The 144,179-nt window shown below is 41.1% G+C and overlaps 5 protein-coding genes across 8 annotated transcripts; 1 reads left to right on the forward strand and 4 right to left on the reverse strand.

Moving 5' to 3' along the window:
- Positions 1 to 7,255: 7,255 nt before the first annotated feature.
- Positions 7,256 to 24,223, reverse strand: fbxo8 (F-box protein 8). Its single transcript, XM_080446893.1, has 7 exons — positions 24,098 to 24,223; positions 20,627 to 20,761; positions 18,886 to 19,030; positions 15,178 to 15,304; positions 13,563 to 13,681; positions 11,129 to 11,325; positions 7,256 to 8,525 (listed from the first exon to the last, which is right to left on the reverse strand). Exons 2-7 carry the CDS (start codon positions 20,754 to 20,756, stop codon positions 8,338 to 8,340), a joined length of 906 nt encoding a protein of 301 aa, XP_080303019.1. The 5' UTR covers positions 20,757 to 20,761; positions 24,098 to 24,223; the 3' UTR covers positions 7,256 to 8,337.
- A 4,105-nt stretch (positions 24,224 to 28,328) lies between these two features.
- cep44 (centrosomal protein 44) lies at positions 28,329 to 70,267 on the forward strand. Of its 4 annotated transcripts, XM_080416085.1 has the most exons (12): positions 28,329 to 28,415; positions 28,507 to 28,613; positions 30,084 to 30,231; positions 31,097 to 31,234; positions 32,629 to 32,700; positions 35,049 to 35,186; positions 47,180 to 47,320; positions 49,979 to 50,077; positions 50,288 to 50,353; positions 50,936 to 50,973; positions 53,228 to 53,306; positions 70,174 to 70,267. In XM_080416085.1, the coding sequence occupies exons 2-11, from the start codon at positions 28,525 to 28,527 to the stop codon at positions 53,274 to 53,276; spliced, it is 978 nt and encodes a 325-aa protein (XP_080272211.1). In that variant the 5' UTR covers positions 28,329 to 28,415; positions 28,507 to 28,524; the 3' UTR covers positions 53,277 to 53,306; positions 70,174 to 70,267. The 4 variants fall into 4 exon arrangements, with proteins under 4 accessions (XP_080272211.1, XP_080272212.1, XP_080272210.1 ...); XM_080416086.1 differs by lacking the exon at positions 70,174 to 70,267 and having other exon boundaries at positions 28,329 to 28,431; positions 53,228 to 56,907; XM_080416084.1 differs by lacking the exon at positions 70,174 to 70,267 and having other exon boundaries at positions 53,228 to 56,907.
- Positions 57,026 to 75,806, reverse strand: dok1a (docking protein 1a). The gene is made up of 8 exons (XM_080416026.1): positions 75,708 to 75,806; positions 70,621 to 70,705; positions 69,327 to 69,448; positions 66,971 to 67,081; positions 64,551 to 64,608; positions 61,552 to 61,724; positions 58,874 to 59,131; positions 57,026 to 58,360 (listed from the first exon to the last, which is right to left on the reverse strand). Exons 1-8 carry the CDS (start codon positions 75,762 to 75,764, stop codon positions 57,530 to 57,532), a joined length of 1,695 nt encoding a protein of 564 aa, XP_080272152.1. The 5' UTR covers positions 75,765 to 75,806; the 3' UTR covers positions 57,026 to 57,529.
- Positions 75,807 to 82,526: 6,720 nt separating this feature from the next.
- Positions 82,527 to 83,817, reverse strand: LOC308104621 (E3 ubiquitin-protein ligase TRIM35-like; the record flags this gene model as incomplete). Its single annotated transcript, XM_080455075.1, has 1 exon — positions 82,527 to 83,817. The coding sequence occupies one exon, from the start codon at positions 83,815 to 83,817 to the stop codon at positions 82,675 to 82,677; it is 1,143 nt and encodes a 380-aa protein (XP_080311201.1). The 3' UTR covers positions 82,527 to 82,674.
- Positions 83,818 to 112,165: 28,348 nt separating this feature from the next.
- LOC308075988 (zinc-binding protein A33-like) lies at positions 112,166 to 138,017 on the reverse strand. The gene is made up of 6 exons (XM_080416037.1): positions 137,747 to 138,017; positions 135,524 to 135,574; positions 121,343 to 121,393; positions 118,570 to 118,670; positions 116,543 to 116,588; positions 112,166 to 115,858 (listed from the first exon to the last, which is right to left on the reverse strand). Exons 1-6 carry the CDS (start codon positions 138,009 to 138,011, stop codon positions 114,831 to 114,833), a joined length of 1,542 nt encoding a protein of 513 aa, XP_080272163.1. The 5' UTR covers positions 138,012 to 138,017; the 3' UTR covers positions 112,166 to 114,830.
- Between the last annotated feature and the right edge of the window lie 6,162 nt (positions 138,018 to 144,179).

Raw genomic sequence — 144,179 nt, forward strand, 5'->3', positions numbered from 1 at the left:
TTTACAGCTCTAGCAGTGATGTTCAACCATTTTAATTTCAAGGACCCCCAGTTTGATATGCATTAGGCTACGGACCCCCATTTAATGGCATTTCTATCTCTCGGACCCCAATTTATTTATCTGAGAGTGTACAAATGGAACCAAATGGACATGTAAGATTTTTTTTCTTTAAAAAATACCCAAAAATACTTTTTTTTTTTTTCTGGGGCCCTAGTAACTCAGTCCCACTTACACCCCCCCTGTGACGCCCCTGCCTATAAGGGTCCATTTGGTTCCTAACTATCTATCATTTAGCTGAGGACCCCCCTGGAACTCCCTCAAGGACAACTGGGGGTCCCCGGACCCCACTTTGAGAACCACTGTCCTAGAGGAATATTTGCAGCCGATTTCTGAGATGGGGGCGTGGCCAAAGTTATTTTTTTCAAACACTCTTCGTCGTACAGATTTTCAACACAGAAACACCCGCCTTCGACAGCGTCACCAGACCCTGAATGCGAGGCAAACGATTCAGGGGTGGAGCCAGGCTACTTCCTCAGTGGATTCAACGTCACACCCAGCGTTGCCAGATTCTGTGAGAGAAACAAGCAACCAGGTCTAGGAAAACCTAGCCTGGGCACCATTCCTTTTCGGGTATATGATCCGGTCGGGAGCTCTACGTCATCCGCGTCATCAGCAACCGGATCGCGACAAACCGGAAAGACGTCTCACCCCAAAATAGGTCCGTCCTATAAAATCCTTGATGTGGCGTAGTTTAGCTTATTTTTTAAATATAAATGTGAGTGTACTTTCCAGAGACTATTTAGCGTCTGTATTATCCGTATTATCCCACGGGGAAATTCTATTCCATTTAAATAGGGATTGGGGAACCAAAACAAAGCGGCACCGCAAAACCGGATCGCGACAATCCGGAAAGAGGATTCTTTTTTCTTTTTTCTTTTTCAGTAGGCGTGGCCTAGACCGGATCATATGGGTCTTTAGTAACGATCACCAGGCTTTCCTCCGAGGTGGAAAGACTGGTGATGCGAGGTTAAGGAAAACCAGCCCAAAATAAGTGACTTGTGCACTTTAACATATACATCAGCTATGTGAAAATAGCAGATCTACATGTGAGCTTGTAGATCGGCTATTTTCAAATAAAATCTTCCAGGGTAATTATAATGAGCAGATCTGGCAACTCTGGTCACACATTGTGGGATGTTTGTCCTTAGCAAATCAATGACCACGTCGTGGTGTCACATGATCAGCTTGATGCATATCGTCACTGTCGGCCAGAAATCTTGTCTGTCCAAAACGGTGACTTTTTTAGGAAATTGTAAATGACATCTGGTTTGTTCCAATGTAGTTATTATTCAGTCAAAAGCTCTTTGTTAAAAGGTCGGGTCAGTGGGTTTTTTTTTTGTGTTCAGTAACAGGGGGTCTCCCCGTCTCTCCAGCTCTTTAAGCCAGTGGTTTTCAACCTTTTTCATGCCAGGGTACCCCCTAAATTGACATACATTTGGCCGCGGACCACCATCTGAAAATGTTTTGTGCCAGGGGACCCCCAAGAAGCAAAGATTTGAGTTAAACATGTTCTCTTAGAAAAATGAATATTTTCAAAGACATGCACACATTTTCAAGATTTTTCAAAAATAGCAGATCTACAAGCTCATAGCGCGGCACTCGGTGCCGTGCTATGAGCTTGTATATCTGCTATTTTTGAATAGCCCAAAGCTAAGGGGTTAAAATGATTCTGAGGCTATGTTAACTAATTTAGCTGGGGACCCCCTGGTAGCCCCCCCCCAAGGACCACTGGTGGTCCCCGGACCACCGGTTGAAAACCACTGCTTTAAGCCATACAATCCGGGAACGCAATCTCTTATTTTAGATTTATTTGGGTACTCAAAAATCGTCACCTTGCTAAACTAATGACCTAAGTAATTTTTTGAGGAAAATAATAATTTTGCCTATTAAATCAGCTCCTCATGACACTGGCCACCTCTGGTAAAATGGCCCATCTCCTAATTGAAAAGGATCATGCTGTTCACTCCCCTTCTAGTATAATGGCCTAACTCCCTTGTGTGACTTAGGCGAAAAATAGGACTTTTATTTTGGCCTAAGTCACATGTTTTTGTGACTTTGTGATTTTCTCCAGACTAAGTCTGGAGAAAATCATCAAATCGTTTGGCCTAAGTCAGGTTTAATCCTACATAAACCTATTTAAATCTCTTATGTGACATAACTGACAGATAGTGTTATTTTCATGTTAATAGTCATAATTTGTTAAAAACGTTTGAGTGAAATGATTAAGAAATATCATATAGTTTTGTCTTGGATCAGCTTTTAATTTTTTCTGAAAAAACTTAGCCCATTAGTTTAGCAAGGTGACGAAATAGCAGATAAACAAGCTCATAGCGCGGCTCATTGAGCTTGTATATCTGCTTTTTTTTTTTATCGTGATTTTTTTTTAGCAAACCTTTGAATATATATATACCTATGTTTTAAAAGCGAAATTCTTTAACCTCAGGTTAAAATCAGGTCCGAGGCCAAATACATATCATTTTGGGTGGTCCTTGACATGGAAAGGTTGGAGCACCACTGATATAGCAACATATATGTTAGGCTTTAGAAACCTTTTTTAGATTATGTATTTGGCCGAGGACCCCCATCTCACAACGTTTTGTTCCAGGGACCCCCCCAGAAGCAAAGGATTTGAGTTACAAATGTTCGCTTAAAAAAAGAATATATATATATATATTCAAAGATTTGCACACATTTTCAAGATTTAAAAAAAATAGCAGATCTACAAGCTCATAGCGCGGCACTCGGTGCCGCACTATGAGCTTGTAGATCTGCTATTTTTGAATAGCCCAAAGAAATCTTAAAATGACACAGATGCGTTCCCGGATTGAATGGCCTTAATAAACACAAATAGATTTTCACATTTTCATGAGAGAGAAGAGAACTCACACAGGATAGACACATCATAAACCAGTGAAATTGGAAGTGATGAAACACAGAATTGAGCAGACAGACACAATATTGGAACTGGAACACAAAGCTGACAAACATTTGTTTCTGTTTACTAAAGAGCTGGAGAGAGACAGGGATACCCCCTGTTACCGAACAAACACTCTATAGCAATGATTACCATCACAATATAGAGCTTTATAACTTTTTAACAACAACATTTTTTGTTTGAACCAAAAACAAATATCGCGTATCCTACTTTTTAATACAAGTGTCATATGAAAAAAGTATAAAATAGTGCATGAATAAAATATAAAATATGTCGATGGGTTTTGTGCCTGACAGAGACGATATATACCTTTGAGTGCAAAATACAATTCCTACACAATGGCTGTCCTTCTGAACAAAAATAAAACAAAATAATTCAAATTTAATAAACCTAGAGACGTCCTTATATGTACACGATGTGCAAAATCAAACAGAGAAATCAGTGTTAATGCATCGATCATATTTCAACTGATCAATGATATTGACAGGTTTCTGCCGACCAGGTAGTGATCCCGAGTACGGCCAAAGAAGAAGAGCCAAATTAACCCATTAAGACCTGAGGCGATTCTTAAAAAACGATTTTTTCAAAAATAGCAGATCTATAAGCTCATAGCGTGGCGCCGCGCTATGAGCTTGTATATTTGCTATTTTTTTATAGCCAAAGATGTTATGAACAGTGGTGGAAAGTACATTTACTCAAGTACTGTACTTTTTGAGATTTGTTTTACTTTACTGGAGTATTTCCGTTTTTCTATCTTATACTTTTACTTCTACTCCATTACATCTCAGAGGCAAATATTGTACTTTTACTCCACTACAATTATTTGTAAACTTGAGTTACTAGTTACTTTGCAGATGTAAATTATCATTACATTGTAAAACATTCATTAACCACTTTATCCCTATTTAATACAAAGGTTATTTGAAAAAAGCAGATCTACAAGCTCACAACGCGGCGCAATGCGACGCGTTGTGAGCTCGGCTATTTTCAAACATTTTGTACTTTTACTTTTGGTACTTTAAGTCCATTTTGATACCAATACCTTTGTACTTTTACTCAAGTAAATGTTGAATTCCACACTTTTACTTATAACAGAGTATCCCTATATTGCAGTATTGATACTTTTACTTAAGTACAAAATGCGAGTACTTTTTCCACCACTGATGTACAGTATGCAATACTTTATGTACGATTGAATTTGTGTTAATATTTATTTTTGATGAAGGCCAAAATTACACAGATTTGTGTCCGTTATTTTGTCGAGCCACTAAAGCTGCAATTGGAAAAAAATCACACTGCGCATCACAGAGGGAGACAGAAACCTCGTCTTTACAAGAACAGCAAATAAACAAACACCTGGAAGTATTCAACCAGGACTGGACACAACCGAAGGGTTTCTTCCGACCCCAGGGGAAGTGGTTGACAGGACAATTACACCTTCAAGTTCTGTGTCCACTCTGCTGAAGTGGACTTGAACAAGGAAAAAGGGGGGGGGGGGCTAGGTGAAAACGGCTTCCAAAATAGCCAATAGTAGCAGATATACAATCTCACTGTTAGCTTGGTAGATCTGCTATTTTCACTATTCGTCCCACGATGAATTATGTAGTGCTTAGGTGTAGTGTAGTGTAGGTGGTTCACGTGCAACTTAACATGGGGGGGGGGGGACTCTGGTCTGGTCTGGCTTTAACCCATTAAGACCTGGAACTGTGTCATTTTTAGATTTGAGCAAAAAAGCATTATTTTACACTTTGGGCTATTCAAAAATAGCAGATCTACAAGCTCATAGCGCGGCACCGAGTGCCGCGCTACGAGCTTGTAGATCTGCTATTTTTGAAAATTCGTGAAAATGTGTGCAAATCTTTGAATATATATTTTTTTAAAGCGAACATTTTTAACTCAATTTTTTGCTTCTGGGGGGTCCCTGGAACAAGATATTTTGATGGGGGTCCGCGGCCAAATACATATAATTTTGGGGGTCCTTCACATGAAAAAGATTGAGCACCATTGATATAGAAACATACGTTTTTCAGAATAATGTTGGGATTTAGGAGACATGTAGAATCGGCTTCAGGTCTCAATGGGTTAAGTCAGAGGAAGGCCAAAGAGTGAGGGTGCAATCTAATGAGTTATATAACCCATGAGTTAGATATCAGGTACGAGGGGCAGACTAATAACAATAATAATAAAATAATAATAAAACAATAATAATAATAATAATAATAATAATAATAATAATAATAATAATAAAATAAAGTAAATCAGCACTCCAGATTTTGAATGTGGAAAGGTAGTTACTCAGCCTGATCACTGTAAAATAAATTAAATTAAAAAAAAAACAGTCCACCCAGCGTGTATACATTTCGCAATGGTAAATTTCACAAACCACACCTTTCATTAGCCAGATCCCCTGTGCTCAAACGCCCGTCCTCGCGTCGAGACCAGTGGCGTACCCACTGAAGAGGCAGCTAATGAACAGGGCAACTAAGATCTCGCCTCCCCTAGAAAACTCAAATAACCCGAAAAGGTGTCATTGCATGCTTAAAGGAGGAGTTCACCCAAAAAATGACTTATTTTCTATCAATTCCACACCCCATGAAGCCTTGATTTCATGGATTTATTTTTGTTTTTGTGGCATTCCTAACACAATAATTTGATGACTGTGTGTATTTCCGGTAGGAGACACAAATAATCTACTTTGTGTCTCCTACCGGATACATTAGCCGGTAGGAGACGGGAATCAAATTATTAGCTTAGGAATGCGACAAAAACAAACAATAATCCATGGATTCAAGGCTTCATAGGGTGTGCAATTGATAGAAAATAAGATTTTTTTTGGGTGAACTGCTCCTTTAATGTCTCAAAGTCACGCATCCAACAAGCTTTGAACTGAGCAGATTGGACCTTCCGTTCCCGAGATAATGGGCAAAACATCTTGAAAACGGCCACTTTCGCCGGTTTTCGATCGCCGATTTCGTTGAAATTTCTTTTCTGGGGGTAATAGAGAGGAGGGGAGGGGGGGGGTGCAAAAGAAAAATCTTGCCTGCCCTAAATGTAATTCCTGGGGACGCCACTGGTCGAGACTGGATATACATCACGCATTCTGCATGAAAAGACTTCAGCGAAGGTCCTCCTCGCTGAGATCCTCACTTCCAAGCGCCCCGGAGGAGGAGGAGCCTGTAAACTCTCCTAGTATAGCTATCGGCTCCTCAAAAAGTCAATTATTCATTTGGGACGCAAACGATCTGCGGGTCACGCTGGAGTTCAGGGAGGAGGAGGCGAGGAGGCGGAAATTAACCCATTAAGACCTTGATTTCTTTGGCTATTCAAAAATAGCAGATATACAAGCTTGTAGATCTGCTATTTTTCAAAGAATCTTGAAAATTTGTGCAAATCATTGAATATATATATCTTTTAACCCATTAAGGCCTGAGGCGATTCTTAAAAATGTTTTCTAAATCCTAACAGTTTTTTGAAAAAAGTCCCAACATTTTTTTTTCACGATTTTTCAAAAATAGCAGATCTACAAGCTCATAGCGCGGCACTCGGTGCCGCGCTATGAGCTTGTATATCTGCTATTTTTGAATAGCCAAAGACATCTTAAGTGACACAGATGCGTTCCAGGTATCAATGGGTTAAAGCGAATAGCGCGAACAGCGCGGCACTCGGTGCCGCACTATGAGCTTGTATATCTGCTATTCCCGGTCTTAATGGGGTTATAGAGTATTGGGATTTGGCCAGGGCCTCGCTGACGGTGCGCCTGCCTTCTCCTCAAGTGATGTGAAAATCACAGCGATGGGGGGGGGGGGGGGGGTTTTGGAAATTTGCCGGTGCGAAAGGCATTGAGGACCGCCCTCGAAAACGAGACGCTGCATCTCGAGGGGCTTCCTCTAGTTACATTTCACAATAAAATAAAATAAAATAAACTTCACGCTGACCACTAGCTGTGTGTATGTCGGGTGAAAACCTTGTATGTCCATAACTCGTACGTTTCAGGAAAAAAATAAAATAAAAAAAAGGGTTCCAAATGGATCCAATGCAGTCATTATTTAGTCACAAGCTCTTTCTTAATACATTAAGACCTGAGGAGATTCTTTAAAAAAAAATCTAAATCCTAACAGTTTAAAAAAAAAAAAAAAAAATAGCAGATCTACAAGCTCATCGTGCGGCACTCGGTGCCGCGCGATGAGCTTGTATATCTGCTATTTTTTAATAGCCAAATAAATCTAAAGTGATAAATCTAAAGTTCCAAAAAACCCACAGACAAACTTCACCACTTTCACTTTAACTGAAAGAAAATTCAAACATAGCAACTAATACACCCAAAAATGCTACTTTTGGTTGACAGTGTAGTATGACGAAGTAGGGCATTCATTTGGGAAAAGAAAATATAAAACGTTGAAATATGGATATACAAGGTTTCTGCCCGACAACACAATATGCGAGTGTGGGGGTAGGTATTGTAACCAAGGTGTCATAACATTACCCAAGGGGCCGAGGGGCTGTACACTCATTTGATAAAACTACAATCAACGCATACTTCTTCTTTCAAAGTTATTACAGTAAAACAGGCTAGCCCTGCTCCTTCCAACGCAGGTATAGGTACAAAAAAGGTGTAGAAGTACAAAACTGGCATAGCGGTTCTGCTACGGTTTAAACATTCATTCATCTTAACTTCATCGTGGCGGAGTCTCCGCGGTGAGCCGTCGCTTTAGCGCGCTAGCCGCTCGGTTAGCGTTAGCTAGTTAGTGTCGCGTTTGCGTTGATCAGTGCCACTCAAGCAGCATTTAACGTCATCTAGAGTCAATGTCGCCGACGGCATTCGTTTCCTGAATGGGGGGGGGGGCGGGCCCAGTCTTGTCCTGCCGCTTTCCTGATTGGCCCCCCCGAGTTCCACCAATTGGCAGCCGGCCGCCGTCGTTCAGTGCAGTGTCAGAGGCGTGTCTTCGGGGGGAGGTGCTGTCATGCGGATCCTTTCGCTCGGCGTAAAGCGACTATATGATTTGATAGGCCGATATCGTTTATTGACAGCTGTGCACAAAGTGGCGTTCCATCGTGGCAGGCGACGCACAGTGCAGTGATGAGTTTCCACAGCGAACGTAGCTTTTGCGTTTTTGGACGTTTTTCTTTGTTTCTTGCAAAAAAAAACAACTAAAACAAAAGGTTCAAATCCGTTACCCACACTCTTTCCATGCGGTACCAATTCAGGCATGCATCGGAAACCCCGATCACTTATTCCCCCATCGTTCAGTGCGGCGTAAGAGCTTCTTCTATTGGATGGCTAATAGGATCGGACGGGGTTGGGGTGGGGGGGGGGGGGTGGCGTGGCGGTACAGTAGGCGGGACTAGGCAGCCACGTGGCCAATCAGGTAGATGTTGTCGTAGAGGTGGCCCACGAAGTCGTCGGAGACGTTGTGGGCCGCTCGGCGCGTGTTGCGGATGAACTCCCTCTTGGACATTTTGTTTTTGACGTGCGGGCTGCTGAGGTCGATGGACAGCAGGATCAGACTGTAGCACAGCACGTACACCGCATCTAGGGGACAAACATCAAACACAATCAGTGCTTTTCAACACGGTGCCTAGCAAAAGGCAGCTAAAATATAGCATTACAATCAGTTTGATCACTTTTTATCCCATTTTGCGACCCCATTTTTTTTTAACCCAGTGCCAATTGTCTAAGTAATCTTGGGCGCTACACTCCCTCTGCCAGACTGGGGGAGAGCCAAGGACTGAGCTCATGCCTCCTTCAATGCATGAGGAGAGAGCAGGACGCTTCTCATCACCTGACAGGGGGGGAGTTTTCCCCGGTAGGACGTAGCGCGTGGAAGGAACACGTTATTGCAACCAGTTCCCTTCCCCTCCATCGGGCACCCAGGGGGAGGCAGTATAGAGACCAGGATTACTGTATGTTTTTTGTGAGGGTATTAAAGGTAGGGTAAGTGATTTTCTTTGGTTAAAATAAGTGTTAAATAGCTGTATATTCCGATAGTACTCATTGCCATAGAGTGTTCGTTCAGTAAAAGGAGTCTCCTTGTCTCTCCAGCTCTTTATAAAACAGAAAATGCATTTTCGTTTCAGTTTCAGTTTCATTTCCAATTTTATCCAATCAGGATAGCGAACTCAATCAGGATACAGATTAAACAAGTGAAATTGGAAGTGATGACACTAAGAAATGAACAGGAAAAATTTGAACTGGAACACTATAAAAATGAAGCTTAAAAATGGGTACTTTCTCCCGATTGGCTGAGATTTTGACACCTACCGGAAAATGTATTTTCTGTTTATTAAAGAGCTGGAGAGACGGGGAGACTCCTGTTACTGAACAAACACTCTATAGCAATGATTACTATCAGAATATAGTGATTTAACCTTTTAACAAAATACTTTTTTTTTAACCCAAAAATATCACTTACCCTACCTTTAACTGAAATGCAGCTCAAAGTGCTTTACAGAGAAGAATACAATTACAGTTACAACCAATTTAACAATAAAAGGAAAAAAAAGAAAAGCAAAAGCATAAAACGACATTAAAATAATAGCAAAAGGCAGTGAATTAGGCAATACAGTGAGGACATGGGTAACAACACAGAGATTTAAAAATCAACCAAAGAATCAGCTAAAGGCAAGAGTGAAGAAGTAGGTCTTGAGCTGTGCTTTAAAGATATCCACAGAGGCTGCCTGTCTTACAGTAGGTGTAATGGGAGTTTATTCCACGCTGTCGGTCCGTAAAAGCAGAATGCTGCTTCACCATATTTTTTATATGTCATTGTAGGCACCTCGAGCAGGTCAGCACTTGAAGACCTGAGGGCCCGGTTTGGAACATATCTCTCTAGCCAGTCATAGAGGTAGGAAGGTGCCAGACCATTTAGAGCTTTATAAACTAGTAAAATAAATTTAAAATCAATCCTAAAAACAACCGGGAGCCAGTGTAGTGAAGCTAGAACTGGAGTAATATGTTCTCTCATCTTAGTTTTAGTTAAAACTCTGGCTGCCGCATTTTGAACAAGTTGTAATCTGTCAGTTGTTTTCTTTGGCAGGCCAGAGTAGAGTGCGTTGCAGTAATCAAGCCGAGAGAAAACAAAAGCGTGTATCAACGTTTTTGCATCGTCCAACGACAGATAGTCTCTAATTCGCGCAATATCTCTAGGATGAAAGAACGCAATCTTGGTAACATGATGAATGTGTGTATTAAAATTCAATTCAGAACCAATAATAGGGAATCATTAAGGAATCATTAGGAGGGAATCATTAACTCATTCAGTGCCACATGACGTCTAAGACGTCACGTTTTATCGCCATTGTTAAGCCCTGAGCGCCACGTGACGTCTAAGACGTCATGAAAAAAATATATATAAAAAAAAGAAAATCTTTAGAAAAAAATGTTCAGAACCCAAAATATCATGATTTGAAAATGTTCTGCTCCATTCACTTCTTGTTTAACTTCTTACTGAAAAAGGCTGTATCTCTAGCCTGGCTCCACCCCCTGAATCCTTTGCCTAGCATTCTGGGTCTGGTGACGCTTTCGAAGGCGGGTGTTTCTCGGTTGAAAATCTGTACGACGAATCGGGATCGGGACAATCCAGTATGAACCAATCGCGTTGGTTCATAGTGGAGTCCCACTTTGGCCACGCCCCCATCTCAGAACTCCGCTGCATTGAGAGGGCTTTCAGACTGAATAATGGAGTGAAACGAAATGAAAATTCAGGCTGAGTGTCAGGCTACTGTATCTTGGCTCCTAAGCACCTTTTTTTTTTACAATGAATTTTTGGCTCTGGCACTGGGACAACACAACCAGAAATAAGTCTGGCACTGAATGAGTTAACACATTGAATGCCAGAGTTATTTCAGATTTTTTAGCTGTTTTATGACAGAGATTTTTCATTGAGAAAAAAAAAGTACTCAGGAGCCGAGATACAGAATTTTTAAGTTTTAAGTTAACAAGGAAGTGGATGGGAGTCTAAATCTTCTGGGAGTCGTATCTCCTTGGTCTTTGGGTCAAATAAAAAAAAAAAAATGTAAAAAAAAAAAAAGAAAAACAATCTTAGTAGTTCAAATCCTAAAAAGGATCCCAACCGTAGTTGCGAGCTTGTAGATCGGCTATGTCAGGCGAACGTCCCCCCCCCCCACAGCACTGACCTGGACTGAGCCCCAGGTCTCGGACCAGCACCGGGTTACAGGCGCAGAACCTGTGGCTGAACTTGGTGATGAGCGTCTCCAGGTACTCTCCCCTCTCCTCGGGAGCGTGGATGTGTCTGAAGAACTCCCTCAGCGCGTTGGGCAGGAACTGGTTGCTGAAGTTATGCAGCGTCACCAACTCGTCCAGCACGTCACGCCTGTACGCACCGCAAACCACAACAAGAGACACACACACACACACGCGCGCGTGTGCACGGACACACACACACACACACACGGACACACACGGACATAAACACACACGGACATGTGTAAATGCCTCATTTACAAATGCAACTACCCATACATTAACTCAGCGGTTCCCAAACATTTTTTAAGTAATAATAACTAAAAACAAAATTATAGGGGAAAAAAAGGGACAAAAATAAGCAACGAGCTTGTAGATCTGCTATTTTTGAAAAATCGTGAAAATGTGTGCAAATCTTTGAATATGTTATTTTTAAAGCAAACATTTCTAACTCAAATCTTTGCTTCTGGGGGGATTCTACAAATGTCTTCTAAATCCTAACAGTTTTGTGAAAAACTTATGTTGCTATAATCAGTGGTTCTCAAACTTTTTCATGTCAAGGACCACCCAAAATTATATGTATTTGGCCGTGGACCCCCATCTCAACATATTTTGTTCCAGGGACCCCCATGAAGCAAAGATTTGGGTTACAAATGTTCCCTTTAAAAAAAAAATATATATATATATTCAAATATTCACACACATTTTCACAATAAAAAAAATAAATAGCAGATCTACAAGCTCATAGCGCGGCACAGTATCTGCTATTTTTGAATAGCCAAAGAAATCTAAAAATGACACAGACGTGTCCCCGGTCTTAATTGGTTAAAACCAACGTTAAATGCAGGACGTTTGCTTCCACACGACAAGAGGCTGGAAAGCCACTTACATGCGTCGTATAGGCTCATAAATGTGCACTGCACGCTGCCAGACAGGCACTGTACACTGTTTATCACTCTGAAACAACATCAACGCAATATTTCCCTAGCTACTGTTGGAAAATCAAATAATAAATGTATCTCACAGCTTAGCGTGTAGCTGTGTTATTCTGAAATGTGTAAGATGGAGAGGGGCGTGTGTAAGTGCTTACACTTGCAGTGAATGTGACAAAAACGCTGGCCACTTTGCACCATGATAATAAATACAAAAATAATCTATCTATCACCAAGTAAGGTTACCTGCTGCTGCATGGTGGCTGGTGACACGTACTGACTGTTCCCCGTTCAACACACCGCACGTATAGGAGCTGTTATCTCAAATCATTGCGATTAGGCGATTATGTATAAACACATTCACTGGCCAGGAATTAATTAATTAATTAATCCGCTGGTGCCAGCGTTTTTTTTTACCTCATGTTGACGATCTTTGGAGAGCCACGATGTGTACACAGATGTAAACAAAGGGTGTCTGGGGGGGGTGGGGGGGAGGGTCTCGTTTATCCACCGGAACAAAACCGCGAACGGCCGTTTTGTTGCTATCGGCCGTTGAATAAGGCTCGTTTTCACAAAAAAGAAGAAGAAATCTGAACTAGTTCTAGCTAGCTTCGAGCTAGAGCTAGTTTTTCTACCACTCATAACTAGTGCTGCACGATTAATCGAAAAAAGATCGTGATCTCGATTCAGACACCTATGCGATCTCGATTTTAAATTATGACGATTTTTTTTTCAATACATTTTTTTTTGCTTAATATTTTTATATTTACAAGAGAATTGTGTGAGAATCGTGATCTCAATTCTTATGGAGGAAAATCGTGATTCACATTTGAGCAAGAATCGTGCAGCACTACTCATAACATAGGAGTGGACGGAAGTGACGTTTCTTGGGATGGCGTCACATCCGTCCACTACTTCTCTCAGAGTCAAGGGATCATTCCTGAGTTGCGTTAGAGCGCACTCTTGCGGAATAAATAAAATAAAATAAAAGAAGCGTCCGTCAATGGCGGTCAACGGTTCCGATTTGAAATGACGGAGATCTCCGTCAATGGCAGGAAATGTGTTAATTGTGACTGGCCTACGCTTGTCAAGGAATTAAATTAATCTGCTATGTTCTGGTTGGAAGGAAATTAATAATGGCATTTGATGCTTTTGCATCTCATGTGTGTCTACCCAGACACCACCCCTCCACTAATCAACAAGACTATTCACACTTACGCTCATTCTCCTATTGCCACAATGTTCCCACCTGATTCCCTGACATCTTCCGGAGTTCAAAGGGCTATAGTGAACCTGACGATAAGCGTGTGTGTGTGTGTGTGTGCGTGTGTGTGTGTGTGTGTGTGTGTGTGTGTGTGTGTGTGTGTGTGTGTGTGTGTGTGTGTGTGTGTGTGTGTGTGTGTGTGTGTGTGTGTGTGTGTGTGTGTGTGTGTACCTTTCATCGAGGTAGATCCTCAGCATCTTCCAGTTGAGTCGCCGTGTGTAGAAGATAAACTTGGCCAGCTCCTTAGGGTGGTCCACTAGTATGCCTTTAGACATGAAATAACTGATGCCCTACACACACGCACGCACGCACACACACACACACACACACACACACACACACACACACACACACACACACACACACACACACACACACACAGTATTATTGTGTGTTCAGTAACAGGAGTCTCCCTGTCTCTCCAGCAATTTAGTGAACAGAAAAGACCTTTTCAGGTCACATGACCGAATTCATCCAATAAGGATAGAGAACTCATACAGGATACAGGAAAAGTGAACAAGTGAAATTGGAAGTAATGACACAAATTAATGAGCAGAGCAAAATCTTTGCTTCTGGGAGGTCCCTGGAACTAAATAATATGAGATGGGGGTCCGCGGGCCAAATCCATATCATTTCGGGGGTCCTTGACATGAAAAAGTGTGAGCACCACTGATACAGCAACATGCGTTTTTCAGAAAAACTGATTCAGAAGACATTTGTTAGATGCGTTCCCGGATTGAATGGGCTAAATCAGGGGTCTTCAACAGGGGGTCCGGGACCCCTAGGGGGTCCTCAGAGTTACTACAGGGGGTCCACCAAATCTTTGCATGATAGGATTTTTTATTTTTTTTACATTAACCACTTGAACCTTAGCATCCCTTTTTTTGAGGAGAACTTTAGCCAAAAATAGCCGATCTACAAGCTCTGTGAGCTTGTAGATCGGCTATTTTTGGCAAAGAGGTATAGGTGTAGAGGGAAAAAAGAGCAGAACAAGTTTATCTGAAACACAATTTTATTGCGAACGCAGCGCAAGTGGAGCTTACTATGACACCGTGCTCGGCTTGTGTGTCCGCGTCTCTGTGTGCAGTATTGTGTGCACTGCCTGTGTAGTAAATGTCCAATTTAGACGTACCATACATCAAATGAAAGGTCTTTGAAAACTTGAACACACCTGTCAAGGTTGCGTTTAAGCCCGCCCCTTCCCCTGGAAGCCACGCCCCGGAGAAGGCTCCTAAAAACTCCCCATCGAAACCCCATGTTAAATGAAAAGTGCCCGAATCGCTCCGAAACTTTTTCTACCCCCCCCTAAGTGGGGGTCTACGAACAAATACTTCGGGCTCGGATTTCGGCTCTGAAACAGGCACTTCAAACACTTTGTTGAATTGTTCAAAAACATTCAAAGTTTTTTTTTGTGAATTTGTATTTTTCTAAGATGCTCTTTTTTTTTTAACGCAGAATTATTTTGTATTTTTTATATTTTTTTTCATTGGTTACTTTTTTTTAAATAATATTTTTTCATTATTTTATTTTATTTTTGGCGTTCGCTTCCCGCGTTCGCGCGTCTTACTTGTATAATATAGAGGGGGTCGCTGCCTCATCTCTCTCTCAGCTAGGGGGTCCTTGGCCTGAAAAGGTTGAAGACCCCTAGGCTAAATTATAGAATAGATAATACAAAGTGTGTATATTTGTGTTTGTGTGTGTGTGTGTGTGTGTGTGTGTGTGTGTGTGTGTGTGCGTGCGTGCGTGCGTGTGTGCGTGCGTGTGCGTGTGTGTTTATGAGCATTACCTCCTGGTAGTTGCCGTTGAAGGTGAGACTGCCTTCGTCCAGTTGTAAGTACAGTCTCCTGTATGAGAAGCCAGCGGGTAGCCTTCTGTTGTAGATGGAACAGTGCCCCCATGTGGACTTACACAGCCTGGACAGTCACAAAAACTCATTTAACCCATTGATACCTGGAACGCATCTGTGTCACTTTAGATGTCTTTGGCTATTCAAAAATAGCAGATATACAAGCTCGTAGCGCGGCGGTGCCGCGCTACGAGCTTGTAGATCTGCTATTTTTGAAAAATCTTGAAAAAAAATGTTTTAGATTTTTTTCAAAAAACGGTTAAAATGTTGAAAACATTTTAAAAAAAGTTGACGATTAATTGTCACTCAAATAATTGCGATTAACGATTTAATTGTGTGTTTGGAAAAAAAATCTTTGTAATTAAAAAATGCACAGGGCAGATGTGACAAATAAGAAAGAAAATATACAAAGACATTATTGACGTATTCAATAATTGTATACATGTAAAAAAAAAAAAAAAAGCAGAAATAGCAGATCTACAAGCATACAATCCGCTATTTCTACTTTTTTTATATATTAGAAAATGTGTGACATTTTTTTTAACACGGAAACGATACTGACGATTATGCAAAAACTAATTGCTATTATCTCAAATACCGGTAATTAGACGATAATGTAATAATTGTGAGAGGCCTAAACTCAAATACAGTATAATATATATATATATATATATATATATATATATATATATATATATATATATATCGTTGCTGTCGGGCAGAAACCTCTTATCTCCATGTTTTAACGTTTTGGTGTTTTTTGGTAAATTAACGCCCTGCTTGAGCACACTCCAGCGTCACACGAAAGCATCAAAAGTAGCAAATCGAGTAGCGTAACTTTGAGCTTGTAGATCTGCTACTTTTTTTCTATTTTTGAATTTGAATCCTAGAAAGTAACTTTTTTTTTTTTAACATAATGAGGTTTCCACCTGACAGAGACTTCATTATGTCAGAAAACAAACCTTTCTTTCTGAACTTTTATATTTACCCAGCGAAGGTTTGCTGATATATTGTAGCAGATACAAAGTTAGTGACACCCACAGTCACGGAACTAGAGGGAGCGTAAACAACAATCTGGTACCACCCACCCATAAAACAAACATGGGCAAATTCTCCTTCTACAGCACGGCCACCAAGGTATGGAATAGATCAGTGTATATCAACCCTGGCAAACGTCCCAATTTTGGGCCGGGGCTAGTGCTGAGGTGTGCCGCGCCGTTTGAAGGAGGTTTGAAAAAAAAAATCATTTTGAAAAAAAAAATTTTTTTTTTTTTATTTATTTTTTTTTTACAATAGAAATAATCAGGCATGCAAACAGACCCGAGGTGAAAAGGGTGACAACATGCTGTTTTTTTTCGGGTCAGGTGTCACACTATTGCCCTATTTGGATTCAAAACGGCTAGTGGAAGCTGAAAAGCTACAAGTTTGCATGTCTGAATAATGCAAAAACAGAAATATTTGTTTGCATTTGCTTTTTTTCTCCCCCATATATTTTCATGATAAAAAAGTGCGTATCGTATCGAAATCGTATCGAAGTTGTGTGCCCAATATCGTATCGTATCGTTTCGTGAAATGTGAAAATCGGCACACCCCTAGTGTGTGTATGTAGATATACCGTATATATATATAATTATATATACCGTATATCTAGGTGTGCCCTGGGATTTTTTGGCTATGCCAGGTGTGCCTTGGCACAAAAAAAGGTTGATAAACACTGGAATAGATAACCCCATCCCTCAAAAAAAGCAGTTCGCTGGGCTAATTTAAAACAGCCCTAAAAACTCATCTTTCTGCAGGCCATAAGAGGAGGTAGTACCAGTTTCCCGGTAGACAGACGACCCCCCTCCCCTTTTTTGTATATATATTTTTTTCATGCTTTTTTTGTACATAGTGGTATTTTTTTCCTCTGTATTTTTATGTTGATATTTGAACTGTTTGGTTGCTACTATATATGTCTATGAAATTAATACCAAGGACCCCAACGGAAACAAGTCCGCAAGGACTTTTTTTGGTCGGACCTTTTAGACAAAAGTATTATAAATGTAACTGTGTTGTTTAACATTCTTTTTGCCTGATAACATTTTCAATCAATCAATTTCAATCAGATATACAAGCTCACAGCGCGTTACTTCGTGCCCGCGCCGTGAGCTTGTACATTCACACATATTTTTGAACATTTTCAAAAAATCTTGAAAGTGTGACAACTGCTGATTTGGGAGGCATTTGTAGAATCAGCCTCAGGTCTTAATGGGTTAACCACTCAACCAGTCTATTCTTAGAGAAAGAAAGCGTCCTGAGTTACAACTGTAATTGGATCTCATGTTCCCCGTCTACAACAAATCTCTATGCCAAAAATAGCCGATGTGACGCGCTGTGAGCTTGTAGATCGACTATTTTTGGCTAATGTTCCCCCTTCCAGAATATGGATGCTATAGGCCGGGTTCAAGTGGTTAAGCAAAAATAGCAGATATATAGCTCAAAAAGTGTCACAACGCATCATTAGATGCTTGTAGATTGGCTATTTTAGCTATTTGTGCAAGGTACAAGGTTTCTGACCGACTTTGTATTGAATCAACTTCCAGGCTTAGATCACCGATTCCCAAACAGTGGGTCGGGACCCATGTTTGGGTCGCAACTGTGTGTGTGTGTGTGTGTGTGTATATATATATATATATATATATATATATATATATATATATATATATATATATATATATATACGTTTTTCTTTCCATTTCCTACAAAACACTGAATTAGTAGTGAAATTAGCCGATCTACAAGGTCACAATGTGTCGCATCTCAGTGCGCTGTGAGCTTGTAGATCGGCTATTTTCACAAGTTTGGGTCCCGGGTAAACATCACATTTCTCTTCTGGGTCTCGATCTAAAAAGTGTGGGAAACACTGGCTTTGATCACAAGTATTCTCAGGTAAGCCAGACAACTATTCCACAATCTCTGAACCAGGGCCGGAACTACACCTCCCGAAAACCCAGAAAGGAAGCAGTCATCTGCTTCGTCATTTCCGTTCACAAAAATATATGTTTTTTTTTTATTTAAAACATCATTTTGAATTCCCCAATCCAATGTGGATGAGATGATGTTACACCTTTTGATCACAAGAGGGCGATCACGAGATCAAATACTTGCAATGTTACCCACATGAGCGTGTGTGTGTGTGTGTGTGTGTGTGTGTGTGTGTGTGTGTGTGTGTGTGCGCGCGCGCGTGCGTGTGCGTGTGCGTGTGCGTGTGCGTGTGCGTGTGTGTGTGTGTGTGTGTGTGTCTCTATCTGTGTAATACAAGAACGGATTTCAACTTTTGGGTCAAAAAGTCCAGGTAAAACTGCCCAATGGTTCATATCTCAGTAATGGGGAGACACAGAACTAAAAGAGAACTACCGTATTTGTTTTTCATTCTTCCACAATAAAAGCCACAGGGACATGTCAATGTGTCCATGTGTGGAGGTTTAATCCACTAAAAGCCCTATATGATTGCCCCACTTTTTTCCCCCCTCTACATCAAATCTCTTAGCCGAAAATGGCACACGTTCACAACACGTGAGCTTGTAGATCCGCTATTTTTTGCAGATTGTGACATGCACACACACCGCACACACGCACGCATGCACGAACACACACACAGTGTCTTACCCCTGCCAGAGGTATTCGTCGTGGCCCAGGTCCTGCCACACGCAGCCGGCCAGGCACAGGTCTGTAGCGTTCAGATAGGACAGGATGGTGATGCCCAGCTCTGGGGGCAACATCTCTAGATCTATGAAGCCACGGTGCGGCTTACCTAGAGACACACACACAGACACACACACACACACACACACACACACACACACACACACACACACACACACACACACACAGACACAGACACAGACACAGACACAGACACAGACACAGACACAGACACAGACACACGCACACGCACACGCACACGCACACGCACACGCACACACAGACACACACGCAAGCACAAAAAGAGACACACAAGCACCATTTAATATCGTCTCGGTAGAAACCTCATATGTCCAAAACTGTTATTTTTTCAGGGTTCAACGATTGTAGATCGTCTGTTTTCAAAATGTTTGCATCTTTCTTAAATTATTTGACAATTTGTATTTTGAGATGGGGCCACAGACATACGGATAGTTGTGTTGTTTGTGTTGCTATATCAGTGATGCTCAAACTTTTTCCATGTCAAGGACTCCCAAAATGATATGTATTTGGCTGCGGACCCCCATCTCAAAACGCTTTGTTCCAGGGACCCCCCCAGAAGCAAATATTGGAGTTAAAAATATATATATATATATTCAAAGATTTGCAAACATTTTTTATAAGTTATGGGTTATCAGAAGTTATGGGTTATCATAAGTTATGGGTTATCAGATGTTATGGGTTATCATAAGTTATGGGTTATCAGAGGTTATGGGTTATCATAAGTTATGGGTTATCAGAAGTTATGGGTTATCAGATGTTATGGGTTATCAGATGTTATGGGTTATCATAAGTTATGGGTTATCAGATGTTATGGGTTATCATACGTTATGGGTTATCAGAGGTTATGGGTTATCAGAGGTTATGGGTTATCAGAGGTTATGGGTTATCAGAAGTTATGGGTTATCAGATGTTATGGGTTATCAGATGTTATGGGTTATCAGAGGTTATGGGTTATCAGATGTTATGGGTTATCAGAGGTTATGGGTTATCAGAGGTTATGGGTTATCAGAAGTTATGGGTTATCAGATGTTATGGGTTATCAGATGTTATGGGTTATCAGAGGTTATGGGTTATCAGATGTTATGGGTTATCAGAGGTTATGGGTTATCAGAGGTTATGGGTTATCAGAGGTTATGGGTTATCAGATGTTATGGGTTATCAGAGGTTATGGGTTATCAGAGGTTATGGGTTATGAGGTGTGGTTACATCTGTAGGTGGAATAGAGCATTCATTGGTTCTCAAAGTGGGGTCCGGGGACCCCCAGGGTTCCTTGAGGGAGTTCCAGGGGGTCCCCAGCTAAATGATGGATAGTTTAGGAACCAAATGGACCCTTATGGGTCTGTAACTCTGAGAGTGTACCAATGGAACCAAATGAACCCTAACGGGTCCATTTGGTTCCATTGGTACACTCTCAGAGTTAAATTAACATTGATTTTACAATATAAATGGTGGTCCCAGCGATAGAAATGCCATTAAATGGGGGTCCGTAGCCTAACGTATGTGAAACTGGGGGTCCTTGAAATTAAAATGGTTGAGAATCACTACTAGAGCCGTAAAAATCTTCTCTTATGGGGGTCTCTGTCATATCTTTTCAAATGGGGGTCCGCGGGCTAATAAGTGCATATTTGGGGGTCCTTGACATGAAAAAGTTAGAGAGCATTACCGTGGTGGTGGTGTCTCCTGGCTCCACCGTTGCTCTCGTCCTGGCGTTGTCTGTCGGCCAGGTGATCAGCCAACTGCTCCTGCAGCTGCTGCTGTTGTCTGGGAGGCAACCTCCACAGTGCCTGGCCCATGAGCACTATGTGCACACACGCACGCACGCACACACACACACACACACACACACACACACACACACACACACACACACACACACACACACACACACACACACACACACACACACAGTGTCAGAACTTCCACAATGGCTGGCTCATCTACACAATGTACACACAACACTGTTCCTTTTTTTATCATTTAAAAACTTTTTTTTTTAAATAGCCGATCTACAAGCTCACAGCGCGCTTGTAGATCGGCTATGTTCACTGCTTTTGGGTTTAACTCCAGAGTGGTGGGATTTACAATTCAAAGCAAGAGTTTAGCAGACTGAAGTCAAAGTGCAAAACACCAAGGTAAGCTGCTGAGTCATACAAGACTTGTCTCTCTCTCTCTCTCTCTCTCACTCTCTCTCACACACACACACACACACACACACACACAATGACAGAATGACAGTGACAGGTGCTATGCGCTCAAGCAGATTGTCGGCGTGTTTCTTGGTGAAGGAACAACGTGTTATGTTCAGTCCTAGAGTACACTATAAACAATGGAAGTGTGTGTGTGTGTGTGTGTGTGTACATATAACGAAACATTCTCAAGCAAGTGAACACCTATTAACAGGTGTACTGGAGAATGTGACACTCATCATGTAACAACAATACGTTCACAATCTATTCATAACACTTTCAAACATCTCTCTCTCTCTCTCTCTCTCTCTCTCTCTCTCTCTCTCTCTCTCTCTCTCTCTCTCTCTCTCTCTCTCTCTCTCTCTCTCTCTCTCTCTCTCTCCTCTCTCTCTCTCTCTCTCTCTCTCTCTCTCTCTCTCTCTCTCTCTCTCTCTCTAATAAACAACAAACAACAGTAACAACAACAGGTGACAAATTGGCTTCAAAAGTGATCAAGAAAGTAAGTAAATCAAAGGACAAGGTTTTTGGACAGAATGTCCTCTTTTCTCAACATGAGTGCTCTCAAGACTCTAGCTTGGAGCCCTCATTCATTCAATGCCACTTTGACTACGCTTTGCACCGCTTGGTTCTCCAACATCTCAATGTCACTAAGAACTAAGATGTCTCATCAGGGTAGAAGACAGGGTTAAGCAAATACAAATGGAATTGGTATTTTAACCCATTCAATCCGGAGACGCATGTCTGTCATTTTAGATTTTAACCACGATAATCATTATCTTATACTTGGGCTATTCAAAAATAGCAGATCTACAAGCCTCATAGCGCGGCACTCGGTGCCGCGCTATGAGCTTGTAGATCTGCTATTTTATTTGAAAAATCTTGAACGTTTGTGCAAATCTTTGAATATACGGTATATTTTTAAAGCAATTGTTTTTACTCAAATCTTTGCTTCTGGAGGGGGGGGTCCCTGGAACAAGGTATTTTGAGATGGGGGTCCGCAGCCAAAATACATATCATTTTGGGGCTCCTTGAAAATGAAAGAGTTAGAGAACCACTGATAGTAAAGCAACATAAGTGTTTCAGAAAACTGTTTTCAACTAGAATCCCCAGAAGCAATAACATTTGAGTTAGAAATGTTTGCTTTAAATATATATATATTCAAAGTTTTGCACACATTTTCAAAATTTTTCAAAAAATAGCAGATCTACAAGCTCATAGAGTTCTCTAGAGCACATACATACAGAGTCTGTATGTTCAGCGCAGCAGAGCAGTGCGCTCTGTATGTTGGATGCCTGTATGTTGGATGCCTGTATGTTGGATGCCTGTATGTTGGATGCCGCACAGAGTCTGTATGTTCAGTGCAGCAGAGCAGTGCGCTCTGTATGTTCAGCGCAGCACCGGTTAAAAAAAAAAAAAAGACGCACCGACATTCCATAGGCTAAATCAATGCATTTTGTGATCGCATCGCACAACTAATACTAAAACTGACGGGGAATACCAGAAAATAATAATATTTTGACATACGGGAAAAACGGTTGGTGCAGATATTTAAATTGGATAATATAATTATTGCGGTTGGATAACGGGCGGATAATTAATTTGTACATGCGGATTCGGGTGACGTGAGACTGAGAGGCCATCCGCGCATCTCTTCTATACCCTCATACCTGTCTAACTACTTACACCCACAGGCAACAAAACTAGAGGGAGCGACAACGCTCTGGTGCTGGTCCCAGTTATAGATCAAACATTACATGGAGACATTGTCATTCTACTACTCAATTAACGCAAGGCCCGAGGTTCCGATTCTACAAAATGTCTTCTAAATCCTGTAACAGTTTTCTGAAAAAATGTTGCTATATCCGTGGTTCTCAAAAATAGCAAATATACAAGCTCATAGCGCGGCACTCGGTGCTTGTATATCTGCTATTTTATAGTAATAGTAATAATAGTAATAATAATAATAATAATAATAATAGTAATAATACTACTACTAATAATAATAAATGCAATGGTATATTAATAAATACATACTTAAATAATACAGTGCATGTATGTTAATAAACAAAGGAATACATACTGTGTATGCATGTTAAATAAAGGAATAACAGGCTACTGGTTATGTAATTATATGTTAATAAATACATACATAATAGTGTATGTATGTGTATGTTAATAAACAAATGAATAATGGTGTAAAGTAACTAGGTACATTTACATTTAGTTTTTTTTTTTTTACTTTACTGGAGTATTTCCCATTTTCAGTACTTTTACTTCTACTCCACTACATCTCAACTCCACTACAATTATTTGACAGCTTTAGTTACAAGTTACTTTGTAGATTTAGATCATTATCACAAAACGTACATTAACCACTTCAGCCATTTGAAAATAGAACAAGCTCATCATGTGTTGCATTGTGAGCTTGCAGATCTGCTATTTTCAAATGCTTTTTATACAATTCATACATTTGAAAACTTTTGAAAATGGGACATTCTGCAGAATGAGTACTTTCTACTTTTGGTACTTTAAGTGTAATACATCTGTACTTTTACTCAAGTAGGCATTTTTAATTCCGGATTTTTGTAGTATTTCTACATTGCAGTATTGATACTTTTACTCAAGTAAAACATGTGAGTACTTTTACCACTGGTTACGTAAACAAAACAGTCAAAACACCACAACGTTGGAACTTCCAGCGGGTAGCATGCTGGTGCGACGCGTATAAGCTCCCGCCTCCGCGGCGCTCCCATTGGACGGCTCGTTTAAAACGACGCCAGCCATTGGCTAAAAGAAAACGCCCGTCATCGGCAACCATCACGCTGGGTAGAGCGTCGTGTTGTTGGGGATTATTATTAAACCAAAAGACGATGGTTTTTACAGCGAAACGTCTCATAAATGAAACCCTATCGACGTTATATCGCCTTTAAAGTTTGACGTTGACCTACCTGAATGTTTAAGGACGCGGTAGATGGGTTTTAGACGCAGTTGTGAGTCATTTTAGTTAGTTTAAACTAAACAACAACATAGGTGTTGGTGCACTGAGGTGTTATGCCTCCTTCTGTTGCTGTTCTCACTGGTGCCCCACCCCCCCCCCCCCCCCCCCCTTCCCTGTGTGTTGCCAGATTTTGTCGAGAGAAACAAGCATTGGTGGAACAAATTATTCCATTTTGTTATTTAAGTAAAAATAAGTACTCTGTTACAAGTAAAAGTCCAGAAGTCTACATTTACTTGTGTAAAAGTACAAAAGTATTGGTATCAGAATGTACTTAAAAGTATCAAAAGTAGAAAGTGCTCATTATGCAGAATGTCCCGTTTCACAAGTTTTCGAATGTCTACAATGTATACATATCTTTTGAAAATAGCAGATCTACAAGCTCACAATGTGTCGCGAAGCATTTTCAAATGGCCAAAATGTATATAGGGGTGTTAACTGTATTCTTTGTAATAATAATCCAACATCTACAAAGTTACTAACATGTTCAAATATGTAGTGGAGTAAAAGTACAATATTTGGATCCGAGATGTATAGTGGACTAGAAGTAAAAGTATTGGAAATTGGAAATACTCAAGTAAAGTAGGCCTAGGCTACAAATACAAAATTGAAGTAGGCCTACAGTACTAAATGTACTTAATTTCCACCACTGGAAACAAGCCCAAAAGAAGCGTCATTTAACACATGAGTACTTTTACCACTTAAACCCCTACCACTTAACCGGAGTCCCTCAGGACTCAATACTAGTGTCTTTTCTGTTTTCCGTTTGTGTGGAAAGCTTTCGCTGAAAATAGCGGATCGACAAGCTCACAACGCTTGTCGATCGGCCATTGTTAGCGAAAGCTTTCCCCACAATACCGATGATGGTGGTTAAAAACCTATATACTTTATACTATTTGAAAATAGCAGATCTACAACCTGAGACAGTTGTAGATCTGCTATTTTCCAAAGAAATTCATGAAAAAAATTGACAAATGTGGAATATTTCTTGAAATATTTTAACAACACACATCTGCTACGGGGGTCCATGGCACAAATTCTATTCAAATATGTCATACGCGGATAATGGCGCATTAATCTGGCGGTCCTTGACATGAAAATGCTTGATAACCGCTGGTTTTAACAACATTTAGGAAACAAGCCCAAAGTATTAAGTAAGTACCCTTTAGAGAAACAAGCCCACTTTTTTTTTTTCAAGCAACTTTACAGGAAAACAATCCCTAAGTCGCTTATAATAAGTAGACATGGCAACACTGCTCCTCCTGCCTTCTTCTGTCTGTCTGACAACTTTAGACATTTTACCCCCACCCACTGGACAGGAGGAGGACAGAGCAGTCTCATCTGAGAAATGAAATCCTTTAAATAAAATAGTACTAATAAATATAACACATACCGTTAATTTAAGTGTGATTTGGAGTCACTTTCATTGTCACATCACAGGCTTGCAGGTGTTTTCATTGAATACACAGGACCCCAATGAGAACAAGCCATAGTGCTTTCTTGGGTACAATCCTTTTAGCATCCTTTTGTATAGAACTGTACTTGCTGTTCTTTTTTTTGCAAACTGTTAATAAAGTATTCAATCAATCAATCAATCAATCATTAAAGAAGTGGGTCACGGGTGACATTTCTTTTTATGTGTAGTCTAAAGCTTCATCATTCATAGTTTTCAGGGGGCGCATAGAGAGAACGATTGATTGATTGATTGATTGATTGATTGATTGATTGATTGATTGATTGATTGATTGAATACTTTAACAGGAAGGAGAAAAATAGTAAACAAAGAAAAACAAAAACAAACATACGGACATTTACACACTCGGCAGGTCCACATAGGCAGTCCACATATAGGCCTAAGGCAAAAACTCAGATTAGATCAACATGGTAATAATACAGCCACAAAGGCAAGTAGTCTGCGTATAGGGGAACAAATCCACGTGAAGGAATGGAAGGAAAACAGTATCCAACGAAAAACAGTGGCAGTCCGTCAAAAGAAAAGTGTTCCAGCGTGGCATGCCAGCTAGCCTGGTGACAGACGATGATTAGGCTTTGTTCAACAGTCTGATGGTGGAAACTGTTCAGAAACCTGGTGGTCCCGGCCTTTGATACTATAGGCCTCCTTGCCTGGCCACGGTCGTTGTAGGGCTATGAACAGTTTGTGGTCGGGGTGTGGGTGCCTGTCCTTAATGATGCGCTGAGCTTTGACTCAGTGGTGTGTTTTTTTCGGAGGGTATACGATATTATTCCCTCCAACACTCCCGACATGTGCATGTATATACGCTCGCACGTGGTCATCGAGTGAAATGGTTAGTAGAGAATATACGATAATTTAAAAAAATCACACCCTGTGTGAAGTGGGCGGTGTCTTGCTAGCTAATCACAATACTGAATGGAGTCAACCAATCATGTACAAAAAATAAATACATTTATTGAAACACTCTTTATGATGGAAGAAACCATAACTTTAAAAAAACAAATTTATGTTTTTTTTAAAGTTATGGTTTCTTATATAGGGCTATGCACATGTGTCATGTGACACTGGCCAATCACAGTCCTGAATAGACTGTGATTGGCCAATCACGGTGCAGGGTTAGGCGGGGTACATTTTTGTAAATTTTTGGCCAATCACAGCGCAGGATTTGTTGTACAAATATCCAAACCTCACTTATAGGGGCGGTTTCACCGCCCAAAAAACGGATTATTGGACAGCATACTACGTAAATAGCGTAACATGGTAAAAAACACCACTGCTTTGACTACACCAGGGGTACTCAACAGGCGGACCGCGGTCCAGGACCGGACCGTGCGGGACACCTCCCTGTGGACCTTTTTTTTTTTTTTTTAATAAATATTTTTTTGGGATTCTTGGAGGGGGTGTGAAAAAGTATTTGAATTGTTGTTCTGTTGTTTTCATGTTTATTTTCATGTATGTTTTCATACTCTGCACCAGACGCGGAAATCCCAGGGGGTACGGGGGAGATTGGACCCCCCCCCCCAAGTCATTTAGAATAAAAAAAATAGTTAAAATAATTAAGTTATTAACAATGAAGAATTAACATAACACAGTGTCAAATTAGCTAGATAAGAGGAAAGTCCAGGGGTACAAGTCCTGTAGTCCTGTAGTCCAGGGGTACTCTGGACTACAGTGTGTAGTCCAGAGTACCCCTGGACTACACACTGCATCTCGTAAATTTGCATAGACAATTTTTCTATGCAATTTGTCTATTTGTCTTTAGAGTACTTTCAGGTGGCTGCACCCCCCTCCCCCAAACTGTTTACTGTACTTATTTTTTTGTTTTTCTTATTTTTATTTTTAAACTGTTTATATGATGTTCTGCATAGTTGTGTATATCTGTCTGTCATTTAATGTCACATGAATTGAGTACAAAGGACCCCAAATGAAACAAACCATAGGCTTTTAAAATCCTATATTTAGTTGTATTTCAACTGTAGGCTACTGTACCTTCATTTGCTTTTTTCCCGCAAACTTCTAAATAAAGTATTCAATCAATCAATGCAACCATGCAAATAGACCCTTACAGGTCCATTTGGTTGTATAGGCAAATTGTCATCCTATATCATCCCCACTCTCCCCCATATGAGAATGCATGTAAAGACAATACACAATGCAGTATCATAACCCTAAATACGTGTATGTATTGTGTATATATGTTTTGTATTGACAAATATTGATATACAGTATATCCTTTTTTTGGGATAATTTGTCAAGAGCAATGTGTTATTGTTAATTAAAATAATAATTCAAAAATAATACATAATAATAATAATAATAATAATAATAATAATAATAATAACATTTATTATTATATTATTATTATTATTATTGTTATTATTGATATTGTTGTTGTTGTTGTTGTTGTTGTTGTTGTTGTTGTTGTAATTCAAAATCAATTTCAAGCACGTTCAAGCTACGTTGATGACGTAAAGGCGCTGATTTAAGTGATTGGTCAACACCGTTTGACGTAGCGACGTAAACCAATCCCGCTTCCTGCTGATCTCCACCCCGGCAAAACCAAAACACGTCAGAACCAAAACACCAGCAACACCGGAACGTGTGACCCATCGAATTGTGTGACTCCAGACGTCAGTGTTAGTGAACATCAAAGGACGCAGTGACCTCTAGAGTCACATAATTCGATAGGTCACCATTACCGGTGTAGTTCGGACAGGCTAAGTCTGACTCTTGTCGGAGCTTTCCGACTTGGAACAGGTTTCTTTGGAACTTAATGCGTCTTTTCTCTCGTTTGTAGGTAACGATTCAGCAGTGTGAGTAAATAAATACAAGTTACATTTTATTTATAGAAGGGTTTTCTGGTGAATATGACTGTATTATGTGAATAGTCTCCAGAGTTGTCCATCATGTCCACTGGAGATGTGAGAGGCAGTCTCCGTCAACTGGACACGCTCCTGAGGTCCATTAAATACCCGAGAGACGTGGACTATGACGGGTACGTTTCTATGAAATACTTTATGTCTAAATCAGGGGTCTTCAACGTTTTCAGGCCAAGGACCCCTTGGCTGAGAGTCAGAGATAAAGCAGGGAGTGGGACCCCCATTATATATTGCATAGAATATAATCTTTTCATAGATTTCATAGATAGCTTCATAGACTTGTTTGACTGTCATCAGTGTTGGATTCATGGTAATGTGTGTTTTCAGACTTCTAACCACATAAACCGTCCATACTAAGTAAACTTGACCCACTCTGTACTTGGTCTGCTCTTTTTTCCCCCTACACCAAACCTCTTCTTTGCCGAAAATAGCAGATCTACAAGCACACAACGCCTCGCAGCGCGAGGCGTTGTGTGCTTGTAGATCTGCTATTTTTGGCTAAAGTTCTCCTCAGAATAGGGATGCTTGGTTGAAGTGGTTAATGTAAAAATCACAAAGATTTGGCGGCCCCCCTGTAGTAACTCTGAGGACCCCCTGTTGAAGACCCCTGATGAAATAATAAACATACGTGTATCAGTGTCACCAACAATAACAACATACTGGCCTGCAGCAGGTTTGCTGTTGTACAGTAACACTGCATGCTGACCAGTGACCACAAGGTGGCGCCACTGCTTGTCATTACAGCTATGTTGTTCTCTTATATTTACCAGGACTGTCACAATGACACATTTAAGTTGACCATTCACTGTCACACAAATCATTTTGATTAACAATTAAATTGTGTTTTTGGCATTGAACATTGGATCAGAAAGAATACAATTTAAAATTCTGTTTGGTTTGGTAAATTACTGACATATACTTATACATGAGGACAATATCAGTCAGCAGAACCAAGGACGGGTGTTTTCCATGAATCCATCCATTAAAATGGAGTTTGAAGTTACCAGACAGTTTTTAAGTTGCTTGATTCAGTATTTAGATATTTGATATTCATGTTATCAGACACGCCCCCTTCCTATACAAACCCATTGTAATTTCAAAGTCCATGTTAGATTAATCGGAAACGCCCGTCCTTGATTCTGGTGACTGATATTGTCCTTCAATCTAATACGTGAGGAGACCGTGTTTTTTAAATTACTTTTTTCATTTATTTGTAATATTTGTTTTTGGAAAAAAATAAATAAAATCAACACAATAAAAAAATCAACTAAAATAAATGAAAAAAGTAATCAAAAAAACACGGCCCCTCGCGTATTAGGAGGTCAGGATGAGTCACCAGAACCAAGGACGGGTGTTTTTGATGAATTTCACATGTTATAAATGGAGTTTGAAGTTATTATGGGTTTCTACTGGAAGGGGGCGCGTCTGATAAAATTAATATCAAATATCGAAATACTGAATCAAGCAACTTAAACACTGTCTGGTGTGCTCACAAAAGCCTGAGTAGACGATAAAATGACCCAAAATATTTTTGAAAGTGAAATATCCCTTTAAGTACTGTGGTTAACGTTTGAGTCCTTCGACAGCCTATCAAAAGGAGACCCGTCCGCCTGTCTACCAATAGTGAACTTCACCCTGACGTCTTTCTCTCCCTCATTGGCTGAGGAGCTGGTGGGGGCAGGACTGGAGCTAACTGGTAAAACGGACCTGAGATTCACTGACACTGTTTATAAGGTAAGATGAGTAATTAAAAAATTGCACTATGAGCTTGTAGATCTGCTATTTTTTTAAAATATTGTGGAAAATTTGTGCAAATCTTTGAATATATGTAATGTATGTTTAAAAGCGAACATTTTTAACTACTATCTGTGCTTCCGGGGGTCCCTGGAACAACATATTTTGGAGGTTCCACATTCTCACCCTTTTCCGGCACATCGTATCCAAAAAGTAAAGGACGACCCCCCTGCTCTCAGACGTTTTAAAATTTTAGCGCTCAAGAAAATCTAACCGACGGGTTGAAACAAGCGTTTAAAATCGAGTTTTTTAGTCAGCCTCTGGCATGTTTTCCCAATGCAATCTTACGGGAGCAGTGCTGCGCATGCGGACTGGGGTTGACTGGCCAGTGGCCACAGGCTGACTAAATAAGCGATTTAAACGCTTGATTCAACTCGTCGCTTAGATTTTCTTGGCCGCTAAAACATTTAAACATCTGAGAGCAGGGGGGCCGACCTTACATTTTTGGATTGGATGTGCGGAAAAGGGTAAGAATCATGCATCGTGGAAAATATTCGCCGGTGCCAGAATGTAGGACCTCATCTCGGAGCTATACATCGGAGGGAGAGGTCCCAAACGGGTCTAATGCGAGACTAGCAATCATGCAGTTATCCACTTTAAACCTGGTCTTCAATCGAACATTTTCAAAAGTTTTCAAACATTTTAGAAAACAACACGTGGGACCGTGGCACGTTGTGAACTTCTGCACATAATGTAATGTATTACAGTTTTACTTGTCTGTCTTTTATGCTGCATGTGTATGTATGTACAGTAGTACTCCCTGATAATATTCCAGTATAAACTTGTGTGTGTGTGCGTTTGTTAGGTGCTCAGGGATATATTCCAGTACAAACCGGTCCTGTCCAAGCAGCAGTTCCTCCAGTGGGGATTCTCTCAGAGGAAGATCTGTGTCGTCTGCGACATCATCAACCTGGTCCTGCAGAGATACAGCCACAGCAAGAAGGTGTGTGTGTGTGTACTTGTGTTACCTGGTCCACATGTCCCCACAAGTATATAGTAGAATTTGAGGAACAGCCATTTTGAGGACAATTTTCCTGGTCCTCCAAGAGAGGAATGGTAGATTTATTTAGCCCTCCTTCCTACCTGTTTTCTGTCCTACTCCACACACACACACACACACACACACACACACACACACACACTGTACAGTACATAATATATAAACAGCCTAGAGTAGACCATGGGCCTTCAACGGGGGGGCCGGGACCCTAGGGGGTCCTCAGAGTCACTGCAGGGTCCGCCAAATCTTTGTGTGATAGCACAAAGTCTTTTTCTATTCAGTGGGGAACATTCGCCGGAAATATCAGATCTACAAGTCACACTAAGATGCATTGTGAGCTTGTAGATCGGCTATTTTCGGCAAAGAGGTTTGATGTGTAGAGGGAGGAGAAGAGCATATCGAGTACAGAGCCAATGGTCAAGTTAGTATTGAGGTTTAAGTGGTTGAAGGTTTCATGACATTCAGTTTTACAACACATTAAAAGTCTTTGTCATCGTCCTTCAAACGTGTATAAAAAGTTTTAACTGATAATTCCACTCTAGTGAGCCATTGCGGATGTTTTTCTCTCACATTTCTAAAGCCTTTTCAAATGAAAAAATAAATATTTGTCGCTGTTGAGGGATTTTGCCTGTCAATCATCACCTCTGCTTGGCAATTCCAATGTACATTTGAACTGCCCAACAAGGGGTTCTTATTTGTCCCTCCAGTTAAGATTTTCCACTACTCCCCACCCCCACCGTACATGGCCCACAGGTTGAAAATAATGATTTATTGACGAAAGATAATTATAGGACATCGATTGCTATTTCTACAATCTGCTTTTTTTTCTCCATTAATTTTTTCATTTTGTTTGGGAAAAATGTTATACAAAAACATAAATAGAATAAAATAAATGAAAAAAGTAACCGAAAAAAAGAAGAAAGTCCCCTCACGCATTAGGAGGGCAGTATGAGTCGCCAGAACCAAGTACGGGTGTTTACAATGAATCCATCATGGTTAAAATGGAGTTTGAAGTTACAATGGGTTTGTATAGGAAGGGGGCGTGTCTGATAAAATGAACATCAAATGTCTAAATAAAATACTGAATCAAGCAACTTAAAAACTGACTCGGGTGCTCACAAAAGCCTGAGTAAAAGTTAAAAATGACCCCAAAAATGAAAGTGAAATATCTCTTTAATATTGTTTAAATGGAAGTTACAGGTGTTAATGAAATGAAAGGGTGACGTACCTTTCTCAGTCGTGCTCCACCACTTTGAAGTGTGTGTGTGTGTGTGTGCGTGCGTGCGTGCGTGCGTGCGTGCGTGCGTGCGTGCGTGCGTGCGTGCGTGCGTTTTCAGCCCAGAAGCCCCCGTCCTGTCTCACAGTCAGACAACAAGGTGTTTTTACAACAGACAGAACCAGACCATCTAGTAAGTAAACATGCATATTGAAACCTTGTATCTCCATATTTCAACTTTGTACGTTTTGTTTTTCGTGATTGAATGCCCTTCTTCATAACATAGCCAGTCTACAAGCTCACAATTCGTCTCGTCATGAGCTTGTTGTCTCCGCCAGGCCGAAAGGCATGGCCGAGACCAGTGGTGGAAAAAGTACTCAAATGTTTTACTTAAGTAAAAGTATCAATACTGCAATATAGGAGTACTCTGTTACAAGTAAAAGTCCGGAATTCAAAATTCACTTGAGTGAAAGTACAAAAGTATTGGTATCAAAATGTACTTAAAGTACCAAAAGCAAAAGTACTAAAATGTTTGAAAATGGCAGATCTACAAGCTCACAAACGCGTCGCATCTGAGCTTGTTGGCTTGATCGCAGCTTAACTGTGCACACACACTCCCTGGATGCCAATTCAGAATCTCTGCCCCACATTTTTCACATGGGCCTGTTATAGCGCCACCAGGAGGCCACTTTTTGCAAAAAAAAATATTTTTTAACAGGACTCCCTACAGACTTTATCCAAACATCATGCAAATCGATACACAGTATCTCTAGTCATTAAACCAAACAGGTCTTTCAGATTTGTCATATTCCATCCTAATTGGCTAAGAATGGCTTCCAAAGTTTGCAGGAGTGCTCCGTTTTGAACAAAATGCCTTATGAACGCAGCGTGCCATTTCCGTGAAATGTTGCACGCACATTCCCACTAGTATATTCGGCTGAGGAAGAAATGTTACTTGACAAATTTCAAATCAGCCTCATGGTGGCGCTATAACAGGCCGATTTGTGTTTTTACCTATAACTGCACCAATCTGTGTAAAACTTTGTACTCCCTAGAGGCCAAGTAAAAACCTTTGCCCTGCATTTTTCACATCTGCCTTTTATAGCGCCACCAGGAAGCCGACATATGTAAAACACATTTTTGGAAATTACTCCTTCAGATTATATCCAAATTTCATGCAAATCGGTACACATGATCTCTATTGTCATGTGATCGAGACGGATCTGTTTGATTTGTCATATTCCATTCTGATTGGCTAAGATTGACATCTAAAGTTTGCAGGAGTGGCCCGTTTTGAACAAAATGCCGCAAATCATGAACGCAGCGCCCAATTGCGGTGAAACTTTATAGGCACATTCGCACTACGTTGAGGAACAAATGCCACCTTTTTTAACATTGCCCTATTATAGCGCCACCAGGATTATTATTATTTTATTATTACTCCTACAAATGTTGTCCAAACATCAGGCAAATCGTGAGTGATCGAGACGTGATCGAGACGGGTCCGTCAGATTTTTCACATTCCAGCCCGATTGGCGCATTCCCAACACTAACCTACCTGGAGGAGACCTGTGCTCCGAGGAACGCTTGTTCTAGTTATAAGTCCATTAATCTCCAAATGGGTTCTGATCAGATTGTTGCTGTTTGTTTTTTAACTGATGATTTATTTAATTTTTTTTATCACATTTCACTCATTTTAGCTTCCCTACACTGGCTGCCAGACTCTTTTAGAATGTATTTAAAAATGTTTTTGTACTTTTACTCAAATCAATTTTGAATACCGAACTTGTACCTGTAACAGACTATTTCTACACTAGGGTATTGATACTTAAAAAAAAAAAACAGGGTACATCCAGTGCCAGCGTTTCTTACCGTTTACGCCGATCGTTTTAGAGCTGCAAAAGCCTCCACGAGGACGGAAGTGGGACGGAAGTAACGTTTTTTGGGCCCTTGTCACATCCGTCCGTTCCATTTTACAGGGACCTAGGATCATTCCCAAGTTGCGTTAGAGCGCCCCCTTGTGAAAAAATAAATACAAAATCGGGTGTATTTGAAAACGCGTAGATCTACGTGTTTGGCACTCAATGTGTTTAAGACCTGTGACCGATTTTACAAAATGTCTTTTAAATCCTAACAGTTTTTTTGAAAAAAAAACTATGTTGCTGTCAGTGGTTCTCAAAATGTTTCATGTCAAGGACCCCCAAAATTATATGTATTTGGCCACGGACCCCCCTATCTCAAAATATTTGGTTCCAGGGACCCCCCAGAAGCAAAGATTTCAGTTGAAAATGTTCGCTTTAAAACAATATATATTCAAATATTTGCACACATTTTCACGATAAAAAATAAAAAAAGCAGATCTACAAGCTCATAGCGCGGCACTCGGTGCCGCGCTATGAGCTTGTATATCTGCTTTTTTTGAATAGCCAACGTGTAAAATAATGCTTTTTTTTAGCTCAAATCAAAAAGTGACACAGACGCGTTCCAGGTCTCAATGTGTTAAGTAGAAAAAGTGAGTACTTCTTCCATCACTGCTACCAGGTGCGTTCATCAGGCCAGGTGTTGGTGGTACGGCACACAGGGGAGCCCTCTGCGTCGACCAGGACTGTGACGTCCCATCCGTCTGCACCCCGCCCGTCTGAACTCACACAGCTGACAGCCGAGGAAGAGGAACCCACGGTAAGTCTTAATTGACTTAATTTAGCATAAACAATAACGTTCAACATAAAGCTGCTTTACAAAAGCAAATCAAATACTCACAGGTTTCCACAGCCTCCAAGACACCCTCTGCGTGAGCATGTTTCACTCCTTTTGATACCCAAGAAAGCATTCCGGGGGCCCCCTTCAGCCAAGTACCTGACATAGACCACGTCATTTTCCATCTTGGCTGTATCTGTGGCACCATCAATCACAATTGACAGATAGTTTGCCTTGAGGATGGTCTTTATCAGCTTCTCCTGTTCCAGCTCATAAATTCCTCCAAGGAATCTAAATGAATTAAAGTTCCGTTTTCATTTACAGATTTATATTTTTTTTACTTAAAGGGATATTTCACTTTCACTAAAAAACTTTTGGTGATTTTATCATCTACTCAAGCCTTTGTGATCCCCCCAGACAGTTTTTAAGTTGCTCGATTCAGTATTTAGATATTTGATAATCATTTTATCAGACACGCCCCCTTCCTATACAAACCCATTGTAACTTCAAACTCCATTTTAACCATGTTAGATTCATCAAAAACACCCGTCCTTGGTTCTGGTGACTCACCCTGCCCTCCTAATACGTGAGGGGGCCGTGTTTTTCCGAGAATTATTTTCATTTATTTTTTTATTGTATTTTTTTTTTTCATTTTCCAAAAAATATATTAAAAATAAATGAAAAAAGTTATTGAAAAAACACGGCCCCCTCGCGTATTAGGGGGGCGGTATGAGTCACCAGAACCAAGGACGGGTGTTTTTGATGAATCTAACATGTTAAAAATTGAGTTTGAAGTTACAATGGGTTTGTATAGGAAGGGGGCGTGTCTGATAAAATGAATATCTAATATCTATATATTGAATCAAGCAACTTAAAAATGGTCTGGGGGGCTCACAAAAGCCTGAGTAGACGATAAAATCACCAAACGTTTTTTTTAAAGTGAAATATCCCTTTAAGCTATCAGGGCACAGTGACTATTTGCAGCAGAGGGGATAAAGCAGGCACAATCAAAACGATGGAGCGTGCACAAAAAACTATTTTCACCCACTGTTTTACACCTGTAAACGTGTGATATGACAGTAAAGATGATTCAGATAAAGCTTGCTACATATCTGAGCTAATATTTTTATGAATAAAACATCGTTTTAACCAATCTATGGTACATTTTAGTTTTCAATATGCTGTTAAATATGTATTTATTTTACACCACAAAACAGCTGAAACAAGCATTGTGGTAAGCATTGTTCAAACAATTGACATTTTACAAGCATTATTGCTATTATAGCATTGGGAGACCTGGCCCCCTGTTCTGGCAACCAGGGCACGGAGGTGGGGGAATTCTGTGAATGGCTGCTCTCTCTTGGCGACATAATAAGGAACATGCATTGCGTTGACCATTTGATGGCGTAGTTGCTCTTCCATCCGGAGGACACCCCTCATTACGAGAGGCATCGGTGCTTCACGCCCCTGGCGTGCCCTTTGTTGAGCACTTTCACACAGTCCATGACGCTTACTTTCAGCGTGAGATTTGAGTGTTGAGTGTCTGAATGACTGGCACCCAGTAAACAGCGACGACGTTCTGAAAACACAATATATTACCAATACATATTTAGCAGTTTAACCCATTGAGACCTGAAGCCGATTCTACACGTCTCCTAAATCTCAACAGTATTCTGAAAAACGAATGTTTCTATATCAGTGGTGCTCAATATTTTTCATGTCCAGGACCCCCAGAATGATATGTATTTGGCCACGGACCCCCATCAAAATATTTTGTTCCAGGGACCCCCAGAAGCAAAGATTTGAGTTAAAAACAGTTCGCTTTAAAAATATATATTCAAAGATTTGCACACATTTTCACGATTTTTCAAAAATAGCAGATCTACAAGCTCGTAGCGCGGCACTCGGTGCCGCGCTACGAGCTTGTAGATCTGCTATTTTTGAATAGCCCAAAGTGTAAAATAATGCTTTTTATCTCAAATCTAAAAATGACACAGTTCCAGGTCTTAATGGGTTAATCGTCATTATCGTGCCATGTTTACCGATAGACTGAACTGAACTCACCGGTCAGCAATGGTAGAGAAGTCACGGCACACTTTGCAAAGTAGGACGTCAGCCTGTTCATCTGTGTTGTGCCGCAGCAGCCATGGAAACTCGACGTTCCACTCCTCAACAAACTTACGCTGACGCCGTTCGGATTCTACCGTCAGTTCCATCTTTGTCCTTCGTATTTTTCACTTTTTTTCCCAGGCCTGTTTTGGGGGGGCTTGAGAAAACTCACGTCTCATGACTAAAGAAGTCGTTCTTCTCCATAGATATCATCGGCTCCCAGTGTTGCCATGTCGGCTTATTATAAGCGTCTTCCTTTTCTGTAAAGTTGTAAAAACATTGGTGGTTGCGGATAGCCGATCTACAAGCTCACAACGCGTCGCGTCGCTAAGCTTGTACATCGGCTATTTTCAAATAGCTGATGAATAGATTTAAAGTGCTCATGTGGCCTGAATTGCTTCTTTTGGTCTTGTTTTCCTAGACGTGGTAGCTCATTTCTCTCACACAATATGGCAACACTGTCCACTCCATGTTCTCACAAACAGACAAACTTATCGCTTCACGCTAGATTCCAAACGTAATTTTGCAACGCGGTGATTTATAGCGAAAAGTTGCATGGCTGTGTCTTCACTCTTCAGCAATATGTGAGCTTGTAGATTAGCTGTTTTCGCTGGAGCTCAAGCCGCAGGTTCAGTGTGTGTGTGCCTGTGTGGGGAGGGAAGGGACTTGGGAGAGGGGGTGGCGGGTGGTTGTGGCGCTCTGGCCACAATCAAGTGTCTAAAGACAGATATCTCGTTGCATCCCCATTCAAAATGCGCACTTGCCCGTCGGGCAGTTCAAGAGCAAACTTCTCCTGCCCGACCATTTTATTTACCTGCCCCGGGCAGTCGGGCAGGCGTTAGTGTCAACCCCTGCATTTTTTGAACAAAATACCTCAAATCATGAATGCAGCGTCCGATTGCCGTGCAAGGCCTAAGAAGAAATGGCGCCCCTTTTCACATTGGCTTATTATAGCGCCACCAGGAGGCCACAATAACCTACCTGACCTGGCGGAGACCTGTGCTCCGAGGTTTTAAAATGTGTTTTAAAATAATAGTAAAAAAATGAATGGTTTTGGACTTACAGTGTTTCCGCCCGACAGCAACGATATGTTTTAGACCACTGACCCTCCCTTTGATACCATATCTTTTTTTTTGTTTAAATCTCAGGGACCCCCTATCTACGCTGTAACTCTGAGAGTGTACAAATGGAACCAAATGGAGGGGTCCATTTGGTTCCATTTGTACACTCTCAGAGTTACAGACCCGTGAGCCTCAATTTGAACCCCCGGGTGATCCCCCGATGCTGAGAACGTGTGATTTAACACATTCACTAGCAGGTACTATGCGTCCGCTTCATCTGCTGGTGGCAGCGTTTTTTACCTCGTTTTGACGATCTTTGGAGAGCCGCAGAAGCCACGACGTGCACGCGGATGTAAAGAAAGAGTGTCCGGGGGGTTGGGGGAGGGTCTCGTCTATCCACTGGAACAAAACAAATTCTACCGTGATCGGCCATTTTGTTGCTATTGCCCGTAGAAAATGGCTAGTTTTCACCCCCAAAAAAATAAATAATCCGAGCTAGAATTTTTTTTTTTTTTTACAAATCCTAATATAGGGATGGACGGAAGTGACGTTTTTTGGGATGATGTCACATCCGTCGATTCCTTCTAGCAGAGTCGAGGGATCATTCCTCAGTTGCGTTAGAGCGCCCTCTTGTGGAATTTCCAAAAATATATATATTTTTGCCAGACCCAGGGGGTCAGGCCTACATGTGGCTTTGTCGGTCCCCTTTTGCTGTCGTTTTCGTCCATATATGGACGAAAACGTTTTCTTACATGTCCCTCTTTTTGATTGGCCAAGCTTAGCGTGACGTAGTTTAGAAACCATTCAGACTTCCGGCCATTCAGATTTCAACCACTAGGGGTCTGGCAGTACCAGGTCCCCTGGTTCCCTTGTTTTTAACAGGGTCCCCACGGTCATGAAATTCCTGGAAATATTTTGAAATTGAAAAAAAAATAATCCAGTACTGGAAAAGTTTGGGAATTGATCAAAGGTCCTGGAATTTATCAAGGGTCCTGGAAAGATATTTGGCTATGCATAGTTTTTGGCTATTGATTTTGTTAATACAAAACATTTTCATAAACATGTATAACATTACACGAAATATGTAACATAAGTAGTTTTTCACCGAACGGGCTGTGTGATGGCATATATTATTTAAATAAAATAAGTCATACGGATGCCATAATGAGTCTTCCAGTGAGCTATGCCCTAATTTTGCACGAAATTTTGAATGAAATTGTACTATTCTATATTCTATGCTTTATTTTTGCTACACTGCCTATCTTTGGGCATTCTACATAGGAGTAAGAGACACATTATTGCGCTGAATGATTGTTATATAGGCCTGGAAATTGGGCTAAATATTCTGGAAAAGTTTTGGAAAAGTTTTGGAAATTCATTGCTAAAAATGTGTGGGGACCCTGTTTTAAAGACGTAGATCTACGTCAATGGCGGTCAACGGTTGGATCTGAAAGGACGTAGATCCACGTCCTTGGCAGGGAACGCGTTATGAGATAAATGTATGCAGATAGAAATGCCTGTGTGAATCGGTGTTGTTACGCATACATGTCAACGGATTGTGTTGAGGGTGACATCAGCATACGGGCACTCTGGTCAACCATTATAAGGTGTTGCACACATCAAGAGAGAGAGAGTTGGTGAGAGAGAGGCAGAGACGGACAGAGAAGGACAGACAGACAGACAGACAGACAGACATACAGAGACAGAGATGTTCTGGTTGGTGTGGATTAGAGATGCGCGGATGGGTTTTTTTGTCACCCAAATCCGCGTTAACAAGTTCATTATCCATCCGCCATCCACCCGCGGTAATTATATCATCCTATTTATAGATCCGCACCAACCGCATCAAATAATTGTTATTTTCCTGACGTTAGTTTTCTTATAAACAATGTTACTCACCACTGTCGCGATGCAGTGACCGTATACAATCCACAACCATGGTAACAACAAGCCCACGTCTTCATTGAGTTACTTTCGCTTTCAACCACTTTGTTGCCATGTCGGCTTTTTATAAGCTTTTTATAAGCGACTTTTGGGCTTGTCTGCCACTTGTTTTGTTTTGGGCTTGTTTTCATAGACCTGGCTGCTTATTTCTCTCGCAAGTTGTCGCAACCTGGCAACACTGCTAGCTGCAAAGCAACGTGTAGTGAGCGGCTATTTTGTGCCTGGTGTAAAATGACGTAATATTAAAATACTACAAACGCACACACGGTGAAATTTTGTGCTTTTAAAAGCTATTATAGGCCTATAGATTGATATAATTAATTTAATTCCTGCATTATTTCACCCGCGGTTTATCCAATATTAATTAATAATTATATTTGATTGACCCAAATCCACCCAAACTGCGGTTAACTGCGGCAACCGCGGCTAAAACCGCGATCCGCGCATCTCTAGTGTGGATGGTGCCCATGAAAGAACTTCCGGAAATTGGACCAAAGTCACATTCTGGTGAACTTGCTCGTGCTGCGGTGCCTGCGGGGGACAAGGTGTACTACTTTGGAGGGTACTATGACGCCAACGTCTGCACCATGGGTCAGATTGATGTGAGCGTCTTCAACGCAGTGTCGTCACGCTGGATGAATTTGCCCCCCCGTGACGTCTGGAAGAGGAGAACGACCCCATGAGGTTCCCTACATGCGCTTTGGGCACACGGCTGTGTTGATCAAATCTATCATCTACCTTTACGGGGGGGTGTAGTGAATGCCAACGGCACCTCGAGCTCCATCTACTGGGACAACGGTCTTTATGCGTTTGATGTCGACACACACGGATGGTTAACCCTTTAAGACCTGAGGTGATTCTTTAAAAAAATCGAGATCCTAACAGTTTTTTGAAAAAAATAAAAAATATATTTTTTCACAATTTTTCAAAAATAGCAGATCTACAAGCTCGTAGCGCGGCACTCGGTGCCGCGCTATGAGCTTGTAGATCTGCTATTTTTGAATAGCCAAATAAATCTTAAAGTAACACAGATGCGTTCCAGGTATTAATGGGTTAAAGGTCTTGATTTCTGGGTTTATTCCAGTGACGAGGGCCGGCCACTCGGCCTGTGTCTTGGGGAAGGTCATGTATGTCTATGGAGGAAACACCCCGACTGGACGCACTAATGACATCTACAAGTTTGACACCACCACAATGGTCTGGTCTTTAATTAACACCAGAGGAACTCCACCACCTGTTTCATCACTTCACACTGCCACCATCATCGGAACAAAGATGTTTGTATTTGGGGGCTATGGGGACCAGTTGGTCTACTACAACAACATCAGAGTGTTTGACACAGAGATCAACCTCTGGCTGAACACACCTTCTGCACAGCTTCTTCCAGACGGACGCAAGGATCTTTCAGCCTTTGTCTATAATGGAGAGCTGTACATATTTGACCAGAAATTCAATGATCTGTTGAAATTCTATCCAGAGACCTTCTCCTGGAAGAAGGTTGAGCCCATGGGCGAAGGACAGGTTTGGAGTTCTGGTAGGAGGTGTTGCATGGTGGGAGATCGCGTCATCCTCTTTGGAGGATACACGGCCCGCGCACAACCAATCTTGCAGATCTTAGACTTAAGTCCGAGTCTGAAGACATTATGCAAGCTAGTAGTTATTCAGTACGATCTGGATCAGTCAGAACTCCCACACAACATCAAGAGGGAACTGGCAGCCATGACAACTCATTCAGTGCCACGTCATGGCCCTGAGCGCCCAGAGCGCCACATGACGTCTAAGACGTCATGAAAAAAAAGGTTCAGAACCCAAGATATGATGATTTGAAGATTTGCTGCTCCATTCACTTCTTGTTTAACTTCTTACTGAAAAAGGCTGTATCTCGGCTCCTAAGCACTTTTTTTTTTACTATGAATTTTGGCTGTGGCACTCAGAACCAAACTTCCATAAATAAGAATGGCATTGAAAGAGTTAACGGTAAGGACCCAATATATGTGAAAATACTTCACTACTTCTTAAACATGTTTTTTTCCTCTAATTAACTCATTCCCTGCCTAGAACGACTAAAACGACTTTTGTCCTTTAAGCCCCCTCTGCCAAGAACGACTAAAACGACTTTTAATTTTTTCAATTTTTTTCTTTTTTTTTTTCTTATTTATTTATTTATTTTTTAACCCAAAGACCAATGAGATATGATTTGTTGAAGATCTAGACTCCCATCCACTTCCTTGTTAACTTAAAACTTAAACATTTTGTATCTCGGCTCCTGAGTACTTTTTTTTTTTAATTAAAAATCTCTGGCAGTGGGCAAACGCAAAAAAATAAAGTTCTGGCAGTGAATGAGTTAACATCTTACTGAAAAAGGCTGTATCTCGCTTCCTAAGCACTTTTTTTTTACAATGTATTTTTGGCCTTGGCACAGGGGTGATATAATATTTTAAAAAATTGCCCCCGATTTGAATGGATAATTTTTTTTTTTTTTTTTTTTAAGAATACATTGGGAGGGGGAATTTGTTGAAAAGGCAATGAAAAACTAAATGTAGGAAACAATAAATAAATGGGTCCCAACCCACTGGAAAACCGTGCTTTAGTTGCTATGTCTCCCGTTGTGTGCACAGTAGCCAGACACCGCATTTTGCTTCACTGGAAAAGGCCTAGCCCCCCTGCCACATCATCCTGGTTAACACATTACCTGCCAAATATGCATTCTTAATTCAAGTGCATCACTTGCTTGCCAAGAACGCAGATATAAAAAAAAAATCCCTCGACTCTCAGAGAAGGAATATATACGGCTGTGACGTCATCCCAAAAAACGTCACCCGTCCGCTCCAACGTTAGGATTTGTAGAAAAACACTTTTTTTTTTTAATGAAAACCAACCATTTTCAATGGGCGATTGCTCCAAAATGGCCGATCGCGATAGAAATGTTATTGTTCCAGTGGATGGACGGGACCCTCCCCCATCCCCCGGACACTCTTTGTTTACTCTTCCATGTACACAACGTGGCTTCCACGGCTATTCAAAGATCGTCTATTTAAGGTAATAAGCTCCGGCATGGGGATAAAAAAAACGATGTTTTAATCTCAGGCAGTCAATGTGTTAAAAGACCTCTCATCCTTCATTCACCTAGATTAGAACAAATGTCATTCACAACTAAAGGTTCCTTGAATATGTTTTTATTATTATTTTTTTAACCTGGGACCCTTTTCTTTCATATATTAATTCTCTAACTACAATTGATTGATACATTTTGTACCTTACTGTTGTATACATTTACATTTTTGCTTACAAGTCTGTTGTTCTCCCCTCGGAGCTTGTGTGCGGGTGGGTGGGCAGATGTTAGGGTTTGTTATGCTTTGTTGTATTTTGTTTTGTGTTTTTTTTTGTACAGTTGTTCTTGCGTGTTACTGTACTGTATGTGTTGTCATTTTAAAATAGAAAAAAAAAACATGGGGAAAAACAACACATCTAGTAGTTGCACAAATAACTAAACAAGACAAAGAGAAAAAAGTAGTAGCTTTTGGCCAAACAGTGGCATTTGCCATTTAACCCATTAATACCTGGAACGCATCTGTGTCACTTTAGATGTCTTTGGCTATTCAAAAATAGCAGATATACAAGCTCATAGCGCGGCACCGAGTGCCGCGCTATGAGCTTGTAGATCTGCTATTTTTGAAAAATCGTGAAAAAAATGTTTAGATTTTTTTTCCAAAAACTGTTAGGATTTAGATTTTTTTTAAAGAATTTCCTCAGGTCTTAAAGGGTTAATGTCACTGTTTGGGAACCCCTGTCCTGTATGTATAGGCCTCCCGAAAATGAGTGTGGGTTTTACACAAAGGGACAGTGCTGTGGCCACGTTGTCCAGTCGGCTACCGGCATAACCCAAATCATTCAAATCAATAAAATCAATTAAAAAAAGCACAAAAGTGGTAGCCTGATTATCAGACTGAAGCTGCGTGGAGGAGCTTCAGTCTCAGAGAGTGGGGCGGGTTCTGTGGTCTGGAACCAGGCTACAACAGTGGACAATTATGAACTGTGGTGACTGCAAGTGAAACATCGTCACTGTCGGATGGAAGCCTTGCATGTCCAAAACTGCAACTGTTCAGGAAATGGGAAAAAAAATAAGCTGTGTTCTACCGCGATCGGCCATTTTGTTGCTATTGCCCGTTGAAAATGGCTAGTTTTCACCACCAAGAAATAAATAATCCAAGCTAGAAGTTTTATTTTTTTTACAAATCCTAATATAGGGATGGACGGAAGTGACGTTTTTTGGGATGACGTCACATCCGTCGATTCCTTCTATCAGAGTCGAGGGATCATTCCTCAGTTGCGTTAGAGCGCCCTCTTGTGGAATTTCCAAAAATTGATCAATTGTAGTTATTATTTAGTCACAAGCTCTTGTTGGTTAATACAGTACTGTTCATTGGTTCTATATTTATAAAACCCATAGACACACTCGCCCCCTATGACACTAACCGACCGTACTAGTCGTCTTTGTCCAGTTTAAAGTTTTTTAACCAATCACGTTGCTTATGCTTATACAAGGTCACTTGGGGGGGGTTACCTTTGCTTTCAACGTTACAGTGTTCCGCTCCGCCCATGGCTGCGTCACCAAATTTCGTGGCTACGTCGCTAGTTTAAGACAGATAAACATGCCGAGGATCAGTGAGTGATGTCACTGTTATGCGACACACTGTTACGCTCGGCGGCATGCGCTCGAAGCATTTCAAAGACCGCTAGTGCACACTGCATTGGTTGTGTATCGTTTCTTGTTATTATTATAACTCAAGAACATGTCAGGCAGACATAGAAGGGGATAGCTCTTGTTTCCCCAAAAAATAGCAGAGCTATTCCACATTTTCTTTTTCTAATGTTAAGATTATTTTTTTGGCTTTTATGCCTTTGACAGGATAGTAGGCTGACAGGAAATGGGGAGTGACATGCAGCAAAAGCCGTCGGGAATCGGGACTCGAACCCGCAACGCGCTGTCACACACACACACACACACACACACACACACACACACACACACACACACACACACCCACCCAGTGGTGTAAAGTAACTAAGTACATTTACTCAAGTACTTTACTAGTTTTGAGTTACTTTTACTTTACTGGAGTATTTCCAATTGTCTTATACTTTTACTTCTACTCCACTACATCTCAGAGGCAAATATTGTACTTTTACTCCACTACAATTATTTGAAAACTTTAGTTACTAGTTACTTTGCAGATATACATTATTTCATTATAAAACACATTAAAGGTAGGGTAAGTGATTTTATTTAGTTAACACATTGAATGCCAAAAACGGTCCGGACCGTTTTTGAGGGTCCAAACGAGAAGTGCCGAAAACGGTCCGGACCGTTTTTGACCCAATTCTATTTTTATACGAGTGGCCCACGTGGGGCGCTAAAACGAAACTTTGACATCACCCAAGGAGTTTCTGAGAAGAAGAGGCTGGATGTGGCTCCATGTCAAAAATCCTTCCGGTCGGCGTTTTCAATGTTATCTCCTTGACTAAAAGCTTAATATCTCCATTTCTTTTTAATGTGGTGGAAACGAGCCGTTTTCGATCGGCGATCACGCTGCAATGGAGGGTCGCGTTGGAAATATTATTGTTCCAGGCGTTAGTCGGGACCCTCCGCCGTCTCGCACGCACGCTTTGTTTACATGCACTTCCGCGTCGGGGCTTCTCACAGCACGAAACGTATAACGCAAGTGGATGGAAGAAATGCAGGCACTCAACGTATAATATTTTAATAAACCTCTGGCACCCAATGTGTTAAAATAAGTGTTAAATAGCTCTATATTCTGATAGTACTCATTGCTATAGAGTGTTTGTTCAGTAAAAGGAGTCTCCTTGTCTCTCCACCTCTTTATTAAACAGAAAATGCATTTTCGTTTCAGTTTCAGTTTCATTTCCAATTTTATCCAATTAGGATAGAGAACTCAATCAGGATATAGATTAAACAAGAGAAGATGACACTAAGAAATCTACCATATCTACCATATAACGTAGCTTTCTGCATACACAACCACACACACATGTGCAGACACGTACACACACACACACACACACACACACACACACACACACACACACACACACACACACACACACACTCAACTGCACACTAGGTATTTGTTGTTTGTCATGTCTTATGTTTGATTATTATGTTTAACTTGATTATTATGTTTAACTACCGGTACTTGTTTATTATCTTTTAGGTGAGAACCCTTTATAAGCCCTTTATGGGTTTATTTTTTCTCACCTGCACTTATTTCTGTATTGTTTTTAATAATGTTACCTTTGTAATGTTTATTATTGTGCGAATAAATAAATCAAAATCAAAAAAATAAATCAAATGAGCAGGCAAAATTGGAACTGGAACACTATAAAAATGAAGCTTAAAAATGGGTACTTTCTCGTGATTGGCTGAGATTTTGACACCTACCGGAAAATGTATTTTCTGTTTATTAAAGAGCTGGAGAGACAGGGAAGACTCCTGTTACTGAACAAACACTCTATAGCAATGATTACTATCAGAATATAGTGCTTTAACCTTTTAACAAAATACTTTTAGTTTTAACCCAAAAATATCACTTACCCTACCTTTAACCACTTTAGCCCTATTTTATACCGCGTTGTGAGCTTGTGGATCTGCTATTTTCAAACATTTTAGTACTTTTACTTTTGATACTTTAAGTACATTTTGATACCAATACTTTTGTACTTTTACTGAAGTACATTTTTGAATTCCGGACATTTACTTTTACAGTATTTTGATATTTTTACTTAAGTAAAACATTTGAGTACTTTTTCCACCACGGCACACACCTCTCTTATGTGCTGCAGTGTGTTGTCCTCCAGACTCCGGCTGTGGAAGGGAGACTGTCGGCGCTGGAGTCCCGGTTAGGGAGCCTGTTCTGTGGGCCGGACAGACTGAGCGCCCTGGAGCAACGCCTGCACCGCCTGGAGAGCTGCAGACAACCTGAGGTAAATATGGACTTCAACCACAGTAAGGCCATTCAGTGCCAATGAAATAAATAAAAATATTGCGAACTGTGCCAGCATTTTTTTTTATTTCTTGCTAATCACATGAGGGTTTCACTGTGTGGTTTCACAAATGTCAACGAGGTCATTGGACCTTGTTGACATTAATTTTGAAATTTTTGAAAATAACATAATAACATTGAAAAATACATAGTAAAAAAAAAGTGCTCAGGAGCCGAGATACAGCCTTTTTCAGTAATAAGTTAAACAAGAAGAGAATGGAGCAGCAAATCTTCAAATGATGATATCTTGGGTTCTGAACGTTTTTTTTTAACATTTTCTTTTCAAACACGTCATTGGCACGTTGCGCCATGGCGGTAAAACACGTGAAACACGCCAATGGCACTCAATGAGTTAATATGCATTTTTAAAGCGAACATTTGTAAAATATTTTTGTTCCAGGAACCTCCAAGAAGCAAAGATTTTAGTTAAAAATGTTGTTTAAGAAAAATATGCATGTAGGCAATTCAAAGATTTGCACAAATGTTCAAGATTTTTCAAAAATAGCAGATCTACAAGCTCGTAGCGTGGCACTCAATGGCGTGGTAAGAGCTTGTAGATCTGCTATTTTTGAATAGCCCAAAGTATGAAATAATGGTTTTGGCTCAAATCTAAAATGACACAGTATGCGTTCCGGGATTGAGTGGGTTAAGACCTGAGGCATTTTTCAAACACTGTGAGCTTGTATATCTGCTATTTTTTTTGCGCTAAACGCTAAAATCTAAAATGACATGGATGCTTTCCCTGTTTTAATTGGTTGAATCCTAGAGTCTCTATATTTCTGTGGTGAACATTCTACCAAAAAAAATCGGATCTACAAGCTCACAACGTGTCGCACTGCGAGCTTGTAGATCGCATTGGTGAGCTTGGTAGATTTGGCTGTTTTCCTGCGAAGAGATTCAGAGGGTCAGAGATTCAGAGGGTCAGAGATTCAGAGGGTCAGAGATTCAGAGGGTCAGAGATTCAGAGGGTCAGAGATTCAGAGGGTCAGAGATTCAGAGGGTCAGAGATTCAGAGGGTCAGAGATTCAGAGGGTCAGAGATTCAGAGGGTCAGAGATTCAGAGGGTCAGAGATTCAGAGGGTCAGAGATTCAGAGGGTCAGAGATTCAGAGGGTCAGAGATTCAGAGGGTCAGAGATTCAGACGGTCAGATAGATTCAGACGGTCAGAGAGATTCAGACGGTCAGAGATTCAGACGGTCAGATCTCATTTCAATGTCTTTATTTGAGTCACACATTTATAAAACACATTACAAGGGCCCAAATATTCATCAGTTGCTTTTGATGTCCTACGCCCATACATGGGCAACTGGCGGCCCGGGGGCCACATGCGGCCCCCCACCACGGAGATAATAGGTTTCTGCCCAACAGTATTATGCAATGTGGCCCTCTGGAGTGAGTGTGGAAATATAGTGGCCCTCTACATCAGCGCTACTCAGGCCCCAACGCAGCATCTCTGCGGCCCCTCATGGTCAAACTTTTTTCTTTTTTTCTTTTTTCTTTTTTTTTAAGCACAGGATAAAAATATACATTTCCGTTCAAATATATGGGTTGCTCCATTTTTTGGGGGGGGGTTTGACCCCCAATTTCTTTCGGCCGCGCTTTTGCTGAACTGATGCCACTGGACATGCACACAAAATAAACAGGTACAGTGAAAGGAATATGATGTGAAAATGTACATTTTCTTATAACAATAACAATGTGTAGTGTGTTACAAAATCGAAAAATCCAAAATAGGACTGACATTTGTAGCTTGCGGCCCTTGGACTTTTGGTATTTTGCTGAGTGGCCCCTGAGCCATCATTCACTGCCAGAACTTTTTTATTTTTGCGTTTGACAAACTGCCAGAGATTTTTCATTGAAAAAAAAAGTACTCAGGAGCCAAGATACAAAATGTTTAAGGTTTAAGTTAACAAGGAAGTGGATGGGAGTCTAGATCTTCAAAAAATCATATCTCCTTGGTCTTTGGGTTAAAAAAAATAAAATAAATAAAAAAAAAAAAAAAAAATATTTGTTTTTTTTTTGGAAAAAATTAAAAGTCGTTTTAGTTGTCTTTGGCAGACAGGGCTTAAAGGACAAAAGTCGTTTTAGTCGTTCTAGGCAGGGAATGAGTTAAGTTGAGTAGCCCTGCTCTACATCATCAAAGCTGCATCACCCCTGTCCTACGCACTCAAAGTGCTTGAAACCAAACAAGTCCAGAATGCACAGAACGTAAACACACACATGATCTTATTCTATTATGTTACCAACACCGGAAAACAGTTATGGGTACAGGAAGCACCTTCTCCTCCAGATAGATCCATCACCAAAAATGTCCCTATGCAGACTTTGACAAAAAGTTCTGTTCCTTTCTACGATGATGTGTTGAATGTGATTGTGTTTCAGAGTAAAAGTCGTGTGTTGAACGCGATTGTGTTTCAGAATAAAAGTCGTGTGTTGAACGCGATTTGTGTTTCAGAATAAAAGTCATGTGTTGAATGTGATTGTGTTTCAGAATAAAAGTCATGTGTTGAACGCGATTGTGTTTCAGAATAAAAGTCATGTGTTGAACGCGATTGTGTTTCAGAATAAAAGTCATGTGTTGAATGTGATTGTGTTTCAGAATAAAAGTCAGACCATCACCATAAGCAGAGAGGAGTGGGAGAACATGATGAGTAGAGTCACACTGCTGGAAACACAACTCCAACTCAACAATACACAGGTGCAGCACTATGATCAGAGAGAGTATAAAGCCTCACTTATACTGCAATTACACTGCACAGTATGATGGTGATTCTTTGTTAGCTTGAAAATCACTCGTTTTTTGACAAGCAGCTCTCATGGTGTTTAACTTCAAATGAAATCTTAAACACTATTATCTCTCCTCTCCTCTCCTCTCCTCTCCTCTCCTCTCCTCTCCTCTCCTCTTCAGAAAGAGAACATATTGGTTCATGAAGTCCCGCCCCCCTGTCAGTCACCTGAGCCTAAAGCCCCACAGGTGAGCTAAACGTTTCAGGAATGCTCAAAATATTGAGTCAACAGTCCATTTGTAACAGTCATTATAAGCTATAATGAATAATACAGCTCCACAATGACCCACTGTCATACAGTCTGTCTGTGTTCACATGTCATGATTCGGACACTTCAACACCAAATCACCAAATCAACTATTCTACTATTCTAACTAGAGAAAACAAAGTGTGTTAACTTGAGTGCCATAATTATTAATATCTATTTCTGGCCATTACAATTTTTATTAAAATTTAAAATTTAGTAAAACAAAAGTGCTTAGGAAGCGAGATACAGCCTTTTTCAGTTATAAGTTAAACAAGGAGTGGATGGAGCTGCAAATCTTCAGATAATGATATCTTGGGTTCAGGAAGATTTTTTTTTTTTTTTTTTTTCTCTATTTTTTTCAAAAACACGTGAAACACGTTAATGGCACGTTGCACCATAGCGCTAAAACACGTGAAACACGTTAATGGCACTCAATGAGTTAAGTTAGTACAGAAGGATAATGTGTACATACCCAGAATGTTCCCAGGATGTGAGTAGTAACTTGTGGTGTGTTCTTGTGTAGGAGGATGTGAAACAGTCCCTGGACAGGATCGCTAACTTGTAAGTTTGTTTGTTTGTTTCTTTATTTCTTTCGGTAAACTAATTAACAATAAGTTGCCGGCATAGGCAGCAGGAGAGGCGTTCTCACATGCCCTATTTTCCTGTACAGTTTTGCGGTATGTACCGTTCTCATCCTTGGTGGAATAGCGGAGTACACTACTTGCTACTCCCGTTGAGATATGGCAGTAAGCACGTAGACTAGGCATTTAGGTGATGAGAATGATCAATACTGGAGTCAGGGCCGCCCTCACTGCCCATCTGACTGATATGTCCATATTTGGAGATCTCTGTAACTGTCAGTCCTTGTCCCTTTTATGCCCATATATGGAGATCCCTGATGTCATCAGTATATGCCCAATTGCCCATATATGGGCATGCTGATATAACCATTCATAGGGGTGGGCAATATGGCAAACATCTGTGTTGTCAAGCGATGACCGTTTTTAATCGCGATTAATTGCATGATTTGTGTCGTTAATCGCACGATTAATCACAAAACCTTTTTTGCTCAAACTTCAATGATGAAGTGGGAGAAAAAAAACTGTATTGTGTTGCAGCCAAATGGAGGAAAATATTAGCAGCATCCAAAGGCTTGTATTTAACAGAAAGTGCACCAATATTTGCAGCCACTACAAGACCAATATCATTTGGAGTGGTTTAGACAGTCAGAACCTAGAACCAGGAAACAGTCTGTCTCAGTGTCCCAGCGAGACTGAGGTGAAGTTACTCTTTCTTAAATAAAAATGTAAAAAATAAAACGTATTTGTTTCTAACCCATTAAAACCAGGAAAGCATCTCTGATCTGTGTCATTTTAGCTTTGGCTACTAAAAAATAGCAGAACTTCTGAACATCTGCTACTTTTTTGAAAAATCTTGAAAGTGTGATAACTACTGATTTAGAAGGCTTTTGTCCAACCGGCCTCAGGTCTTTAAGGGATGACCAGCGGACCGGTAGGAGACACAAAGGAGACTCTTTGTGTCTCCTACCGGAACCGCTGCCGCTCATCAAATTATTGGCCTAATAGCGCTGTCGCCTCACAGCTAGAAGGTCCTGGGTTCGATTCCCGCAGGGGGACGCTGTGGGCGCTGGGGGCGTGTTCTCTCCTCCGCGTCATCAGTGCCCATACCCTAGGTGGGGTTGGCGAAAGGGCCTTTCTGTGTGGAGTTTGCATGTTCTCCCCGTGTCTCCTAGGATAGTTAATACCCTCACAAAAACATGCAGTAATCCTGGTCACTATACTGCCTCCCCCTGGCCAGCCGGGGCGCCTGATGGAGGGGAAGGGAACTGGTTGGAATAACGTGTTCCTTCCACGCGCTACGTCCAACCAGGGAAACTCTCCCCTGTCAGGTGACAAGAAGGTCAGTTGGCTCTCATGCATTGAAGGAGGCATGAGCTCGGCCCTGGCCTCCCTAGGTTGGCAGAGGGAAGGTAGTGCCCAGGATTACATAGACAATTGGCACTTGGTGTAAAAAATAGGGTTACAAAAAATTAAATTAAAACAAAAAAATATATATATATTGGCCTAGGAATGTGACAAAAACTAAAAGATATCCATGAATTCAAGTCTCCAAGGGGTGACTAATCGATAGAAAACTAGAAAAAGTGCTCCTCGGAGCACAGGTCTCCGCCAGGTGCAGGTACGTTATTGTGGCCTCCTGGTGGCGCTATAATAGGCCAATGTGAAAAGGGGCGCCATTTATTCTTAGGCCTTTCACGGCGATCGGACACTGCATTCATGATGTGAGGCATTTTGTTCCAAAAATGTGTTTTGCTAAATTAGACCTGCTGGTGGCGCTATAACAGGCCAATGTGAACTTCTGCCCCAAATCTTTCACATGTGTCACCTGTTATAGCGCCACCAGCAGGCCGATTTCTGAAAAACCCATTTTTTGACACTATACTATATCCAAACATCACGCAAATCGGTACACAGTATCTCTATAGTCATGTGATCAACACGGATCTGTCCGTTTCTGAAAAACACATTGTCCTTGACCCAGAAGCAAAGATTTGAGTTACAAATGTTGCACTCGGTGCCACACTATGAGCTTGTAGATCGAAGAAGTATAACGTATGGATAAAGTGGTTACACAGATGCGTGGGTTAATATAGCTTTTCTATACAGTTCAAGCTCACAGCTGTCTGTATGGAAGATAACGTCATTCTCTCTCTCTCTCTCTCTCTCTCTCTCTCTCTCTCTCTCTCTCTCTCTCTCTCTCTCTCTCTCTCTCTCTCTCTCTCTCTCTGTTACAGGCTGAAGGACACGTCCAATCTTTTGATGAGCGCTGAACCTGTTATATGATTAACATATTAACGCATTGTTAGGGTCTTTGTCAATATTAAGAGACACATGATAATTAATAACCCATTGTTGTCAGTGTCAGAAAAAACTGATCAAACTGTAGTTCAAATATCATTGTTTAGCAAATGATGTGCATGTCTGGTAAATTGTTCATGTTTATTTGACAGGAACAATACAAAAAACAATGTATTTTTGGATCCGAGCACTTGATACATTGTATTTTTGTATTGTCCCTGTCAAATATTAACATATATTTTTTATGTTTTATTTTTTTATATTCTTTTAAATAATAATAATAGTAATCGAATATATTGGAATATCTGCCAATTTTTAAGACCAATATTCAAATATCATTTCTGAGGAAAGTTACCAGCCCTAGTGCACATGAGGCTTTTATCCGCATGTCGTCCCTCTTGTTATGAATACTTGTGACATTTGGGGACAGTTCAGTCTTCATAAATTGAGTTGAATTATCAAAATATATAATAAACACACAGTGAGGCTTAGATAAAAAACATGCTCTTTTCCTTTTTTTTTTATACAAAAAAAACATTGTATTGTTTTAACATTGAATAAAGATATTAAAACTGCAACTCCACTGCTTTTTGTGGGCTTAATTATTGTTGAGTTTTCTAAAGCATGTTCAAAACATTTAGGATGAAATGTATGATTATATAATAAAGTGACAAAAACTTGACAATTCTTGAAAAAAAAATATCTGAAAGGTAACACGGTCAATGATCTGTCATACCCTCATACACAGTAAAACTTAGGAGACCGTTGTACCACCTCACACTAAGTTCTTTAAAACATCTCTGGGTCATTTCCATGTCTACTTGCACCCAAGATATGCCCCCTCCTATACAAGCCCGTTCTACTTCAAACTCCATGTTAGACTCATTGAAAACACACGTGCCTGCTTCTGGTGACTGATATAGTCCCTATAATGCGTTTTTCGTTATGTTACTATTTTCTGTAAGGCAATGTTGCATGATTGCATCAAACAGTCCCGTAAGTCCATGCACGAAATAACTAATTGAAAATTGAAGGTCTCCCCATTCATCAGGACAGAATCAGTCACCAGAAGCAGAGATGTATGTTTTCCATGAGTCTAACATTCATTAGAAGGACAATATCAGTCACCAGAAGCAGAGATGTATGTTTTCAATGAGTCTAACATTCATTAGAAGGACTCTATCAGTCACTAGAAGCAGAGACGTGTATTTTCAATGAGTAACATTCATTAGAAGGACAATATCAGTCACTAGAAGCAGGGACGTATGTTTTCAATGAGTCTAACATTCTTTAGAAGGACACCATCAGTCACTAGAAGCAGAGACGTGTATTTTCAATGAGTCTAGAATTGTAAGAAAGGTCTTCGAGTGGGACATTTTGATCAAGGGCGCATGGGCTACGGGGACATGTATGACATTGTGCTCTAATCAGGGCTGGCATACTTTGTCTTCATATTGAGACGGGTAGATATGTAGGCATGGTTGAGGAGGATAGATTATGTGGTTTGTGTGATCTTAATGACATTGAAAATGAAATGCATTTTGTTTTGTATTGTCCACTCTACAACTCTAGACTTTTTAATAAGGTAGATCCTACGTATGCATTTGTGTGGTTGGATGATTCAGAGAAACCGAAACGTCTCTTTCAACATGACATCTTTTCATTTGCTTCATTTCTTGACAAGGCCTGGTCAATGAGGAGGAGGGCCATTTACATGTAAAATGGCATTGTCTTCTGTGTTCTTATTTTGTTCGTATAAGTACTGTACACATGTTTTATTTGATGTGGTATGTTATAAGGAAGGACGTAATATGAACAGGAAGGACTGTTAATGGACCTTGTTTTCTTTCTGTGTAATGTGTCATATAATCCCATACGGGATGGGCCAAAATGGTGGCATGACACGAAAAGAAAAAAAAAACATGTCATTCATTCATTCTAACATTCATTAAAAGGACAATATCAGTCACCAGAAGCAGAGATGTGTGTTTTCAATGAGTGTGACATTCATTAGAAGGACAGTATCAGTCACCTAACATGGTTAAAATTGAGTTTGAAATAAATAAGGCTATTTTTCCATTTCCTGATAAGTAACAGTTTTGCACATAAAAGTTTCCAAACGACAGCAACAATATAAAATCCTAGAAAATCATAAGTAGAGCCCTCATGCTGTACGTCAGAAAGATGTCATCATAATAAACACATTTTTGCCATATAGAAAACATTCAAAACATATTTAACTTTGAAAGTAAGCTAAAACATCACTGAAATGGGATGTACAAATGAAAATAATATTTTGTAATATATTACTTTGACCAACATAATACAACACTGGGTCCTTATTGCAGTAACAAAAGAGTGGATAATAAGGTAGAGATAACAACATAATTCAGAGTTAATGATACAAATACGGTATGCTCTGAAAATGCTTATAATTGCCTACAGTTACACAGAAATAAAATAAAGAACATTTCGGTACATTATTCTCTGGCGATAATAGATTTCAATCGCAGGAATAATTGTTTTGTCTCCAAAAGTGCATTTTCGAAGACTTTGTTCAGACCGCAGGCAGATCTGAAAATGTGTTTCTCAAATCTGATCGTTAGGACCGACTGTCCAGTGTCCACACTGTTATTAAATCTGATCTACAGGACTCATGCCTAAAATGTGCAGCATCGTGAGCTTGTATGTCGGCTGTCTCAATCTCCGCTAAGGGACACAGTTTTACGACAAAATACAAAGCAGGCTTCAGTGTCCAAGTGTCCAGACTGAGACCAGTGGTGTAAAGTAACTAAGTACATTTACTCAAGTACTGTACTTAAGTGCAACTTTTAGGTATTTTTACTTTACTGGAGTATTTCCAATGTTCCTATACTTTTACTTCTACTCCACTACATCTCTGAGGCAAGTATTGTACCCCACTACAATTATTTGAAAACTTTAGTTACTAGTTACTTTGTAGATATAAATTATTACATTCTAAAACATACATTAACCACTTTAGCCCTATTTCATACCTAGGCTATTTGAAAATAGCCGATCTACAAGCTCACAACTCGTCGCATCGCGACACGTTGTGAGCTTGTAGATCTGCTATTTTCAAACATTTTAGTACTTTTGTACTTTTACTCAAGTAAATTTTGAATTCCGGACTTATACTTGTAACAGAGTACTTTTATATTGCAGTATTGATACTTTTACATTCGACAAACATTTGAGTACTTTAACCACCGACTGACTGAGACACGTATTTAGAATCACGTTTCAAACCATATAGGAATGTGATTCAAATCTGATTCATAGAAATCAGTTGTGTTTTGATGCTGTTTGGACGTGATAAAACCCAACCTGATTCCAATGTGGATAGGCCAAAGAAATCAGATCAGATTCCCAACTCTTTTTTTTAACTTTAAGACTCTTATCTTGCATCTGACAAAACTAAGACCCCCCCCCACACACATGCATGTGCACGCACACACTGTGTTTTTCAGACATGTATACCAGCTCCACGAATCATGTTCAGCCCAGATTTGGCTCAACAAAGGGAATGAACTCGTTCTCATGCTGTGCAACAAAAATGTGGAATGCCCTACCAAAAGGAGTAAAGGAGTGTAAAACCCTAAAGATACACCTTCAGGAGGCCGCAATTCGAAAATGGCCCCTGTCTAAGTCTTAACCTACCCCAACCCCCCCCCCCCCCCGTTTTTTTTCTTCTCTTGTACATATTTTTCACTCTTCATACCAGTAACCTGTAAGCTGATTGTATGACGATCTGTATAGTAGTGTGTATATCTGTCTGTCTCTTATATGTCATCATGATTTGTGTGCATGGGGTTCTCATCTTAAACAAGCTCAGTGCTTAATGAGTCTCCCAGTTTAGTAGACCTTGTATTGTGAATTTGTACTTCCATGTACTGTTGTTCTCATGTCTTACTAAATAAAGTACATCAATCAATCAATCAATCAATACCATGTATAGCGAAAATAGCCGATCTACAAGCTCACACTGTGTCATGAGACCTGTTGTGAGCTTGTAGATTGGCTATTTTCCGTATCATCTCAGCAGAGTATAGAGCCATTTTGGAAACTTTTTTATTAATGCGCTTCACAATGATGTCACAATGTGTTAGTTAGCTATGATTTTAAAATGTTGGACTACCTCCAAACAGACCGCCCTGTGATCTTTGGCACCGCTCCAAGGGGGGTCCCAGGGACCCCCAGGCTGAGCGACACCGACCCTAAATAAACCCCATGTTCTCATAGATGACATCAGAGAGGGCGGAGCGATCTCCTGCGGACCTGACCGCCGCCCCCGAGGAAGAGGAGGTGCAGGAGGAGAGAGGGGGAGGAGCCACGGCGTTGGAAGGCGTCGAAGAAGAAGAAGAGGAGGAGGAGGAGGAGGTGGCCGCTGAAGAGGAAGAGCTGGGTTTGGGTTTGCACACCTGTGCGTACAGGTGGGCGAAGGGGTCCGGCTTCTGGGTCTTCGTTTCCGCCTCGCGGCGCGGCGGCGCCGGCTCCGTGTAAACAGGCTCCGCCGTCGGGCCGTCGAGCCTCTCGGCGACCCGTCCGACTTTGTCGTAAACCTCGGAGTAGACGGGGTCCGGCGGAGGAGAGAGATCAGAGCCGGCCCCCACTTTGGTGCCCGCGACCACAGCCCCCCGATGACGGGGGGCTGTGGTCGTGGGCGCCACCGACGCGGGGGCCGACGCGTAGTTGACGATTTGGGGGACCACAACCGGCGAAGCGGGGGGTTTGAGCGGCAGAACGGTGGCGGGATCCACGTACACGGCCGTCGTCGCCGCGGCCGCATCCGTCGCTTTCGCCGCCAGGTAGAGGCAATCGACCGGGTCGGCGTACAAGGGCTCCGATTGGTCGGCGCGACGACGACCGGCGTGACGCGTGGAGATGGGCGGAGGAGGGGCCTGGATGGCGATGATGATGGCCTTGCCGCCGGGATTCCTGCCCGAAGCTTCGGAGTTCGGCCCACCGCAAACGATGGAATCGGCCGGCGTGGAGTAAGGGCTCTCCAAGGCCTCCGAGGTCGAATCCGCGGGTCGTCCGACATCCACCTTGAGCAGTGGTGGAAAAAGTACTCAAATTCTGTACTTAAGTAAAAGTACCAATACTGCAATATAAAAATACTCTGTTACAAGTAAAAATCCAAAAATTTAAAATTTACTTGAGTAAAAGTACAAAAGTATTGGCATCAAAATGTACTTAAAGTACCAAAAGTAAAAGTACTAAATATTTGAAAATAGCCGATCTACAAGCTCTCAACGCGTCGCGATGCGACGCGTTGTGAGCTTGTAGATCTGCTATTTTCAAATAGCCTATGTATAAAATAGGGCTAAAGTGGTTAATGTATGTTTCATTATATAATAGTTTTATCTGAAAAGTAACTAGTAACTAAAGTTTTCAAATAATTGTAGTGGAGTAAAAGTACAATATTTGCCTCTGAGATGTAGTGGAGTAGAAGTAAAAGTATTGGAAATTGGACATACTCAAGTAAAGTAAAAATACCTCAAAATTCTACTTAAGTACAGTACTTAAGTAAATGTACTTAGTTACTTTCCACCACTGACCTTGAGCTTGTGGTCCAGGATGGCGGCCATGTTGGCCGCGTCGGGGATCTTAGGCAGAGGCGAGCGAGGGCAGCGATTGGTCGTCATGGCCTTCTCGGCCTCTTGGCTCGCGCTGAGCGTAGTGGCGGCGGCGGGAACCCTCTGGCGCTTGATGGCTATCTCCATGAGAGAGAAGACGTGGTCGTTTTGTCCCGTCTTAAAGGAGAAGGTGCCGGGGCCCGAGTCGCAGCGTCTGCCCGCCTCGATGGATAAGGACACCTGGAGAACAGGACAGACGACCAACGATGTAAATTAGACAAAATAAGGACTTAAATGCTGGGAGGGGCGATATGGGCGTGGTGTGGGGGGAAAAGCTTGAAATTAAATAATGACTGTTAAAGGAGAATACCGGACAAATTAAGTGTTGCCTTTGATGTCTCGTTACTTACCGACCGACATGAAAAGTGGCGTTTTTTCCATAGATTCCCGTGTCGTCATTTTTTAAACCCCCTCCGTTGTCAGAATGGGAGCGCGTGGGTCAGGGAGATTCGTCTATTGTAACCGAGGCAAAGTTGTTTTTCTGTCTTCTGCTAGTCATTGTGGAGTCTCATGATAGTCAAACGTGCGTTGAAATGTCCTGCGAGGCCACCGTTAATGGCGAACGATTTAACACTGGATGCTTGTTTCTTTCCAGAACCTGGCAACTCGTGTTGCCAGATTGCCACAATGACTAGCAGTAGAGAGAAAAACAACTTTGCCTCGGTTACAATAGACGAATCTCCCTGACCCACGCGCTCCCATTCTGACAACGGAGGGGGTTTAAAAAATGACGACACGGGAATCTATGGAAAAAAAGAACGCCACTTTTCACGTCGGTCGGTAAGTAACGAGACATCAAAGGCAACACTTAATTTGTCCGGTATTCTCCTTTAAGGCCTTAATTTAATTTTTAAATTCGAGGTGAATTAAATCAAGCCCTTTACAGTCATTATTTAACTGAGATATGCTAGTGGTCCAGAGCTCTGAAAAGATTGAGAACCACTGATCCATTCATTTCCCACGGTTGCCCCTATTCTGTTCTCTTAGCTTCCATATTAAACTCATGTTAACTGATTCATTGCAACATATGTATGAGCAAGCACATGTGGTTGATATGGGCACATATCCTACTAATGATGACTCAACCAGGTAATCCGGTACAGTTTCCCTTGAAATTCTAACTCCCATTTCTGTGGAAGTTCTTGACATCCGACTTCCAAGTAACTGACAACATTGATGTGTCATCATGCTGCACATCTTACGGTTTCTCAACTAGTGGTCGATGAAATAAAATATAATACAAATCTTCACTTTCTATTACTAAATGCATGGTCAGAGACCACATGCAATACCTTCACGGACCACCAGTGGTCCACGGACCACCAGTTGAAAACCCATGCTTTTAGACCAACTCGTTCCCAAACATGTTAGCGTGAGACCGTGAAACATTTTTCATTTGATGTCTCCCCGAACCCAGACTTAAAAATAGCTGATCGAGTTTTTTTTTCCTAATGGGATTTCTTTAATTAAAACATTGATTTGTTTTTTAATTTTATGAATAATACTAGTTTTAGGGGGGACGTTTTTAAATATTTTGAAATAATAATAATTAAAAACAACAACATGTACAGTAGGAAACAAAAAAGAAAAATGTGTCCAAACTCCTGACCCACTGTTTGGGAAACACTGCTTTGGACCAGTGGTTCTCTAAGTTACCATCAATAGTGAAAATAGGGGGCACGGTGGCGCAGTCGGTAGCGCTGTCGCCTCACAGCTAGAAGGTCCTGGGTTCGATTCCCGCAGGGGACGCTGTGGGCGCTGGGGGCGTGTTCTCTCCTCCGCGTCATCAGTGCCCATACCCTAGGTGGGGTTGGCGAAAGGGCCTTTCTGTGTGGAGTTTGCATGTTCTCCCCGTGTCTCCTAGGGTAGGTACCCTCACAAAAAAACATGCAGTAATCCTGGTCACTATACTGCCTCCGCCTGGTCAGCCGGGGCGCCTGATGGAGGGGAAAGGAACTGGTTGGAATAACGTGTTCCTTCCACGCGCTACGTCCAACCAGGGAAACTCTCCCCTGTCAGGTGACAAGAAGGTCAGACGGCTCTCATGCATTGAAGGAGGCATGAGCTCGGCCCTGGCCTCCCTAGGTTGGCAGAGGGAAGGTAGTGCCCAGGATTACACGCTTAGGCATTGGCACTAGGGTGAAAAAATAGGGGTTACAAAATCGTGGGATAAAAATTTAGTATAAAAAAATATATAAATAAATAAATAGTGAAAATAGGTTGGGAACCTCTAGCCTACACCAGGGGTCCGGGGACCCCCAGGGGTCCTTAAAAGGGTTCCAGGGTGTCCCCAGCAAAATCGAGATTTCAATCTTGTCTAGCGAAACTTGTTTTTGCATGTGTTCTGTCACTATGAACGTCAGATCTCACAAAAACAAAACAAAACAAAAAAGCTATTCAAATACGCGATCTAGCGCAAGGCCTATTGGCGCACCTTTTAAGCTGTGACAGACTCAGGATGGAGTTATGAAATGTTTCTACTGTACCATTCATCCTAAGATATCATAACGTCATAGAAAAGGCAAGAAAACCTTAGTCCAAAATTCTCCTTTAATGGACGCGGTCAAATGACTAGATAGATAAATGAGAGTTTTCATCACCTTGTCTTTTCCGTATCGTCTCAGCAGAGCGTAGGGCCACGTCAACACGCTGCTCTTCTTCTCCGCTTCTCTCAGCGTCAGCCCCTCCTCCCCCACCTGCAGCCAGTACGCCCCCTGGAGGCCGCAGCGTGTCGCCGCCTCCGTCTGCTGCACCGCCACGGAGAACTGGCACACTGCAATGGACGGGTTCAACGGCAGGCTTTTATTGTGAAGTTCACACAAACTTTTATTGTGAAGTCCACAGAAACCAAACTCTTGACGTCACTCACACACAGAAGTATTTTTTTTTCTATTGAAAAATACCCTAGGGTCATCTTGGATCAGGTCAGTGGTGTAAAGTAACTAAGTACATTTACTCAAGTACTGTACTTAAGTACAATTTTGAGGTATTTTTACTTTACTGGAGTATATCCAATTTTCAGTACTTTTACTTCTACTCCAATACATCTCAGAGGCAAATATTGTACTTTTACTCCAGTACAATTATTTGAAAACTTTAGTTACTTTGTAGATTTTGATTATTATTACAAAACATACACTAACCACTTCAGCCCTATAATTTCGGCCATTTGAAAACAGACGATCTGCAAGCTCTCAATGTGTCGCGTCGCAACGCATTGTGAGCTTGTAGATCTGCTATTTTGGAAACTTGTGAAATGGGACTTTCTGCATAATGAGTACATTTACTTGTGGTACTTTAAGTACATTTTTATACCAATACTTTACTTTTTTTAAGTAAATGTTTTATTCCAGACTTTTACTTGAAACAGAGTATTTCTACATTGCAGTATTGATACTTTTACTTAAGTAAAAAAACTCTCTGTCGTTTATGATATTGAGCTACATTTGATAACATCTGTGTTCGAAGAAATGTATCTTTGGATAAATTCGTTCTTTCTCAATCTCACCGTCAGCTGATGCTTCATGTCCATTATGAGTCAAATCGCGGGGCTGATTTGTTCATTATTGTAACACAGTTCTCATATGACGTGATCTGACATTTCTCTATGGGGATTTCCAGAGTAAAACAATTACGCCCTCTAGTGGCAGTGCATGTCAGACTTCGGTGCTCTATTGCAGTGGTTCTCAAACTTTTTCATGTCAAGGACCCCCAAATTGACACTTATTAGCCCGCGGACCCCCATTTGAAAAGATGGCCCCCAAAAGGGACCCCCATAAGAGAAGATTTTTAGCTCTAGCAGTGATTCTCAACCATTTTAATGTCAAGGACCCCCAGTTTGACATGTATTAGGCTACGGACCCCCATTTAATGACATTTCTATCTCTGGGACCCCAATTTATATTGTAAAACAATGTTAACTTAACCTCCATTTGGTTCCATTTGTACACTCTCAGAGTTACAGACCCATAAGGGTCCATTTGGTTCCTAACTATCCATCGTTTAGCTGGGGACCCCCTGGAACTCCCTCAAGGACCCCTGGGGGTCCCCGGACCCCACTTTGAGAACCAATGCTCTATTGTGTCATTACATTGTAACATAACATGAATAACACCAATTAAAGACTTCAAATCACATTTTTTCATTCCCAGTTATGATTAACGAGCAATTAATTGAAACAAATATATATGTAGTGAAAATAGACCTATATAGTCCATGAGCCAGAGCCCCAACATTGAGCAATTATTATCGAAAGAGTGGGCAAAACCAAACCTATATTAAATTGTTCAGAGGGTCAATACGAGTAAATAAATGTATGATAACCTCACCACAGGAGCAGCTTTTTCATGGTTATCACACATTTTGTAATTTTCCCCATACGTACATGACAGGTCAAAAAATGACAACATTTTAAAAAGAGTTATCATAATGAAACTGCCTGAGTTGATTACTTACATGAAGACGATGATTTATCGTATTACAAGTTTTCTGAAATTGTATATTTAAATATGCAAATTAGGCATAGGAAAATATGCCCAAATTTGCATAACTTTCCAGAATCAACATTGGACGAAGCCAGAGTCAACATACTTATTTCATTTTGTTAAGATGTTGGATTCAAAGGTTTTTAACGAGGGAATATTCAATATCTGCTCAATTTTGGGGCTCTGGCTCATGGACTAAATGCCTAATTTGCATATTTAAATATACAATTTCAGAAAACTTGTAATACGATAAATCATTGTCTTCATGTAAGTAATCAACTCAGGAAGTTTCATTATGATAACTCTTTTTAAAATTTTGTCATTTTTTGACCTGTCATGTACGTATGGGGAAAATTACAAAATGTGTGATAACCATGAAAAAGCTGCTCCTGTGGTGAGGTTATCATACATTTATTTACTCGTATTGACCCTATGAACAATTTAATATAGGTTTGGTTTTGCCCACTCTTTCGATGATAATTGCTCAATTTTGGGGCTCTGGCTCATGGACTAATATGAATAAATAGGATACAAGGTTAAGCGGTTAATCAAGACTATAATCGATATTGAATGTTTTTGTGTGAATTCGTTGATATATCAGAAACAATATATCCCACGTAAATGATCTTTTCTCAATTATTGTCTCCGCCAGGCCGAAAGGCATGGCCGAGACTATGTTTAGCACCCTGTCCGTCCGTCTGGCCGGCCGTGTGTGTGTCCATGTGTCCTTCCGTGAGACAGACGCGAGAAATGATCAAAATGTGATCGCCTACCGGGCGCTTTTAGAAGATGCTGGTCTGAGTGCTTTTTCTGGCCGAACGCAGTGCTATTTAATGTGGAAAATAGTTTATTTTATTTTATCAATACTGCAATGTAAAAGTCTGAAATAAAAAATGTACTTGAATAAAAGTACAAAAGTATTGGTATCAAAATGGACTTAAAGTACCAAAAGTAAAAGTACTAAAATAGCCGATCTACAAGCTCACAACGTACGCGATGCGACGAGTCGTGCGTGTGCCTGCGCGTGTGTGTGTGTGTGTGTGTGTGTGTGTGTGTGTGTGTGTGTGTGTGTGTGTGTGTGTGTGTGTGTGCGTGCGTGTGTGTGCGCTGTTCACCTTCCTCTGTAGAAACATAAATCTGGTTCTTCTCCATATGGAGTGGACTGCTGCCTCTCTGAAGAAGTAACACCATTGGACAAGTATACAGACAGACAGACAGACAGACAGACAGACAGACAGACAGACAGAGGGAGAGGGAGAGAGAGAGAGAGAGGTTTAACTACATGAACCCTAGCGCCCCTATTCTAGGGGTGACCATTGGTTGCTTGAGGTCTAACAAACGAATAAGTGACTAATGACTGCACACAGTGGCGTAAAGTAACTAAGGTACTTTTACTTTACTGGAGTATTTCCAATTGTCAGTACTTTTACTTCTACTCCACTACACCTCAGAGACAAATATTGTACTTTTACTCCACTACAATTATTGGAAAACTTTAGTTACTAGTTTCTTTGTAGATTTAGATTATTATTACAAAACATACATTAAACACTTCAGCCATATATACATTTCGGCCAATTGAAAATAGCAGATCTAGAGTGATCTATGTTATATATCATAATATTATAGCATGGATTAAAGTTGTCAGTCGCCATGACTGATTTCAGTCATTTGGATTCCATTGAAGGCAGCATGTCTTCTATAGATCGAAGCATGTTGCGCAGCGAAAAGAGACGATCTACAAGCCCTCATAGAGAGCTCGTAGATCAGTTATTTTCGGTTATTATTTTAAGATTAGAGCATTTAAAGTGGTCAAACTAGCAATATGTTCAGAAGCATCTTCCATAAAACCCTAACGGTCTCGGGTATTTCATATAAAAGCAACGGTTAAAGCCTCTGTCTGTGATTTCTTCTTCTGGTTGGCAATATGTAGAACAGCAGGGGGGGGGGGGGTCCTTTAATACTGTCTCACAAATCACATGTTAGGACTCTTGGGTTTACAAACATTTTCAGTCGTGAGATTTTATTTTGTTTTAATCCATGTATTATAGTATTATTATTATATTATATATTGTATTATAATAGTTGTATTAATACAGTATATTATAGTAATATATACCGTAGGCTAGCCTATATTATATTGATATATTATAATACTACTATTATGTTATAATGTATTATTGTCTAGACATAGGCATATATATATTTTTTTTTATTGGAAGTGACACCCATGAAAATGACTTATCTTAGTTCTATTGGATCTCTTCACCACTAGTCCCTCCCTAATATTTGAGTCCAGTTTTTATTTGTTGTTGAAATTGTCAATTTAGTCATAGTTTTAGTCACCATGGCTTCGTTTTCGTCAGTTAAAAAAGGCAGTCTATGAGATGAACACTGCGAGCGAGTGATGAAAAGTCATTAAATAATCGTGTTTCTATGAGACAGTCCTGATGTACCGTGATAACGCGATATCGGCGTCAGATCGCTCGTTGCTCGCTACCTTGTTTTACTGACAACTAAATAAAAACTAAGCAACGATGACTAAAGCTATGACTATATATGTCACAGGGTGTTTGGAGAGCCAGGGTGATTGAAGACAGAGCGCTTGTTTTTAGGCACGGGGCTTCGGGGCGATGCGGGGCTTTTCGAGACAGGGTTTATTAGCGAGGCTCGTGAGGAGGAGGAGGAGGACGGCGCTGCGATGCGGGGGGTTATTACGCGAGGCTCGCGAGGAAGAGGAGCCTCCTCCTCCTCCTCCTCCTCCTCGTGTTTTAAACCGTCCCGTCCTCTCCTTCTCTCCTTCTCCTCCGAGGAGGAGGAGGAGAAGGAGAGCGCGGAGAGGCGGGGCTTTGATGCGCCGACGGAGAGTGGAGACCTGTCTTTTGTTGTTCCCCCCCACATAGCAACCATAATATCTATGAGGGGAACGCTGAACACGCGTTCACACGCACGGCGCGCCGACTTAGTGGAGCTTGAGGCCGAGGAAGTGCGCCCTCGCGCCTCCGGGCGCGAGTGCCCGCACTGACCGGCCGACGCTCCACTAGTCGACTCAGCGCCGTTTGATTTGTAAACCGATAGGGACAGAATAGTTCTTTTCATGGATCACTGTGTGTGTGTGTGTGTGTGTGTGTGTGTGTGTGTGTGTGTGTGTGTGTGTGTGTGTGTGTGTGTGTGTGTGTGTGTGTGTGTCAGGGAGAAACTAAAACAAAAGCCAGCAGAACACAATAAAAGTATCTTAACAGTCCATTGAAAGCATGTGCGCGTGTGCGTGCGCGCACGCGCGTGTGTGTGTGTGACTGTGTGTGTGTGTGTGTGGTAGCGGCCATATATGCTTGTGCACAAGCCTGGCTTGTGGCTCCCTCTAGTGTCTAGTGTTGCTTCTACAGAATTGCTGGGTGGGTGGTAAAAACGAGCGAGCCTTCTTCAATCACCCTGGTTCTCCATTCACCCTGTAACATATATACTGACGACTTTGTCAACAAATAAAAACTAGATTGCGTGCGTGCGTGTGTGTGTGTATGTGCGTCCCTCTCACCTGGAAGGCGACGGCACACAGTCTGGACACCCAGTCGGTGCTGTCGTCTCTCAGGGCAGCAAACACCATGGTTCTCTCCTCCGTCTCCACGCAGAACGCCCACATGTTCTCCTGGAAACGACACAGAGACAAGATGACGACGCCTCTCGGTTCTGTGACGTCACGCCCATTGAATCTAGAGGGGGGGGGGGGGCATGTGCCCCCGCGTTGTGAGCACATGCCCCCCCCACGCGTTGTGAGCTTGTAGATCTGCTATTTTCAAATAGCCTATGTATAAAACAGGGCTAAAGTGGTTAATGTATGTTTTATAATGTAATACTTTATATCTGCAAAGTAACTAGTAACTAAAGTTTTCAAATAATTGTAGTGGAGTAAAAGTACAATATTTGCCTCTGAGATGTAGTGGAGTAGAAGTAAAAGTATAGTCAATTAGAAATAAATAACATAGTAAAAAGTACCTAAAAATTTTACTTAAGTACAGTACTTGAGTAAATGTACTTAGTCACTTTACACAACTGAACCAGTATGCGCTCGCAGGCCGGCACCAAATGAACCCCACCGCTCATAAGGTGGAATGTTAAAGTCACTGCACTCACGTGTAAAAATGCATCCCATCAAACTTTCATGCATTACGGTCCGTAGCCTAATGCATGTCAAACTGGGGGTCCTTGACATTAAAATGGTTGAGAATCACTGCTAGAGCTAAAAATCTTCTCTTATGGGGGTCCCTGGCATATATTTTCAAATGGGGGTCCGCGGGCTAATAAATGTGAATTTGGGGGTCCTTGACATGAAAAAGTTTGAGAACCACTGATCTAGGATCACAGGTAAACCAAGAACCCATCATCAGTCTAAACATTATAATATCAATAAATAATATGTACATTGAAACTATACAAACTAGGATGTCAGGTCAGCAAATGAGATGGCATCCATCTACATACTGTAACATGCTACCTAAATGACATTTTAACCTTTGCATAAGACTGCATGATCGGCAAGGCTAGTGCTATGGGGCCAGGGATCCCTGACCGCACTTTGAGAACTATAGTGATTTATTTGTACGGTGTCCTGTTTTTAGTTTTGTTTTTCTTTACACAGCAGAGGTTTGTTGAGCACGAATGCTCTTTTTCATCGACTTCACAATCACACACGCGCACAGCCGCACACGCACAGGGCACGCGCACGCACACGCACACACACACGCCCACGCACACGCACACACGCCCACGCACACACAGTGGTGGAAAAAGTACTCAGATATTTTACTTAAGTAAAAGTATCAATACTGCAATATATAAATACTCTGTTAGGGCGCGCTCCCACCGCACTTTTATTTTACCTCTGGGGCAGAATCTGCCAATGCATTGTCAATGTAAATGCGTGGATTCACGCAAGAGCAGATTTTTCCGCTTGTCGCGCAGACCTTGTGTTTATCTGCTCTCCGCGACTAAGCATAAAACTGCTGGAGGCAGGAGCCGATTTTCTCCCTCTGTCCAATCGGGTGAGTTGAAGGCGGACCGTCCCAAGACTCAGGAAGCACCATGGTGCTCAAGGCAGCAGGCGGTGCGGGCTACGGGGACGGTCTTGAATGTGAGTGACAGGTGCGTCACGGCGTTTTTTTGAATCCGCTGGCTGCAAAAAACTGGCCGCGCACAACCTGCGTTTAACAGCGGCCAGCCAACTCTTGGTGGGAGCGCGCCCTTACAAGTAAAAGTCCGGAGTTAAAAATGTACTTGAGTAAAAGTACAAAAGTATTGGTATCGAAATGTACTTAAAGTACCAAAAGTAAAAGTACAAAAATGTTTGAAAATAGCAGATCTACAAGCTCACAACGCGTCGCGATGCGACGCGTTGTGAGCTTGTAGATCGGCTATTTTCAAATAGCCTATGTATAAAATAGGGCTAAAGTGGTTAATGTATATGTTTCATAATGTCATAATTTATATCTGAAAAGTAACTAGTAACTAAAGTTTTCAAATAATTGTAGTGGAGTAAAAGTACGTTATTTGCCTCTGAGATGTAGTGGCGTAAAAGTAAAAGTATAGACAATTGGAAATACTCCAGTAAAGTAAAATTACCTCAAAATCGTACTTAAGTACAGTACTTGAATAAATGTACTTAGTTACTTTACACCACTGCGCACACGCACACGCACACGCACACGCACACGCACACGCACACTACTGGGAGCCGACCAGCAGTGGTGGAAAAAGTACTCAAATGTTGTACTTTCTACATTGCAGTATTGATACTTTGGCAACACGCTTGCTATGCATCCCATGTCTATGACGCATTATAAACATACTTGTTACTTGTCTGTGGACACTGAGAACTCTAACCCCCGGTACGGTACCTTGGGAAGGGCTTCAGCGTGTGGGGGCAGTCTGCGGACACTGAGGACGTCCGACAGTCTGACCACCCTGATCTTCCTGTCTCCGTGGGTCTGCTGGTGCCTCCATACCTCACCTCCAGCACCTGCACATTCAGATCAAGATCACATCAGATTAGACAGATTAGCGCCACCAGGAGGCCACAATAACCTACCTGACCTGGCGGAGACCTGTGCTCCGAGGAGCACTTTGAAGTGCTACAATAAGCAAATGCATAACAAATAATCATCACACCACTAAAAACATCTAAGAAACTGAATAAACATTTAAAACATGAGGGCATAAAGCTTATAGACCCAGGGGGGTCCCCACATAATGGGGGTGCCGACCCACAGGTTAAGAACCACTGTATAGTGCTGTCAGTGCTTTAACCAAAACAACCACAAGACAAGGGGATGATGAAGAAGTACTACTACTTTACTACTATAAAGCAACACTTACTGCATTACATTGTGCCATTATGTTGTGGGTATAGTCTTTGGCTATTAAAAGATAGCAGATCTACAAGCTCGTAGCGCGGCACCGAGTGCCGCGCTACGAGCTTGTAGATCTGCTATTCTCTTTTTTTTAATCGTTGTCCAAATCTTTGAATATATATATTTTTTAAAGCAAACATTTTTTAACTCATATCTTTGCCTCTGGGGATTCTACAAATGTCTTTTTTGTTTGTTTTAAAAAACGTATGTTGCTATAATAGTGGTTCTCAAACTTGTTTATGTCAAGGACCTATGTCAAGGATGATATGTATTTGTCTGCGGACCCCCCCCCCCCCCATCTCAAAATATTCCCCCCCCCCCCCCAGAAGCAAAGATTTTATTTAACCCATTGAGACCTGAGGCCGATTCTACATGTCTCCTAAATCTCAACAGTTTTCTGAAAAACGTATGTTTCTATATCAGTGGTGCTCAATCTTTTTCATGTCAAGGACCCCCAAAATTATGTTTTTGGCCGCGGACCCCCATCAAAATATTTTGTTCCAGGGACCCCCCCAGAAGCAAAGATTTGAGTTAAAAATGTTTGCTTTAAAAATATATATATTCAAAGATTTGCACACATTTTCCAGATTTTTCAAAAATAGCAGATCTACAAGCTCGTAGCGCGGCACTCGGTGCCGCGCTATGAGCTTGTATATCTGCCCAAAGTGTAAAATAATACTTTTTAGCTCAAATCAAAAAATGACACAGTTCCAGGTCTTAATGGGTTAAAAATGTATGTATATTCAAAGATGTACACATATTTTTTGAATGGGTGAGTTACCTCCCCAGGTTGCATTCTGGATCTCCAAGCGTCCCACTCCGTTACTGCTGGGGGGGTACAGACCCAGCCACACCTGCTTCCACTTCTGAAAGAGACACAAGACACACAACGTTAGTTCACATCTGCATGCTGCCCTGATGTGTCATCTAGTTGTATCACTGCTCTGATATCATTGAGCCTGAGACCTGTGGTTGTCAAACTTGTTTGGCTTCAGTACCCCTTTACCCTGTTTTCTATAGCACACCTTTACCCAGTGGTGGAAAGTTACTAAGTACATTTACTTAAGTACTGTACTTGAGTAAAATGTTGAGGTATCTGTACTTTACTTGAGTAATTCCAACTTCCAATACTTTTGCTTCTACTCCACTACATCTCGGATCCAAATATTGTACTTTTACTCCACAACATTTATTTGAAAAGCCCTATATACATTTGAAAATAGCCGATCTATAAGCTATTGCATCGTGAGCTTGCAGATTGGCTATTTGCTGGCCATCGCACGATAGAGCATAATTTCAGCATTAAACTCCAGTATCGCTGGAGAACAGCTGCTATCCATGTCATCCCAAGAGTAAAAATACCTCCACCGGTATCAACCACATGTTTCTGGATGTTTGCTCAGCAAATTCCTCCTCAATGAAGGCTTGTTTACATAAGGCAGGACCATGACTCTTAAATATGTCACATGGCCTAACCTTAACCCCATGGTAAAGAACCTAGTGTGTACCTTCACCTTGACATGAGCTGCCTTCCTTAGGCCATTCAAACCGAGAAGGCATAGAGACGACCATTATTTTACACTTTGGCTAATTCACAAATAGCAGATATACAAGCTCGTGCCGCGCTACGAGCTTGTATATCTGCTATTTTTGAAAACGTGAAAATGTGTGAATTCTTTTTTACTCAAATCTCTGCTTCTGGGGGGTCCCTGGAAAAAAAATATTTTGAGATGGGGGTCCGGGGTCAAATACATGTGATTTTGGGGGTCCTTGACTGTTGGGATTTAAACAAAAAAATTGGCCTAATTGGCTTAATTGGTAAGTCTACTAAGTGTTATGGCTGTACACGACCTAAACCCTCCATGGAGGCCACAACATTAAGATTCAAGATTGTCACTGACATACAGGTACAAGCAGCCACATGTTGTTGTGCTACACATAACACAAAGTATATTAAATGGACTACACCATGAATTTAAACTTTTCCTTTTTGTGTGTTTTTGGTCTCCCCCACCTCTCTTGTATCCCAAAAAATACCCCAGTTTGAGCACTCAGGCTTTCACAGCATATCAGGGGTTTTATGTAAATTGGTCTCAAAACAGGCCAAACTGATTTGGCCCTGAAAGTGACGTCACTAATCTCTCCCGTTTTTCAGTTCCAACTTACAATGTGGTATTGCAGGTGAAAGTGCTTTATAAGCCAGAGAGAAGTTAGTTGTAATGAGTATATCTGAGGCTTGATTTAGGCTCAAACCTTTTGAAAAACGTTTGATGGACATAAACAATATGATATTAAATATATATATATTTTTTTAATTCATGGTGTAGCTCCTTTAACCCAAGACCTTAGAATGATCTATTTTCAAAGGTTGTCATCTTGAAGGGCCTGTTACTGTATGGCTCTTGCAAACTCATGGCTGGCAAAGAAACGCTTGGACTTTGAACTCTCCTCAACAACCCAAAGTAAAACATAATGAGTCAAAGTAGTAGTAGATAAATTAAGTGATACGTCAAAAAATAAAAGCTCAAGAGATCAAACTTATGTAATGGACAGGAAGTGAACAATGCAACAGAGCCAGTGCAAGAATGGAGCACTGATGAACATAACGTTACTATGAGCGGTCACTGCATTAGCCAGGTGTGTAAGACTGCTGAACCGTTGCTGTGGTAGGTTGTACTGATAATAACCAAGCTAAGCACAATGCTCCTAATCACTTAACCATGAGACACTTTGTGCCGCGCTGGTGGCGCTATAAAAAGCAGATGTGAAAAATGCAAGGTTTTACACAGATCGGTGCAGTTCTAGGTAAAAACACGAATCGGCCTGATATAGCGCCGCCATCAGGCTGATTTGAACATTTTCAAGAGGCAGTCTTGGCCACGCCTTTCGGCCTGGCGGAGACAATTAATGAAAAAAAAAGTAATGAATACATAAAAGAGCCCACCTCTGACACACAGAGTGAGCAGACATAAATGGTGGCATCTTATAGTGAGCATTAGTGAGGACCAATTATATGAAGATGAGGTTGAAAATGGGTGGATTGGTCCTTTAAGTTGTTTTGAAAGTTGCTATAAGATTAGCAAACTCCTGTGAGATGTGTTGTGTGGACCAATCAGTGAGTTGTGTTGTGTGGACCAATCAGTGTTTCAACCACATGAGAGATGATGACACAATCGTCCTCAGATTTGTTTTGGTGAACTATTTATTTAACCCATTATACATCCAGGAACGCATCTGTGTCATTTTTATTTATTTGGCCATTAAAAAAAATAGCAGATCTACAAGCTCATAGCGCGGCACTCTGTGCCACGCTATGAGTTTGTAGATCTGATTTCTTTTTAAATATTGAACATTTGTGCAAATCTTTGAATATATATATTTCTAAATCCTAACAGTTTTCTGAAACACTTCATGTTGCTATAATATCAGTGGTTCTCTAACTTTTCATGTCAAGGACCCACAAAATGATATGTATTTGAGTTAAAAAATGTTTGCTTAAAAATTCTCAATACATATTAAAATGTCCATGATTAAAAAAAAATGCAGATCTACAAGCCCATAGCGCTGCACTTGGTGCCGCGCTATGAGCTTGTATATCTGCTATTTTTGAATAGCCAAAGCACAAAATAATGGTTAAAGTGGTTAAAATCTAAAATGACAGATGCTTTCCCCGTATTGATGGGTTAAACCAAAACCTGATCCTCGCCCCGGGAATCGAACCTGAACGTGTAGCCCCGGGCACCAACATGTCCCTGCTATGTCGGCAGGGGAATCACAGCTAGATAAGGAATGTAGATTGAGCATGAAACACTAAGCCTCAACTCAATCTATCACTTTCAAAATGTGACTCATATTACATGTAAGGCCAGGCTAGGTCTTGCCCCAGCCTATATCTCGGACCTACCCCCCCCCCCCCCCCAGCCTATATCTCGGACCTACCCCCCCCCCCCAAGATATACATATCTGCTATTGTATATCTCCTTTTTTTTTGAAAAACCCAGAAAATTTGTGCAAATCTTTTAATATATATTTTTTTAACCTATTTGTAACTCAAATCTTTGCTTCTGTGGGGGTCATATTTTGAGATGGGGGTCCACAGCCAAATACATATCATTGTGGGGGTCCTTGACATGAAAAAGTTTGAGAACCACCTAAAAAAATACATACGTTTTTAAAAAAATAAAAAAATAACCTGAGTTACAAATGTTCGCTTCAAAAATATATTCAAAGATTTGCACACATTTTCAAGATTTTTCAAAAATAGCAGATCTACAAGCTCCCAACTCTTCGCTTCGCACCGCGTTGGGAGCTTGTTTTCACTATTTTGGGTTCTTCTTGAAGATTTATTTTTTCATGGAAATTATTATTATTATTATTATTATTATTATTATTATTATTATTATTATTATTATTTTATTTTATTTTTATTTTTATGAAACACTTGATTTTTGGGGTGGAATTGTGCACAATACAGCCACAGAAAGTGTACACACCACAGTGTGTATGCAAAATGTGCCCCCAGGGCTGCACACACACACACACACACACACACACACACACACACACACACACACACACACACACACACACACACACACACACACACACACACACACACACACACACACACACACACACACACACACACACACACACGCACGCACACACACGCACGCACACACACACGGTGCAGGAATGTGCTGTGGTAATGCTGCTGTGTCTGAACATGTGTGCTGGGGCTTGTGTTGTGTGTAGTATTCAGTCACAGAACACGGCAGCATGAGTGTGTGTGTTTCATGTTTCTAACACATGAACACTCTGTTAAATACAGGGACATGTTTAGGACATGTTTACATACATGACCACATCACACATCATATAACTGCCGTGTTGTAGATAGAAACACGTGTGACATGGAACTTCCCTGTGTTGTCAAATGATCAGTCAGTTACAGTGGTGGAAAGTAACTAAGTACATTTACTCAAGTAATGTACTTAAGTACAATTTTGTGGTATTTTTTACTTCACTGGAGTATTTCAAATTTTCATTACTTTCAGTACTTACTTCTACTCCACTACATCTCAGAGGCAAATATTTTACTTTTTCTCCACAACAGTTATTTGAAAACTTTAGTTACTAGTTACTTTGCAGATATAAATTATTACATTATAAAACATGCATTAACCACTTCAGCCCTATTTTATACATGGGCTACTTGAAAATAGCAGATATACAAGCTCACTACGCGTAGCATCGCGACGCGTTGTGTGCTTGTAGATCTGCTATTTTCAAACATTTGAGTACTTTTGCTTTTGGTACTTTAAGTATATGTTGATGGAAATACTTTTGTACTTTTACTCAAGTAACATTTTGAATGTGTACGATCACACCATAGACCAGTCAACCTTTTTTAATGTCAAGGACACTGAGTTTGATCTGCATGAGAACAGATCCCCAATTTGATATGATATTTGTGTTACTTCTGGGACCCCTTAATCTACACTGTCAAATCCTTTAGTGTTAATTTAACTCTGAAACAGGAGGCTAAACCAGCAGTTGACAGTAATAAGAGTAACTGTAGGCAAAACATGGGTTATGACAGCTTTGTTAGGTTACCTGCAAGTGCAATAATCTGCTGTTATTATATTTTTATGGCTGCACTGTTGCGAAAGATACCTTTCTTATCTCTTGTGCAAATACAGAACAACTCACTGTGTGCACTCAACAAGGAAATATAGCTGAAATAAAAGGTGCTGAAGATTGAATTGAAAAACAAGTGTTCTTAAAATGACCATTAGGTGTTGACAGTAGGACTGTCTATAACATCTTAAAATGAATTATAATAATGTAGATAAATAGTTGACTCACTTTGCCAGCTTTACGTGGTTGCAGGTAAACCTCTCCAGCTTTGATGTGAGCGTCCATTCTGTCTGGGTGTGTGTGTGTGTGTGTGTGTGTGTGTGTGTGCGTGTGTGCGTGTGTGTGTGTGTGTGTGTGTGTGTGTGTGTGTGTGTGTGTGTGTGTGTGTGTGTGTGTGTGTGTGTGTGTGTGTGTGTGTGTGCGCGTGTGCGTGTGTGTGTTTGTGTTCTGTCACACGGCTGCTGTAGTCAGTGTTGCCAGATTGTGTGAGAGAAATAAGCAACCAGGTCTAAAACAAGACCGAAAGAAGCGATATTCATCAGCTATTTGAAAATAGCAGATCTATAAAAGCTTTTTGTGAGCTTTCAGATCTACTATATATATATATATAAAATAAAATAAAACAAAACAAAACATTCTATTAAACAACACAAATCTTGTCTCCCTGACACAAAACATTGTCAGGTTGGGGTTAGGGGGACACTTACATATTAATATGTGGGTCCATGACATGACATTTTTGTTTGAAGCAAGTCCAAATAAGCAACTCTAGAAACAAGCCCAAATAAACACAACCCGCAACTACCGATATTTACAAGCAACTTTACAGAAAAATAAGACCAAAGTCGCTTATAATCAACGGACATGGCAACACTGACTGTAGTTTCTACATCACCTTATTATTGTTGCACAACACTTTTTGCCCCATTTTATTATACTTTGGTGTCGCACGCAGAAAACATAGCTACAAGCTCACAACGCGTCACGCCGCAACGTGTTGTGAGCTTGTAGATCTGCTATTGTCTTTAAATCACGCACCCTGCAGTGACAGGGGGGCGTAATAAGCGCTTTATAGCTGCGTGTCACGCGCGCGCGTGCACGTACACTGTCCCTGCTAACTCTCCTGTTTTCACCAGGAGACCAGTAGCGTCCCCAGGAATTACATTTAGGGCAGGTGAGATTTTTGTTTGCCCCCGCCTTGAAAATCGGTGATCGAAAACCGGCGAAAATGGCCCTTTCAAGATGTTTTGGCCATTATCTCTGGAACGGAAGGTCCAATCTGCTCATTACTTAAGACAATTTATCATATGTATATATATTATATTTATATTATATTAGTGCCCACTCTTCTTGTAACCCTACTACAAGCTGCTGTAGGAATGAATGCTGTCCACTAGGGGGCGACATCACACGGGAGAAAACAAACAGAATGAAGATTCTATTGTAGATTATTTCCATCAAAACCAGTTGAAACAACTGTTGATACCATTGATACCAGCCTGCATGTAAAAAATGTTTACACCATTTCATTTAAATACATGTGTGACGTGTCATCAATACAATTATAATATAAAACTGAATAACTTGCTTTCCTAAGTAACAACACAACAAATGTTTGATTTAAAAAAAAATCTTAATAAATAAATTGCATGTGGAATGTTCTCCTTGTGTGTCAGCATTATGTAATTATGGATCAAGTTACTTTTGTCAACGTCATGCATTCAAATGTTGATCCAGACCAGGGGTGATGCAACTTTGATGATGTAGAGGGCCACTATATTTGCACACTTACTCCAGAGGAACACATTGCAAATACTGTCGGGCAGACACTTCTTCAATTAATGCTGTACTTCGCCATTCTATGTCACACAGAAGTAGCAAGAATAGCCGATCTACAAGCCCAAAACGTTGACGGTGCGATGCGTTTTGGGCTTGTAGATTTGCTATTTTTGAATAGAAATCCTGATTTTTTTTTTCAATTTTTGAATTGGAATCCTGAAAATCATCATTTTTATTTCATTTCAAATGCATTTAGTTATACTTATGTTAAATTTAGGAACTATACAAATACATTGGACATAAAAAAGACAATAGAATTTTTATACTAGTCATTGAGCTACTAATATAGACGTAAAGTAAATAATGCGGGTCACGTTTGCATGTTTGGAATTGTAACAGCTGAAATCAATAATATATCAGTATTCTGATATTATGTGGGGGTGAATGTGGGGGCCGCATGTGGCCCCCGGGCCACCAGTTGCCCATGTATGATCCAGACTAAGCAAGATAACTATAACAATAACTCTAAATATGTAATTAAAAAAAAAAAGTCCACACCACGACTACAACGACAACGATAGTCGATCACTTTCAGAGAGACCTTATGAACGAAACAGTGACAGCCAATCAAAAGCCATCTGAAGGACTGATGCAATAATGGCCTCATTCAACCTCGGAAAGTTTTGTTATTAAAGGAGTAGTTCACCCAAAAAACGACTTATTTTCTATCAATTGCACACCCCATGAAGCCTTGAATTCATGGATTTATTTTAGTTTTGGTCGCATTCCTAAACTAATAATTTGATTCCCGTCTCCAACTGGCTAATGTATCCGGTAGGAGACTCAAAGTAGACTCTTTGTGTCTCCTACTGGAAATACCCCCGGTCATCAAATTATTGGCTCAGGAATGTGACTAAAAACAAAAATAAATCCATGAATCCAAGGCTTCATGGGGTGTGAAATTGATAGAAAATAAGCAATTTTTTGGGTGAACTCCTCCTTTAATGGAGATGAATGAATGAGTCAGAGAGTCGCAGTGGTGGAAAAAGTACTCAAATGTTTTACTTGAGTAAAAGTATCAATACTGCAATGTAGAAGAGATCTGTAACAAGCAAAAGTCTGGAATTCAAAATGTACTTAAAGGGCAAGACCACTTTGGTAGAGGTTTAGGTTATTTACCTTGCCATGATGTAACTCCAAAGGTGGACAAGAAAAGAAAAAAAAATCGCTCCATTGATTAGAAATTGATAATTCAAAATATGCTCCTCATTGACTTACATTGTACAGTAAAACAGCTCTCAAAGTCACTCTTTTAGCACATAAACAAACAAACAAAGTTGATTCAGACAATATAGAACATCACCAAAAATGTTAACTTCCTGTTGATTTTGCTATTTTTATTAAGAAGAAAACCTGGACTGGATTTGCAGATCTGGATCCGGATCTTCAAATAGTAAAATCAGCAGGAAGTTAACATTTTTATAAAAAAGAAAAAACAGTACTGGGTTTGGTGATGTTCTATATTGTCTGAATCAGCTTTGTTCGTGATCGTTTACGTGCTTATAGAGTGACTTTGAGAGCTGTTTTACTGTACAATGTAAGTCAATGAGGAGCAAATTTAGAATTATCAATTTCTAATCAATGGAGCAATTATTTTTGATTTCTTGTCCACCTTTGGAGTTACATCATGGTACATAAAAAAAGTGTGTGTGTGTGTGTGTGTGTGTGTGTGTGTGTGTGTGTGTGTGTGTGTGTGTGTCTGTGTGTGTGTGTGTGTGTGTGCGCACGTTGTGTGTCCTTGTGTCTCTAACCATAGCCCTATGGCCAGTGGTGTGTTCTAGACTTTTTTGGAGGGTATACTATAACTATTCCCTCCTTAGTTCCTCCCACACGCACGGCACGCACGCGCGCGCGCGTATATAATTAATTAATGCAAACAAAATTGCGCGCGCTTCTGCCCCGCACAGACTCGACCAGGCCCACTCAGGCCCAGTTTCACAGCAACACTGAGTACAATTACAATATGCTTTGTACTGATTTTCTACTGTTCCTAATGTTAATCACCCTGTAACTCAACCACTTCGGAGCTGCTTTTAGCCTTAGATGCATTTTCAATGCAAAGCATGTATTAATACCATGGAAGAGTGCAAGGATTGTTATAAACAAATGCTGATTAGCCTTATCAGATATAATAGCAGTGTTAACAGTGAGCATTCCTATATCTATTACAGAATAGTATTAACTTGGCATTGAAGACACAAACCGTATTGAAGATTCAAGATTTTGCTGTGCTATGACCGCAATTTTGAATACTAATGAAAGTACTCAATTCAGTGACCTACGTTCAATGAAGTGAATGGCAGGTCATTGAGTTAAAGTGTGAATTCCTTCGCCAGTAGCCATTAATTATCACCTCAAGAACAATAGTCACACACATGATAAGCCTTCACCTCCAGTCAGACTACTAGTCAGACAGATCACATTCTTGCTGATTGTATTGCTGCCCCCCAGCCCAGACCTCCTGCGTGCAGCGTATCAGATGCGTATCAACGTATCCGATACGACATCTCGAACGGTTTTTGGATGTATACGATGGCACCGAAAAAAATCTACAGGCCACACTGCGTATACAGCGTACCACGGTAGAACACACCACTGCCTATGGCTCTGACCAAGGCTCACACAGCTGTTTGGAGATGCTATTTAGCTACAGAATTGTTCATCAGTGTTACAGGTATCGTGCTTAGGAACAAGAACTTTATACAACTACACACTGACAACTGTACACACAAACATATGTGTTAATGATACACAAAAATGTATGATACATTTTCAACCTCTTCATATAATTAATTGGTCCTCACTAATGATCATGATAAAATGGTACCATTTTTTTCTACTCTGCCTGTGTCTCAGAGGAGGGCTGTGGACAGTTCAGAATCCCGCCTACCAGTGACATCATCGATGGGGAATCCAAGCAAATACAAACGGCAGGCTTTCTATTCCTGGAAAGTTGGAGTTGCAATGCAATAATAGAAGCCATTGTTCTTGTGTTAATATAAATCTAAATAAAAAAAATTGAAATCTTGTTGGGAAAGAAAATCCCGCCTAATGATGATGTCACTGGTAGACGGGTTTCATCGTCCTCCTAAGAGACACAGATTGTTTTTTTTACCATTTTATCATGATCATTAGTGAGGACCAATTATATGAAAATGGGTTGAAAATGGGTGAAGTCGTCCTTTAAAAGCACATCACTTAACTATACCTATACCTAAAACCATGTCCCTATGACCTATAGAAAACAGAAATATACAATTTACAATCACATCATTTTACTTTAATTGTTGCTTCATGACTTGTAATGTAATATTCTAATATTCATCCACCAGACATACAGTATGAAATACCTTCAAGAGAATAATAGAGACAAAGTCTGAATAACAATTTTACACATGACTTTATTGCAGGTAATTTAGTGAAGCATATTATTATCTATTGAATACATAGAGAAAATCAATGGAACAAATCAAGAAATGAATAATTAAAACAAATATAACAAAAAAACATGGCTTTCTGGCAGAAATATCTTCTTTTTATGTTGTTTTGTTTGTTTAGTTTTTCTTCATTTTCCACTCTTGGTCGGGTCACTCGGGTGTAAATGTCATGCAAAAGTAGCACACTTGCAGTATAAGACGTTTTTGCTTTGAATAAAGTTTTGCCAGGGTATCGATTGGTTAACTGTGTGTGAGTTTATAAATATTGACCCAATGAAAAGTATTGTTGTGACTACATAATAACTACATTGGATCCATTGGAACACAGGTTCTTTTTTCCATTTCCTGAAAAGTAAGTTTTGGACTTTCCACCTGACAGCGACTAAACGTTGAAGGAAACCGGCCGTTCTTACTTTAACTCCCTATCAGTTGACCCTGTCTCTGTACAAATTATTTGATAACAATTTCAGCACAATTAACTTTTTTTGCATCCAGATGATGAATCAAACAGAAACACATAAACGAAACAAAATAAAATAAAATGTAGTACATATTTATACTATGATCATAATTATAATATGATCCACTGGTACAAACCACATGTAATGTATAACATAATGAAATATACAACCCCACACTGTACAAGAATATATATTACACATTAAAACTGATCAACTCCTCATGAAGGATGCATGTTATCAGGGCTATTATGTAGGTATGGTGACATGGACAGTGCAGGATGACATCTTTATGGAACAATTCGGAACGGTTACATTTGTGTGATCGATGTTCTATCAAACATTTGTAGGTCACATCACCATGTGAGTGAATTGAGCTGGTTGTAGTGACCCTTGTTTGTTTTTTCCCTGAAAAGTTAGTTTTCAGGGAACACCTAACCCTAACCCTATATTCAAAACGTTTACATTAATGTAAAAAAAAAAAAAACCTTAAAGCTGTACTTGGTAAGTCCCAAAATAATGATTTTTAGCAACCTCTGTTGGTCACTACCGTCATTGCAGGTCTTTAGCGGATTCCTGCATTACCCAGAATTCCATTTGTTTTCACCGGAAGGCGGAAGCGTTTCAAAAAGCGTTCTTTTTGTTGTTTTATACTATCTGCGGATCGTTTCTCTTAGCCAGTGGAGCTTTAGTTACCGTGAGCTGTGTTTTCTTTTGCTGTTGTTTTTCCATCTTCAAATCCTATAATGCCATAAAAACAGCGTGAAATTCCTTTTTGTAACTAGCGCGGTAGTTCCGGGACAAACAGGAAACCGGTGCATTTCCGTTTTCCGGCTGGATGACGTCATTTTCGCGGGAAAGACGCCCCTGTCCACTTTCAATTGAAAATATGTTTATAAAAGGCTTTCGGGGGTGAAATTCATGGAATGGGTGTTGTGAACCATTCCATGAGTTGTGTGTCACTGCCCATCTTTCGCTGCAGGCTAAAAACCCACCTCCTCAGGAAACACTACCCTTCCTCTTCGCCTTGCCTACTTGTTGTTAACTACTTTTACTTTAGAGCTAGGTATACTCTTGGTTGCTTGTTTTAGAAGAGAATGCACTTAAATGCTTCTGGTGATTAGTAGTTTTGTTCCCTACCTATGTTGAATGCACTTATTGTACTATTGTAAGTCCCTTTGGATAAAAGCGTCTGCTAAATGACTGTAATGTAAAGCATTTGCCTCACAAAAGATATAAAATGTAACTTTAGTTTTTTTTTTTTTAAGTTACCTAGTATTACTTTAACAAAAAAAAGAAAGACATTGAAATAGCCGATGCACAAGCTCACAACATGTTGCGATGTAGAAAGGTAAAACTAAAAGCTGTAAGTAGGATTAAAGGAGGAATCTATCAAATATCACATCCGTGTACAAGCAAACTTCAACACATATTGGTCCAGTGGTGCCGGAGACTAGCTGGTCACTGACACACACACTTTTTATCTCTCTGTGTCTGAGTGCTGCTGGAAGGCTTTGGGAGTGTCTGTGTCTGAGTGCTGCAGGAAGGCTTTGGGAGTGCCGTTCTCCTATGGCAACTTCCGGACAGAGAACCACAGGTTGGGCACCCCTGCGCTACTTGACAGATTCTGATATCAGTGGTTTCAGCATCACTAGCCCTTTCATAATTCAAATATGGGTAGAGTTTCTCAGTGAAAGGGCCTTCATGAGTGTAGATGTGAGCCATGTCTTCAGTGTCGTAGAAGGACAACTCCCCCCTGTCATAGTCCAGCTGGACTCTGATCCTCTGAGGATTCCTCTGTAGTGAGAAGTATGTTGCACCGTTAGAGTACTGCATGTGTCTGTGTCGACGTAAACACCATATTCCATTGCCTTGTTTGGGAGGTCTCTCTCCCTTCCTCTCAACAGACTTTGTAACATAGCCTATATTCCATCGAGGACGGTCCCCCACCTCCACCTCCCAGGTGTGTGTTCCTGAACTGAAACCCTCTGAACCCAGAACACTGGGATACATAGTGAACCTCTCAGGGTTGTCAGGAAGCTGCTGCTTTGTCTCTGAATCTCCCACACTGGTCAGGTCTTCAGACAGAGAGAGATAGCCGTTTGCTGTGTTTGGGTCCAGAATGACAGGACTGAACGGGACCTTCTTCATGATCTCCTCACAGACTCTGTAGGTCAGGTTTCCCAGGTGTTTGGCCACATCTATCAGCACTCCTGAGACCAGCTGTGGTTCTGATGGTGTACACTGGTCTCTGAAAAATAAAACATCTGGTTTCTGCAGCTCTTGTTCTATATCAAAGATTTGGTATGAGAGAGAGGTGATCTGCTCCCGAATCTTTTTCATCTCTCTGGTGACAATCTCTGCTTTCTGCTTCTCTTTCTCCTTCAGAGCTGAAACTCTTTCCTCCTCTTCCTCTCTCAGGGACTGGTGGAGCTTTTCAATCTCTGCTCTGATCTGCTTTTCTGTGATCACCACCTGCTTCTTGTTGTGTTGAAACACGTCTTTGTATGTCTGTTCAAACTCTTTGCATTTGTTCCTGTTGTCCTGTAGAGACTTGAGTTTAGACTCCAGTTGGGCCTTCGGATCATACCCTAACGTTGTCATTGGCTGATAGGAAGGAAGATAACATCAGTCATAAATAACAGCATGAATATGAATTAAACCTGGAAGGATTGGGAGTCATATTGGCAGTGGGCAATGTTTGAAACTACACATTGTGAGTAGGGTGATGTTGTCTGATTGGATCATCTTTAATAGGATTTTGGGTGCAATATCAAATGTATTAAATAACTTGACAACCCCCACATGAAACCTAGTAGATAATAGGCAAACATTTGGCAAAAATAGGTAAACAGTTGCCAAACATTTTTTATTGATCTGCTTTTTGGCAAAGAGATTTGGTGTGGAGGGAAACTAGGAGGATAACAAGTACAAACCCTTGGGGGACCCCGGTTAATTAAGTAGGCCTACAGGGTTTAAGTATATAAGTCATAAGTCAAAGACTACACACAAAAAACACACGCATACAAGGCTTATTAACCAGGGTTCTTTACGTCCCTAAGTAATGTAATTCTCTTTTTTTCAGTTTTTCTTTGGAACTGCTTGTGTCATGAGAACATCCACACAGAACATGGATATTACAATTATTGTCTCCGCCAGGCTGAAAGGCATGGCGAGAGAGTATGTTTTGCACCCTGTCCGTCCGTGTGTGTGTCCTGTCTGTGTGTTACCAGCTTATCTCCGGCACCGTTGGCCCGGTCGCTGCGAAACTGTGCACACACACTCCCTGGATTCCAATTCAGAACCTCCGCCTAAAACTTTTCACATGGGCCTGTTATAGCGACACCAGGAGGCCGATTTGTGCAAAACCTATTTTTTGAGCGGTGCAACCGCTCAAAAATCATCACCACGGATGGGTTTAGGACCCATCCGTGGTGAAAGTTTTTCTTTCCGTCGTGAAAATGTGTCTTTCGCTGTGACGCCATGCTGTGGAAAACACGCCCATAGGCTAAGCTTTGCAGGACGTGCTGTGATTGGCTAGCGAGACACATGATGAAATTAACTTCAAACTTCGCAGACTCGCTGTGATTGGCTAGCGAGACGCATGATGAAATTAATAATAATGTAAAAAATGTAAGCACGTCACTTCGCAGGACGTGCTGTGATTGGCTACCGAGATGCATGATGAAATTAATAACTCATAAATAGCACCGCTCACTTCACACTGGGTGTGATTGCCAGACCCAAGGGGTCGGCCTACATGAGGCTTGTCGGTCGGTCGGTCTGTCCCTCTTTTCCTCTGCACACACGTCATGCGAAGTCCGGCCATTCAGATTTCAACCACTAGGGGTCTGGCAGTACCAGGAGACCTGGTACTGCCAGGTACACAGGGTCACCAGAGATTTCGACCCAGGATGATTCGACCCGGACCATTCGACCCGCTTTTGACCCGCTTGGACCTGACATTTCGACCCGGACCGCGAGAGAGAGAGACAGAGAGAGAGAGAGAGAGAGACAGAGACGTAATAATAATAATATGTACATTGATTTACCAAACAATTATTATTTGTCTGTCAGGGTGAAACAAGCCCAAAGGCTTTCAAGCACAGCCATTGAGATAAAGTATAGTTTTGGACCATGACGGAGGCGCGCCGAATCAGCAGACCTTGAGGCCAAGGAGTCGCGCCCGAGCGCCTCCAGGCGCGAGTGCCCGCGACGACCGGCCGATGGTCTGCTATTCGACTAAGCGCCGTCCGAGTTATGTACCGATAGGCACAGAATCGTAAATAATATTGGTGGGGACTGCGTTACACAAACGCAGCACACTCCCAAAGCTGGCGCCGCCGGCAGCTCCGCGGAGCTGTAAGGCATACATAATTATTTAATTTAGAAAAGAAGGTTTACAAAAAAAATTATTTAAAAAAAAGTATGCAACTGGGGGAGCATGCTTACAATATTTACTCTTAAATATACTCAGGACCTCACCGTCACCTTGTACATTCAGGACCTCACCACCGTCACCTTGTACTCTACTACCCTCTAGGGGTTACACAGATAATTCGACCCGGTAAATTTGGGTCGAGCTGACTCAAATTCGCGGCTGGGCGAATTGTCCTGGGTCGAAATCTCTGGTGACCGTACACAGTATCTCTATAGTCATGTGATCAACACGGATCTCCCATATTCCATCCTCATTGCCTATGGTTGGCTTCCAAAGTTTGCAGGATTGGTCCGTGTTGAACAAAATGCCTCAAATCATGAACGCAGCTTGCGATTTCCATGAAATTTCACACACACATTCCCACTAGGCCAAGGAAGAAATGCCACCCTTTTCACATTGTCCTGTTACAGCGCCACCAGCTAGTCTAATTTAGCAAAACACATTTTAGGAACAAAATGCCTCAAATCATGAATGCAGTGTCCGATTTCCGTGAACGACCTAAGAATAAATGGCACCCTTTTCACATTGGCCTATTATAGCGCCACCAGGAGGCCACAATAACGTACCTGACCTGGCGGAGACCTGTGCTCCGAGGAGCACTTTTTCTAGTTAATTATTTTTTTCCTTTTTTTCCATTTTCAACAAGGTCAATTTCTTAATGAAAGAAGGTTGTTACATACTTACTAAGGAAATCGGCTTCTTCCTCGGTGCTATAGAAAAATGAAGAGAAAAATGAAATCATTAAGAACATAATGAATATAAATAACATCTGGAAGGAGTGGGAGTCAGACTGTCAGACAATCTTTGATTCTTAATTTAAAATGGTGAAAACACATTTCAAAATGTGTTACCTCATTGGAACACAAATGTTAAAGTCATAATGAGTAAAAAAATATGCATACAAATATAATATAATATAATATATTTTTCACAATAACGCTTCCACAAAAAACCAAAACTTTTCTCCTCTGGGACCGCGCAAGTTGGGAACGATGCAATTTAGGAATGCATGGAATGAATGCATTAGGATAGTTACAGTAATGTTTGGGCTGAGCGGCCACTAAGTGGAGAGGGCCAATCCTTCAGTAGCACCGGCCCACAGAGCAGAGAGACATCACATGATTGGCCCACTGGCTTGTCTATCATCTGGATACCGGCCATAGTCCCACCCAAACATATAACAGCTGATCTACAAGCCCACAACTCGTTGCTGCCTCGACACGTTGTGGGCTTGTAGATCTTCGGTGCGAGACACCATTGTATGACGATACATAAATAAAGGCATGTGTCTGGCAGCACACTCACTGAGTGAGAGAGAAACAGCTTAATCTGAGGGGACAGCTGGCTCACACTTGTAGAAGGATAGTTTAGCATTATGGTGACTGGTGAGCACAACAGAGGAGGACTGTAGGCCTTCCTTATCCAACATTAAACAGCAAACTCTGCATGGTGTGTTGCAAGTAACTATGTCTATATATACTTCAAACAATAATAATCCTATACTATCCTAATTGATTGATTAGATGCTTGTATTAACCACTTAAGCCCTATTTTATGCTTTAGTCATACACTTATGTCACATAAAAAATAACTATCTACAAGCTCACAAGTCAGAGTCATCGTGATGTGGTGTGTCCTTGTAGATCTGCTATTCTTACAATTAATGAACACTTCTGCCAATAATTACATGACAAGTGTCATGTGTCGTTCCTGTTGCCCAGGCAGCCCATATATGGGCTTAAAAGACATTGATCAAACATATTGTTTCAGTCACAGTGTTATTGTTTTTACTGACCATTCAAAATGTTCACAGGGTCATACAGCTGTTATTAAAAACACTAAATGACTTTGCTGTTACACTAAAACAACTTATTTGCCTACACACAGACGCAAATGGCAGCCTTTGCTATGTATAAGTTAGGCATATCCTGTTAAGCCATGCTCATATAGCCTATAGATCTACCCTGTAACAGATGCATTCTCAGATCATTTTAGCCTACCCTTGTTTTCTATACTTTAGTAAACTAAAGTTTATGATTGCATGCAGACTCAGTTTTGCATGTAATCATGTACATTCATAATAGTCCTCTACTGCTCATGTCCAGGTTTGATGTGCTTTAGCCTGCATCCTCCTTATAAGAGCAACACACTCTCATTGTTTGTGAGTAGTACTGTAGGCTAAACTATCATATTCATGGGTTCTAGTTGTGTATGGGTCATGTAGTTATCATTTATTTTACTCAAGGCTCCAGAACATGGAAGGAGGCTTCTCAGTAAAAGTGGTGGTATTAAGGGCATGTGCGTTTGTATGTGCCTCGACGGAGTTGGGCGGTAGAATGTGTGTGTGTGTGCGCGTGTGCGTGTGCGTGTGCGTGCGTGCGTGCGTGCGTGCGTGCGTGCGTGCGTGCGTGCGTGTGTGTGTGTGTGTGTGTGTGTGTGTGTGTGTCTCCTTGGTTTACAAGAAGGTGAGGACTGATGACTGACCACTAACAGCCTTATGGAACTTGCATCACAAGCAATGTTTTACTAGGAGTTATTTAATATGAAGTAAGTCACGTGATGTTCACACACACACTGTGTCTTTTACTTCAAATACATTTCATTCTGCAACCTCATAAAATGTATCATAAGATGGACCTGTTCAGATTGTACATAAATGACGCTATGTTTGGCCTGTGAGGCTACATATCATGTATTTCTGACAACACTTCTTCTTTGGCATGATTTTACACACTAGTTGACTGTATCTGGATATTATCCTCCAAGTGAGATCACTGATGTTGATGTAGCATGAAGGAGTGTAAAACCCTACTCTCCTTCAAAACCGCTCTAAAAGAGTACCTACAGGAGGCTGCAATTCGAGACTGGCCCCTGTAAAAGTCAACGCCTAGCCCCCCCCCCCCCCCCCCCTGAACTGTGTACTGTACATATTTTGTTGTTTTTGTTTTCAATCTGTTTTTATGGTGTCTTGAATAGTAGTGTATATCTGTCTGTCATTAAATGTCTCAATGAATTGAGTACAAAGGACCCCAATGGCAATGGAAACAAGCTATAGGATTTCTTGGGTTTTAATTTGTAGCAAACTGCTAATAAAGTATTCAATCAATCAATCAAGCATCAACCCTTTGTTTGATCCTACATCATGTGGATAGTTTTTTGAGCCTCGTTACATCTTTCTGGGAAGGAAGCCCAGACACACACACACGCACGCACGCACGCACGCACGCACACACACACACACACACACACACACACACACACACACACACACACACACACACACACACACACACACACACACACACACACACACACACACACACACACACACACACACACACACACACACACACACACACACACACACACACACACACACACATGCATACAAGGCTTATTAACCAGGGTTCCTTATAAACATCCTTAAAGGAGAATTTTGGACTAAAGTTTTCTTCCGTTTTCTATGACGTTATGATATCTTAGGATGAATGGTACAGTAGAAAATTTTCATAACTCCACCCCTGAGCCGCCACAGCTTAAAAGGTGCGCGGATAGGCCTTAGGTTAGATCACATATTTTAATAGCTTTTTTTAATTATTTTTTTGGTGAGATCTGACGTTCATAGTGACAGAACACTATGCAACCAAAAAAAAAAAAAACAGAAGTCTCGCTAGACGAGATTGAAATCTCGAGATTTCAATCTCGTCTAGCGAGACTTCTGTTTTTCTTTTTTTTTTTTTTGGGACAGTGTTCTGTCACTATGAACGTCAGATCTCACCAAAAAAAAAGGAAAAAAAAGCTATTAAAATATGTGATCTAACCTAAGGCCTATCCGCGCACCTTTTAAGCTGTGGTGGCTCAGGGGTGGAGTTATGAAATTTTTCTACTGTACCATTCATCCTAAGATATCATAACGTCATAGAAAAGGTAAGAAAACTTTAGTCCAAAATTCCCCTTTAAGTAATGTAATTCTCTCTCTGCCTGTTTATTCTTTGTCATGAGAACATCCACACAGAACAATTTCATTTCTTAATGAATGAAGGTTGTTACTTACGATATATATCCGCTATAAAAAGAAAGAAAAGCAAGAAATATCAAATTATAAAGAACATAATGAATATAAATAACATCTGAATGTACATGAATATAAAACAATCTTTGATTCTTGATTCGAAATGGTGAAATTCCTTGGAAACTGGGTAAAAAACACATTTAAACATGAACACAAATGTTAAAGTCGTAATAAATATGTTTCAACATATTTATCTAATATAATATATTTTTTCACAATGACGCTTCCACAAAATGCATTTTTTGACACCTTTTCTCCTCTGGGACCGCGCAAGTAAGAACGATGCAATATAGGAATGCATGGAATGAATGCATTAGGATAGTTACAGTAATGTTTGGGCTGGGCGGCCACTAAGTGGAGAGGGCCAATCCTTCAGTAGCACCGGCCCACAGAGCAGAGAGACATCACATGATTGGCTCATTGGCTTGGATAACGGCCATAGTCCAACCCAAACATATAACAGCTGATCTACAAGCCCACAACGCGTTCCTGCCTCGACACGTTGTGGGCTTGTAGATCTTCGGTGCGAGACACCATTGTGTGACGATACATAAATAAAGGCATGTGTCTGGCAGCACACTTGGCAGAGTGAGAGAGAAACAGCTTAATCTGAGGGGACAGCTGGCTGACACTTGTAGAAGGATAGTTTAGCATTATGGTGACTGGTGAGCACAACAGAGGAGGACTGTATACCTTCCTTATCCAACATTAAACAGCAAACTCTGTGTTGCAAGTAACTATGTCTATACTGTATATACTTCAAACAATACTAATCCTATACTATCCTAATTGATTGATTAGATGCTTGTATTAATAACGTAAACCATATTTTATACTTTAGTCATACACTTTTGTCACACAAAAAGAACTATCTACAAGCTCACAAGTCAGTGTCATTGTGATGTGGTGCTATTTTACAATTAATGAACACTTATGCCAATAATTACATGACAAGTGTCAAGTGTCGTTCCTGTTTCCCAGGCAGCCCGTATGGGCTTAAAAGACATTGATCAAACGTATTGTTTCAGTCACAGTGTTATTGTTTTTAATGACCATTCAAAATGTTCACAGGGTCATACTGTACATAGCTGTTATTAAAAACACTAAATTACTTTGCTGTTACAATAAAACTACTTATTTGCATACACACAGTACACAAATGACAGCCTTTGCTATGTATAAGTTAGGCATATCATGTTATGCCATCCTCATATAGCCTATAGATCTAGCCTGTAACAGATGCATTCTCAGATCATTTTAGCTTACCCTTGTTTTCTATACTTTAGTAAACTGAAGTTCATGATTGCATGCAGACTCATTGTCTCCGCCAGGCCGAAAGGCATGGCGAGAGAGTATGTTTTCGCCCCTGTCCGTCCGTCCGTCCGTGTGTCCGTGTGTCCGTCCGTCCGTCCGTGTGTCCTGTCTGTGTGTTAGCAGCTAATCTCTGGCACCGTTGGCCCGGTCGCTCCGAAACTGTGCACACACACTCCCTGGATGCCAATTCAGAACCTCTGCCCCAATTTTTTCACATGGGCCTGTTATAGCGCCACCAGGAGGCCGATTTGTGCAAAACCCATTTTTTCCTATTACTCCTATAGCTTTTAACTAAACGTCATGCAAATCGGTACACAGTATCTCTATAGTCATGTGATCAACCCGGATCTGTTCAATTTCCCATATTCCATCCTCATTGGCTAAGGTTGGCTTCCAAAGTTTGCAGGATTGGTGAGTTTTGAACAAACTGCCTCAAATCATGAACGCAGCTTGCCATTTCCATAAAATTGCACACGCACATTCCCACTAGGCAGAGGAAGAAATGCCACTTAAAACTTTTCAAATCAGCCTCATGGTGGCGCTATAACAGGCCGATTTGCATTTTTAACTATAACTGCACCGATCTGCGTGAAACTTTGCACGCACACTCCCTAGAAGCCAAGAAAAAACATCTGCACTGCATTTTTCACATTTGCTTTTTACAGCGCCACCAGGAGGCCGACTTATGTCAAATACATTTTTGGATATTAATCCTTCAGATTTTATCCAAACATCACGCAAATCGGTACACAGTATCTCTATAGTCATGTGATCAAGACGCATCTGTCCGATATTTCATATTCCATCCTGATTGGCAAAGGTTGGCTTCCAAAGTTTGCAGGATTGGTCCGTTTTCAACAAAATGTCTCAAATCATGAACGCGGCGTGCGATTTCCCTGAAAGTTTGCACGCACATTCCCACTAGGCCGCGGAAGAAATGCCACCCTTTTCACATTGCCCTGTTATAGCGCAACCAGCAGGTCCACTTTAGCAAAACACATGTTTGGAACAAAATGCCTCAAATCATGAATGCATGCACATTCCCACTAGGCCGAGGAAGAAATGCCACCCTTTTCACATTGGCCTATTATAGCGCCACCAGGAGGCCACAATAACCTACCTGACCTGGCGGAGACCTGTGCTCCGAGGAGCACTTTTTCTAGTTTTTGCATGTAATCATGTTCATACTTCACCCTTTCATAATAGTCCTCTACTCCTCATGTCCAGGTTTGTAATAGGTCGAATTAGAGGGTAGCACGGGTCCACGGGACCCGAACCGAAACGGACCTGTGGATAATTGGACCGATCCGAACAGACTCAATTCAGACCCGGTCCGACCGGGTTTCTAGACCCGTACTGGACCCGGAGCTCATTTAATGCTAAAATCAATCATATTAGCGATGTGTGTCAGTCACCTCCAGCTCGGCTGCTCCCCCCGCCCCAACCGAGTAATCACAGACGAGCAGTGGTGGAAAAAGGTACTCACATTTCTTACTTAAGTAAAAGTATCAATACTGCAATGTACAAATACTTGGTTACAAGTAAAAGTCCGGAATTCAAAATGCACTTTAGTACAGTACTTGAGTAAATGTACTTAGTTACTTTACACCACTGCAGATGAGCTGCGTCGCGTGCGATCTGCTATTTGTTGCAGACAGACTGCTACCCTCTAGGTCCAAGACATAATCTCCAGAGGAGATGATTTCCTCAGAGTAGGCTTGCTTGCTGCCAGTGCCATGATGTGCTTTAGCCTGCATCCTATTCATAAGAGCAACACATAACACACTCGCATTGTTTGTGAGTACTGCAGGCTAAACTATCATATTCATGGGTTGTAGTTGTGTATGGGTCGTGTAGTTATCATTTATTTTACTCCAGGCTCCAGAACATGGAAGGATACTTTTCAGTAAAAGTGGTGGTATTAAGGGCATGTGCGTTTGTATGTGCCTCGACGGAGTGGGGCGGTAGAGTATCTGCGCGCCGGTTGTGGTGGGCCGGTCTGGGACCAAATAGCGCAGAATTCATGTCCCAGTCCAGCCCTGGAACTAAGGATGTGTGTTTGAAGTTACAATGGGTTTATATAGGAAGGGGGCTGATAAAATAAATCTAAAAACTGAATCAAGCAACATAAAAACTGTCTGGGGTTCACATAAAAGCCTAGACGTTAAAATGACCCCAAACATGTTTTAAAGTGAAATATCCCTTTAAGCATCCTTATGACTGTATTCCTTGGAACGGTTTGTGTCATGAAAACATCCACACAGAACATGAAGATAACACAACGATTAACCAAATGGTTGTTACATACCATCATCATCATCATCATCATCATGATCTTCTTCTTTTTCTTCTTCTAGGAAGGAAGATAATCAGAAAATGTAAAATAACAGCATAAAAATAACATCTTTGATGGAGTGGGAGTCACAATACACATTTTACATGAATATATATATATTTAACTTCTCTAAGCACAATAATTGTTCTTATGGAAAATTGGTGTAGGTAATGGAAATGTACCGGTAATGAGTTTATTTATGTATTTTACTGTTATTGACCGCAGACCGGCAGTGTTGGGCAATATTACATATTATGCTACTTATTACTTATTACACCTTTAAAAAGTAATACTATTATATATTAGCTACTTATTACTTGGTATCAAGAGTAATATATTATATTGAATATTATATTACTATGTTACTTTTATTTTTCCTGTTTTTCTTTTTATTGTTCCATATAAATCAACCAAACAGCTAGAGTTGTTCCGATCAATCGGTCACCGATTTAAATCAGCCGATTTAATGACCCTATTGACTCGATTAGCCGGTGCCAAATTCCCCGATTTTATAAAAAAAGCTGTGCCGTTTACATCCAAAATAATGTGCTAAATAAGGAATCACTCTGCATTCTGGGAGGCACTCTAGCGCCTGCCTACATTCCAAGCATTCCAACAAAATGCAGTTTGTGGAGGAGAAGTCCCATTTCTCCAAGATTGGACAGAAGTTCAGACTTCATACATCTATTTTATCTTGATATACCTCATGTAGGCTTACCTTTGAAATGTTAATTCAGTTCAGACAACATTTTATTTTGATGCACCTTATGTAAAAGTTGAATTTACAGTCAAATTCATATTGGGACTGAGGTTCAGATCAGAAGATATTATACATTATGTAGCCATATGAGGCTGCCATTATCATATAGATAATAATAATATTGTGAGTAGGGTGATGTTGTCTTAAGTCTGATTGGATCATCTTTAATAGGATTTTGGGTGAAATATCAAATATATATATATATATTTGTTTTTAAATGTATTAAATAACTTGACAACCCCCACATGAAACCTAGTAGATTATAGATAAACATTTGGCAAAAATAGGCAAACAGTTGCCAAAAATTGCTTGTTGATCTGCTATTTTTGGCAAAGAGATTTGGTGTAGAGGTTAACTAGGAGGGTAACAAGTACAAACCATTGGGGGACCCCGGTTAATGAAGTACAGGGTTTAAGTAGTTAGAGACTCTGAATGAATGTTCCCTGAGCAATAAGGGTTATTTGGTAGTAAACTGGTGAAGTGTGTACTCATAACAGTGACAAAGTTACCATTACTTAATGTGAAGTGATGCAGTAACCTAAATTGAGCATGTGTGACTGTGTTAATTCCACCCAGTAACCAATCTCTACCCACACTGATGTGTTTAAACCTACATCACTGATGCCACTTTAACTAAGGAGTGTGTGTGTGTGTGTGTGTGTGTGTGTGTGTGTGTGTGTGTGTGTGTGTGTGTGTGTGTGTGTGTGTGTGTGTGTGTGTGTGTGTGTGTGTGTGTGTGTGTGTGTGTTTGTTCGCAATAACATCTGGAAGGAGTGGGAGTCAGAGTGTCAGACAGTTGATTCTTGATTTAAAATTGTGAAATTCCTTGGAAACTGGGAAAACATATTTAAAAATGTTCTACCTCATTTGAACACAAATGTTAAAGTCGTAATGTGTATGTGAGTACTCGCTGTACCCGCTGTTAGAGTACCCAGTACAGTACCTTAAAACAGTACTAGTAACGTTATACATCATAATCAATGGGTTATTAATAAATGGGCAATGGCCTACTCAGGAACAATGCAAGTCGGGAACGAGGCAAGTTTGGATTGCATTGAGGACAGGGACACCCCAGCCGGGGAAATGGTTGCTTGGCACCAGGCGGGGTGTGCCCTGTCCGTCTGTGAGATGACCCGTCTGTGGGGGAGGCTGAGGGAGGACGCCAGTGGAGGGAAGGCCCGAGAGAGAGGACCGACCAGCCCATCCTGAAGCAATGTCCAGGTGTAGGACCAACGAGGTGGTCATGGTGGACAGTCGGAGCAGAGGGGAAGCGAGTGAAAAGCAGTAGAGGGGTCAAGTTGAGACTCTTCCGAGATAAGGACCCCCTCTTGCCAGTTGGATAACCCCTGCCTCAACTGCTTTACATTTTAGGTTGTTTATCTATTGATTCTTGCTCAGCCCTTAACCAGACATTTTTAGCCTTTTGATTGTATTGTATTTAATTAGTCATGTTAACCTCACTTGGCCTTGTGTGGACAGTTGCAGTGTATTTTAATCTAAGTACCTACGGGTTCTTAATATTGAGAGTGCAGTGTCTTGCTAAGAGTATAGGCCATGGGTTTAAGAAGAATGAGGTGACTGATTATTTGTCTTTTGATCCGTCAAGGGAGCTGCCCTCAACAGAAGGACTGACTGCCACATTTTAAATGGCTTTCATACACTCTTAATATTTTTTCAAATGAGATTTGGCCTTATAGATCGAAATTTGCTCAGTTTTGGCTATTTTCTGGTTGTCAATTTCAATAAATAAATGTATACGATAATTTTCAACTAATCAAAGAAACATTTTTAGAAATGTTGTACACGTCAGTGAAATTAATCACTGGGAACATCCCTGGGCCCCCAGGCAAACTTGGTATGCAATACAAATCCATTTGAGTCAAGTAACTTTGAACAGCACTCACCTGAGTGAAATAACCCCAAAAACTCTCCTTTGGATTGTTCTGAAACAAAATTCAAATAATAAATCATATTTAAATTCAAACAGAAACACGAAACAAGCTGTTAAGTTGACTTTTTTTTGCCCCAAAGTAACACTTTTCTGTGCACAAATCTTGTACAAATCAACCTTTTTTTATGTGTTTATTATAGTGCTTTTATCATTTAGAAAACATCTAATTGAATAACAGATTAAACTGGACGGTTGGAATCATGTGATTATTGGTCTACTTCAGAGCAGTCCAGGATAATGCACACAAAGTCAAATGCCATGGATGCTGGATAAGAGAATAAAGTCCAAGAATACAAAATATTATCTGCACACTATTATAGATGCTCCCACTGTTTATTATTTAAATTATTCAACCTCTGCTCTCTCCATCAGGTACATGGATGAGAACAATTGGGTGTAGGCTATAATAGCTCAGGAGATGGGCAGTGTTCACAATGAGAGAATAGCTAACACTTGAACTGATGGCAAGTGCTAATAAGGCAAAGTGCTTATAATAGTATCACATCAGACACACGTAGAATAGGAATTTAAACGTGAAAATAGTCAGGCCAGTGTGCACATATACTGTACACAAGGCTAGACAACACTTCTGGACATCTTTTATTGTACACCACTCAGTTGTCACAGCAAAACGTTGTGAGACTTGGTCCAATGTTTTTCTCCACTTTGACTTCATGATGAACGTTATGTTTCAACCGTCCAAAGCAACTAGCAGTAAACCAGACCAGTAGAAGAATCCTACCACCACACTCACTCTGGTTCAGAGACAATGCCATTTGACCTAATTTGACTAAATTAGGTATTCTACAGGCTGGCCAGTTTTATGTTATGCCTGGCCTACTACAATGAACTCTATTCAAAAAGTATTCAAAAAGTATGCATAATGAGAGAAAATGTATATTGTCACTATGTGTAAATGTACAGGGCACTTTTATGTACAAATATTATTATTATATTATATAATATATATAATATATAATATAATATATTATAACATGTTTGATTCATTCAAATATGTATTTGAAATATCAAGCATATAGTCAGAACACAATGCTTTTTGTTTAACACAACTGTGCTGTACAAGCTCAAGCAACACTTATTTTAACCACAAAAAAAATAAACAAAAACACATCGCCTTTAAGCCGTTATCCGTTAAAACCGGGAAAGCATCTGTGTAATTTTAGATTTTAGCTAGATATATAGAGCAACATTCAATGGTGTAAAGTAACTAAGTACATTTACTGAAGTACTGTACTTAAGTACAATTTTGAGGTATTTTACTTTACTGGAGTATTTCCAATTTTCAATACTTTTACTTCTACTCCACTACATCTCAGAGGCAAATATTGTACTTTTACTTGACTACAATTAATTGAAAAATGTAGTTACTTTGCAGATATAAATTATTACATTATAAAAAATACATTAACCACTTTAGTCCTATTTTATACATAGGCTATTTGAAAATAGCCGATCTACAAGCTCACAATGCGTCGCATCTCTCACACACACTCACAACTCTCTCTCATGTGAGAGTCAAGATAGCAAAGAGCTATACGGAGCACAAGTATCACTGTGGAATGGGCAGTGTACAGAAATGTACCTTGTTCCGAAAAAAATGCTTTATTGTTGTGTAATATTCATGTACTGTGAGGATGTTACATACCAGGGGTAATCAGAGGAATCTTCGGTTGGTCCATCAGGTCGACTGCTTTTTCTGTGGGAAGGAAGATAAAATCATAAAGAACATCATAAATATAAATAACACCTAAAAGGAGTGGGAGAATTTACCTGAAAACTGGCAAAACACATTAACATTTACAAATGTTTGATCAAGTTTGACCACAAATGTGCAGAATGTTATTTAGATAGCATGTTGTTTTGACAGATGCTAGGTTCATTGTTGTTTACTTAGTATCCTAGTTTCCTTGAGGCACTACATTGTTCAAAGAAAAAAGAAATAAAAAAAGACTGGACTATTGCAAGTAACAGCGCCAAAGTAGTGTCCGGGGCTGTTGAAGTGGCGGTAGGTAAAGCATTGCCGAAACAGTAAAACATATCCTAAAATAATATATGCAAAAAGACTGCCATTGCCCTTGATCAAGGTAGTGGCATTACAACTGGGTTGTCCCCGAGCACTGCACTGTAGCTAGGCTTGGTTTAAAAATGTCCAAACTGGTCTGATATTCCCTTTCAAACCGAACCGAATTGATTATACAAAATTTGATATATTTTGTTCCAGGGACCCCCCAGAAGCAAAGGGGGTCATGCAGCGACCAAATACATATAAGTTTGGGGGTCCTTGACATGAAAAAGTTTGAGCACCCCTGATAGAAACATACGTTTTTCACAAAACTGTTGGGATTTAGAAGACATTCGTAGAATCGGCTTCAGGTCTTAATGGGTTAAATAAATATCAATCCCATTAATCTGGAAACTGGAATCTCCCACATACCGCTTCATAAGGCACACCTCTCAAACCCACATTTCGTGGTGGTGCTGGACCTACAGCAGGTGGTGCTTTTTTATGTTCTGCACCAATGAACAAGTCCAATTGCTCCATAATATGGAGCACATTATGTGTAGACTATGTAATGAAAAGATTGATAGGCTATTATGCATAATGTCAGACTTCACACAAGAATTTGTTTCATGTTGTTTCCCGCGTTCACATCTGGACACAAAGGATCAAATACATTGTTGCTTGAGTCAGTCTGATGACTTACAGGCATATTTCAATAAATGTAAATATCTTTATTTTAGATGAATGGCCTGAATACTTTAAACAGTTTACCGATAGGAATGCCCCCCCCCTCCCGATCTGATTAGATTATGTGACCATAATATAAAGAATAGCAAAATAACAAATAACTATCCCAGATAAACGAGAAGTTAGTATTTATTCTACAGTTTCACATACTAGGCTACAAAAAACTGGCGTAGGCTATACAAAAATATCTCTGTGCTTTATAGTCATAAATTGCACCCTTCTACCATGAATCTGTCATTCCTAATTATTGATGTAATTCACATGTAGCCTACTTAAACCCTCTATTCTCAGTTAAAAAACCTGACCTACATTTCTTGGACCGTTTTTTTCTGTCAACACCAAATCGCTTTGCCAAAAATAGCCGATCTATAAGCTTGTAGATCTATCTACAAGTGTAAAAGGTACGGTCAGACAGTCATGGTCTGACCGTACAGCTTCAAAATAACCCAGGGATACATCATCATCATCATCATCATCATCATCTTCATCTTCATCTTCATCTTCATCATCATCATCATCGTCATTATTAAGGGTTCGAGGCCTATCAGGCTCGAAGCCTTATTGCATTCCTTGGCATTCTTCCGCCGTATTTGCAGTTCTGGCCTATCCTTGTGGTCACTTTTTACGAAACTCAGCAATATGGTAGAGGGCTATGCCAAACGGCCAAGACCCGAAACTCAAAACCATTGGCCAAAGGGTGGCGCTGTAGCACTCAATTGAAAATGCCAACTTTGAACAGGTACAACTCATGCCCTGTTTGACCTACAGCCATGAAACTTCAATACGCACATGCGTCTCCTCATGCCTAACAACTTTCACACTCTGACTTTTGACCTCTGACCTTTAGATCTCCCACCATTTTGAATTATATGAAAAGCAGTTAAAGTCAAACTCCTCCTGGGACTTTTTAGCAATCTGCACGAAACGTTTTACACTTGAACCTTGGACCTATACCAACAGATTTATGGGAGTGGATTTTTTCTAAGTGAAAACTTTAAGCTTTTATGAGACAATGAATATTGCAGTTTTATGACAATTATTCATCTGCCCCTAACACATACATGCAGACTCACATTTGTTTGAAACTGTGCAGTGATGTAGAGGGTCATTCCAAATATCACTGAAACCAATCCTACTCCAATTGGTCAAAGGGGGGCGCTATAGCAATTTTTTGAAAATGCAAACTTTAAACAGGCAAAAGTCATGCCTCGTTTGGCCGACAGCCGTGAAACTTGCTTACACATGTGCCTTGACTCATGAGGAACACATCTATCACTTTGACCAGTAAGCTCCGCCCTTAGATTTGACGCCATATTGAGCAATCAGTGCACCTGGTGATACCTAGCTTGTCAGTCATTGGCTCCTCAATGGTGCTGAAAAGTAACTATGTAAATTTTGTACCAATACTTACAGTCAGTCAGTCAGTCAGTCAGTCAGTCAGTCAGTCAGTCAGGCAAACACACACACACACACACACACACACACACACACACACACACACACACACACACACACACACACACACACACACACACACACACACACACACACACACACACACACACACACACACACACCAGAAATGTGCTGTGGTAATGCTGCTGTGTCTGAACACTGTCTGTGTGTCTGTGTGGCTGCAGAACACTCATACTTGGTACATATAAAACTCCTGTACATTTTCAACTTGAAAATAGTCAGGCCAGTGTGCACATATACTGTACACAAGACTAGACAACACTTCTGGACATCTGTTATTGTACATCGCTCAGTTGTCACAGCAAAACATTGGAAGCTAGGTGCACAGAGGGTATTTTTCTTTTCTTTTCTTTTTTACTTTGGCTGCGTGATTAATGTTATTTTGCAACCGTGCAATGCAACTACAGTGAACCAGACCAGCAGTAGAAGAATCATACCACAAGCTCGCTCTGGTCCAGAGTCCTTGCCAAAAGAACATATCTACAACCATGCAACATCGTGTTATATTGGCTTGTACTGTAGGTCTGTTTAGGTCTACAACTCCATCTAATATGGAGGATTTACTGTTCGTTCGCTACCTATCATAATTACCCCAAAAGACGCGCAACTAAACACAAAATGCGCCTCACTTGACTGCAGTGTTAAACTAGAAAAAGTGCTCCGCGGAGCACAAGTCTCCGCCAGGTCAGGTAGATTATTGTGGCCTCCTGGTGTCGCTATAATAGGCCAATGTGAAAAGGGTGCCATTTGTTCTTAGGCCTTGCACGACAATCGGACACTACATTCATGATTTGAGGCATTTTGTTCCAAAAATTTGGTTTGCTAAATTAGACCTGCTGGTGGCTATAACCAATGTGAAAAGGGTGGCATTTCTTCCTCGGTCTAGTGGGAATGTGCATGCAAAATTTCACGGAAATCGCACACTGCGTTCATGATTTGAGGAATTTTGTTCAAAAGGGACCTATCCTGCAAACTTTGGAAGCCAATGTTAGCCAATCATGATGGAATATGGAAAATCAGACAGATCCGTGTTGATCACATGGCTATAGAGATACTGTGTACCGATGTGCGTGTTTTTTGGACAAAATCTGTAGGAGTAATAGCAAAAAATGTCGGCCTCATGGTGGCGCTATGACAGGCTGATCTGAAAAATGTGAGGCAGAGGTTCTGATGTGGCATCCAGGGAGTGTGTGTGTGCAGTTTTAGAGCGACCGGGCCAACGGTGGCGGAGATTAGCTGGTCGCAGACAGAAGGACGGACACACACACACACGGACGGATGGACGGACGGACGGACAGGGGGCAAAAGATACCCTCTCGCCATGCCTTTCGGCCTGGCGGAGACAATAATGAAAGGAAGGACAATTTATTATTATTAAAAAAAAATGTAAACAAATATATTACACTATAATAAAGCCTATTGCCTAAATCCTGGGCCCTGCATTCTTTATTTGTAATCAATTAGGATTCAAACTTACCCCTCCAATCCTGTAGTTCCTGTGCAACATCATTGCAGTCGATCTTTTTCAAAATATTCAGTGTTACTACCACAGCATTGTCCTCAGTGAAAGTTGTAACTAATTTGTCTGCAATCTCTGTTCTACTCTTATTCTCAATTGTGCTTCGTCGAATGCGTGGTTCTTCTCTACGATCACGCAAAGCACTGCAGAATTTCTCCAGCTCAGTCTTCTCCAGATCCTCTAGGGCGTTTAAGATTGCCTCTTTAGCTGTTTTAGCAGCCATGTCCAAATGTAGCCTAGACAACTTTAGTCAAAATTAACTGAGATTAAACATGGCAGACGTGTCAAGCAGTGAATAAGTGCAACGTCAACCAGACTGTTTTCAATCCATACGGAAATGCATAAAACATCATGTAGGCGGTGTTTAGTTTAACACACGCCCTTTTAGAGCTGCAGAGCTGCAGTTTGTTGTAAAACACAACGGAGACGAACCGTGTTACACCACAACCACTCATGACTTCCTGTTTGACATAGAAGGACCAACAGTACACTCAGTAGCTACTTCCTTTTCTCGTGAGTGAGTGGGTGTGTGTGTGTGTGTGTGTGTGTGTGTGTGTGTGTGTGTGTGTGTGTGTGTGTGTGTGTGTGTGTGTGTGTGTGTGTGTGTGTGTGTGTGTGTGTGTGTGCGCGCGCGCGTGTGTGCGTGTGCTGTGACTCATTGTGGCCTTGTAGATCTGCTATTCTCTGGGCAGCACCGGCCTGCAACCAAGGATTTAAAATCACCCTTACCCAACAGTGAGTGGGCGTGTGCAGAAACATATCTGACAGAATGAACCGGTAGCGCAGAAAGGACTAAAGAATAAAATAAAATAAAATAAAAAACACTGTGGGTGAGCACAACCATGAGTAGAAACATGTTAGACGGGTTCAACCAGTACATTACATTACAGTCATTTAGCAGACGCTTTTATCCAAAGCGACTTACAATAAGTGTATTCAACATAGGTAGGGAACGAAAACTACTAATCACCAGAAGTCTTTAGTGCATTTTCTGCAAAAACAAGCAACCAAGAGTATACCTAGCGCTAAGGTAAAAGTACAATATATCAGCCACCTATTTCCTTAAACAAATGAGACAAAAATTGCTAAATCAAATGAGCATGAGCTAAAACAAATAAGTGTATCGACTAAACAAGATCCAATAAACAATACAGCAATAGAAAAACAAGCGTTCGTACAACTAGTTAACAACAAGTAGGTCAGGCAGAGAGGAAGGGTAGTGTTTCCTGAAGAGGTGGGTTTTCAGCCTGCGGCGAAATATGGGCAGTGACTCTGCTGTCCTAACATCAGTGGGAAGTTCATTCCACCACTGTGGGGCCAGAACAGAAAAGAGTCGTGACCGTGTGGATCGGCCAGAAGGACCCTTGAGTGACGAGGCAATCAGTCGCCCCGAGGTGGCAGACCGAAGTGGTCGGGCAGGGGTGTAGGCATCGACCATAGCCCGGAGGTAAGAAGGAGCTGTTCCTTTCACTGCCCTATAGGCTAGTACCAGGGTTTTGAACTGGATGCGAGCCGCTACGGGGAGCCAGTGTAGAGAACGGAGAAGGATGGTTGTGTGGGAGAACTTGGGGCGGTTGAACACCAGACGAGCCGCAGCTTTCTGAACAAGCTCCAGAGGTCTGATTGCAGATGCCGGAGCACCAGCAAGGAGGGAGTTGCAGTAGTCCAGGCGGGAGATGACGAGAGCCTGGATGAGCACCTGGGCTGCCTTCTCCGTGAGGAAGGGGCGAATCCTCCTGATGTTGTAGAGCAGGAATCTGCAGGACCTCGTCACTGATGCGATGTTTGCCGAGAACGTCAGTTGATCGTCCAGGGTCACACCCAGATTCTTCGCAGTCCGAGTTGAGGTCACCACAGCATTATCAATGGTGATGGCCATGTCTCGGTGCGGACAGCCCTTCCCCGGGAGGAACATCAGCTCGGTCTTGTCCAGCTTGAGCTTCAGGTGGTTTGTCGACATCCACTCCGAGATGTCAGCCAGACAAGCAGCAATGCGTGCCTCCACCTGGGTATCAGAGGGGGGGAATGAGAGGATTAGCTGGGTGTCATCGGCATAGCAGTGGTAGGAAAAGCCATGGGAGTGGATGACAGCACCCAGAGATGTAGTGTAGAGAGAGAAAAGAAGAGGACCCAGAACCGAGCCTTGGGGAACCCCAGTTGTGAGCCTGTGTGGTTCTGACACAGACCCTCTCAGCATCACCTGGTAGGAGCGACCCGTCAGGTAGGATGCAAACAGGGAGAGTGCAGAGCCTGAGACACCCATCCCCTCGAGGGTGGAGAGGAGGATCTGATGGTTCACCGTGTCGAACGCTGCAGACAGGTCCAGGAGTATCAGCACGGAGGAGAGAGAGTTCGCTCTAGCGGCATGGAGCGACTCCGTCACTGCCAGGAGGGCAGTCTCTGTCGAGTGACCCACTTTGAACCCAGACTGGTTGGAGTCCAGGAGGTTGTTCTGGTGGAGATAGGAGGACAGTTGTTTAAAGACAGCACGTTCGAGAGTTTTAGATAGGAAGGATAGAAGGGAAACCGGTCTGTAGTTCTTGATCTCAGAGGGGTCAAGTGTCGGTTTCTTCAGGAGGGGGGTGACTCTGGCAGTCTTGAAAGTAGAGGGAAAGTAGCCAGATGTCAGAGAGGTGTTAATAAGGTGGGTTAAGAAGGGAAGAAGTTCAGGTGCAATAGACTGCAACAGAGTGGATGGGACCGGGTCCAGAGAGCATGAGGTGGGGCGACTAGAGGTAACAAGGAGAAGGACCTCGTTAGGGGAGAGGGGAGAGAAGTGGGATAGAGAGGGGATGGGGGGGGGGAGAGGAGTAGATGAAGGTAGAGAGGGGGGGGTGGCAGGCAGACGGGTGTGGGTAGTGCGCAGGGCACCAGCCGGGGGAGGAGGGAAGGAGGATCGGATATCGTTCACCTTCTTGTCAAAGAAGTTGGCGAAATCGTCGGGGAGGAGGGACGAGGAGGGAGGAGGGGGTGGTGGTTGCAGGAGAGAGGAGAAAGTTTCAAAGAGTTTTTTAGGGTTGGAAGCAGAAGCCTGAATTTTAGTGCAGAAAAAAGCAGCTTTAGCAGCTGATAGAGAGGAGGAAAAAGTAGAAATGAGAGATACATATCAGACCACTAGCACATTATTGTAGCATACTGTAAACCAGGGGTCTTCAACGTTTTTCAGCCCAAGGACCCCCTAGCTGAGAGAGATATGAAGCAGGGACCCCCACTATATTGTATAAAATTGTGTTTCAGATTAAACTTGTTTTCCTCTTTTTTTCCCTCTACACCTCTATACCTCTTTGCCAAAAATTTGCTCGCGCTGCAAGGCGTTGTGAGCTTGTAGATCTGCTATTTTCGGCTAATGTTCCCCTCAGAATAGGGATGCCAGGGTTCAAGTGGTTAATGTAAAAAAAAAAAAGATCCTCTCACACAAAGATTTGGCGGACCCCCTATAGTAGCTCTGTGGACCCCCTAGGGGTCCCGGACCCTGTGTTGAAGACCCCTGCTGTAGAGTAAAGGTCTTCATGGGTCTAACAGAACCAAAAATACCTGACAGGACCCAAGACCCGTACAGGTTCGGGTCCGTGTTTTATTATGGTCAATCAGCCATAATGAGCCGTTGCTTCAGAGTCTAGTACCTCGGCAGGGTTCCCACGGAAAATGAAATTCCTGGAAATATTTTCAAATTAGAACAAAAGTGTTTTCCAGGCCTGGAAAAGGTTTGGAATGAATCAAATGTTTAGGAAAATTTTTGGATATCCGTTGTTTTGTCTAACATTACGTGAAATAACACGTTAAAATGTAGTGCTGCGCTGCACGAGCTGCGTGTATACAGGATGTCATGTGACAAAAATAATAGATCTACAAGCTAACAACACGTTGCACCATGATATGTTGTTAGCAGCACTATAGCCTCGGCAAAGGCTATAGGACCTATAGTATCTGACCTGTTTCTGATCAAAATGTAACTTACTTTTTCTGGCCTTCTGAAAACACAGTTATTTTAAAATATAGAAACACTTGCTCCAATGCAGCAAACAGCACCATCTGTTGGTGTTAAATATATTGAAGATACAGCAGCTTTTATCTGTCAGTATGGATACTTTTGAGTTATTAATATCTGCACTTTTAGCTGAGACTAGAGAAGGCCGGTCAGTCACAGACATCCTGTTACCATAATTCATACTGCAATAACGCATAAACATGCTTCAATCATTCAATAATGACTGTTATTGATTGATGGTCATCAGCCAGTAATGAGTACACTTGGGCTTATCAAATAATAATACCATGATGTGTGTGTGTGTGTGTGTGTGTGTGTGTGTGTGTGTGTGTGTGTGTGTGTGTGTGTGTGTGTGTGTGTGTGTGTGTGTGTGTGTGTGTGTGTGTGTGTGTGTGTGTGTGTGTGTGTGTGTGTGTGTGTGTGTGTGTGTATACTGTCTCTCCTACTCCTCTTCCTCCTGTACCATTTGGTCTGGATCCATCCTGTTCTTTTACACAGGTGGTTCTCAAAAATGAGAACCATCAATCCTTGGGGTCCTTGAGGGGGTTCCAGGGGGTCCCCTGCAACATGTGTTAATATAGCATCAAAACCAGTTTAACCACTTTAATTATTAGATTGACCATTTGAAAATAGCAGATCTCCAAGCTCACAATATGTTGTATCGCGACGCGTTGTGAGCTTGTAGATCTGCTGTTTTCAATAAATCTTGAAATGTTTTGAAGGTCCCTGGTACAAAATGTGTGTGAGAGAGACGCACATTGTCACAGGATATTTTATATATTTGATTCTTCCTCTAGTTCTCTCTTGGTCTCTGTTGGTTGACATGTTACATCATATGAAGTTTTAGCTGAATCACAATGGATTTTGTCACTCATTGTGGGATCGCTAAAGCGATCACACTACTGTTATTGTCTCCGCCAGGCCGAAAGGCATGGCGAGAGAGTATGTTTTACCCTCCGTCCGTCCGTCCGTCCGTCCGTCCGTCCGTCCGTCCGTCCGTCTGTCCGTCCGTCCGTCCGTGTGTCCGTCTGTCACCAGCTAATCTCCGCCACCGTTGGCTTGATCGCAGTGAAACTGTGCACACACACTCCCTGGATGCCAATTCCGAACTTCTGCCCCAAATTTTTCACATGGGCCTTTTATAGCGCCACCATGAGGCCGATTTGTGCAAAACATATTTTTTGACAGTACTCCTACAGATTTTGTCCAAAAATCTCGCAAATCGGTGCAGGAGTGCTCCATTTTCAACAAAATGCCTCAAATCATGAACACAGCATGCAATTTCGGTGAAATTTTTCACGCATATTTCCACTATGCCGAGGAAGAAATACCACTTGAACATTTTCAAATCAGCCTCATGGTGGCGCTATAACAGGTCGATTCATGTTTTTACCTATAACTGCACCGATCTGTGTAAAACTTTGTATGCGCACTCCCTAGAGGTCAAGGAAAAACCTTTGCCCTGCATTTTTCCCATCTGCCTTTTATAGCGCCACCAGGAGGCCGACTTATGTAAAACACATTTCTTTATATTACTCCTTCCGATTTTATCCAAATTTCACGCAAATCGGTACACATGATCTCCATAGTCATGTGATCAAGACGGGTGTGTTTGATTTTTCATATTCCATCCTCATTGGCTAAGATAGACATCTAAAGTTTGCAGTAGTGGCTTGTTTTGAACAAAATTCTGCAAATCATGAACGCACCGTCCGATTGCGGTCAAACTTTGCACGTACATTCACACTATGTTGAGGAACAAATGCCACCCTTTTAACATTGGCCTGTTATAGCGCCACCAGCAGGTCTAATTTAGCAAAAAAAAAAGTTGCACAAAATGCCTCAAACCATGAATGCAGTGTCCAATTGCCGTGCAAGGCCTAAGAACAAATGGTACCCTTTAAACATTGGCCTATTATAGCGCCACCAGGAGGCCACAATAACCTAACTGACCTGGCGGAGACCTGTGCTCCGAGGAGCACTTTTTCTAGTTGCCAATAATTCCCACCGTTTTTTGGACCGTAACTAGTCCTTCATACTTTTAGCTACAAACTTTGTTCCAACTCTTCAACGTTCGGCCTACTCAGGACATGTCGGCTACCATTTGAATTTTTGAAATAATTTGTACTTTTAGAGGTATTTCACTTTTTACTGCTAAGAAAATCCCATTAATTTCAATGGGGAAATTCATACTTTTAGCTAGAAACTCAGTTCCAACTCTATAACGTTCAGCTTACTTAGGACATATTGGCTACCATTTGAATTTTTGGAAAAAAATGTACTTTTAGAGATATTTCACTTTTTACTGCTAAAGCCTAGCAACTGCTTATTAGACCATATCAACACCATATTAAAGCCTAGCAACCACCTATTATACCCTAGCAACAGCCTATTAGACCCTAGCAACCACCTTTTGTACCATAGCAACCGAATATTAGACCATATAAACTGCATATTAGACCTTAGCAACCCCCTATTAGACCCTAGCAACCACCTGTTTTACCATAGCAACCACCTGTTTTACCCTAGCAACCACCTGTTTTACCCTAGCAACCACCACTTAGACCCTAGCAACCACCTATTAGACCCTAGAAACTGCTTATTAGACCATATCAACCGCCTATTAGACCCTAGCAATCACTGTTTTACCCTAAAAAGCTACAAACCTTTCAAACCTTTAACACTTTTAAAACCTTTAGAACCGCAAACCTTTAGAACCTTTAAAACCTTTAGAACCTTTAGAACCTTTCAAACCTTTCAAACCTTTAGAACATTTAACATCTTTCAAACCTTTAGAACCTGTAGAACCTGTAGAACCTTTAGAACCTTTCAAACCTTTAGAACCTTTAGAACCTTTCACATCTTTCAAACCTTTAGAACCTTTCAAACCTTTAGAACATGTCACATCTTTCAAACCTTTAGAACCTTTCAAACCTTTAGAACCTTTAAAACCTTTCACATCTTTCAAACCTTTAAAACCTTTACAACCTTTAAAACCTTTACAACCTTTCAAACCTTTCAAACCTTTCAACCCTTTCAAACCTTAAAAATGTCAAACCTTAACACTACTAACACTATCAATACCCAATACCAGCAACATTCTTAGCGATCCCACACTGTTTCTTCAGGAACAGTACTTTCTAGTTCAAATAAATAGTCTCATTGATATTTGACATCCCACTACGTACATTCATTTAATCCATATTCATATCTAAATTGAAGTGAAGTTGAAATGATTGTCCAATCCAAGGAAGGTCAAATTAGGCTTCTCTTGATGTTTAATATTGTAATACAGTGGTGTTTGTAACCACTTTGTGGCTTTAATGTGTAATTGCACTTGTGATGTTACTTGATGTTGGTGGGTTAATAAGTGTGAATACAGATACCGTAGTTATCAATTAATCTCTCAATGATTAGTTTATGAATGAGATCAGTAACATAGTATAAATGTATGTCTATATTTGACATCAGTAGCGTCCATCAACATTGAAGCAACAGTTTGAGTGCAGACTGGTTGACTTTTATAGAATAGGTTAAGTGTTTCATCCAACCAGCATGACGTCACTTTGAGAACAACTCACACATTGCAAACTGCTGTAGGAATGAATGCAGTCCACTAGAGGGCGACACCACACAGGAGAAAACAAACAGAATAAAGCTTCTTATTGTAGATAATGATAAGTTGCTTATTTCCATCAAAACCAGTAGAAAATACAACTGTTGATACCATTGACACCAGTCTGGATGTAAACAAACTGACACACATTTGATTAACATTTATGAGATTTGACCCCATTTTATTTAAATAAAATGATTATGATGTTAACAATAAAATTGCAATATAATTATAACACTGAACATCTTTACAACCAACAACGCAGCAACTCATGTTTCAATTGTTCATCCTAATGAATCAATGACAGGTGTAACATTATTCTAGTGTCAGCATTTATTTCATTTTGGATCAAGTTACATTTGTCAAATGATCCAGACTTAATCAGGGAGCTATACTTCACAACTATACACACTGACAACTGTACACACACACACACACACACACACACACACACACGCACACGCACACGCACACGCACACGCACACACACACGCACACACACACATTTGAAATATTTATTTATGTCCACATAATAAGAAGTACAGGATGTACAAAGGACATAAACACTGCCAGTGCAGTCAGATGAAGAGAAAACAGTTAGTTACAAAGCGCATGTAAAGCAGAGCAACCTTACATACAAAACAAAAGATGGCATACTTGTCGAACACAGCGGACAACAATCAAGGGTAAAGGAAGCAACGCCTCCTCCAAATTGAGCGGCTTCCTATAATAGCTGATATTGAGCAGTACTTTGCTAATTGTTTAGCCCTCCTTTTGGAGAGGCCGGACATTTGCAGGCCCCTCACAACCAACTTGTGCACGTGCCCTAGACTACCAAAGATAAAAACCAAAAGTTTACATCTGTAGCCTAGCTGAGAGATGGTCTGCTCTAGCTGATGATATTTTAGCACTTTGGTTAGGAAGGCTTCCTCTAAGCTGTAATCAAAAGTACAGCCGACCTCGAGAATGAACACCTCCCTATGGTTTTCATTAACAACAATGACATCAGGGGTGTTAGCTGAAATGTTAGAGAATACAGAATCATCGTTACACAGGTTAAACATGCTCGGCTTCACAGTAGAATGCTTATACAGCATGATGGAGGACCTGAAAATAGAAGTGATATCTTTATAACAAATCCACTATTCTGTCATGCCTACTTATGTAGAGTCCCCTGTATACATGGCACCCATTTAAGATGTGGGACATGGTTTCAGCTATTTGTTCATGACGTATACAGTGAGGAGCATGGTTGCCTGGAAACCAGATGGAGAGGTTAAGTTTAGATGGTAAAATCTGCAACCTCGCTTTCAGAGTAAAGATAATAATGCATTCGTCTAAAGCAATTTTTTTTAGCACAGAGTGCGAGACAGAATGATCCGCAGAGGGGAGACATGCAGTCTTCCCTTGCAACCTCAGTTCAGTCCAATGCTGCCGCTACACACGCACGCACACACACACACACACACACACACACACACACACACACACACACACACACACACACACACACACACACACACACACACACACACACACACACACACACACACACACACACACACACACACACACACACACACACACACACACACACACACACACACACACACACACACACACGTCAATGATAAAAACTAAATGCAATTCAAGCCTGATAAATAAAACAAATTATTCTCCACTAGTGGTACAAACCATAATGTCCTGGATGAGTCCAATGAAGCCCGATGAACTATACCTCCACTTTGAAATAATATCCCTGTCACCTATAGAAAATATACCATTTGCAATCACATCATTTTACCATACCTCCACTGTAAAAGACATAGCACTTGTTGTGGTTGTCAGCAAATATATTAGACTCTAAGTCTACTTTTACTAATAGGAAATGTTGCTTTATGACTAGAACCAATCTTTCATAATGTCAAGCATGCTTAAAGAAGTAGTTCACCCAAAATATTACTTATTTTCTATCAATTACACACCCTATGAATTCATGGAGATTTTTGTGTGTTTTGTCACATTCCTAAGCCAATAATTTGATGACCGGCAGAGGTAGGAGACTCAAAGGAGACTCTTTGAGGGTGAACTACTCCTTTAAGCTCTAATTGTACTGTTTACCAGGAGTCGTATTCATCCACCAGAGATATGAAATGTGAATTATGACACATTATGAATTACAATTTTAGATATGTTATTGCAGATAATTTAGTGAAGGTGAATATTCATTGAATATAAATTAGTTAAAGAAATCAATAATTAAAGCAAATATAACAGTTAAAATATATAATGTCACTGTTGGGCAGAAATCGTATATCTCCATCTTTTGGTTTCTTCACAAATTAACATCCTATAACACTTTGCCAATGTCACGCAAAATGTGCAAGAATAGCAGAAAGGTCAGGTTGTGACTTTAATTGTTGTGAACAGTCTTCTTTCATGGAGTGTGTGTTTTACGTCACTGTCCACGGTGCAGAAGGGAGCCTATAGGTTTAAATTATTTCTCTGCTGGGGGATCAAACTACTTCCTGTCGCTATGCATATTGGGTTTCTACCTGTTAAGTTATTCTATACTTTTGCAGCTAGTGTTGCATTCGGAGGAAACAATGGCGATAGAACACATTTAGCCAAGCCTGGCATATTTATTAGCAAGCTGTGCACACATTAGTCTCACGGTGACAGATCCCACTCAATGAACTAGTCCTCACAGGTGGTGAACATAATATAATTAGAACCTGGTGATGCAGACATGAATCCTATTCCCTGTGCCTTAGCGCCTCACAGTGGCACAATCTGCACATCACCAATAAACAATATAGAACAGTACAGTATTACATATCAACTGAGGACATATATCACATCAACTCTTAACACTACCTGACATCGATAATATGTTTTAGCAAACCGTACATGGTGGTTCTTAAGGTCCTTACACACCGGCGAATATGCGAATATACGCAAAATTCGGACTCGTTCCGAATAATTAAAAGACGCTTTTTCGCTTCGCGAAACTGATGTGGACGCTTGCATTGACTTTATAAGGTTTAAAAAAAAACGTATTTATTCGCATGAAGAATTCGCCCCGGTGTGTAAGGACCTTCACAGTACGTTTTAACAGCGGGCGACTCTCGGGCGATCCCGGGCGATCCCGGGCGACATCGTCCAAAAGATAAAGAAAATCCATCTTTCATCGCCCCCCCGCCCACTTCGCCCTATCGCCAGTAGTCGCCGGCTCTCATAGACATATAATGCACTTCCGGAAAATACTATCCTGATCGCCCGCTGATCGCCCGCTGTTAAAACGCACCGTTAGAGTTGACCTCTCTGATCCTGTCTCTGCAGAAATGATGTAATAACAATTTCAACACAATTTACTTTTTACATCCAGACAAAGAATCAAATACAAAAATTAATGTAAATAAAAATTCGAAATCAAATGTAGTACAAACCTGATGAAAAACAAATAAAACATCATAATATGATCCACTGGTACAAACCACATGTAATGTACAACATGATGAAATATACAACCCCACACTGTATTACACATTAAAACTGATCAACTCCTCATGAAGGGAACATATGTAGGTATGGTGACATGGATAGCTGTGCAGGATGACATCTTTATGGAACAATTGTGAACGGTTACATGTGTGTGATTGGTGTTCTATCTCTCATGTGTATGTCTTATCACCATGTGAGTGAATTAAAGTTGTACTAGGTAACTTTTTCAAAAAAACTAAAGTTAAATTGTATATCTTTTGTGAGTGGCAAATGTTTCACAACACCCACTCCATGAATTTCACCCCTGAAAGCCTTTTATAAACTATTTTCTATTGAAACGGTGGCGGGGGTGTCCTTCCCGCGAAAATGACGTCATCCGGCCGGAAAACAGAAATGGAAATGCACCGGTTTCCTGTTTGGCCAGGAACTACCACACCGGTTTCCTGTTTGGCCAGGAACTAACACGCTATTAACAAAAAGGAATCTCACGCTGTTTTTAAGACATTATAGGATGGAAAAACAACAAAGAAAACACAGCTCACGGTAACTAATGCTCCACTGGCTAAGAAAAACGATTTGCAGATAGTATAAAACAATTAAAAGAACGCTTTTTGAAACGCTTCCACCTTCCGGTGAAAACAAATGGAATTATGGGTAATGCAGGACTACGCAAAATACATGCAGTGACGGTAGTGACCAGCAGAGGTTGCTAAAAATCGTTATTTGTGGACCTGCCTTGTATTGCTTTAAGCTTGTTTAGTCTGTGAGCTAAACCACTGTTTCCCAAACATAGGAGTGTGACCTATTTTGGGGTCATGAATATTTTTTTTATTTTTCCCGAAAAGTTTATGTAGTTTAAAAAATATACAAAAAATAAAAATAAATAAATAACCCTAACCCTACATTCAGAACTTTTACACATTTAAAAAAAAAAGAAAACAAACAAAAGAAAAAATGTGAAAATGTCAAGATGCAGGAAGGTAACACTAATAGCAGTAGGTATTAAGTAAAGTAGGATTAAAGGAGGAATCTATCAAATATCACCTAACTTTGTACACTTACTGAACGCAATTAGTCATACAAGCTAGAAACGCCATGTTTATCATATGAACATTATGTTGTAGATTAGATACGCTCTTAAAGCCAACAGCACAAGGTTAAAGGACGAACTTCATAGCCTTTTCAATGACTGAGGCACTGGTCTCATTTTGCGCACAGAAAAGGAACATTTACAACAATGATTTTACAGACATGACATAGAAATTGTTAAAACAAATATTAAAGCCAAGTATTACACCAAGCAGGTGCATAGGCCTTCTACCAATATATGGTCAGCTTAACATCTTTTAAAAATAGCAAAAGAAACAAGGACATCTAACTTCAACTTTTCTTGGCATTCATTCCATATATGTGGAACATACACACTGAAGGCTGTATCTCACAGCTCACTCATTTGAAATGACGCTAGAGTGCATTCCGATCCTATTAGGTCAACCGGTCGACTGCTCCTTCCTCGCATTTAATCATCTCCTCCTCGCGGGGGCGGGGCTTAGGCGCGAGTGGAGGACGCCAGGAGAGTGAGAGTGTTTTTGAATCCAGCTGTGTCGTTGTTATTGGCTTTGGGATTATTGTGTGTCGGTGGGCTTGTTCTTTCATGTTGGTGGCAGGGGCCCGTGGCAAGGGTTCCGACCCGACTGGTGATGCGAAACTGTCTGGCCCTAGGACATCAATCTGGGGGGCTGGGGGGCTGGGGGGTTGAACACTTGATTTGTGTTGTGGTGGTGGCAGCGGTGCGGGGGCTCTGGCTTGGGGGCCCCCCTGGTTATTGGCCCCTGGGGCCACTAGGCCCATTCGGTAATCCTCCACTGGGCTTAATCCGAACCACAGGTTGGGCACCCCTGCGCTACTTGACATATTCTGATAGCAGTGGTTTCAGCATCACTAGCCTTTTCGTAATTCAAATATGGGTAGAGTTTCTCTGTGAAAGTGTCTTCATGAGTGCAGATTTGAGTCATGTCTTCAGTGTCGTAGAAGGACACCTCCCCCTTATCATAGTCCAGCTGGACTCTGATCCTCTGAGGATTCCTCTGTAGTGAGAAGTATTCTTCACCGTTAGAGTACTCCATGCTTCTGTGTCGACGTAAACACCATATTCCATCTCCTGGTGAGGTAGATCTCTCTCCCTTCCTGTCAACAGAATTTGTAACATAGCCTATATTCCATCGAGGATGGTCCCCCACCTCCACCTCCCAGGTGTGTGTTCCTGAACTGAAACCCTCTGAACCCAGAACACTGGGATACATAGTGAACCTCTCTGGGTTGTCAGGAAGCTTCTGCTTTGTCTCTGAATCTCTCACACTGGTCAGGTCTTCAGACAGAGAGAGATAGCCGTTTGCTGTGTTTGGGTCCAGAATGACAGGACTGAACGTGACTTTCTCCTTGATCTTCTCCCAGACTGTGTAGGTCAGATTTCCCAGGTGTTTGGTCACATCTATCAGCACTCCTGAGACCAGCTGTGGTTCTGATAGTGTACACTGGTCTCTGAGAATTGAAACATTTGGTTTTTGCAGCACTTGTTCTATATCAGAGATTTGGTCTGAGAGAGAGGAGAACTGCTCCTGAATGTTCTTCATCTCTCTGGTGACAATCTCTGCTTTCTGCTTCTCTTCCTCCTTCAGAGCTGAAACTCTTTCCTCCTCTACCTCTCTCAGGGACTGGTGGAGCTTTTCAATATCTGCTCTGATCTGCTTCTCTGTGGTCACCACCTGTTTCTTGTTGTGTTGACACACGTCTTTGTATGTCTGCTCAAACTCTTTGCATTTGTTGCTGTTGTCCTTTAGAGACTTAAGTATAGACGTCAGGATCATACGTTTCGGATCATACGTTTCCACTTTCAAACCTGGAAGGATTGAGAGTCAGAGTGACAGCGGGTAAGGTTTGAAACTATACATTGTGAATAGGATGAGGTTGTCTAAAGTCTAATTGGTTCATCTTTAATGGGATGATAATAAACAATAAAACGTATAGACAGTTGTACAGGTTAGTGGTTCAATGGCCTTTGGACTAAGCTTTTATTTGGGATGATATCTCAAATGTATTAGATAACTTTACAACCTCCACATGAACCCTATAATAAGTAATAGTCAAACATTCAACAAAAATAGTAAAACATTCACCAAATATTGCAGATCTACGAGATTGTAAATCGGTGTAGAGGGGAAAAGGGAGGGTAACGAGTACTGTCCCTTGGGGGACCCCAGTAACAGGGTTTAAGTAGTTAAAGATACTCTGAATGTTACCTGTAGTAAAATGGTATTTGGTAGTAAACTGGTAAAGTGTGTAGACTCAAAACAGTGACCATTAGTATTTCACTTTTTAATTGATAAAATTACAAACTGTACCCATCATTTCCCCATATTAGTAAAACCTGATAAAAACTATAACTAACTGCTAGCAAGGCCCCAGAATACAGGAAATCACATCTACTCTGCCTAAGTTGTCCTGCCCACATTTTGTTTCTAAAAGCAACACAATTGTAATAGGAACAAGGTATATTTTTGTATGAATGAAGGTCGTTACACACCGGGGGAAATGCCCTCGAAGTCATTCAGACTAAGACTTCTGTTGTCCTGTAGGAACATAAAATCATAAAGAACAGCATGAATATAAATAACATCTGGAAGGAGTGGGAGTCAGAGTGGCAGTTGGTGAAGTTTGAAACTATACATTTTGAGTAGGCTGAGGTTGTCTAAAGTCTGATTGGTTCATCTTTAATAAGATTTGGGATGAAATCTCAAATGTATTAAATAACTTGACAACCCACCATGACAGTTGCACAGGTTAGTGGTTCAATGGCCTTTGGACTATGCTTTTATTTGGGATGATATCTCAAATGTATTAGATAACTTGACAACCTCCACATGAACCACATTATTTTTTGCGAAGAGTCAGTGAAGAGAGGACAAGGGAGGGTAACGAGTACAGACCCCTGGGGGACCACAGTACAAGGTTTAAGTAGTTAAAGATACTCTGAATGTTACCTGTAGTAAACTGGTATTTGGTAGTAAACTGGTCAAATTAGTAGACTCATAACAGTGACTAAGTGACCATTAGTATTTAGCTTTTTAATGGATACAATTACAAAATGCACCCATAATTTTCCCACATTAGTAAAACCTGATAAAAAGCTACCTGTTAGTAAGGCCCCAGAATACAGGAAATCACACCTACTCTGCCCACATTTTGTTTAAAAAAGCAACACAATTGATTGTAATTAGGAACGAGGTATATTTGTGTATGAATGAAGGTCGTTACACACCGGGGGACATCGAATCAGGGCCGTAACTATCGTGACGCAGACAACGCAGTGCGTGTTACAGCATAAAATCCTCCCATAATTCCGCAAACGTCTGTCACCAAAATCTGTGCGTCACCAAAATCTCTCTGTGCTGCCCTGTTCTCCTCAGTGGCTGGAGCAATTGATCTGTATTTGCACGCGGCCATTGACCATTAGCATATGCACCAAACAGCGACAACCGTTCACTTTCCCAAATGTAAGCTGTTAGTGTTTTTATGTAAAAGAGTTTGTCGCCATGCTTACAGCCGTTGACATGGTTACAGCCCCCCAAGCTATAGGATGAATGATCAAACTGTGCATGCGTCGAATCCGAAGACCCACTCCGTTATACTGTTGCCGTCTGGCACACACAGAGAATGCGCTTAAACTTATAAAGGACTTTCATTTACGGGCCGTGTACACTCACACTGCGTTTTAAGAGAGGGAGGGCGCTTTGGATATCATCATCATACCACTAGCACACACATTGACACGTGGTCGCGCGTGCATATGTATGTGTGTGTGCATGTGTTTCTTCGTTACTTCAACAATTAACACACAATTTGACATTGTGGGTGGCTGGTAATGAATATGGTATTATATTGGAAGGGGTCCTTGGGACCAAAAAGGTTTGGGAGTATTGCTGTACAGCACAGCACACAACCCAAAGTCTGTAGGTACTTTGACTGCACATATCCCCGGGCTTGTTTTTAAAGTTTAGTTGCGTATTTGGGCTTGTTTCCCAATGCTGGTTCTCAAACATTTTCATGGCAAGGACCGCCAAAGTAATATGTATTTGTCTGCGGACCAAATACATATACATATCCAAATACATATTTAGACCCTCATCTAAAATATTCCGTTCCAAGATTACCACAATTTTTCAAGATTTCAATTTTATTTTTTTGAAAATAGCAGATCAACAAGCTCACTACGCGTCGCATCACGGCGCGTTGTGAGCCGTAGCCTAGTCGCTTCTTTTGGGCTTGTTTTCACTCGCAGAATCTGGCATCACTGCTGACCTGTTGCTGCTGCTGCACTGTTCACAATCGTGGCAGGTGCGTCGTTCATCTCGACCTCGCACCTACTGTACGCCGCTGTTTATAGCCTGAAATGCGCAGTTTGGGCTGTTCTCTATGTGCTCTGTTCTGTCTCAAATTTATTTTCCTTTCTTTTCTAAAATTAAGGAAACAGAGAACTGACAATTCTGTCTATAAAAGGCCTGGGCGTTTCCATAATTGTTGATAGTCTGATTGTTGGAATTAATTAGTCACCATCATCCGTGAAAGTGCGCGGAGGGGGGGGAGGGAGAACTTCCGCTGTATCGGATGTTTCCTCCAGTTGTCCTGTAGAGACTTGTCAGACTTCAGTTGTTCTGTAGGAAGATAACATCATAAAGAACAGCATGAATATAAATAACATGTGGAAGGAGTGGGAGTCAGAGTGGCAGTGGGTGAAGTTTGAAACTATACATTGAGAGTAGGCTGAGGTTGTCTAAAGTCTGAGTGTTTCATCTTCAATAGGATTTGGGATGAAAGCTCAAGAGAATGTACTATTGATAAAATAAATAATAAAAAAAACATGTAAAACCCAAGCTTGGAACAAAGCCTAAGCCTTAGTTTGAGGTTTTCTTTATAATGCATTTATTTCATCTGGGATATATGTTTTAAAATTCATTTATTTCTTCTTTCTTTTTTAAGACTTATATATTTAAAGTTATTATTTTCCAAAGAAAAACGTATATTCCTTAACGTGTAATTACAGTTAATGCATGTACCTCATGAATAAAAAGTTACATATTATGTAATTTCATAAATTGAAAGAGAGAGAGAGAGAGAGAGAGAGAGAGAGAAAGGAGAGAGAGAGAGAGGGAAAGTGAGAAAGAGAGAGAGAGAGATAATTGTTATTATTATCATTTATTCATATTATTGTCTCCGCCAGGCCAAAAGGCATGGCAAGAGAGTATGTTTTGCAACATGTCCGTCCGTCCGTCTGTGTGTCCTGTCCGTCCGTTAAAATGTGATCATCCCGGACCTGTCCGATTTTCCAGATTCCATCCTGATTGGCTAAGGTTGGCTTCCAAAGTTTGGAGGATTGGTCCGTTTTCAACAAAATACCAACGCAGCATGCGATTTCCGTGAAATTTCACACGTACATTCCCACTAGGCCGAGGAAGAAATGCCACCCTTTTCACTTTGGCCTGTTATAGCGCCACCAGCACGTCTAATTTAGCATAACACATTTTTGGAACAAAATGCCTTAAATCATGAATGCAGTGTCCAATTGCCGTGAAAGGCCTATGAAGAAATGTCACCCTTTTCACATTGCCCTATTATAGCGCCACCAGGAGGCCACAATAACGTACCTGACCTGGCGTGGGGCCTGTGCTCCGAGGAGCACTTTTTCTAGTTGTTGATACTACTTCAATATCGGAACTGCCGATCGGAGCTGCTCGGAACCACAGGGAAGCCGCTCCAAACGGGAAGGAACCGTGGAGGAGCTGCTCTGAACGGGACAATGCCACTCAGAGTAGAGCCCTGCAGGGGCCGAAAATGTGTGCCCTAGCCCGGCCTTGGCCCGTGGTATTCAGCCCGGCCCGGCCCCTGGCCCGATAGGTGGCGCAATTTTACAGCTCGAGCCCGGCCCTAAGCCTGACACCTTTTTATTTATTTACTATTATTAATGAATTATTCTCGAGCGTGCGCTTTCACTGGTGCGCACAACAGCTGCACTTTTATCAGCTGCGCTGCACACACACATCACATCACACTAAAAAGTAAGAAATCGTCCTCCAGCCAACGTGTGGAATGATCTTATGTGCTGAGTCCTCACAGGATAATTCCACAAACTTCTGGTGACTTGGGATTTTGCATTAGCTGGTACTGGCTTGGAAAGAAAATCAGTTCGTATTTTGAGGTCGGGGAATCAATATGAATGACAGGGCGATTTATTCGAGAAATGACGGTGATTCTGTCCTGCTCCCACTGACTCTCTCCCCCCATTGTTGCTGTGTGTGACTGTCAGTGAGTTGTGTGAGTCTGGGTGTCTGGAAGTGTCCTCAGCTCATTACGGGCAACTAATTGGCTCATTTACATGACCAATGAGAGTTAGCTCTTTCAGTGTCGCTAAGATACGGTCTCTGCCCCCTAGACTGTAGGGTCCTGCATCCCACACACCCCCTCTATTCAAGCTAGCGCACATGCTGAGACAACATGTTGACCTTATTAATTAATGGGGTCTGTGAGTTTGAGCCCGGCCCAGCCCTGGGCCCGATGGTCAAATACAGAAATGGCCCAAGCCCGGCCTGTATTGGTCTTTGATAGGATGGCCTGGCCTGGCCGGGCCCTGGTCGGGTCCCAATGGGCCTGCAGGGCTCTAGACTCGGAGCCGCTCGGAACTGGGACACCTGGGCCCAAACAACGCTGTGATGGAGTCAGTTCTGACCGGCAACACTGCAGAGGAGCCGGTTTAGAACGGAGGTTTGGGAACTCTCTTCTCCTGGAGGAGTTGAATATATCAAGTAATTCCTTTCATTCATAGGTAATTCATGCCTTCATCTCCTCACACCTAGATTACTGTAACTCCTTGTACTCTGGGCTCAGCAAAAAGGCTGTAGGCTCTTTAAAGGGCCGAAGTGGCTAAAGCCACTAATTTGGGATTTAGGACTAGGCAAGGGACGTTCCCCCGCAAAAGTTGCTATTTTGGTACACCTGTCTTACCCGCAAAACACCTGCACTACCCGTTACATTATGCATAGGTGTGGTTTGGGCGTGCCAGATGCCATTGCCTTTAAGAGAAGGCCCCGCAAGCCATTATCCCCAATGTAATCTTACGCTCTCCTTTTTCCTTGTTTGCAGTGTTGCCAGGTCTGCTTATTATAAGCTTATTGGGCTTGTTTTTCTGTAAAGTTGCTTGTAAATAATGGTAGAACGGTTATGAGCTTGTACTGAACTGAACTGAACCTTCATTCATACATAAATGTACCTTGTTCCGAATAAAAAATTGCTTTATTGTTGTGTAATCATTTACTGTGAGGATGTTACGTACCAGATGTAATCGAAGGAATCTTCAGTTGGTCCGTCAGGTCGACTGCTTTTTCTGTAGGAAGGAAGATAAAATTATGAAATCATACGGAACATCATGAATATAAATAACATCTATCTGGAAGCTGAGTGAGTTTTATTTATATTTTAAGTATAGAATATATAACCAAGTGTGCCTTACATAGAGAATGTTTATTTAATCACGATTACTAAATATATAATAATAATAGTTAATAGTTAAAAGTTAATATATAACCACATTTAGCATAAAGAATATGTATTACTCCTCATTTAAGCATGTCATATAGTCAGTGTGGCCCTAAGGCCTTTATTTAGAATCTGTGCTGGGCCTTAACAGATGAATCAGAATGGATAGTGTATCCCTAGCATAGGATTTACTAGGTGTGCATACATATGTCACGCATCATGATCAAATGTCTGGGTGTCTGCAGGACCTTGCAGAAACTGATCTATAATAAGGTTATTGTAGCAACTACTTCTTCCCAATATTCAAAACACATTTAGAAGTAGGTGCTATGAGGCTGAGCTTCGGCAGGAACTGTGTGACGCGTTTCCAAACAAAACCAGAAAACTTATTGCAGTTAAGGTGATTTATTCATACAAAAATAATAAGTTCCAAAAAAAAATACTGAAAATTAGATGAATGAAATGTAGGCTAAACGCCCTATAAAACGCAAAACGGTCAACAGAAAATATTGAGCCTAGCTCACCCCTATTCTCTCACTGAATGCCCAGCAGACCCACACCTGAAATAAACTAAAGGTAATGAACAGACACACAGCAGGAGCTAATCAATCACTTCCCACTCAATTACTGTGGGAAGTGGGACATCAAACCAAAGCGTGGGAAAAAACTAACAAAAATAACATAGCAAGCAAAATATACATTTTGGCTCCTACAATACCGGCCCCTAATTATTATGCAACAAATAATAATAACACAATCGTAAATGGCAATCAAAGCAATATGAAAGCGATTTTTTTAACGTAAAGTCTTCGAACTTGACGTACGAGTACTCTTCTGTCCAGAATGGTCTCCACAATGTTCCCAGTTAGCCAGGAGTTCCGAGGCGCCGAGTCATCCACTATGATCACGAGGTCTCCTGGTTTGAAGTTGCGTCTGATGTTAGACCATTTTTGTCTTTCCTGTAACTGGGGAAGATATTCTTTGACCCATCTTTTCCAAAATAAATCCGACATATATTTAACTTGCCTCCACCTGTGGCGAGCATATATGTCTTCCTTCTGAAACTGTCCTGGTGGCATGGAAGGTGCAGTCTTCAGAAGCAGGAGGTGGTTCGGGGTAAGTGCTTCAAGGTCATTGGGATCGGTCGGCTATTGAGGATAGCTTCAACTTCACATAGAATGGTGTGCAGACTTTCCTCATCAAGATTTTGCACACAGTGCCACTGGACGTCTAAGATGTCCAAAAATAAAAAATTCAAATAAAGTTCAGAACCCAAGATATCCTGATTTGAAAATGTTCTGCTCCATTCACTTCATGTTTAACTTCTTACTGAAAAAGGCTGTATTTCGGCTCCTAAGCACTTTTTTTTGGGCGGTGAAACCGCCCCTATATGTGAGGTTTGGATATTTGCACCCCCCAATCCTGCGCTGTGATTGGCCACCAGTGTACCCCCCTAACCCTGCACCGTGATTGGCCAATCACAGTCTATTCAGGACTGTGATTGGCTAGTGAAACATGACACATGTGCATAGCCCTATAAATAGGACTATGCACTTAAAAAAATCACACATTATTGTGTTTCAATAAATGTATTTATTTTTTGTACATGATTGGTTGACTCCATTCAGTATTGTGATTAGCTAGCAAGACACCGCCCACTTCACACTGGGTGTGATTTTTTACAATGTATTTTGGCTCTGGCACTCAGAGCCAAACTGCCAGAAATAAATCATGCACTGAATGAGTTAAGTGGGGAATTGAGCACCTTTCTCACCGATCGAATCAGTCTTTCCCAAACACCTCCATGGTGTGAGCCAGCAGGGGGATTGAAGATCCAATTGATTCCTTTCTGGAGCATTGCATAGTGAATTTGGCCTTGATTCCAACTTTGAATCGCCTCCTTCAACTCACGTTGAGCTCCCACAAAATTGGTCCCATTATCAGATCTCAGTTCTTTCACTTGACCACGTCTGGCTGTAAAACGGCAAAGGGCATTGATGAACGAGTCTGTCTCAAGTGATGATGCCACTTCAATGTGAATCGCTCTTATAGCCAAACATGTGAATATGACACCATAGCGTTTCACGATACTCCTGCCACGTTTCACTCCAAAGGGTCCAAAATAATCGACTCCAACATACGTGAATGGAGGTTCATCAGGAGAGATTCTGTCCAGAGGCAGGTCTGCCATCTGCTGTTGTCCAGGTATAGCATTTGTGCGGCGGCAAATAACACATTTTGACATGATTCCGCTGATCGCAACAGTAGCACCAGGAATCCAATATTTCTGGTGTAGTTTGGATAACATGTGGTTGCGACCACCATGTCCCACCGGGTATGCTGAATAATTAGTTCTGAAACGTGAAACTCTTTGGCCAATATGACAGGATGTTTAGTTTCTTCTGGCATTGCTGCCCTGCTAAGTCGCCCGCCCACTCTCAATACATCATTGTCCAGAATGGGATTGGTTTATGAATGTGACTAGTTTTCTTGACATTCATTCCCCTTTTCAAACTTGAGATTTCATCTGCAAATCTCTTCTTGCAAAAGCAGATTATCTCCATCTCAGCAGTAGCCAGTTCTTCAACTTGTAAGACCACTTGTCAGCACGGAAGCCAAGGCTCTGTCTTTGGTGATTTCCTTTCCTTCAGCTGGGTCTTTATTCTATTCCTTGGTTCTTTGGTAGATATGTAGCATTCTGGGATGCTTCAAACTACAAACGCTGCAACTGAGTCTCTTTTTGCAGTCTTTACTGATGTGCCCTTTGCACAAACAGCCAAAGCATATTCCATGTTCTTTTAGAAAAGTGAATTTCTCATTGTTGTGTCCTCCTTTCCAATTGTGGACACAGTTCAAGAGCATGTCCACCTTCACAGAATAAACAGCTCTTCACAGTAAACTGACTTTCCTTGGTTCCTTTTTCTTTTGCAGCCATCACAGTGGTTGCAAAGGTACTTCCTTTTGTTCTGGGAAGCGGTTGTGACCTGGACTTTCTTGTGTCCTTACTCACTGGAGTGTCTTTGATGTCACCAAAAATGTGATCCGTTATAATCTTGACTTGTTTTTCAAGAAAAACGACAATGTCCTTGAAGCTTGCTCTTCGATCGTGTTTCTCCTGGAGATTCTCCATTTATCTCTTAGTCGGTAGGGCACCTTCTTAATGATTATCAACAAATTAGAAGGCATATCAAGCTCATGCATGTAGTTGTCATCTTCCATGGAATTACAACATCCTCGTAGGAAGAGAGTGTATGCTTGCAGAGCTTTAGTGTCATCAGGTTTAATTGACGTCCATGAGAGAGCTTTCTCCATGTAGGCTGTAGCGATGTTATGCTCATTGCCAAAATGCTCCTTCAGTAGAGACTTAACCTTCCTGTATCCTCTGTCTGACATCATGTGTAGGCAACTCCTCACAAGTTCCCTTGGTTCTACTTGGGTGTACTGCTCCAGATAATAGAGACAATCTGTGGGATTTGAATTCTTGGTTTCAATGCTTGTGACCCCCCACGATAAACGATAAGTCATCTAGGAATTTTACATTTTAGTTTTTTCATGTCATATGCAAGCAGGGAATCATAGCTACAAATTGACATATAGCTTGTGCCGTTTGACCCACCAGTTTTCGAGATATGGCTTACAGAAAGATGCCTTGTAGAGATTCAGTGAACTGAGAAAACTGCATTCAAAGATTCACTTCTGTGATCTGTAAGATTTTAACACCTATCCCAGCATGCATTGCTGAAAGGTGGGGGTTTGAGGGGGGCCAGGTAAACACCTCAGATGTGTCCCAGGGTGCATTGTTCTCAAATGGGGAGCGGGGGGCTTTGATAGCTTGGAGCTCAGCTCCCAGGGTCTTTGTGAACACTTCACAGTTTTAAAAGAAATGGCAAAACTTAGCAAATCTACAAGCTATAGGCTAGTACCTAAATAGTTTACCACTACTGGCTTACTGTACCTATTAAACATGAAAAAAAAATACCCAAATGGGTCCATTTGGTTTCATTAATGTTGCTACAGTAACCTTGTTTATTCATTCATTTTTAAACAGGACAGTAATACACTGTGCAGAAATCTAAAATAGCCGATCTACAAGCGCACAAGGCGTCGGAGAGCGACGCGTTGTGAGCTTGTAGATCTGCTATTTTCATGTTTTGTGTTTGTGTATGTCAGAATTTGGCGTTGATTGTAGCGTCAGTTTTGATGCAATCTTGGAAGAGTTTCATCATTGTAATCATCAGGTCCGTACCTTTAAAATGGTATATAGCTTGACTAGGTAAGTGAAACACACAATAGTGTACACGTGTTTGTTTGTGTGAAAAAATTTAAAAAGAAAAATGCTTGGTGTTGGTGGTGACCTGGTTGCTTGTTTCTGAAACATTTATCTGGCAACACACTATCTGGCAACATCAGTATGGCTGAAGACCAAGCGTTCACCACTGGCCCCTGCTGGAACTAGTGCAACAGGATGACTAGCATAAACACATTTACACGACAATTTTTACAAAATATGATTGTCAATACAACATTCTTTGAGGTTTACATTAGACACAAGCCAACAGACTAGTGATACCTTTCAAAACGATCGGGTAGAAATAGCGGATTTACCGCGATTTTGCGATGTTTGGATGGAAACTGAGGATTTGGTTAGCAATGCTTAATGCTAGGTCTAACCTCATACTTTACTACTTGTCTATGCATTTATTTCATATTTACATGTCGATTTAAACTCTAACTTCTACTCTCGAATTTCTGTCAGACATACTCTAGTATGTGAAGAGTCTAACTTTGCTATTAACTAATTTTGGATAAAAAAAAAAATTTCGCGACTTTTTCTGCTTTTCTGGCAATGGCTTTTAGCGAGAAGACTGTCCGTCCTTCATGGCCAGTCACCTATGTTTGAATGATTTTAAGAAAGTATGATATTGTAGTGAACCTGCACTATGAGTGACGTTGACAATGACGCGTGTCAATCACAGGCTGATGGCACGCACCTGATGGTGACTGACAGACGCTGATCAATCACGGCTGGACATGATTGTGTTGAGGGTGACGGGGGACTATAAAAGTGTGAACTCAGAAGAGACAAGTTGTGTCTGGAGAGCAGAGCTTGTTCAAGTTTAAGGGCGAAGCCAGCTGAGCTTCTGTCTTGCACTCACTGCGGGGGGTGGCTGCTGCTCGCATGCCGGTTAGGGCTGCCGGCAGTGAAGATAGATAGGAGGGCGAGGGACAGGTTGCTGCGCTAGGCAGGGCGAGATATTAGTATAGCGGGGACGAAATAGGAGTGCTTCATCCCGCTCTCCAGTTGTGCGAGTGGTCTCCTAAAGTCAACGGAGGCTGCTCACGGCGTTGGACGGGCAGACGCAACTCACACAAAACTGTCAATCAAAGTCTGCTGAACCAGCGCCAAAGCCTAGACCCGTTGGGGGTCTCCTATCCTTGGAAAGTTAAGTAGTAGTTTTAGAGTTTAGTACAATTGTATGATTATGTCTATATGTGTTCATGAATTTATGCTCGAGCTGTTTTAATTAGGACTATAGTTTATATTGGATCATTTAATGAATTATAATGAGATTTGCCTATGGTTACCTATCGCCTTTTATTGTTTCTGCTTTAGTATAGTTAAATAAAGTATCCTGTTTATGTCCATTGGAAGTTCTGCCTCCGTTATTAATGGTTACAGTAGAAATATTCTGTGGGCGGGCTCTTTACATTTCTCATACCTGAGACAAGGTTTATTACAATATTGAAGTGGGTCACCATCAAAAATGTAAACTTCCTTCTTGGGCATAGAAGACAGACTCTGTTGCTGTACGAGTAAAGCTGTGATTTTGTTTTGTTTCTCCATGACAGAATATATATTATTGTTGTCTTGTTCAATTGGACCTGTGGTGCCCATCTGGCTTGGCAAGGGTGCTGAAGTGCGAGACCGGACGGCCGGAGCCACAGCTCCCCCGGTGGCAGTGACCACTGGCACTGATGCCCCAACAGCCCTCTCTGTTGTTGTGTTTGCTGTCAGTGAATGGACCGGAGCCAGAGCGCCACCTGTGGTTGTTACAGTTGGTGCTGGTGCCTGCCTGGCAACACTGGGTTGTGAATGTGTTGTGGAAACAGCTGCCTGCTGTCCCTTCTCAAAATATGACATCATTCCATCTGTCACTTTAGACTTAATAGAAACACCAGATCTCCTTGAACCTAGCACCTTCATTTTTGCTACATTAGCAGCCATGTTTGTATCCAGCTCCAGCTGCTCCTTTTGCCTTCTTAGCTGCTCATTTTGTCTTCTTAGCTGCTCCATTTGTACCTCCAGGTCATGTCTCTCCTGGATCATTTTTAGCTGAACAATGAGAGCAGCTATTTCTGCCTCAGCTTTCAAACGTGCTGATGCTGTACTTGAAACTTTAGATCCTTTTCTTTTCTTGCTTATATTTGACGCACTGTCCTCAGGTTGAATTGTTTCCTGTAGGTCAAATATTGCAGATGTTGCCTTATGTGACTTGGAAGATTGCTGTTGAGCATTAGTGTGTGGCATTTCCTCCTGCTGCCCAACAGGTAGCTCTTCACTTTCCTCCTACTGCCCAACAGTTAGGCCTTCCTCTTCAGTTGGAATAAGCTTCAGTATCTGCCTTTTAGTCCTGTACCTGGCCTGTAGACCTGTTTGCAATTTGGTGTTGGGGGAATTTCTCACCTGAACTGAGTCAGTGGGTCCCTAGACATGAAAAATCACGGAGGTGCTTGTTCGCCAGAGTGGCACGAATGGCGCAATGGCCAAATCAAAAATGGCCGCCATCGGCTATGATGAAATTCCAACTTTTTTGTTTCTGAAAGTATAAACAAATGTAATACCTCCATTTTGACTAATTGGGGTGTGTGGAATTCATTTTTGATATTGTTATGACCATTTTGGGTGATTTTGACCTTGAAAGGTCATGGTCAAGGTCATTTTGCTATTCCAAAGACATTGGCCATAACTTGGCCATTGTTAGGAGTAAAAACAGGTGCAATAAGTCTATTTCAACAAATTCTGACATTTAGAATTCATTTCCGATATCGTTTTGACCATTAAGGATCATCCTGTCATTGAAATATCAATGTCAATCTAATTTTTCAATAATTCAATTACGATTTTGTACTTTACTATCCCTTTTATTGTATTCTTTTTCATAATAATTTGTTTTATTTACAGCAAAAGACATGTACATGAGAAAAATAACAATTCTAAACATCTCTGTTTAACTTTAATTTTAATTGGGTGTTGAAATGAGCAAACTACACTATGTAGGAATAAAAGTGATATACAAATAAAACCATACCACAAAATCAAATAAGAATTTTGTTGGTAGCCGTCATCAAGAATGCTGTAGTCTCCGAAAGAGAAGGAAACTGGAATCTACATGCGGACTCTATGCCAATCTTTGCAGAATGTGATTGCATAAACTACCTGCGTCATGGCTCATGGTATCTTGAACAAATCAAGGTGCAAGAGCTCTACCGGCGCTTCTCTATAGGCCAGTGGGTTATTCGGGATCTGTGACATGAGGGCTGTAGGAGGTGACATGAAGGTTGAGCAGACCATTCAGCGAGTGTCGAAGGGTCCAGGAGGTCACTCTGTAGTAGGAGCCACACACAATGCAAATTCTGTGGCAGAGTTCGAGCTCTTGTTCCACGAGATTGGGTCAGTCACCAATGTCCTCAACTTTCTCACCAACAACCACACCATGAAACATACAGAATGCCATCTCCAGCATGCATTGAGTACCACTCGCCGCCTTACATTCAACCGGAATGTGGCGAAGCTGCTGGACTTCGTGCTAGAGCGTCAGAATCCATACTCAATGATGGTCAATGTGCCTGTGCCACAGCACAATCTGCTCACAAAACAAGCTGTTGACCGAGGGGTCACTCCACGTCTGCTCAATTGTCTAAAAAATGGGGAGCGTGTCTGCTGCTCATACAGACAGGAGAGGTTAGTTGAGAAGACCAAGAAAATGAGCACAACCATACCAAAGCGGAAGTTACCTCAGTTCAATGAGCAACCACAGAACAACCATTCTGAAGGAGCAGAAGTTAGTCTCATCCAAAGACATGGCCGAGGCACATAGGAGTATGGACATTGCTAAGGAGCGGGGCATGAACATCCGGCAGATACTTACTCATGATGTGCTCTCAGCATTTCCCCTGTTTGATGGTGACCTTCCAGCTCATGTCAACAAGTCAAAACTTGTCAGTGAGATTGAGCCTGAACTTGACCTCACCCAATGGAGTCCAAAGTCTACTCTTGCCACTCATGTTGTGGTAGATTTCATGTCGAAAATGCGGCAGATGCCACTTGCACGATTCCCTACTTCAGGTGCTGTCATCAACGCCATCATCAGCTCAACATTATCCCTCTGCCAAGAGCCAGGGTTCATCCATCTCATACTCGATTCCTACATTGAGATGTCTCTAAAGGAAGGGGAGCGCATGCGGCACACAGACTCAAGAACAGGAATCGACATCATTGGCATGAACAGAGACACACCCATCCCTCAGCAACTTGACAAGTTGACAAAGCACCCAAATCAAATAAAGGTTAAAGGGAGATATTTATAATTGTTATATTTTTCACGTTCATGTCTTTTGTTATAAATAAAACAAATAATTATGAAAGAAATACAATAAAAGTGACGAAAGAAAAATATCTAGTTATTGAATAATGACATTGATATTGATATTTCAATGACAAGATGATCCTTAATGGTCAAAATAATATCAGAAAGGAATTCTAAATATCAGAATGAGTTGGATTAGACTTATTGCACTTGTTTTTACTCCTAACAATGGCTAAGTTATGGCAAATGTCTTTGGAATAGTAAAATGACCTTGATCATGACCTTTCAAGGTCAAAATCACCCATATTGGTCATAACAATATCAAAAATGAATTCCACACACCCCAATTAGTCAAAATGGAGGTATTACGTGTGTATATCCACTCAAAAACAAATGAGGTGGATTTTCATCATAGCCATTTTTGATTTGGCCATTGCGCCATTCGTGCCACTGGCGGATAAGCACCTCATTTCGCACCTTTCATGTCTAGGGACCCACTGACTCAGTTCAGGTGAGAAATTCCCCCAACACCAAATTGCAAACAGGTCTACAGGCCAGGTACTGGACTATTTGCAGGAATGGATTCATCAGCAGTACTTATTTGCTGCATTGACATTTCAAGACCAACAGGCCATTGTATCACATCAGGTAACAAATCTGTATTGTGTTTTGTAACACGTGCATACCATACATTTTGAGTTTCTTAGTTGCTTTGCACATCCTTTGCATTTTCATTTTTCATTTGACCTTTCATTTCATTTGTGAGCACTTGAAGTTGTTTCACACATGAGTGGCGGTCTTTCTGCACCTTTTCAATGTTATTAGCCAGCGCTTTGGCCGTGAGCTTGACCGTCCTCCGTGACTCCTCCTCCAATTGTTCCAGATCCATTTCCTTTTTGTCGCTCTTTGTGAGGTTTATATCACTCATTTTGACATTTCCAACATGTACAATTCATCAAGAATACACAGCAGCAATTGAACATCACCCCAGATAATGCGCATTCACAGTTCAACCTTTGCAATGCGATTTCCAATTCAACAGAGCAGCACACAGTGGAACGAGCGCAGCGGCGCCTTATAAGGAGCGCCCATATATGGAGCGCAGCAGCCAAACCCAGTCCGACTCTCCGGCACTCCTCACTGCAAACCAGCGCGCACAACAACAGCCACAACCAACAACAACAGTCCCCAATGGACAAGCGGCAGCACTTCCAACTGTGTTCAAACAATGAACAACAAATACACAGAAGGAACCTGCAGTGCGAATATATTTCTCACCGCTTCTGAAGGCTTAAGGCTGTGATGCGCTGCTGCTGACTGCTGTCACACAAACATTTCCACCGCAGCCACGGTCAATGTGGCTTCATTCAGAGTCACAGAGGGGCAACATAAAGTCCAAATGTTGCGATGTCCATTTCCATCATGTTCCAATGTTTCAATCCAAATTCATTCATTTCAGAACTTGATCCATTTTCCATTTAACCCCAAAACCCCACGATCAAATGTCCAGAACTCACGTGATTCAAATGTCCATTAATTTCATTTCCAATCCATTGAATCCTGGTCCATAGATGAGTCGTGGTGCGGGTTATTTTCTGTTGACAATATTGTAGCAACTACTTCTTCCCAATATTCAAAAAACATTTAGAATGCTATGAGGCTGAGCTTCGGCAGGAACTGTGTGACGCGTTTCCAAACAAAAACAGAAAACTTATTGCAGTTAAGGTGATTTATTCATACAAAAATAATAAGTTCCAAAACATTTTACTGAAAATTAGATGAATGAAATGTAGGCTAAACGCCCTATAAAACGCAAAACGGCCAACAGAAAATATTGAGCCTAGCTCACCCCTATTCTCTCACTGAATGCCCAGCAGACCCACACCTGAAATAAACTAAAGGTAATGAACAGACACACAGCAGGAGCTAATCACTCAATTACAGTGGGAAGTGGGACATCAAACCAAAGTGTGGGAAAAAACTAACAAAAATAAGATGCAAGCCAAATATACATTTTGGCTCCTACAAGGTAATAATTATAGGCTGCCCAAGGATACTGGCTGTATCTGGGGAGGGTGAGGGAACACAACCTTAGTGAGGCCTTTGGGAGTTAAGCATCCTCATCAGACGTAGGAGAAGCCACCATGTGGAGGGAATTGATGCTGACTTGTCATCCATTTATAACTCATTCAATCTTTAAGCCCAAATCAGGAGGATGTAACTTTCAATAGCATTGCAGTTTCATGAGAGAGAGAGAGTCAAAATAGCAAAGAGCTATATGGAGCACGAGTGTCACTGTGGAATGGGCGGCACAGTGTATGTTATTCAGTGTTGGGGGTAACGAGTTACCTAAGTAGGTGTTGTGTTTTTGTAGGTGTTCTAAGTCACTCGTTAGTGAATTTATTACCAACTTGCGGTAACGCGTTACCAAACGGCAATTCAGTTATAAGATTAAAATTATTAAAATTATTTAGCCACGTTACTTGCGCGTTACCGACCAAGGTCCCGTCGTCCCGTTTTGAACCAATATCAAACACAATTTGTTTCATATTTTCATAAACATCCCCCCCTGTCCATCAACACTGAATTTATCAGTGATGTACAAAATAAAACACAAGAAGAAGGCCAGTAAGTTTTTTGTAGGACCCAGGTTGGACCGTGCCTTCCTCTCTGTGCCATGTCCTGTCTGCGCTCTGTGCGCGGACGGTCGTCTGCCTCTGTCACGACCATCATGGATGCACTTCAACCGTGTGTGGTGCATTTCTCCATTTACAACCCGTACATCTAGATAAACATTCAGATTTCAAATATAAAGTTCTTACCTCATGGCCACGGATGTTAAAAATGTGCACGTACCAGCAGAATATTCCGTATTGTTCTACTTTAATCCGATCGTGGCCAATATCTCATAGAGTTATAATATATCAGAATGCAATACACCTCCCAACCAATAGTTGAGAGTATGTGGCAAAAGAACTGCGAAAATGGCCACCGATTGGATTAAAATGCTTTTTATTGAACAATACGGAATATACGGGTACTTATGAGGACCCGTACATAATTGTAACATTCTTGGCCATGGGGTAAGCACTTTATATTTGAGCTCAAGGTAATGGGCGTGAACAATGGGTAATTTATTCAGCCTAGCCACTCCTCTAATCACTCCCCCATGCTGTCCACTCTATTTAGTGCCAGGGACCCCCATAGAGGATCTGTGTTGTAAAAAATAGGCATATTAAGTAATCATCATCATAATAGATTTAATAAAATATTTATTTGAAAATAGCAGATCTACAAGCTCACAATGCATGCTTGTAGATCGGCAATTTTCAAATAGCCAATGTACGTCGCGATGCGACGCGTTGTGAGCTTAAGTACAGTACTTGAGTAAATGTACTTAGTTACTTTCCACCACTGCAAATAAGCAGCTACACGACGTCGTGACGTCTTTGTTGAACTGAACTGCAACATGGCGTTTGCACTTTGTTCATTTACAGCCTGTACATCTACATAAACGTTCAGATGTCAAATATAAAGTGCTTACCCCATGGCCACAGATGTTACAATTCACTTCGGGTGGGTATAAGTACCCGTATCTTCAGCATTGTTCAATAAAAAGCATTTCAATCCGATCGGCAGCCATTTTTTCATAGTTATAATGTATCAAGAGTGCAATACACCTCCCAACCGATGCGGTCGCGTAGTTGAAAGCAAATGGATAAAATGTCCACCGATCGGATTAAAATGCTTTTTATTGAACAATACGGAAGATACGTGTACTTATGTGGGCCCGTACATAATTGTAACATCCGTGGCCATGCGTTAAGCACTTTACGTTTATGTAGATGGGCTGTAAATGAAGAAAGTCCAAACACCAGGTTGCAGTTCAGGCAAGACACTCACCACAACGAGCTAACGAGGCTATGCCATCTAGCCTAGCTACACGTTGTGGAATACAGTGGAATACTTCCATAGAAACGAGCTGCCTTTTTAGCTGAAAGGTTGGTATAGCTCAAAATGGGGGGGGGTCATCAAACACACGGAGGAAAATGAATGAATAATCCTTTCTGCTGATCAGATCAGAGCAACTTTCGCTATGCGCCTAAAGTTAAGCAACAACGCCACATAACCAGAGACCAATGTTGCCAGATTCTATGAGAGCAATAAGCAACCAGGTCTAGGGAAAAAAGCCCAAAATAAGCGACAATGGGCCACATGAGCATTTTAACCCTACTGTATGCATCAGCTATTTGAAAATAGCAGATCTACAAGCTCACAACGCGTCGCATCGCGAGCGACGCACAGTGAGCTTATAGATCTGCTATTTTCAAATAAAACCTTGGGGGCTAACTTATAATAACAATACCTGGCAACACTGGCTCGGCTCAGTGAAACCGGAGTACAATGCCTAGCTAGCGACCAATCGAAACTCTATGCAAATCTCGGCCAAGTGTCTCTCCACCCCCCGAAGTAACACAGAGACTCGCTCAAAAGCAGCATAGTAGAGCCTACTTTGCCCTACAAATGTAACCATTTATTGATTCTCCCACGACTATATTTTGCAATAGAAACCTTCTTTAACATTCGAACTGTGTTAATATGAAAAAAAACGAAAAACACAGTAAATTTCACATTTGCGACTTGGGGAAGCTCTTACCAGTAGGGATCACCCGTACATAATACATATTATGTATTATGTACGGGTTGTAAATGGATAACTCCACTACACACGGTTGAAGTTCATCCATGACTGTCATGATTACATAACAGCAGTGTCACACAGGTGGCTACCCCAAGATACCCCAATCTGATCATTTGTGTTGTGTATTTAATGGCAAAATAGGTATCAATGCTTACTAGGGATACAGGATAGGTGGGCACTGGGCACTATGGGCATCTGGGCACCTTGATGTAAAATTGTCTATATTGTCCAAAATGTAAAAAAAAAAAGTCTACATGATGGGATTTGTTTACTATTTTTTAAGTCGAATAAATAAACTTGCATTTAATAAATGCATCAATTGGCCTTAATATTGTACAGTAGTGTCCATATGAAGAACAACTCTGAGTATACAATATAATGACTTTATATTCATTGATTTGATTAAAAAAGATCTAGACTATTTAATTGTTCAATTTGGGCATTTAATATATTACTCTTGCTCAGACAGTAATATTGTAATGAATTGTATTACTTTAAAATGAAGTTAATACGTAATATGTAATCTATTAAAAATATAAAGCAACTTGCCCAACACTGATGTCCAAAAGTGCTGAAAAATAAACTGAACTGAACTGAACCTTCATTCATACAGATATGTAACTTGTTCCGAATAAAATAAATACTTTATTGTTGTGTAATATTCATTTACTGTGAGGATGTTACATACCAGGGGTAATCGGAGGAATCTTCGGTTGGTCCATCAGGTCGACTGCTTTTTCTGTAGGAAGGAAGATAAAATCATGAAATCATAAAGAACATCATGAATATAAATAACACCTAGAAGGAGTGGGAGTCAGAGTGGTCGACACTCTATGATATTGGATCGTGACTTTACCTGAAAACTGGCAAAACATATTAACACATTAACATTTAAGAATGTTTGATCACATTTGACCACAAATGTACAGAATGTTACTAACTAATATTACTCTACTTCAGGCCTGGCAAATGCACTGGCTTTAGGGGCTGCAGACCAGGCACCAAGGTCGGGGGGGCACCAAAGAAAAAAAGAAAGAAAAAAAGACTGGACTACAATTGCAAGTAACAGCGCCAAAGCAGTGTCCGGGGGCTGCTGAAGTGGCGGTAGGTAAAACATTGCCGAAACACATTGGCAAAAACAAAAAGCTAAAATATATATGCAAAAAGACATTGCTAGATAAGGTACATACTCCTGCCATTGCCATTGATCATGGTAGTGGCATTACAACAGGGTTGTCCCCGAGCACTGCACTGTAGCTAGACGTGGTTTAAAAATGTCCAAACCGGTCTGATATTCCCTTTCAAACGGAATCAAAATGGTTATACAAAATGTGACCACTGCAGGCTTTACTATGGACAAAAAAAATGCAATCCCCCTCTCCATGCCCTACTCGAAGGCAGCATTCAAGAGAATTGCCCCTTTCTTACTCGCCTGAACTTGAATGCATGCATTTTATGTTGAAAGAATTGCCCTCTGTAGAAATCCATGCAGCCTATGCTGCATCTCCAGTAAAGCCTACTTAATTGAGTGTGGTGCTGTGCAGTGCACGCACAGAATTATAGCCGATTGCGTGATACAGTGTGCAACGAATTATATACGCAATCGAAACCTGGCCAGGCGCACACACACACATGTCCACTCAAAAACAAGGAGAGGAGAGGAGAGGAGAGGAGACGAGACGAGACGAGACGAGACGAGACGAGACGAGACGAGTGATCCGTCTTAATTTGAGACAGATCCGTATGTGTAAAAAAAAACTGCAGATCAAGGGATTTCCAGTAAATCGCTCTCTTGACACAAGTCAAAGTGAAAGTTTGCAGATGTTTGCCTTGTTACTGACAATACAATTTTCAGTGGTCATTACACAACCTCTGCTTTACAGCAGGTCAGGCCATTTCCAGTAAATGACTCTCGACACAACAAAAAGTCAAAGTATGCAGCTGTTACTGACACAATGTAGTAGGAACTTACTTAAAATAGTTAGTTCAAAAGTAAAACTTTTACTATCAATGAATTGCTGTATTCATAATGCAGTTACTTAATAACCCTCTGAAACCACCTATTGACTGGCTTTTAGAATGCCTATAAAAAATACAGTCAAATCAACAAAACAGCATGACCATGTTCTGATACAGCCATGTGTGTGTGTGTGTGTGTGTGTGTGTGTGTGTGTGTGTGTGTGTGTGTGTGTGTGTGTGTGTGTGTGTGTGTGTGTGTGTGTGTGTGTGCGTGTGCGCGTGTCTGTGAGTGTGTGGGGGGGGGGGGTGCGTGTGTGCGAGTGCGCACGTGTGCCTAGGGGCGATGACGGCCATCCTTAAGTGCAGTCAGATCATCAGGCCATTTCTCAGAAAATATTCCCTCGTCCCTGGCCTACTTAAACCCTCTATTCTCAGTCAAAACTGACCTACATGTCTTGGACCGCTTTTTTCTGTCAATACCAAATCTCTTTGTCAAAAATAGTCGATCTACAAACTTGTAGATCTACCTACAAGTGTCATGGTCTGACCGTACAGCTTTAAAATAACCCAGGGATACATCATCATCATCATCATCATTATCATTATCATTATCATTATCATTATTATTATTATTACCCTTATTATTATGCACTGTTAAACAACATCCTCAGCAGAACTTCAAAGTTATTAATTAAGCAATCAAAAGTCAATCATTTTGTGCAGGTAAAATGCAGAAAAGCATTATCATAGTCAGTCAGTCTCTCTCTCTCTCTCTCTCTCTCTCTCTCTCTCTCTCTCTCTCTCTCTCTCTCTCTCTCTCTCTCTCTCTCTCTCTCTCTCATTGTGTTCATATAGACGCTCGACAAAGCCAGATGCACCACAACCTCTGTGGTGGTGGGCAGGGACTTTACCCTTGCGCCACCCAAGCGCCCCTGTTAGGATTAAAACTTACCCCTCCAATTATGTAGTTCCTGTGCAACATCATTACAGTCGATCTTTTTCAAAATATTCAGTGTTACTTCCACAGCATTGTCCTCAGTGAAAGTTGTAACTAATTTGTCTGCAATCTCTGTTCTACTCTTATTCTCAATTGTGCTTCGTCGAATGCGTGGTTCTTCTCTACGATCACGCAAAGCATTGCAGAATTTCTCCAGATCAGTCTTCTCCAGATCCTCAAGGGCGTCTAAGATTGCCTCTTTAGCCGTTTTAGCAGCCATGTTCAAATGTAGCCGTGTCCTTAACTGTGATTAAACGGCAGATTAAATGACAGACGTGTCAAGCAGTGAAAACACAATGTCAAAGAGACTGTTTTCTATCTACACAGAAATGCATATGAGGCGGTGCTTTAGTTTAAGACTGCCCTTCTAAGGTGTTACAGTACAGGATAGTAGGAGGGAGGTTATACAGCTAATGCCTGATTCATACTTGGTTGCACGCCATGTCATGCACAGAGAAATACTGATCTACAAGCTCACATTGCATTGTGCTGCGACTCATTGTGGGTTTGTAGATTTTCTATTCTCGACATGCAGCACTGGTGTACAACCATATATCACCCTTAAGCCTTAACCAACAGTGAGTGGGCGTGTGCAGAGCATGAACATATGTGACAGGCTCAGACAGGACAAAGCGCTGTGGGTGAGGATCACAACAGCTGGGTGGACACAACCATGAGTCGAAACAGAGATCTGATTAAGTGCTGCAGAATTCCTTCAGCTTATACTCACTCAGGTCAGAAAGAGCATCTGAGATTCACTTTTTAGGTATTTTAACATCCCAAATGTGGTGTCTTAGACAACTTTTGAACAAATTAGCTGTGATTAAATGTAGCAGAGACATTAGTTCTAGTAAGAGACCAGGAAAAGACACCATGCAGGAAATGGAAGGTTTGTAAGCAGAAGCATAGAAAACCACAAATGTTTCTTAGTCACTGGCCTAGGAATTTCTAAAACAAAATGCCTTTAATGTATTGCCTTCGTGTGAGATGTCATGTCCTAAGTATCTGACCTGTTATTTTAAAAGATGGAAACACATACTCCAATGCAGCAAACAGCACCATCTGTTGGTGTTAAATATATTGAAGATACAGCAGCTTTTATCTGTCAGTATGGATACTTTTAAGTTATTAATATCTGCACTTTTAGTTGAGACTAGAGAAGGCCGGTCAGTCACAGACATCAATTCATACTACAATAACACATACATACATGCTTCAATCATTCATGTACAATAGCAGCATGTTTAACATGTCATTGTGTTCTTGATGGATATCCCCTATGCTTTTATAGAACATTATAATATATTGCATTACACTGTAGGCCTACTGTCGATCAAATGCTTGTTAATTCCAGTATTTTCCTAAAAATACAGCATACAGTACATTTAGCTTATATGAACTGCATTGGAAGTAGCATATCATTTACTATATTCATGTATTGTTCATGCATACAATGGTTGAATGGTCTTGACACACACAGACCACTGGACAGAGCCTGACCCAACACATTTTCACTGTTTGGCTGTAGCATGCATTGGGCTTCACCCTCTTGTCTAGTGGTCTCTCTCTCTCTCTCTCTCTCTCTCTCTCTCTCTCTCTCTCTCTCTCTCTCTCTCTCTCTCTCTCTCTCTCTCTCTCTCTCTCTCTCTCTCTCTCTCTCTCTCTCTCTCTGTATCTCTGTATCTCTCTCTCTCTGTATCTCACTCTCTATCTCTCTCTCACTTCCTCTATTGATTTTCTTTTTCTCTCATTGTGAAAATTGTTATTGATTAATATTGGTTTTATGCGCTGATATGCAGCCAGTCAGCTGATGTATCAGAGACATCAGCTGACTCTCCAATCTGTGTGTGTGTGTGTGTGTGTGTGTGTGTGTGTGTGTGCATGCGTGTGTGTGCGTGCGTGTGTGTGTGTGCGTGCGTGCGTGTGCGTGCGTCCATGTGTGTGTGCGTGTGTGAGAGAGACGCACATTGTCACAGGATATTATATATATTTGATTCTTTCTCTAGTTCTCTCTTGGTCTCTGTTAGTTGACATGGACATGTTACATCATATGAAGTTTTAGCTGAATCACAATGGCTTTTGTCACTCATTCAACTAAATAGTCTCATTGATATTTGACATCCCACTACGTACATTAATTTAATTAATATTCATATCTCATGTTTCAGTTCTTAATCCTGATGAATCAATGACAGGTGTAATATTATTCTAGTGTGTCAGCACTTATTTCATTTTGGATCAAGTTACATTTGTCAAATGATCCAGACTTAATCAGGGAGCTATACTTTACAACAATACACACACACACACACACACACACACACACACACACACACACACACACACACACACACACACACACACACACACACACACACACACACACACACACACACACACACACACACACACACACACACACACACAAGCATGTCAATGATAAAAAAAACTAAATGCAATTCAAGCCTGATAACAAATAAAACAAAGTATTCTCCACTAGTGGTACAAACCATAATATGTCCTGGATGAGTCCAATGAAGTGTGTGGAACATCACTTAACCATACCTCCACTTTAAAATCATCTCCCTGTCACCTATATAATATATACCATTTACAATCACATCATTTTACCATACCTCCACTGTAAAAGACAGAGCAATTGTTGTGGTTGTCAGCAAATATATTTAGCTGTAAGTCTACTTTTACTAATAGGAAATGTTGCTTTATGACTAGAACCAATCTTTCATAATGTCAAGTATGCTTAAAGGAGTAGTTCACCCAAAGAAGTACTTATTTTCTATCAATTACACACCCCACACCCTCTACAAATTAACATCCTATAACACTTTGCCAATGTCACACAACATTTGCAAGGTTGTGACTTTAATTGTTGTGACAGTCTTCTTTCATGGAGTGTGTGTGTGTGTCACTGTCCACGGTGCAGAAGGGAGCCTATAGGTTTAAATTATTTCTCTGCTGGGGGATCAAACTACTTCCTGTCGCTATGCATATTGGGTTTCTACCTGTTAAGTTATTCTATACTTTTGCAGCTAGTGTTGCATTCGGAGGAAACGATGGCGATAGAACACATTTAGCCAAGCCTGGCATATTTATTAGCAAGCTGTGCACACATCAGTCTCACGGTGACAGATCCCACTCAATGAACTAGTCCTCACAGGTGGTGAACACAAGTAAGACGCGCGAACACGGAAAGCGAACGCAAAAAAAGTAAAATAAATATGAAAAAAAATATTAAAAAAAAAGTAACCAATAAAAAAATTTAAAAAAAATACAATAAAAATCTGCGTTAAAAGGAGCATCTTAGAAAAATACAAATTGACAAAAAAAAAACTTTGAATGTTTTTGAACAATTCAACAAAGTGTTTGAAGTGCCTGTTTCACCCACTTCCGGGGGGCGGAGCCAAAATCGGCGCGCCTCCTTCCGCTGCGTTCGCAATAATATAATTAGAACGTGGTGATGCAGACATGCGTCCTATACCCTGCGCCTTAGCGCCTCACTGTGGCACAATCATAACACTGCATATCACCAATAAACAATATAGAACAGTACAGTATTACAACTGAGTACATATATCACATCAACTCTTAACACTACCTGACAGCGATAATATATTTTAGCAAACCGTACATGGTGGTTCTTAGAGTTGACCTCTCTGATCCTGTCTCTGTAGAAATGATGTAATAACAATTTCAACACAATTTACTTTTTACATCCAGATAAGGGATCAAATACAAAGAAGAAGAAACATTTAAATAAAAAAAATCAAATGTAGTACAAACCTGATGAAAAACAAATAAAACATCATAATATGATCCACTGGTGCAAACCACATGTAATGTACAACATGGTGAAATATACAACCCCACACTGTACAGGAATATTACACATTAAAACTGATCAACTCCTCATGAAGGGAACATCGTATGTTTATGGAAGGAATCTCACTTGTCCCAGTTAAGGCCTAACAATAACACATTTAAAGGAACATGATACGGTCACATGTTATGATGCTATTATATGAATGAGAGGGCCCCATTTAGATACATCGGGGTAGATAACATAATAATGTTCTAATGCGTGGTCGTTAGAACTTCCAAAGCTGTTGTTTTGCACTTGCTTTTTGGATCCCGTCCGGGGGGCTGAGGGAAGCCCTGAGCCTCTGTGTCGGTGTTATTGGCTTAAGTGCTCCTGAATGTTCTTCATCTCTCTGGTGACAATCTCGGCTTTCTGCTTCTCTTCCTCCTTCAGAGCTGAAACTCTTTTCTCCTCTTCCTCTCTCAGGAACTGGTGAAGTTTTTCAATCTCTGCTCTGATCCGCTCCTCTGTGATCACCACTTGCTTCTTGTTGTGTTGAAACACGTCTTTGTACGTCTGTTCAAACTTTTTGCATTTGTTGCTGTTGTCCTGTAGAGACTTGAGTGTAGACTCCAGTTGGGCCTTCGGATCATACCTTTCCACTGTCGCTGATAGGAAGGAAGATAACATCAGTCATAAATAACAGCATGAATATGAATTAAACCTGGAAGGATTGGGAGTCATATTGGCAGTGGGCAATGTTTGAAACTACACATTGTGAGTAGGGTGATGTTGTCTGATTGGATCATCTTTAATAGGATTTTGGGTGCAATATCAAATGTATTAAATAACTTGACAACCCCCACATGAAACCTAGTAGATAATAGGCAAACATTTGGCAAAAATAGGTAAACAGTTGCCAATTTCTTTTTATTGATCTGCTTTTTGGCAAAGAGATTTGGTGTGGAGGGAAACTAGGAGGATAACAAGTACAAACCCTTGGGGGACCCCGGTTAATTAAGTAGGCCTACAGGGTTTAAGTATATAAGTCATAAGTCATAAAGACAACACAAAAAAAAACACACTCGCATACAAGGCTTATTAACCAGGGTTCCTTATGTCCCTAAGTAATGTAATTCTCTTTCTTCCTGTTTATTCTTTGGAACTGCTTGTGCCATGAGAACATCCACACAGAACATGGATATTACAATTATTGTCTCTGCCAGGCTGAAAGGCATGGCGAGAGAGTGTGTTTTGCACCCTGTCCGTCCGTGTGTCCGTGTGTCCGTGTGTTACCAGCTTATCTCCGGCACCGTTGGCCCGGTCGCTGCAAAACTGTGCACACACACTCCCTGGATGCCAATTCAGAACCTCTGCCTAAATTTTTTCACATGGGCCTGTTATAGCGCCACCAGGAGGCAGATTTGTGCAAAACCTATTTTTTGATATTATTCATACCGATTTTATCCAAACGTCATGCAAATCGGTACACAGTATCTCTATAGTCATGTGATCAACACGGATCTGTCCGATATTTCATATTCCATCCTGATTGTCTAAGGTTGGCTTCAAAATTTGCAGGATTGGTCTGTTTTGAACAAAATGTCTCAAATCATGAACGCAGCGTGCGATTTACGTGAAAATTTGCACGCATATTCCCCCTAGGCCAAGGAAGAAATGCCACCCTTTTCACATTGGCCTATTATAGCGCCACCAGGAGCCCACAATAACCTACCTGACCTGACGGAGACCTGTGTTCCAAGGAGCACTTTTTCTAGTTAATTATTTTGTTCCTTTTTTTCCCATTTTCAACAAGGTCAATTTCTTAATGAAAGAAGGTTGTTACATACTTTAGTGGGAAACCGTCTTCTTGTCTGCTATAGAAAGAAAAATCAAATCATAAAGAACATAATTAATATAAATAACATCTGGAAGGAGTGGGAGTCAGACTGTCAGACAATCTTTGATTCTTGATTTAAAATGGTGAAAACACATTTAAAAATGTTTTACCTCATTGGACACAAAAGTTTTAATGAGTAAATAAATCACACCCAGTGTGAAGGGGGCGGTGTTTTTTTTTTAAAGTGCATAGTCCTATTTATAGGTTATTGATTTCATCATGTGTCTCGCTAGCCAATCACAGTGCTGAATAGAGTCAGCCAATAGAGTCAGCCAATCACAGTACAGCTAGGGGTGTACTAATGCTAGGGGTGTACTAATTATGTGCCAATCACAGTACAGCGAAGGGTGTACTAATGAGGTGTCCCAACCCCACTTATAGGGGCGGCTACACCGCCCAAAAAAAAACATATAAAATATAATAAAATATGATATATTTTTCACAAAAAACCAAAACTTTTCTCCTCTGGGACCGTGCAAGTTGGGAACGATGCAATTTAGGAATGCATGGAATGAATGCATTAGGATAGTTACAGTAATGTTTGGGCTGGGCGGCCACTAAGTGGAGAGGGCCAATCCTTCAGTAGCACCGGCCCACAGAGCAGAGAGACATCACATGATTGGCCCATTGGCTTGTCTATCATCTGGATACCGGCCATAGTCCAACCCAAA

Source organism: Gymnoscopelus braueri, assembly GCF_963280865.1.
Source record: "Gymnoscopelus braueri genome assembly, chromosome: 2".
NCBI lineage: Eukaryota > Metazoa > Chordata > Actinopteri > Myctophiformes > Myctophidae > Gymnoscopelus > Gymnoscopelus braueri.

What these genes read in the sequence shown, in the direction of transcription:
- cep44 (XM_080416085.1), top strand. Translation starts at nt 28,525, where the DNA reads ATGTCCACTGGAGATGTGAGAGGCAGTCTCCGTCAACTGGACACGCTC. An exon ending in TCACTGACACTGTTTATAAG is followed by an intron (nt 30,232 to 31,096) that starts GTAAGATGAGTA and finishes TGCGTTTGTTAG; the next exon opens with GTGCTCAGGGATATATTCCA. An exon ending in AGACAGAACCAGACCATCTA is followed by an intron (nt 32,701 to 35,048) that starts GTAAGTAAACAT and finishes CACTGCTACCAG; the next exon opens with GTGCGTTCATCAGGCCAGGT.
- dok1a (XM_080416026.1), bottom strand. Translation starts at nt 75,764, where the DNA reads ATGGACGCTCACATCAAAGCTGGAGAGGTTTACCTGCAACCACGTAAA. An exon ending in TTATGTTTCTACAGAGGAAG is followed by an intron (nt 61,725 to 64,550) that starts GTGAACAGCGCA and finishes CGTCCATTGCAG; the next exon opens with TGTGCCAGTTCTCCGTGGCG. An exon ending in GACGATACGGAAAAGACAAG is followed by an intron (nt 59,132 to 61,551) that starts GTGATGAAAACT and finishes CCTGTTCTCCAG; the next exon opens with GTGTCCTTATCCATCGAGGC.
- LOC308075988 (XM_080416037.1), bottom strand. Translation starts at nt 138,011, where the DNA reads ATGGCTGCTAAAACGGCTAAAGAGGCAATCTTAGACGCCCTTGAGGAT. An exon ending in GATTCCTTCGATTACATCTG is followed by an intron (nt 118,671 to 121,342) that starts GTACGTAACATC and finishes ATCTTCCTACAG; the next exon opens with AACAACTGAAGTCTGACAAG. An exon ending in GCGCACTTTCACGGATGATG is followed by an intron (nt 116,589 to 118,569) that starts GTGACTAATTAA and finishes ATGTTCCTACAG; the next exon opens with GACAACAGAAGTCTTAGTCT.
- fbxo8 (XM_080446893.1), bottom strand. Translation starts at nt 20,756, where the DNA reads ATGGGCCAGGCACTGTGGAGGTTGCCTCCCAGACAACAGCAGCAGCTG. An exon ending in CAGGAGACACCACCACCACG is followed by an intron (nt 19,031 to 20,626) that starts GTAATGCTCTCT and finishes GTGTGTCTCTAG; the next exon opens with GTAAGCCGCACCGTGGCTTC. An exon ending in AGACCTGGGGCTCAGTCCAG is followed by an intron (nt 8,526 to 11,128) that starts GTCAGTGCTGTG and finishes TTTGTCCCCTAG; the next exon opens with ATGCGGTGTACGTGCTGTGC.